Below are 106504 nucleotides of genomic sequence, written 5' to 3'. Positions count from 1 at the left end.
GAAAGGAGCAAAATAAAAACAAGTTTAACTTCTGCTTCCTCTTGCTCAGTTGGGAGGAAAAGAATTATCTCTAAAGTAGGGGAGGATAAGCAAGCTGGCCTTCCAATGCAGAGTGGTCTTTGTTTTGTTTTGTGTGTGTGTGTGTGTGTGTGTGTTGGAGGAGGAGGCAATATAGGCCACTGATAAATGTATGTAGGTATTTCCCTGTCTTGTTTGTCTTCAAGGTGATCTCTTGGGTCACATCCAATCAAAGATCAAATAGTCATTTGGTTTGGTTCAGACATGTGTGGTGGCAAAACCTGACACTGAGACCTCTATAGCTAATTTCTTCTCAGTTATTTGAATATGGTGGAGCCTCTTATTTACAGTGGGCAGACATTAGTGAGATTAGCACACACCCATACATCCATAAATAATTCAACCAATCCCAATTCACTCAATTTGAAGTCAAACATATTCTCTTCAAATAAAGAATATTATGGCCCAAATTCCAGTCACTAACTTTTCATGATCTTCCCTTGATTACTATAGTATTATATATGTAATATGTAATAACATATTATTATATATAGGGATTCAAGCAACGTAGTAGGTAGTCAAGTCAGGTGTTCAAAAGAGGAAAAAAACACTCCCATAATTTTTGCTTGGTTTCAGTAAACATGGGAATACAGGAAGATGACACTGATCAAAGAGTCTTTTCTTTAACAAGATTTTCAATAGTGAACGTGTGTGGAGCTGTAGTTGCAGGAGGCTTTGAGCCACCCAATGTGGGTTCCGGAACTGCAATTCTGGTCTTCTGCAAGAGCGGTGCCCACTTTTACGGGCTGAGCCCTCTCTAGTCCCCAGGTCTTTTAAAGTAAGAAGCAGACTGTGGGTGACCAGGAAGCACTAGCAGCTGCTAGCTCTCCAGGAAGCCAGCGTCTTAGGTTTGACATCAACTGTGAAAGCACTGGGAGAGTCGCAAGGCGATGGAGATGGACACAATTCACAATAACTGGACTCTCACATGTGTAATCAAATCTCAGCCCACAAGAGATGTTTCTTTGATTTTATCATTTACTGATCACATTTTCCTATCAAATACGACACCTTTTCTTCAAAAATTTCCCCTCCAAAGTATAAATTGCATGAAAAAAAACTTATAAATACACCTTTTCACTGGGCAGTTTGAAATACACAATTCCAATGTTACAAGGCCATTTGCAGACTGATAAAATCCAATTAAAGTTTGGATAATCTGATACACTATATCAAATCAGGGCACAGGGGAAACAAAAACACTTCATTCTGTTACACAAGAGATTCAGCTCTTCAGCCTAGAGACAATCAGTCACATTGTCCCTCTTCAGCTCTAGTGTGGTTCTACATGTGAACACGTTCCCTCCTGTGACGCCATGTTCCATTAGCATTCCAAGCCAGAATTCAAACTTCAAAACCAGCCAGCTAAGCCAAATAGGCAAACAGATGTCGACCTTCTCAAGGCCTTAATGCCAATAGCTATGAAACTGATTTAGTGGCCTGACTCTAAACACCAGAAGGTGATAACAAATTATTAGGTTCAGCTCACATGGTCCTATTTTACTGTGGCACACTTGGTAGAACTCAGAGTAGAATCCAGCATTGATTCTACTTCCACGTAAAGTCTAAGCAAGTCAGATGGATTAATTATTAGCATGGGACAATAGATTTCTACTCTGCTAAGTGTAGAGGTGTCCTGATGCACTTTCTTTTGCCTCTAAAATAAAACTCCTGAGTTAGGTCATCCATAAAGAATATAGGCTTCTCTGTCTCAGTGTTCTAGAAAACTCAAGAACATGGAATGAACATCTTCTCTCCTGTCTGATGGCACAGTGGCAGAAGGGGAGTTCAGGTCATGAGTCAGAAGCAAGAGGTGTTCAGGAGCTGGGTTTACTGCTGAAGTATCAATTCAATTCAGGAAAAATAACTGGGGTTGTCTGAGGACTGGATCAGTCCCTTCTGAAGGAAGCAGCACCTCTAATGATCTAACAAAAATCTTTTACTCACCCTATCCCTAAAGATTTGACTACCTTACCACTACAACCTGAAGGTCAAGATTCGAGTATGTGAACCTTTGAAGGACAAACATAAATTATAAGGAAATGTTGCTAATGGTGGTGAAAATTAATGTATAAAAATAATTTAAAACTCAATTTCCTAAAATATGTAGTCAGAAATATGTAAATTTTCCAGCTTCATATGAGGGAATAGACAATAGAATTGTTTACATTGAAAGAGTTATACTGCTTTTAAAATTGTGATATGATCAATACACATAGGTATTAATGATGTATAAACCCCTTTGAAAATTATAATTCAGTAGTTTTTAGTATAACCTGTTCACAAAGCTTTAAAAATAATACTTTCTTTAATAAACTTTACTATATTTTTTCTAATTGCTCTGACAAAATGCATGTTTAAAGCCACTCAGGAAAGAAAGGGTTTGCTTTGCCCCATAGTTTGAATTTAATCATAAGCTGGCTGGCTCAGTTGAATCCTAGTTGGGAAGGAGAGAGATTATAAACTGATTCTCAGTTCGCTGTCTTCTTTTTATGCAGCCTAGGACTGCAGCCCACGGGATAGTGTCACCCACAGTCAGGGTGGCTTTTCCCACAGCAGTTAACCCAATCTACATATTTCTTTAAAACTCATGGGTTTATCTACTAAGTTATTCTAGATTCTGTTAATAATGACTATAAATTATCACATCAATATTGATCATCACTATCATAAACACCATCTGGTTCTAGCATGCTCTCCTCACACTAAGAAGAAATCCTTAGGTCTTTAGCAGTCACTCATCATTGACCCTTTTCAGCATTTCCCGCCAGTCACTCGTCACATTGTGTCTTTGGGATGGACTATTCTGAAAACTTTGTGTTCATGTAATCATAAAATATGTGGGCCTTTTTGTTTGTCTTTTATTATTTTCCTTCCTTCCTTCCTCCCTCCCTTTCTTCCTTCCTTCCCTTCTTTATTTCTGTGTGTGAGTTTGTGTGTGTGTGTGTGTGTGTGTGTGTGTGTGTGTGTGTGTATGTGTGTGTGTGTGTTTAGGTCAAAGGACACTTTCAGGAATTAGTTTGTTCCTTCTGCCATGTGGGTCTGGATCAAACTCAGGTCAGCGGCTGTGTTATTTTCTTTCGCTGTGATAAAAACACCAGGGCTTAAAGCAACTTAGAGGAGAAAGGGATTTGTTTTAGTTTACGGTTCCAGAGGGGATACAGTCCATCATGGCGGAGAAGGCAGAGCAACAGCAGGCGTGGCAGAAGGTCCAGGAAGCTTGCAGAAAGGTGAGGGAAGTTGTCTATGTTTGCCACCTGACTTGGTTATTTTCTTGTGACTGTGATTAAAATATTCTGACAAAAGTGACTTGGAAAAGAAATGGATTGTTCTGGCTCTCAGTTTGAGGGCGTAGTCCATCATGGCAGTGAAGTCAAGGCAGCAGGATCCTGAGATATCGGGTCACATGATATCTGCAGCCAGGAAGAAGAGAGAGATGCTGGCACAAAGCTAACTTTCTCTTTCTTATGCAGTCCAGAACCCCAACCCAAGAAAGGGTGTCTTCTGCTTTTAGGGTGGAGCTTCTCACTCTAACCTAATCATGACAGTCCCTCACTGGCATGGACAAAGACTAAGTTAATTAGAAAAATTCCTCACATCTGTACCTGAGGCTTGGCTACTAGGGGATTCTAGAATCTGTCAAGTTGACAAGACAATCACAGTATCTTAAGTTCTTCATTCAATTTTGCCTTTCTTATATGTACCCAGCACTGAGGATCAACCTTAGGGCTTTTCTAGGCAAATGCTCTACCAGTATATTGGGTCCCCAGATTCTTAACATGTTTTTTATTTTGAACTTCCGCGCTGCCCTTGAACTCACTGTGTATCTCAAGTGAACATAGGCTGGCTCAGGGCACCAATATCTGATGCATCACACACACATTGGTCCACTCTTGGCAGCTGCATTACCACACTCCAGCACCACCTCTGCCTGGGGACTTTGTTCTCGTGACTTTCAGGACACACCACGTTCTGACTTCTCTTTTTTTCCCCAGGTGCTGCTGCTTCTGCCCCAATGAGTTCCTCGTCTTTCCTTGTTAAATGTACCAGAGTTTGTAAAGCCTTCATCCGTCATGCTTAGTTCATTGGTGATCTTATTCAAAGTATTCCATAAAACATGTAATTGGTATCTTCCTCCCAGACTCTTTTTCAACATCAGGCTTCTCTATGTAATACTATACTTGTATTTATATTTAGCACCCTTTGGATGTCTCGCATACAGTTCAAACTCCCTAAGCACAAGCCTGAAAACCCCCAGTAAATTCCTTCTCCTCATAGCTTTCCTGTCTCAAGCAATGACAACTCCAGTTCCTACAGTACTCTCAAGCTTAATATGTTAGCATCACTTATTCTTCTTTATTTCCCACTCCACACATAATGGACTGTAGAAACCCACTTAGCTTTCCAAATATATCCAGAAGTCCTGTATGTCTCATCACCTCCATTGCTATCTTCCCCTTGTGAGCCAACATCAGTTCTCATGATAATATCATTTGGATGTCGGTATTAGTTACGGTTCTATTGTGTGTGCCATCAGGTAGGTGGACTATATTGAACCTTACAAATCTATAGGACTCAGATACTATTGCGTTCTTAGCTTCGGGGTTAATGGAGACCAGACAAGTACAAGCTTAACGACACTTTGTAGATGTCACAGGGTGTTAGGTCAGATAGGCAGGATGATAAGCAAGGCTGGTGAAACATAATCCAAGATAGCTTTGGCTCCTCATGTGTAACTTCCCATATCACCACATTCACACAGTTCTGCTCGGTCATGGACTTCATAGTCTATGGCTTCTGAATATAGATGTGGCTTCTCCAATGAACTGGAGTTCAGTCTTATAAATTATTTATCTAAGATGCTTTGTGATAGTATCAGAAGGCTGAGTAATACACAGATTACAGCAAGATGCCAAATTATCTATTTTCCCTTAGTCTTTCCCGCTCCTGAGGTTCTTAAACACAACAGCCAGAACGATCTTCCTACACCATCATCAATTTCATGTCAGAAGCCTGAAGTGATTACCACTTCACGTAGGGTCCCTGGCCCCACTCTTAGTCCCACACGGCCTGGATTCTGCCTTTGTCTGACCTCATTTGCCGCCTTTGATGACACTCTTTTCCTTTCTCCCTGGCATCCCTGGCTTTCCTTGAACTGGAACGCCTGGTTCTGGTCCTGCCTCAGTGCCCATGCATTCACTGGTTGTTTTCTTCGCTTGGGCAGCCTTTCCTGAGCTGCTTTACCTCCAGACCTTTGCTCAGTTGACATTTCCAGGGAGTCTTTGTTCTCTGCAGCCCCCTTCAGGACACACCTAACCCTCAGCTCTTATCTAAATTTTATTTTGTTTTGGTGTTTAGTACCTTTGAACATATTCTACAGTGTACTGTTTTACTATGTTGATTTTTGCCAGTTTTCTTTCCCAACCAGAGTAATGAGTTTTAAAGGGAGGGACAAAAGTGATTTGGAAAAGAAATGAATTGTTCTGTTGTGTCCTCTGATGTATCCAAAGCGCCTGAAAGAATCTGAAACAGTGCTCAGCATTTAACAAGTGCTTATTAAACATTTGCTGTTTATTTTTATTTAAATAATATAATTGCATTATTTACCACTTTCTTTTTCTCCCATATACTCCTCCTTGTTCTCTTTCAAATTCAGGATCTCTTTTTTCATTGTTGTTACACACACACACACACACACACACACACACACTACATAAATACAGTCTGTTCAGTCTATATCACGAATAGTGTATAAAACATTTTTCCACGCATGTGTTTTCAGGCCCTACTGTTTTGCATTAGATAACCAATTTGTGTTCTCTTCCCCGGAGGATATTATTTCTCACACTCTCAGCATTCCTTGGTTGCCTGTAGTTCTTTGTGTGGGTTGAGGCCTCATGGGCCTTTCCCTGTCCTTTTTGGCTATTTTTAAGTGAATATAATGGTGTTGTGCTAGATCATGGTCACCCAGTCTTCCAAAGGCTGAGGTTGGGGATGATGGTTTTGGACTATGAAGCAGACATGGTTCTGGGCATTCTTTAAGTATGTACTGGCTCCTTCAAGCACCCCAACCACAGCATTTGGAATCTGGAGGGCTCATCTGCCTCTCAGCTTAGTTCTTTTCTTTTTCCAGGGCTAAAATTTTCACTTTAGGATTTCCTATTTCCTTTTTGTCTATGATTGAACTGGTCCTAACTTATTTCCAGAAATTCCCCCATAATCTTATTTTCTTTTCTTGTGAGTCCTGACACTTATCTCCATAATTGGACAAGGCTCCCATGAGCAGAGCGATATCTGGGCCAACCTCTGATACTTTGACCATGTAATGATAGGAAGGATGCTTTTAGAGGGGAGGCAAAGCAAACATTTTATCTTTATTCTTGGAGTTGGAATTTCACTTAGTACTTATCAGTTTCACAAAATTCAGACTGTAGCTGTAGAGATTCTCTACAAACCCACTCTGAAAACCTGCCTTATGCTGAGTGTGTCACAGTTCATATGGATAGGGATCCTCTCGATTGGGAGCCAGGGAATACTGAGTGTTACAGCCTGGGTGGAAGCCAGTCTTGCAGTCGGGAGCCAGGGACTAGCACAGGACACAGTAAATGTAGCAACTTATAGCCCTGCTCCAGGGAAAGGTTTTCCCCAAGTGACAGCACTGCCCCGGCAGGAGAGGGGTTCCCCAGTGCTGTGAAGTTGTTACAGGTTGGCTCCGGTGTTCCGGACTGTAGCAACTCTGCTCTGCTACGGGAAGCTTTCCCCAGCAAAAGTGTTAGAGCCCTGTTGCGCTCTGCTCCTCCGTTTCCGGCTTCCCTGGCGCTGCTAGGGTAAGAATCCCCAAGTGAAAGTGTTACAGTCCTGCTCTGCTCTGCCTCTGCTCTAGCAAAGGAAGGTCTTCACCTAAATTTCAAGAGGTTTATTGGGAGGAAAGAATCCAGGAGAGTGGCTGCCTCTGCCAGGGTAGAAGAAGAGCAGCTGCAAACGGAACAGGCACAGGGCTTACATATAGGGCTTCTTAGACACATAGTTTTCCCAGGAAAAGAGGGATTGTTAGTTTTTCCTGCTCTGGGATTGGTTAGTTTAGATGGTCAAAGTCAGAGATGGCTGATTTCAGAGCCAAGCTGTGCTTTTCTCACTGGCCTTTTTAAGCTTTTGGCTTTAGTTTTGGGGCCAGGGCATATTTATTTCACTGACTCTGGTTCTAGGGTCAAAGTGTCTTTCTTTGGCACTGGTTTCAGGGTCAGGTGTATTTCTTTGGTTCTGGGTTCCGGGCTAAAGCATTTCTCTTACTAGCTTGGGTCTCAGAATTAGGGTGTGTTTCTTTCACTGCCCCCCTCTTTTTTGCTACACCGAGGCATAAATGCCACCAAATATTAGATACTGTCATTGGAACAATTCTGTGTCACGGGAACTATATTCAGCTTTTCCTAAAATGCAGTAATTATTTTGTTTTATTTTTAGTTATGTGTGTGCATGCACACATTGAGTTCGGGTGCCAGGGGAGGCCAGAAAATGGTGCTGGAGCCCCTGGAGCTGGAATTACAGGTTTTTGTGTGCCACCAGTGTGAACACTAGGAAATGAATTCAAATCCTTTGCTGTAAAGAGCTGAGCCATCTCTTCAGTCAAATGTAAATTCTAATGTATTACTCTTTTTAAAAGCAAAGTTAAATATACTGGAATCCAGGGCTTAAAATCGGATCCGTGGAACCACAAGCAGAATCGTTTGGTCTTCACCTTAGTGCTAGTGAAACCTGAACTACACTCAGCCATCAAAAGTCTTCAGGAAATTCTACAGTGCCCTGACTTTTAACACGAGTTTTTACTTCAAAATCATTTCTCTTGTTCAAACTTCGAATTGCTTTAAGAGACCTTTTTTTTCTTTGCACTTCTGACCAGGCACACTTAATTCTCGTTTCATTATGTAATGCTGTAGGGAGTGACTTTTCCCAGAGTGTGAGTATTTGAAGAAGCAGTAACACAGGTTCAATAGTTCAGCACCTGTTGGCATTTCATATGCAGGAACAAACCCTGCATTTAAGTGCAGGGTGGGAGGCGGGACGACCTGGGTAGATGGTAACTTCCTGCCTAAACTGGGAAGCAGGGAACTCTGTGGCACCCGGACAAGGTTGGAGGAGAACTGAGACCACCCAGCCTCCTCCTCCCTCGCCCGCCCCGCCCCTCCCTGCCCGGCCCCGCCCCGCCCCGCCCCGCCCAGCCCCGCCCCGACTCCGCCCCGCCCCTCCCCGGCCTTGTTTCGCCTTTGGCCGGGGAGGGGCACTTTGCGCAAGGCCCAGGCTGAAAGGCGGGGCCACACGCCTCAGCCAATGGGCGCCAGCGGGGCGGACTGGCCGTAGCACGGTTGCCGGGGTGACCCGTGTGCGGCCCCGCCCCACCGGGCCAGGGCTTTGGCGGGCCGCTGAGTGCGGCTGGAGTGGGAACCCTGGTGTCGGTTCGCAGCGTTCGCGAGATGCCCAAGTGGAGCCTGCGGCGGAGGCCGGGCCGCACACTCGGACTCGTGCTGCTGCTGTTCTTGAGCTACCTGGTGCTCCGCAGGTGAGAGAAAGCCCCGCCCTGCACCTACGGGACTCCTCTGGTCCCAGCCCAAAGTCTCAGGTTCGAGTCTGCCACAAGCCTGGGAAACCGCGACCCTAATCCTTTCTTTCCTTAGAGAGCTCCAGCAGCCCGGAGTCCCTTTGAGCCCTCAGTCACTCACACCTTGCCTCTGGGTAACACCAGGCAGGCACTGCCCTGTCAGTCCCTAGGGGTCAGTGCGTTGTGTTTTCCAGTGCTCCACACTTGGTGCCGGTCTCTGCTGTTCACAGACACGTCTAATCCTGTGGAAAGATCGGCAGAACTGGCTGGCCTTCACATCCGTCCTCAGACGCCCCCATCACTGCTTCTTGTAGCCCCCCCTTTTTTTTTCTCTCACTCACATGTCCTTCGAAGCTGGAAGTCTATTCTGCAGTCAGTGCTTGTGGCCCATGGCTAAAGCGGACTTAGAGTCTTAAGGACTCTGACCGTGGGTCTCTCCTAGACTCTCAGCCCCGATTTATTTGCACTAGTTTGTAAGTACTTGTCTCCACTTTCTCCCTTCCCTTTTGTATGCTCCCCACCCGCTTTATAAACTGCTCCTTGCAGCAGTCGGTGGTGTTCATTGGGAGAATGGTTTCCCCACTGCCCAGGAACAAGTTTTCTGGTGATCCACTCCAGAAGTTTTCCAAAACATATCTATTTATAGGAGCCTACAGTCCTTCTGCTCTTCCAGGTCCGTGCCTGGCACTTTACATATTCAAAATCTCCAGCGTTGCTGGGAAGCACAACAGCAACGCCGAATGTTTAGCAGTTGACTTGAGTCGGAGGCCCAGCCCTGGGAACTGGAGGTGGTGGGCACCCTCAGTTTTGGTTTTGGTTCCCTTTTCATTCCCCTTCCTCACTTCCGTGAACTTCCTCTGGAAGATAGGGGACCCCTCCCCCCTTTTAGATGAAGATCTATGCTTTTTTGCTGCCACGAGAACACACTTGGAAACTTCACTTTGACGTCTTCTCAATGTTTCTGAGAGGATTACATTATATTGCTTGGGAGAAGAAAATGGATCTTTTTTTTTTTTTTTTTTTTTTTTTTTTCATCCTAGGGCCCAGGAAACTTCTAAGTCATTTCATTCTCTTAGTTGTTCCGAACCCTTTCCCTTTCTTATCCGTTCGAACTGCCTTTTCTTTGAAGTCATGGCTTCTGTCAGCTTTCCCCAGGTGCAAGGTTGATGCAACTCCAGAGGAATCATTCAGGGCTGAGGCAACAAGGAGCTCCTTCCTAGAGCAGGGAGTCATGGAGGTGGGGCCCCAGAGAAGCCTTTGCTTGTTTTTGATCCCAGGTACACTTGTCCCTGCAAGTGACTGAGGCAGGTCACTATGAGGGCAACTCTGGAAGGGATGGAGCTGGTCAGGTAGCATTTTCTAATAGTCCTAGGGAAAACGTGTGGGAAGGAGGAAGGGTGTTTGTCACCTGCTGAGGTGTCAGGGAAGTGAGTGGGCTGTGAAGAAGCCGGACCTTCTCATAGGTGAGTAACTGATTCCCACCCAGACAAGGTAGCCATGGCAGGAATCACGCTGGAGCTGTGGAATTGGTTAGGAATAGCAGCCAAGAATGCATAGCGGTGACTCAAGCCTGGGAAATGGGTTGAAATGCTAAGTTGCTTTATGACTCCTTCCTTTTCAGCAGGTGAGGAAGCCTAGAGAGGCTCAGACCTCAGATCAGGGCCATCTTTTGGGATCCCCTGGGAGTACAAGTGTCCTTGGCATCATTTGGACTGTATCATTCCCACGTGCCTTCTGCCCAGTTCCTTCTGGCAAATTTGTGTGGGACACCAGTGCCTATGAGTTACTTAAATAGCTCTGGGGCCAAAGGAAAACAAACTGGCTCTCTCTTCCTGGCTTACCCCAGCTTTGACCAGGTCATTAACTGAGCGGGTGGGTGGGTGCCTCTCCCTCCCAGCTGTTGTTGAGGAATGTTGGTGTGGCTGGTGGAATATAGGTCACATGGAGACTGGCTACTCTGCTCACAGTGCTCTGGAGCCCAAGTGTCGGCACCAGCCCTTTTCTGGGACCCTGACAGCAGGTATTTGGAGGTTTCTGGGAGTAAGGTGTTGGGCTTTAATATTCCTTTTTCCCCACTTTTCCTTGGGTTGGTTCATAGTTATAGTTGCTTGATTATATCACATATAAGACATAGGAGGACTAAAATGATTTGGGGGAAAGATTTCATTCAATCTTTTCGGGGGGGGCTCTAAAAATGTTTTTATTAAAATCTGTATTTATGCATAGAAGTGTAATTGTTATACAATGAAGTGTACATAGTTTATCAGTCAGCTTTGATATAGCTAACATGGGACAATACCACCCCAATTAAAAGTAGTGGAAATAACTATTTTTCTCCTCTCTGAATTCTTTTGTACCTTGCTGTCACCTCTTCTCCCTCTTCTTCCTGTATAGTATCCAGTATTCACTGGGGTTTTCTGTGACTCTATATGTTATGTAAGGTGTGTATGATCCTTCCGTGTGGCTTCTCTTCACTTGAGAATGGCAGCCTGTGTTATCAGTGTGAACTGTGTTGGTGAACTGGTGGCCCTCTTTTCTTTTCTGTCCTTCCACCTAAAGCCACACAGGAACGCCTATTTGATATGATCAGGGCATGGTCTTTTTATGGCCTTTTCCCACAATATAAATGCTTCGCTGAGCAATAATTCAGTCAGCTCTGCATATCTCAGACTTGAGATTTTTATCTGTCCAAACTGGAGGGAGAGAAGGAGGGAGGGAGGGGGGGAGGGAGGGAGGGGGGGGAGAGCCAGAGAGAGAGAGAGAGCCACATTAAGTTTTTCTGTCTCATGTTTCTAGGTGTGTTCATTTCTTCTCTCAGCCCTTTGTCAGCCGCTGTTCCTGTACCACCAGTCTCTGGCTTCTAGGCCCTGTTGTCTCCCTCTGAAACTCTCTCTTGCTAAAAGCTGATAACTTAGCTATATGATGGCTGTATTTAAAAAAAAAAAACACATTAGATCAACGTGCTTTCCAAAGGTAACCTGTGGACAAACTGTGTCTCTCTCCTGTGAAGCTACTGATTTTATGAGCTTTGCGTACTTTAGGACTCCACTCTGAGGCCTGAGTCATGGGCCTTGGAGTGTCCCAACTCTTAGAGGGCTGTCCCTTTCATCTTTTAGTAGTAGTAAAGTTTTTAGAATCTGGGAAGTGTCTCTGGGCAGGTAGTCACTGTACAGGTGGTAAAGCAAAGCTTCCTGGGAAGAAGCTCACAGTGCAGTTAGTCTGTGCAGGCAGAACCGGGTTGGCACTGAGATTTTTATGGAACCGCATTAGCCAGTCTCTAAAGGAGACTGAAGTTCTCTTAGAACTTTGACATTTTTGATGGGAACAAAGAACTACATTGCATCGGCGCCAGGTGTTCCAGAAGAGTGGGGAGGGTTCTTCCTACCTGACTCAAATAAGTAGCAAGGAAAATACATGCCACTAATCTTTGCTAAAATGACTGTTCTACCCTCCTAATTTGTCACCCCAGCAAGGGCCAAGTCTTTTTGGTATATGGATGTTTTCTACTCCATCCAGTCCCATAGTTTGCTTTAATCTAATGCTCTGGGTATTAAAGCCCACATTGAAAAGAGAGTTCCCCTTGTGCGGGACTGTTCTTGGGATAAAAGGGCAGGGATGGTTTTCAAAGCTCATGGTAAGGAAGTAGACACTTTCAAATTGCTCTTTACCCAGGGGATACTCAGTTGGTATTCATGGGTCCTTTGGTGACACTTAGCACGATACTGGGTGTTTCCCATTTCAAGGAAAAACTTGGTTTTAAGTGTTTAATTTGTGAGTAGGTGATAAATGAACATCCAGAGGATAAAGGGAGAATTAGTGAAAAGAAACTCCTGCATCCTCGCTTCCTTTCCCACCACAGTTACTGATGATAGATTCTTGTAGATGTGTTGTATGCGTCCATGAGACAATAGCTGTACTGTTTTCCCACTTGTCCATTAGGTACATAATTTATTTAAGCATTCCTCAGTTGATGGGCATTGATTGTTTTTAGTCTTTTAGCTACTGAAGTAAACAGCTGCAATGAATATACAATGGACAGATTTCTATAAGCAGAATTGCTGACCATAACAGATATTAATTTTAAATCTCAGGACATTCTTCCAAAACAACATATTTCATTTCTCCTGGGTCATGTAAAGTATATTTTGAGCTAAATTTTCCCAGGCCAAGGGAGAAAATTGTTTTTAATTTGGGTATAGGACAATATAGATTCCTGAGGTTTTATAAAATTTTTTGTGTTCATTATATACCTTAGTGACATAATTCCCAGAAATAGATTTTAATGCACTTAATGTAGCTGCACTGTTTCCTATATCAGAAGGTTATTCTGTTTATACCACCTCGAACACTCCTATAGGCTTATTATTAATGATCAAGAATCTTTAATCTTTTTGGGTTATCAGAGTTTTCTCTTTTAGGCTGAGATGAACTAATCTGTTGACTTATGAGGCTATTGATGGTAATTTTTTTTTTTTTGGTCACAATAAAAGTACAGTATCACAGAAGACCCTTATAGTTTTGGCTTTTGTTAGGTGATGAATTACTGAAAGGATCTCTGTTATTTCATTGCTGGGTCTCAAGGTATTGGTCTAATTCATGCTTCTTCGTGTATATATCCTACAGTATTCAGAAGATGCTGCCCTCTGAAGCACAATACTGTCTTGGGGCCAAGTACACAGATGTATTAGGCTGGGAAGCAGTCTAGTTTCTTTCAAAGGGAAAGGTAGACATATTGGTCTTGCAATAGTACCTTGTATCTCTGTGGAAAGCACATACTGGTTTTGGGGTTTGGAAGTTCAGATCCTTGTGCTTGGGAGTGGAGTTGGGTGGCGTTAGGGGAAGGGTGGGAGGTGGGTTGTGTTTGATGACTCTTCAGCAAAATGAGAGTCCATAACATTTGGCTTCAACTAAGGGACATATATTCAATAAGCTGAGCTATATGGGAGCTCTTGGGAGAAAATTTCTGTGTATATACAATGAGGTCTTTGGGCATTTTAATGTACCAGCCATGTAAAATTGTGGCCTCTGACTTGGCCACTGGAGTGAATGAGGTTGTGGGTATTCTCTTGGTTTCTCTGCTAATATGATGGAACTGAATTCAGTTGCATCTCTGGTTCAGGGGCCCTAGAAAGCTCACACTGCATCTGGAAATTGAACCTGCAGGCTCTTATCTCAGACAACATGTTATATTACCAAAGTAATCAACCATTGGGATCTGCAAGTTCTAGACAGCTGCTGCAGGTGCCCAGCTTACTACAGTGAATGTGTTGCCTGGCCTTTGCCTCTCATCTCAAGCTCAGCAGCTCCTGGTGATGTCTGTGTTGCATCGACTTCTGGGGATCCCGGGCCATCTAGGTCTGTCTGGCCAGACTGTGGTGAACAGATGCTTGCAGGAGGTGGCTGTGTCTCTAATGAAGCTTCCTAACCCCACTGAAAGCCTATTGCTGATCAGTGTTTGCAGGATTTACAGATGATCCTCTGGCATGGTGAGAGGCACTCCAAAATCAGGCTGATTCGTATATATTGTTCAAAGAGGTGGTAGCAGGAGCTGGTCTCCCCCAACTCCTCCACACCAGCATCCTACAAGATCTCCTTTGAGAGTTGAAAATCCATTCATGGGCCCTTTCAGAGTGAAAGAGGTGGTAACCTCTGACCTGCTCCTCTGTGCTTTTCTGAACACGGCAACACAACAGCGCGTCTTATGGCCGGGGACATGCTTCCTGCTGGAACCTGTTCCGTACCCTCTGTCCTCATGACCCACTTTAGTTATTAGTGGCAAAGTATCAGGAAGCCTCATCCTTCATCCTGCTCCTTCACAAGTGATGAGACATCCTCACAGGGCTTTCTTCATGTTTCACCGTTGTCTGTTTCTGTGTCTGTAGCCTACAAAGCTACAGTGAATACTGTGTGTTTCGCTTGCCATTTGTGGGATGAGTTGCATGAAGTCCCATTAGGAATACACACACACACACACATACGTGCACACACACACGCGTGCACGCACACACACATGCGTGCACACACACACGCACGCACACACACCCAAACATGCTACATACAAACACACTACATACACGTGCGCGCACATACACACACACACACCATACCACACACACGTCTTTGTCCAGGCCCCTTATCTAGACTGTGAGCATGGCTACCCTTTCTTCTAGATGGAAGAACAGAACCTAACTAAGCAGAGCTGGGCAGAGCCCTTCTGACCAAATTATTTCCTTAAAATGAAATGAGGCAACAGAGGTTCTAGAAGAAAGTGGCGCTATAAGCGTCTAGCCCCAAAGATGGTAGGTGCCTTCGTTTTCCTCAGCGAGAATGCGACCATGTGTGAACTGCTCACTAAGGAAGACAGCAAAGCACACCGGGTTCCCCAAGGTCTGGCTAGCTCCTTGGTAACAAGCCTAACTTAGGAGTGAAGCACCTCTGATCTTTAAACTAGCCAGTCAGAACCACACAGTTGGCATTTCCTGTATTCTAATATTGCCCAGTTAATTACTCAGGAAATTATGGGGTAATTTTTAATATGATGATCATTAGTATTAATGATCGTGATTAGTGTGAACAGCTCTTTGCCAGGAGCTTTGTCCTGCAGTTTGGTGCACAGAGATCTCACTTGCGTCACTGCATTTTTCTCACAGCGAATTCTCTGGAGAAGCCCAACATTGACCAACATTGTTATCTCGCCGAATTCATACTTTTTTTTTTTTTTTGAGGTATTGGTGTTTTGTTTAGTAGGCTAACAGAAAATTTCCAGAAAAAAATTGAACTTTCCAGAATTTGAAATTTGATAACAGTTAGCTGTGTGCTTGCTTGCAGTGTTCATTTCCTATCTCTTGACAAGCATTTATTTTTTTAATCTAGAAAATGATAGGGCATAAAAAGGCAAGGAAATAGGAAAAGAAAGAGGAAAGAGGAGTCAAGGAGGACTCAAGGATCTGGTCCTGAACAACTGGAAGTTTGAAACTGTCAGCGGAGAAGAAGAGAAAAACATATATCACAGGGTGGTGGGGCACGACAAACCATCTGCTTGCTACACATTGCAGTAAAGATGTTAAGTCATTAATTGGCTCAGGGGAGTTTGGAGTTCAAGAAAATTTGGAATGGAACTGTATATTTTCTGTGTTGTGCCTTTATTTTCCATCTCAAAGCATTTTCTGATTTCTTTCCTTGATTCATTTGTTGGTCAGGAGTGTTGTTCAAGGAGAAAGTACAGAGGAGGTGCGATGCTTGTATTTAACCTTGGGAATCTGGTTAAAGTGCAGGTTTTGGTTCAGTAGGCCTCAGATTTCCGCATTTCCAACAAGCTTCAGATGGACATACTCTTCTGTCTGCAGACCACACTTGGAGAAACCAGCCTGCATTGGTCACAACTAGGGCAGGGAAGAGTATGTGTTATTTGCAAGGAATGAGAGTCACAGATCCTGCTTCCAGCCAGGCCTGCCCGTATCTGTGCTTAGCAGAATGAGGACTCTCTTGCTCTTATAAACAGACATTGATAGGTTCCCACTAAGGAAAGTAAGAAATCGGAATGAATGATGTGAACTTTGGCCAATATTTAGAGATTTTTTTTTCAACTTCTGTCCAGAGAACAAAGATTGCTACCTGATAGAGAGATCACCAACATGTATTATAAATATCTTTAAAAAATAATGAGATTGTGTGTGTATGTATATTTTCATAAACAGAATGTCATTGTGTTCCTCTTTTAAGACAAAGAAAATAATCTATCCTTCCAGTTATTACTCATAGTAGCCTGGCAAGTCTAGCAGGTGTGTGTGTGTGTGTGTGTGTGTGTGTGTGTGTGTTGGGGATAGGTGAGCAGACAAGTGAAGCAGAGTGCATTCTTCAGAGGACATGTCCTCAAACAAAGGGAGATGCACAGGTGCAAAACAGCTTGAACTGCCCAGAGCCTAAAGCCTAGGAAAGATCCTGCTGAGATCTTGCTGCCAGGAGGTGTGGGAACCTCAGGGTGGCATTTGAATAACCTACGGCTCCTCAACTACGATAGAGATTTCAGGGTTTCCTGGCAAGGGTCAGGTATTAACTGTTCTCAGTAGTGTGAGCCACACAGTCTCCACAGTAACTGTTTACCTGTGCCCCAAAGCAGCCATCCTTATATGCAAGGTGGATGTGACAGTGTGTCAGGGTTTGACTCTTGACTGGAGTAAATTACAGGCTGGCAGAGGAATTGGATTGGTGGGTAGGATCTCACTGAAGTTTTGGTAGTGTAATAAGATAGCCCGACACAAAGTTTAGCATTAAAAGTATTTACTAAAATAGGGTAATGACAACCGTGAGATTATTTCATATCAATGTCATTAAATGCACCAAGACTGTTCTTTGTGCCATGTAAGTTCACTAACATGAGTTTTGCTTTCAAACAATAGGAAGACACGTTCATTGCATTGCACAGGGCATTTTATTTTTACCTAACCCTCTCAGTGGCCTTTCTGACAGGCATCATCTCCATTCCACAGAAGAAACTCACCCAAAGAGCTAGAGCTATGAGTTTAGGGCGAGCATATTTCCAGAGGACTCGCATCTAGATGCTAGTTTGTTTTCATCCTTGCAAGAAGGTGAACAAATCCTCAGATGTCATTTGCCAGTCATTTGCGGGACCATGAAGCTTCCTTCCAGAGAGACAGAGAGGGAGATTAGGTCACAGGTTGTCCAAGATGACTAAACAGAAATGGAATCCTGTATGGGTTTGTACAGCTGCCGTGAGGACCAGCCTTCAGCAGTGCAGGGATTGAGGGGATCCACTGGGCCTATGAAGTAATTGCTCAACTTGACTTTTCTCTCTGAGGGAGTAAAGCTTAATTTTCTGGGGCTGGTGAGGGGGGCAAAATCCAATTCTCTGGGGCTGGCGAGACAGGGAAAATACACAAATACATCTTTAGGGTCTCTCTGTCATCTTCTCATTTCCTTATTTCTTTTCTTACCTCTTCCTAAATATATCCCTTCTGCCCTTCATTTTTTACTTACGGCTTATATACCCTAGCAAAATCTTTCAAGCAGTATAAAAATGATAGTGTGGTTACATTATACTTTTCAATTGAATGATTGCAATGAATACAAGAGAAAAAGAGCATGTTTCTCATTTCCCTTACGTGATTAAACATCTTATGTATCATACGTGAGAAACAAATTATTCCCAGGAACCCACATACATTCATATCCAAGCAACTTGTTATAGTTTAACAGAGTGTAAGCAAGCAAGGTATTTTTCTCAGCCAGTTCTTTTGCTGGCAAGCTGCATTTTGAGGTTAAAAGGAAAGAATAAATCACGTTATTATTTATCTTAGAAGGTAATCTTATAAAAAAGTCTCAAAAGAATCATGAATCTAAACTTTTATATATGAAAAACAACCAGTCAGCTCTACTGTAAATCCTCAAGGTGAATACCCATCCATCAACAGTTTTTTATATCAGGAAGCTGAGGGCAGAAATGGGTACAAGGAATTCATCACCATCTTTGATCACCAACCTATCCTAGCAAAAATGGTACATCAACTAATAATAACCAGGCTTTGTTCTTGTTTCTTGACCTCTGAGTTTTTTATTTAACTATGTGCCTAAACTTTAAATTGTTTCCCAAGATTTTCTACCTCAAAATCATTAACAAAAAAATCTTAATCTAACCTTAAGTCATTTTTTTAAATCTTTGTTTTAGCTACGATGCATACTGAAACCCATGAACATATCTCTCAACATTAAAATTAAAAGAACTTGAGCTAACTTAGTTTCTGGGGCACAGTTGTCTAGCTGTGTGACACTTCCTTGTTATTATTTTCTATCCTCTGCAGCCCCTGCTTTATCAGGGATGGGGACAACGCTGTATCCTGTTTTTACCTATATTAATTTTCTTATTAAACTAACCGCTATCACAATCACTATAATTATTAAAAATCCTCAATCATCAAAATTCTGTTTAAGCTGATACTATTATTGAATAAAGTCATTGCTTCAGTTAAACAATACAACATAAGAGGAAATCATCTTCATGATAGCCCACAGGTAAAAATGGCCAGTAGAGCAGGGTATTCCCATGAGACAATCACACTACAATAAAGGCAGTGTGTATCCTCTACCCCCATTCACACCATGCTAGATACCAGAGAAAAGTGGCAGCGGCAAATGTAAAGGCATAGCAGTAGCAGGAAACATTCTGGAGCTGAAGCCCTCAGATCCTTGCCTGTCTGGACTCGTCCATCAGTGCTTTGCCTCCTGGTGGGCCAGTCTCGTAGAGCTCAACTGCCACCCGCTACTCCTCAGACATGGCTACTGGCAGGTTTGGAAGCTGGGGGTGTCAGAAGCCAGAAGTCACAGATCAAAAGTAATTTTTATTGTCCATGAATTGTCCAAGCGAATCCCCAAGTAGGCCGTGATGCCTATGTAGCGTCTGCACTCTTAGTAAACGGCCTATTCTGGGGCCTCAGGGCCATAGTTCCTGGCACTCAGGTGACTTTTTTATGCAGAGGAGTCTGCCTGGCAATGTGTCCTCTCGTTGTAGGATCTATAATGGAAAAAAGCTCAGCTAAAAATGGTTTTTGCACCAAATATTCTTTCTGTCTCCAACTTTCCTAAAACAGTTCTTGTTAACTTTTTCTAGTGACCTTTAAGAGCCTAGATAAAGAGAGAGACTTCTAGTTGTGTAAGTCACGGGGAACAAGTTGAGGGCTCCCATTGGTCAGCCAACCACTGAGACATCCACAGGAGCTTTTTCATGGACTGCAGCTGCTTCCTAGCCTTCCTGGAGAGGTCCCTGCCATTGATGGTAGATTATCAGAAGGTAATAACTTCATATCTGCTCAGTGAACGGATGCCATTTAATCCAGATGCCTCTTTCTAGGTATCTGAACCCCAAAGTTGGCGGCTGTGACCATGAGGGGGCTCTGAGGTACTGTTTTGGTAGCGGTTGCTTTAATGTTTAGTCTGATGGCTTAGAACAACCGGCAATAGTAGAAGCCTGTGAGCTGCTGCTGTTCTTGTCTGTGACACTAGAGAACAATTCCCCACGTAGCTTGACCCTTCCTCATCCTCTTTCCCTTTAGCCTACGTGTCTTCATGTTGAACATTGTGTCTGTCTTGTTCCTGGTTGCAGCATCAGCTTGTACTTCCCCTGCAGTGGGGCCCAGCCCAAGAAGTAGTGCTGAAGAAAGTCACCTGCCGAGGTTTGGCTAAGTGGGAAGGTGGGAGCTTTGCCTGGCCACCCTGGGAGCAGGTGAAAGAGAGAAAGCAGAGGACTTGTGAAGGACAGAAGGACGCAATGTGTGTCTCTGTACCCATGCTCACTGCTGTGGAAACCTCAAGGCTACATGAGGGCATTTGATTTTTCAGGTTGAACTGGAGCACTCTGCTTCCTCTATGGCTCCAGCATCGGCGCCTGGGACTTCGATCAAAAGGCCCAGACTTCATGCTGGAGGACTCCACCTTTCAGATTTTTGGGGGATCCATACACTATTTCCGTGTGCCCAGGGAATACTGGAGGGACCGCCTGCTCAAAATGAAAGCCTGTGGCTTGAATACCCTTACCACGTAAGTGCTGCCTCCCCATCTCTCCAAGCTTGGCTACCAAGTTGGGGCCCCTGGTGCTTGCAGGAGGAAATCTATGAGAGGAAGTTAGCCCAAGCTGTTTGCTTAGGATTGCAAGCTCTATAGAACTCCCTACAGATAAAGTAGAGGATGTGTAACCATATAGTACTGGAGAGAGAGAGAGAGAGAGAGAGAGAGAGAGAGAGAGAGAGAGAGAGAGAGAGACAAACAGACAGACAGACAGACAGACATAGAGACAGACATAGATATGGGAGGTGATTTGTTTATTTATCTTGTGGTTTGAATAAATAAATTTGCCTGTTCACAGTTCTGAGGGCTATCTGAGGGTTAACCACTCATGGCCAAGCTGTCTACAAGTCATGGAGCCTCCGTGCAAGAGAGAACTGTTACCTCTCTCGTGCCCTCAGATGACTTTTCCGCTGTAGTTTTGCATTCCTAGTGTCTTCTCCTTTTTGTTGTTATAAAGACTACTACAAGTGATTTTCTTTTTTTGAGAAAGGTTCTCTACTGTGTAGCCCAGGCTGGCTTCAAACTTTCTGTCCTCCTTGAGTAGAGTCTTGAATGCTGGGATTGCAGGTGTGCCACTTTGTCTAGACTGACAAGCAACTTTTTTCCACAAGCAACTGCTGCTTCCCAAGTTTTAGGGTCCCAAAATGCTGACACCAGTTCAGCATCTGTTTTCTGGAAAGACCTTTGGATTGTTGCGACTGTCTTCCCTGCACCTAGCCTGATGAATGTTCAGTGGTAGACACAAGATGAAATGTAGGTTAGGAAAACCAGCTAAAAAGTAGGTTTAGGGGCTGGAGGAGGTGGCTGAGCAGTTAAGAGTGATGGGAGTTCTCAGCGTTCATGTCAGGCACCTCACAACCTGCTTGTTCCTGCAGCTCCAGAGGCAGCGTAGGTCTCTGTGGAGCCTGCACTTACCTACACATACACCACTCTCCAGACACATGTTATTAACAATTATAAAAATAAATAAAATGCTCCTGAGGTGCTATCTCTATGAAATAAAGAGGACTGTCAGGTGGAAGTGCTGCATTATCAGGAGAAAAGCTGTGATTACTAATCAAGGACATGGACTCCCTCGCATGGCTCTTTGGCTGGCTCTGAAGACGGGTATTAAAACGACAATCACAGCACTGTTGAGAGTAATGTGTACAGCCTCATAGAGACCTATAGGTCATAGGAATACTACAGTGTGTGCTGACCTGGGGCACAGAGCCTGGCTTTTTATTCCATGGAGCTCATATGTCACTAGATCTAGGTGACTTTCTGTCCGCCTAAGGAGATGTCATCTTCTTCCTAGGACTTGAGTTTTCTGCTGTCCCCATATCTGGTCTCCAAGATTTGAAGTTATCGAATATTGTCTCCTTAGCCATCATCATGGGTGTTAGAGATAAAAATGTTCATATGAATGATTAAACTTACCTGCAATTATCTTGTCTCTTACAGCTATGTGCCCTGGAACCTCCATGAGCCAGAAAGAGGCAAATTCAACTTCTCTGGGAACCTGGACCTGGAGTATGTGGTCTTGGTGCTTCTGTGCCTGGTCCGGGATTGGAAGTTACTTGGGGTTGATGATGAGCACTCAGGATGTTGTGTCTTAGCTCTGCTTTGACTGAGACTGAATCTGGAGCCTTGTTCTTAGCATGCTTAGAAAAGTTCTGAACTTAGGGCCTAGATGCTCCCATGTTATGACTCGTTCGTCACCCAGGTACTCAGCCTATAGGCTGCAATCCTCTTTTTCACTACAGTCCAGAGAGCCAAGATCCCAGATCCCACCAGATTCTGTGTTGGGGTTCATATGCTTGGGATGGGATTGGGGCTGCTTCTGGGTTAACAAGGCTGTTGTTGGAGACAAAGCCCTGTATCCTGTCTGACAAATCCCAGTGGTCCTGATGCGAGGAGCCAGTGCATACCCAGCTTCCAGGACTTTTGAGCCCCTATCTGGTGCAGGAATCCCCTGCTATGTTGAGCTGGGGCCAAGTCTTCACCATCCCATGTTCCCTGGTTGAGAGAGAAAAGGCAGGGGAGGAACAGGAGAGGTTTAATCCCCATGTGCCTGTGACTCCTCCTGTATCCTTTCTTCTGGATGCTCAGGGCTGACTTTCTTTCCCTCCCTAGGGCCTTTATCCAGCTGGCTGCGAAGATTGGACTGTGGGTGATTTTGCGACCTGGGCCCTACATCTGTAGTGAGATTGACCTCGGGGGCTTGCCCAGGTGAGAAAGGGCAGTGCGGGTCTCCAGAGTAGCCAGAGAGAGGGGTCTGGATGCCCATTCATGAGGCTTACAGGGATTGGCTTAGTTTTGTTTTTAAGGTAGTTTTCTTCCCGTATAGCATTTCCTTCCTGGAGTGGGTGGCAGTGCCACGGGCTCTTTGGAAGAACGCTGCAGTGACTGCCCTTGTCGAGTACCCTTGGGTCTATGTGTCAGGTGGCAGCAGTGGAACGCTTATCTCTTTGGAAGTGTTTCATTCTTCTGGCCCTACTTGAGAGGCACCCAGTCAGGCTCCTTATCTGATATGGCCCTTACTGCATCATGAGGCAAACCAAACCTGCTCTGTTTCTTGATGATATTACTGTTGATTTATTAAAACCCCCAAGTGTTGCTGTAGTTTGGAGGAGTTGGTGTTGTGGTTTCTGTCCTCAATTCTCCTGAGTCCATTCTTCTAAGTGTAGTTTCCACAAAGGTCAGTGTGCTAAACATATGCTCTGGGAGTGGGGTCTGGATGGGTATCTATCACATGGACCCACATCCTTTCCTCTTCCTCAGCAAGGCTGCCTTCCTTTCCCATCAAAACAAGTTCTGTCTTAATTAGCGTTGCCATATCTGGCCACACAGCATCAATCACAGGTGGCTAGCCGCAGTCTCCACCCACCTGTGCTGTTAATTACAGGTGGCTAGCAAGCCGCCGCCCACCTGTGCTGTCCCCAGAGGAAAGAAGTAGCGTGGGGAGCTCTCTCTTCACAACACAAGTACTATGGTCAGGCTTTATCTGCTCTGTTTCCAGCAAGGCCTGCTTTTCCCTCAGGGGCACAGCTTGTCCCCTCTCCAGCATCTAGCGTCAGTCTGACCTGGCACAGTGTCCAAGACAGAGCTGTGAGCAGAGGCAGAGCTGCTTGCCCCTCTTGGCGGATTAGACACCTGTGCCACTGTCAGCATTTTCCTTGGGCTCAGCTGGAGCCGGGCACGGGAGGCCAGCGGGGTTTAACAGTCTTAAATTAGAAGCAGTAGGGACGCCCACTCTCAGATCCCCCCTCCCTTGTCATGATTGGGGGTTCCTGCCTGTTCATGAGGGTTTTCCAGGAGAGTAGGGTATCTGTGTGGTGAGAAACTAGGCCTGTTTGATAGACTGGGACGTGCAGCTCAGGCTAGGGGAGACATTTCTGCCAGCCTTTCATCACCAGCTGGCATCCCTGATACACTGCTGTCCCATTTCTGAGTTAGGGGAAGGGAGACCTCAGAGTCTTCTGGTAGAAAATGTGTTTCTCAGGACTTCCTTTGAATGGTGCTGAGTTTCTGTGGAAATCTGTGGTCGCAGATCAGGGATGGTGTCTTTTTTTTTTCTTTTCTTTATTTATTAAAGATTTTTGCCTTCTCCCCGCCACCACCTTCCATTTCCTCCCCCTCCCCCACCAAGTCCCTCTCCCTCATCATCTCTAAGAGTAATCCGGGTTCCCTGCCCTGTGGGAAGTCCAAGGACCACCCAGCTCCATCCAGGTCTAGTAAGGTGAGCATCCAAACTGCCTAGGCTCCCACAAAGCCAGTAGGTGCAGTAGGATCAAAAACCCATTGCCATTGTTCTTCTTGGCCTCCTGCTGCTGCTCGGGAGTTCTTCAGTCAGTCAGCTTAGTTCCTCTGGGACATCCTGGAAGGATGAATACTTTTGGCACTGCCTTTGTCCCTGCCTTCGGACTGGACCTGCCAACTCCCTCTTTAGCTAAGGCTGGTTTTACTTGCGATCCTCCAGCGTCAACTGAGTGCTAGGGTTCCACGAGTGCTCGACCATGCCTGTTTTGATTCTTTAGTGTAGATACTCGAAAACTAGTCCTTGCTTTTCTCATTCCAGTGGACAGTGAGCACTTCTGTAGCCATGAAATTGAACTCTAAGTTTCAAAGGCATTTGGTGTGTAGGCTGGCACAGTGGTGTGCTTGCCTCTGAACTGTGTGCGTAGCTTCCTGACTTCCTAGCCAATTGGAGGTGGTGGGGTGGTGACTAACCCTTCCCTGACCTGTTCTTCAGACTCATTCTTGAACTGTATGAAGCTGCTTCCTTCACACTGCTTACGAGCCTGCCTAAGGGAAACCGCAGACCCTGGCACTGATACTCCTTTTCTTTCCTTCTCCTAGCTGGCTCCTCCAGGACCCGAACATGAAGCTGAGAACAACATACCGTGGCTTCACTAAAGCAGTGGACCTTTATTTTGACCACCTGATGTCCAGGGTGGTGCCACTCCAGGTAAAAGAAGGAAGACTTTTCGATTCTTTCCTGCCTGCCTTCTGAATCGCAGGCAGCCCTTGGTAAACTCCCAGATGAGAATCCTGCAGTTCTTCTCCATACACCCATACATTCTGCACCACTGTGTGAGACCTGGAGGACTGTGATGCTTACGTTTTCAAAGAGTGTGCATCCTAGTGTGGTCTCATTCAGTGCTGAAATGACAGCCGGGCATGGCTACTCATATTAGTCTGTGCGGCCAGAGCTCCAGTGGGGCTTGAGTAGATAGGATGCCCTAGGAACTGAAGCATGCATGTGTCAGAGTCCCTGCAACACAGTGACTCTGTGCTGCATGGCACAGTGCGCATGGGAGGCCCAGGATAGGACAGAAGAGAGCTGTGTCAGTACAAAGCTCTAATTCATGTTTTTAAAGTACTGCCCCGTGCTACCAAAAGGTGCTGTACAATCCATACTGACCGTTCAAAACAAATATACTAAAATGAAACTTAGGGAGGAAGCATCTTAATATTTTATGCACCAATTATAAGCAATAGCAAACAGGAATGGAATTAATTAACCCAGTTGCTTTGTAAAACCACAGAGAATGATGTCCGGAAATTAGTACAGCAATAAAAAAACTGGTGTACTGAGAAAAAAAAATATTACTCTTGGGTTAATGGTTTGGAACATTCCTAATAGCATAAGTCAGAATGAACAGCCGGATGAAACAGGTTGTCAGGGAGAGTTTGAAAGTCAGATAAGCAAGGAAAAACTTTTATAAATATGCCCTGATATCACTTGAGCCACGTTTATATTTACAAACTACTGCCTATTTATAGAAAATCTTCATTGTAAATCGGATGTAACTGAGTGCCTTTTTATTTACTAAACCAGGCTTTGCTAAATATGAAAGAAGCAGGAAGCTTGGAAGTTCTTGGCCGAGGTTTTCCCAGGGAACACAGTTACTGAGATGGTCCAGCACATTTTATGGTGGGAGGAGCAGGAAGGTTGTTCTAGGAATGCATTCGAGTCATGGGAATAATGTAACCAGTCTTGTGCATGGGCACAGCACAATTGTTTCACATGATCTTTTGTTGTGTAAAATGTATGTAAAAAAAAAAAGCTGACCCTTTCAGGTATGCAGTAAATCATAATTAAATACATAAGAATCCTCCTTATCAGAGGGAACATATTCCAAGACCCTTAATGGGTGCTTGAGACCACAGATATGAATAAACCCTACATATATGGCATGTTCCTTTTTATAGATATGTACAGTGAAGTTAAATGGATCAGACACAGTAAGACATGAAGGCTAATAACATCATAAAATAGAACAATTATAGCAATATTCTGTAATAAAGTCACCAGAATCTCTAATCTTATACTATAGGGCTATTTTTTCAAGTACAGCCAGGGCTACTTGAACCTAAGTAGTGAAGTCCTGCAGTTCCTCTGAGACTGAGGTGGCCCTAAGTGACTGACAGAAAGGTTGTTTGCTGCAGGGACAGCCTGGACAAAGAGATGACTTACAGTCAGGTTGAACATGATAGGATGGCGCCAGCTCCCGTCAGATTGCTCCTCCCACTAAATTTATGGACAGCTTAAAATTTACGAATTGTTTATAGGGAACTTTCCATTTCATACTTTCATACTGTCATTTGTCATGGGTAATTGAAACCTGGAGTACAAGCCCACTGCTGTATGATGGCTAAAAAACAGCAGCTAGGGAGAAACTATTCTGTGACAGAAACAACAGCTAGGGGAGCTATGACAGCTTAAAACATTGGGAAAGCTGGAACAGTTCCCAAAGCCAGAAGTCCAATCAATCAATCAATCAATCAATCAATCAGTCAATCAATCAGTCAGTCTATCAATCAATCTCTCCCCTCCACCCTCAGTCCCTGTTGTCTCCTCTGTCTCCTCCCTCCCACCTTGGATGGCTCACCTGTGAAGGTGTGCATTCTGTCTCTAAAGTACCCTGCAGGCTGTGGTATTTTTCATAAGGACTCTAATCCACTCATGAGGGCTCCATCCTCATGATATAATCACTTTTCAGAGGGTCTGTCTCTTAATGCCATTTGAGGTTATGATTTCAGCATATAGATTTTGATTGACACAATTCAAACTTTTAACCTTCTAGCTCAGGAAAATGTGGAAACACAGGAATTGGGAAGTGGTGCAGACCATTTACAGAACTGCTACAAAAACCTTCAGGAACAGCTGAAATCACCTAGGAGGGAAATGTGGGCTTCAGGAGAGAGCAGGTAGAGTGCAAGAGCAGGAAATCCATCAGCTTCTAAAAATGAGAAAGATGAGGAATATAGGGAAGGTATCTGAACATAAAAAGTCACTTACTGCAAGCACTTGGCCACCATTACCCTAAACAGAGAGACACTCCAAGCATTTCCACTAAATCAGGAAGAAGACAAGGATGTCCACTCTTTCCATAACTCAACAAAGTACTTGAAATCTTAGCTAGAGCAATAAGACAACTGCAGGAGACCAAGGGAATACAGACGGAAAGGAAGAAGTCAAGGTATTCATGTTTGCAAACAATATGGTTATATATGTAAAAGACCCTGAGAACTTCACCAGGAAACTTCTACAGCTGATAGGCATTTTCAGTAATAGTATCTGGGTATAAAATTAATACAAAAGTCAGTAGCTTTCCTATATACAAATGAAAAACATATTGGGAAAGAAATCAGGGAAACAATATCTTTCCTAATAACCTTAGTAAATATAAAAATAAAAATTTAAGACATTGAAGAAATAAATTGGAGAAGATATTTGAAGATAGAAAAATCTGTGCTCATGAATCAGTAGGATGAATGGATGAATATAGTAAAGTACCAATGCAGTCTACAGATTCAGTGCAATCTCCACAAATTCCAACACAATTCTTTACCGAAAAAAAAAAAAACCCAAAAAACCCTGAAACTTCTTATGGAAGCAACAAAAAATCTAGGGTAGCTCAAACAATCTTGAATAATAAATGTTGGAAGTATCACTATCCCAGATTTAAAGTTGTGTTACAGAGCTCTCCTAATAAAAACAGCATGAGGGCCGGGCGGTGGTGGTGCACACCTTTAATCCCAGCACTTGGGAGGCAGAGGCAGGCGGATCTCTGTGAGTTCGAGACCAGCCTGGTCTACAAGAGCTAGTTCCAGGACAGGCTCCAAAACCACAGAGAAACCCTGTCTCAAAAAACCAAAAAAAAAAAAAAAAAAAACAGCATGAGGTTGGCATTAAAACAGACATGCCGATCAATGGAACAGAATTGAAGATCCAGAGATAATTCTACACACCTATGGATACCTGCTTTTTGCCAAAGAATCAAAAGAAAATACACACTGGAGAAAAGATGGCATCTTCAGCAGTGGTGCTGGTCAATCTGGATGGCTGCCGGTGGAAGAGTGCAAAAGATCCACATCACCCTACACATAACTCAACTCCAAATGGATCAGAGACCTCAATGTAAAACCCGATTCCTTGAATCTGATAGAAGAAATGTAGAGATTCACATGAACTCATTGGCATAGGAAAGGACTTTCTTTTTTTTGTTTTTTGTTTTATTTTTTCTTTTTATTCTTTTTTAATTAAAATTTCCACCTGTTCCCCGTTTCCCATTTCCTTCCCCCTCCTCCCACATATTGCCCCCTCCCTCCACTCCCCTCCCCCTATCCCCACTCCTCTTCTCCTCCCCCCCACTCCATTCCCCCCCTCTCGATACTGAAGAGCAGTCCAAATTCCCTGCCCTGCGGGAAGACCAAGTTCCTCCCACTTCTATCTAGGTCCAGGAAGGTGAGCATCCAAACAGGCTAAGCTCCCACAAAGCCAGTTCATGTATTAGGATCAAAACCTAGTGCCATTGTCCTTGGCTTCTCATCAGCCTTCATTGTCCGCCATGTTCAGAGAGTCCAATTTCAACCCATGCTTATTCAGTCCCAGTCCAGCTGGCCTTGGTGGGCTCCCAATAGATCAGTTCCACTGAAATTTGGGATCAACCTACCCCAAGATCCAGTAATACCACTCTTGGGAATATACCCAAAGAGATGTCCTATCATATGACAAAAGTATCTGTTCAACTATGTTCATAGCAGCATTGTTTGTAATAGCCAGAACCTGGAAACAACCTAGATGCCAGGTTGTTTGAGGAATGGATAAAGAAAGTGTGGAATATATACATATTAGAGTACTACTCAGCGGTAAAAAACAATGACTTCTCGAATTTTGCATGCAAATGGATGGAAATAGAAAACACTATTCTGAGTGAGGTATCCCAGACCCAAAAAGAGGAACATGGGATGTACTCACTCATAATTGGTTTCTAGCCATAAATAAAGGACATTGAGCATATAATTTGTGATCCTAGAGAAGCTAAATAAGAAAGTGAACCCAAAGAAAATCGTACAGTCATCCGCCTGGATAGGGGAAGTAGACAAGATTGCTGGGCAAAAACTGGGAACTTGGGGGTGAGGTGGGATGGGGGTAAGGGGAAATGGGGTGAGAAACGTGAGAAGGGGAGGATGGGAGGAGCTTGGGGGATTGGGATGGTTGGGATATAGGAAGGGTGGATACGGGAGCAGCGAAGTATATATCCTAACTAAGGGAGCTATCTTAGGGTTGGCGAGAAACTTGACTCTAGAGGGGCTCGCAGGTGTCCAGGGAGATATCCCCAGCTGGTACCTTGGGCAAGTGAGGAGAGGGAACCTGAAATGACCCTATCCTATACTGATGAATATCTTACATATCACCTTAGAACCTTCATCTGGCGATGGATCAAGATAGAGACAGAGACTCAATTTGGAGCAACGGTCTGAGCTCTTAAGGTCCAAATGAGGAGCAGAAGGAGGGAGAACATGAGCAAGGAAGTCAGGACCACGAGGGGTGCACCCACCCACTGTGACAGTGGAAAGGACTTTCTTAATGGAACCTATAGCATTTGGGTCAATTAATAAACGGGTCCTCATGAAGCTAAAAAGCTTCTGTACAGCAAAGGACATCATCATCTGGCAGCCTACAGAATGGGAAGATGTCTTTATCAATTATACATCTGGCAGTGGTGGTTGATGACTCAGAAACTGTGTCAGCATGCACAAAACCTGTACAAGTTCAAGCCAGACACAATCCCAGCATGGGGAAGGGGAAGTGAACAGAGTTTATCTCTAACCAAGAAGCTATTTGGCATTGCCAGAAGAGGGAAAGTCAGTTTTCTCCAATGAAGTGACACTGGGTATATCAACCACACCCCAGGGCAGGCAACAACTTAGGAATAGGTGGACAATACAATACAAAATACATTGTATGTTTTTGTCTTTTTTGTTTGCTTGTTTTACTTTGGCATTTTTGTCTTTGTTTTGATTTTCTTTTATCATCAAGTGAGAGAAAGAAAATGGAGTTGGATGGGTCTGGAAGTAGGGAAGATCTAGGAGGAGTCGGGGGAGGGGAAAGAATATCATCCAAATACATTATGTGAAGAAAACGTAAAAATCCAATTAATATTAAAATTAATTTCCATAGACAATGTCATCATGCCTTATCACATGACTTTGATAATTGGCTTTTTAAATTTAAAAATTTCCTCTAATTTGAGGGATTTTCAACTATTCAACTGTTCTTTCTTCTGCTGCTGTTCCTCCCTCCATTCTTCCTCCTCCTCCTCCTCCTTCTTCTCCTCCTTCTCCTTCATCTTCTTTTGTTTTTGTTTTGACAAGGTCTTGCTGTGTAGCCCAAGCTGACATCAAATTCACTATACATACAAGCTGGTCTTGGACTTCCAATCCTTTTCAGCCTCCCAAGTGCTGGGATAACAGGTTCATGCCCTCATGCCTGGTCAGCCATTATTTCTTCAAATACACTGTTGATATAGTTCCTTTTTCAATTTAAATTTTTATTCTTTGAAAATTTGTTGCATGAGTACTATATTTACTCCATTTCTACCCTGTCTCTCTCTCCCTCCAACTTTTTCCATGTCCCTCCCCCTCCCACTTTAATTTTTGACCTCGTCTTTATACATATATACATATCTATGTATATACATACATATGTATGCTTCTGCTGAGTTCATTTAGTGTTGCTTGTATATTTGCTTATTTAGTGCTGACCACTTGTTGGATAATCCATGGGGGGCTTGTTTCTAGAGAAGACTGACTCTTCCTCTCTAATTTGGCATTAATTGCCTATAGCTCTTCATCTAGGGGTAGGGCATCTCTTTTTCCTCCTCCTCTTCTTCTCTCTCCTCCTCCTCCATTTCAAAGAATATGTGTATTGGTCTGATTAATGGTGTCCCCTAAGTTCATTTGGCCCTCTTCATATTTTTTCATTCATTTTTCTTTTCTTTCCCTAAGGTAGATAACTTCAAATAATCATTTCAACTTCATTTATTGTTTACTTTGTCTAGTAAATCTTCTCTCTGTGTGTGTACACACTTTTTAGGTTTTTCTGAAGTTTTCCATTTATTTATTCTTTTACAATTTCATATATGAAACATTTATGACACATATGTATATGTTCTTTGATCAAAACCTCCTTTTTCCCCCTTTTTCTGGTTTTTGGTTCTTAGCATCCAACCTAGGGTGTAGCACATGCTAGCAAAGTGTTCTTCCACAGGATTATGTTCCTTATGCCCATGTTTCCTTGTGTGTGTGTATGTATGTGTGTGTGCCTCAAGGCCTTTTGGTTGAACATTAGACATTGAAAAAACAATTCTCTTTCCTTGTCTCTGCAGATGGTCAAGGAAAACCTTCACTAACTAATGGCATTTTGAACTTAGAAAATCAGCCCAGAATGTAGATACATAGTCTCTTATATTACCTGGATATATACATAGTCTCTTATATTACCTGGATATATGTTCTATCCATGCCCAAACCCTGATTTCCTTTGCATGTTATTGTGATGGATTTAAATTTAGATATTATGGTTCCCATAACCCATTTAACTTTTAATTGTTTATCTCTTTGCTCTAGTATAAGTACGGGGGACCCATCATTGCTGTGCAAGTGGAGAATGAATATGGTTCCTATAACAAAGACCGTGCATACATGCCTTACATCAAGAAGGTAAGGGCCATTTAATTCATTTCTTCATGCTCCTTCCCTGAAATATATTACAGACTGTGACATGTTGCCCTAACACTTTGCTGAAATTAATATACCATGCCTCCAGCACCACCTTATTAATTAGTGAATTTTTTCCAGCATTCATTTCTACAGAGTTATCACTTATTTACCCTTTGTTGATTGAGTTTAGTGTGATATGTTTAGGGCTCATATAGTATTGTTTGTTGTTTTGCTCTTATGGCTTTTTTGAAAGACCTGCCACCCAGCTCCCAAATAAATCACACATAGAGCCTTATTCTTAGTCATGAACGCCTGGCTTTAGCTTGGGTTATTTCTTGCCAGCTTTTCCTGACTTAAATTATTCCTACTACCTTTGCCAATAGACTTTTATCTTTCTATATTTCTGTATAACTTTCTTTACTTCTTTCTCTGTGGCTTGCTGTGTAGTTGGATGGCTGTCCTCTGCTGTCCCCCTCTCCTTGTTCTTGCTCCTAGTTCTCTCATTCTAGGTTCTTGGCTCTCCTTCTATTTATACTCTTTGCCTGCTATCCCCACCTATCCTTGTTCCTGTCTCGCTATTGGTCGTTCATCTGTTTATTAGAACCATCAGGTGTTTTAGACAGGCATAGGAACACAGCTTCACAGAGCAGTGTAAACTACAGTCACATACCTGAAAATACTATTTCCCAAAATTATAGTGTCCCAGGGGCTAAGAATAAAGGAATTTCCTTAATTAAGGGGAGGTGACGAAAGCTTTGTGGAGTGTCTCCCTCATCCTAGCATAAAGCCAGATAGGTGGTTGTATATGGATTTTATTGAGGAAATGTAAAGTCCCTGACTACCTATATGCCATGCTCACCCTGAGGACCTCTGGGACAGTGCTCAGGCGTCTGATTCTAGAATGACAGGGCGGGTGAGAACTGCCAGTTCACATGGCATGCCAGAGAAGGATGGCAGGGTGACAGCAAAGAGAGGTCTGACATCCAGATCCGGTTTCTCTCCCTTGGTTGCCGAGGCTTTGAACGAATGCCTCAGTTTTCCTAAGTTACCTTTTATCTTTTACAAAGTGAGGTTAAAAAGAGCGCCTGCCTCTTTCGTGTTATGTGATGTCAAGTGACCTGGTACACAGGAAGTTGTCAATAAGCAACTTGGATAGCATCGTTAGCATTTCTTTCAGTGCACTCTGGAGGGCTGGCCATGATGTGAGCTCTCTGGGTCTGGCCGACTAAATGCCGATGGTGTGGGCACTCTACCCCCAGCTTCATTTACTGTCTAGAAATCACTTCTCCAGACTGGAGACTGATGCCCACATGCTGCAGAGTCTAGTCTCTGACTTCATGCCTCTTCCTTCTTACTTGAGGAGAGCTCTTAGTGGATACAGGCTGTCTAGGAAGGGTGGGATTGCTCAAGCTGGAAAGGAGCAAGGGAAGCACTGTGCATATTCTGGACAGAGCACACATCTAGCTTCCTTGTCCTGGGTTACCTGGAAAAAAGCCTGTTCTGGGCACAGACTCCAGAGTCTCTCTTACTCTGGTACTTTGTCAGTCTCCCCAGAGCATTGTCCATCTCCAGCAGTTGTTTACCAGTGATGCAAGCCCCAAGTTGTTTACCAGCCCCAAGGAGCATCAGGAGGCGAGAGTAGCTCCTTAGGGGACCTTGTCTGTACAGTCATACTTCCCTGATGCCCAGAGCTCCACCTGCTTAAGGCTCTTGGGAGGATTCTCCTCTGAACTGCATGTAACTCCTCCTGGGGGTGTTGGCGAGATGTGCATCCCACTGGCATTGAATGACCTTGGCCATGATCCCCTCAACCTTCTGAGTTCTACTCGTATCATTTACAAAATGGGCACAAGAGTGCCTTTTCCTAAGGCTTCTGAGTGTGGGAGCTCTGTGCTTGGCAGTAGACTGATACTTGGGAAATAGTAACTGGCCTTTAAAGGGTAAGGTTGGGAAATTAATACCTGTAAAATTAAGGGTGTAGAAAATGAAGTGTTCTGTGTCAGTGAGAAACTAGTTGGTACTTGAAGAAGGTTGGTCCTGGGCTTTTAATAGACATTTCGCCAGTATTTCTCATGGCTTAAATGTTCCAGCCCCTGTCATCCTGAGAGTTGGAGCCCCTTCTACTCTGTCTTTATAGCACATGGGTCTGGCATTAGGGTTAGATGCTACCCCTCTGTCTCTATAAGAATGCAGCAGGGGAAATAATCATCTTTGAGGACTGTTTGAGTGTGTGGGTGGACACATTCTGAGTTCAGCCCCGCCTCTCACATGACCGCTGTAACTGATCATACTTCCTTCAGCCCTTCTGACACTGTCTGTACTGTTCAGATGTTGGCTATGAAGAGCGCAGGAGACAAAGTGCTTAACGCGATGCCTAATGTTCTGACGTCAGCAGCTACTTTGTCCCCCAAGGACAGTTTCATTTATGCCATCCAAGGATTGCTTCAAGTTCTGCTGAGCGTGGGCAGTATTTGATGGCCATGCCAGGAGGTATGGCTGGGTCATCATTGCCCCTGCCACTGACCAAGCTCACATAGGCTCAGAGTGGAGAAGAGACAGGCTTCTTGTTTATGGTGTGGATGAAGGGGGAAGAATAGTGCTCCACTGGCGACCTCCGCAGGTACTTTCCATGTGATAGCATGGCATCTAGCCCCAGAGAGCCAGCCTCTGAGTAAGCTTATGTGTGTCCCCAAACTGAGCAGACCTTCAGGAGCAATGGAGGCCTGCCAGAGCTCAGCAGCCCTGCCCTTGCCACACTCAGAAACCAAACACTTATTGGAACTTCGCTGAATATTGTAGGCATAGACGACATGCAGAGATGCACTTTGCTAGATTTCTCTCTTTCTGTGGACTAACTCAACTTCAGCAGTGACCTTGTAGGAGCTCTGAGAGATGAGGACTGAGTTTAACTTGCCTTTTATCCCCGAAACAGGCCTTGGAAGACCGTGGCATTATAGAGATGCTCCTGACCTCAGACAACAAAGACGGCCTGCAAAAGGGAGTGGTTGATGGAGGTACCTGAAGGAGGCTGCCTGCCTGACTCTTCTGCACAGTCCTCTGGGCGTAGCCTGAGATAAAAGCTGGAGTTGCCCTGGTGCCTGTGGTGCACAGGGCTTAGTTCTCTGGGCTGCAGGGCCATCAGGCTCCACAGCAACTCCCATTGTCCCTTCCTCTTCTTTTTAGCAAGTGCCTTACCATAGATCTTCCAGATACCCAAGTACTTGGCCGGCTATATCCGGCATTGTTCTTGCTAAGCACATGGGGAGCTCAGCGTGCTACAGGTGGCTGCCCCCATTGGCAGGTTTCCTTTTATCAGAAAACTGCAGCTCCATTTCCCCGCAATCACATCAAATCTTGCAGTTATTCTCAGCCCTTTCCTGCCCGACACAGCAGCTGCTGGTGCCTTCTTTTATCTGTACTTTTCTCCTCAGATGTGTTTTGCCACCTCGGCTGTTGCCGCCCTTCCCACCTGCAATGCTGCAGTCCTTCACCGATCCCCCATCAAGCTTGTCTTAATGCAGCAGTTTGTGCCCACCTTAGAGAATGCAACCCATGGGTCAGGCCTTTTAAAGTGCACACCCAGGGAAGCGAAGGCAGGAGGGTCAGGAGTTGGAGGCCATCTTGGGCTACAGAGTGAGTTCCAGGCCAGCCAAGACTACATATATCTCTAGACTCCATATTCTCTAACAGATAAACTTATGACCCAGTTCATCCTGCCTTACCTCTTGAGCTCCAAGTGCTCCATAGAGGAGAAAGAGAAGCATGTACTCCAAGAATGGCCGCATGGGCTGCCCACACAGCAACCCCTGAACATCCCCCCTATCTTCCCTCTCACGGCCTTTCTCCACTGCCTGTACCCACAGCCCCGACATGACCCTGATTGCATCCCAGCAGCACACCTCACAGTCTCTACACGCACATGACCAGCCAAGCTGCTCTCCAGTGTGTATGTTCTTTCCCCGTCTGTTCTACCCTCCTGGCTCTGGTCTGTTTCTCACATACACAGAGCACCCTCAGTCCGGTGACTCTGCACACCTTCTGGGAATCTGCATGACTTGCTTCCCTGGCAGTCTTTGCAATGAGGTTTTCTCTGAGCACCCTGTTAGACCGTGCACCCCATTCACAAGGCTCAGCCCACTCTGCCATTTTGCCTTTTAACCTTTGGAATAGCTGGCTTAACTTAGTTCTCTATCTCCCAGCAGCAGTGAGCTCTGTGACCTGGGCTGTCTCATAGGACCTGTGCTTGAACATGTGCTCATGCATGATTCATGCTGACAGAGGCTGCGTGTAACTCCTTCTGTGGGCCCCTGTGCTGTGCAGTAGCGCCTCCTCCTGTCTGTTCTGTTTGTTTTGTATTTTCCTCTCTAGACTGACCTGTTTGTAGATGGTGACTTTTAACTTGACTTCCCTTCCACAGTACCTGGCATGTTTGTTTCTGGGAATGACTGCTGGGTAGATGGGGAGGAAAAGGCTCTTATCTACAGCAAGTACCTTGAATGAAACAGTCATGCTCTTTGGTTCTAACAAAGTCAGTAGTGGTTCCTGTTAGTTCCACAAGGTGGCACCATCCACTCATGTTTGCTAGCAAGGTCCATGTGATGGGGTTATGGGGTGCGAGACAGCCTTATAAAAGGCCTTTGAAGGCACCGTCTCCATTCCCACCCATCCTCCCCTGCAAGCTCCCACCCTTGGGCAGCAGAGATCATTGCTGACTGAAATGATTAGTTTTAATTTAAAAAGTTAAAGCATACATTCTTATGGCCTGTAAGTAAAATAATAATAATTTTAAAAACTTATCAAGAAATACACCTTCCTCCTCATCTCATTCCCCAGAAACAATCATTTGAAAAAAAAAAAATTGTACCTTTTACTTTCGACTTTCACCTTGCCTTCCTGCTTCTATACAACCCACACATGAAACTCTATATCTATTAACTTAGCATTCTGAAGCTGTCCTGTTTCTGTGGATGGCTGGGCTTTCCTTGGTCTCACACACCTTCCCTTTCTCATTGGTGCAGTTACAGGGCTGATATGCATCTTCGCTGCAGGTCTGCTGGTGGACTTCCCTGCTTTGCAGTGTGGGAGGCTGCAGGTCTGCTGGTGGGCTTCCCTGCTCTGTAGCGTGGGAAGCTGCAGGTCTCTGATGGTGGGCTTCCCTGCTCTGTAGCGTGGGAAGCTGCAGGTCTCTGATGGTGGGCTTCCCTGCTCTGTAGCGTGGGAAGCTGCAGGTCTCTGATGGTGGGCTTCCCTGCTTTGCAGCGTGGGAAGTTGCAGGTCTCTGATGGTGGGCTTCCCTGCTTTGCAGCGTGGGAAGCTGCAGGTCTCTGATGGTGGGCTTCCCTGCTTTGCAGTGTGGGAGGCTGCAGGTCTCTGATGGTGGGCTTCCCTACTTTGCAGCGTGGGAAGCTGCAGGTCTCTGATGGTGGGCTTCCCTGCTCTGTAGTGTGGGAAGCTGCAGGTCTGATGGTGGGCTTCCCTGCTTTGCAGCGTGGGAAGCTGCAGGTCTCTGATGGTGGGCTTCCCTGCTCTGTAGCGTGGGAAGCTGCAGGTCTCTGATGGTGGGCTTCCCTGCTTTGCAGCGTGGGAAGCTGCAGGTCTCTGATGGTGGGCTTCCCTGCTCTGTAGCGTGGGAAGCTGCAGGTCTCTGATGGTGGGCTTCCCTGTTTTGCAGCATGGGAAGCTGCAGGTCTCTGATGGTGGGCTTCCCTGCTTTGCAGCGTGGGAAACTGCAGGTCTCTGCTGGTGGGCTTCCCTGCTCTGTAGCGTGGGAAGCTGCAGGTCTCTGCTGGTGGGCTTCCCTGCTCTGTAGCGTGGGAAGCTGCAGGTCTCTGCTGGTGGGCTTCCCTGCTCTGTAGCGTGGGAAGCTGCAGGTCTCTGATGGTGGGCTTCCCTGCTCTGTAGCGTGGGAAGCTGCAGGTCTCTGATGGTGGGCTTCCCTGCTCTGTAGCGTGGGAAGCTGCAGGTCTCTGCTGGTGGGCTTCCCTGCTCTGTAGCGTGGGAAGCTGCAGGTCTCTGATGGTGGGCTTCCCTGCTCTGCAGTGTGGGAATCAGGTGGCTAGTCAGAGTGCTTAGGTCTCACCTTTAGTGGAGTCACCATGCCATTTGCTTTTTCTTCCTCTCCTTCCTTCCCTGCTCTCTCTCTCTCTCTCTCTCTCTCTCTCTCTCTCTCTCTCTCTCTCTCTCTCTCTCTCTCCCTCCCTCCCTTCCTCCCTCTCTCTCATTCTCTGTTGTGGGAGACTGCTTTTGTTCCAGGTAGCCCAGACCTGAAATAATCACACAGAAACTATATTATTTGCAATACTGTTTAGCCAATAGCTTAAGTGTATTTCTAACTAGCTCTTACAGCGTAGATTAACCCTTTTCTATTATTTTTTATTTTACCACGAGGCTCGTGGTTTACTAGCAAGGTTCCAGCTGGTGTCTGGCCTCTGTCTCCTGCTGAGGCTACATGGCTTTCTCTCTGACTCCGCCTACTCTCTCCTCCTCTATCTGCTTGGAATTCTTGCTTTTCCCTATTCTGTGCTGCAATAGGCCCCAAACAGATTCTTTATTAACTAATGGTATTCATAGCATACAAAGGGGAAGCCCACATTCCTCTCCTCCCCATCACACATACAGTTCAGGCTGTCCTGAAGCTCATGATCCTTTTGCTGTGGCCTCCTGGGTGGGATTACAAGCATTTACTGCATGCACATGGGGGCTCATCTTGACTTTTGTCCCCAACCCTGTCACTCCCCCATCTCTCCTAGTGAATGTCTTCACAGAGACCTTCCTAGCTCCTATTCTATGCCTCCTTTGTTTGTAAACATTTTATTTGTTCCTTTCATTAGTTTTTGTGCCCTGACTTTCTGTTAGGATTGTACCCAGTTTTTGAGGAGAGAGAGATGAAGCTCTCAAGATGGGTAAAGGAAGTGAGCATTTTTCCTGTGGGGGTAAGGGTGCCATGGGGACTGTCACATCAGGAACCTCAAATATCAGTGTCTAGAGCTACTATAGAAACCGTCTCTGGTTCTTGCACAGATATTTGAGGAACAAATGTGAGGGATGCTTAGGACCCCCTTGCTCAGGAATCCCCTTCAGTTCTCCCTTCTACTCCTCACTCCATGCTCCCAGGGGATTGCTTCCTGAGAGTATGTCAGCCCCACTGAAGGGATGGACACTGGAGCAAAGGAGGCTAAACAGCAGGGCTGAGAGGATGCCTGTGGATGGAGAGGGTCCTCTTCATGGTGCTCATAGTGGAGGAAGGACTTAAGGGATCTGGTGGATAGAAACAAACCCACCCTCCTAGGCCCCTCCACGGTTTTCACTTTCCCAGGCTTCCTTGGCACCTTGTGCTCACATCCCTTCTGCATTTGCTCCCTGCAACCACTTTCTATCCCTGTCTTGAATGTGATGGTGTGTCACATGACCTGGCTGTGTGTGTGTGTTCAGCTAGCCCTGTGCATTGGGTTGACTTTGAGATTTTAAACAGGCTTCCCGAAAGGAATGGTTAGCTTTAGACAGGGAGAGTTCTAGTTGGGCATCTTCCCCTGTGGGTTGCTAGAAGACAGTGACATCACAGGATAATGTCTTGGTGTGAAGGGTTCTGAGTTTGCAGCCCTGTTCTGCTGGTCACAAATCGTGGACCACGAGGGAGGTTTCTGTACCTTCACAGCCTTAGCTTTGTTTTCTTTGCTGGTTACCATGGCCTGATCTCCTGAATGGTAACTGGAACTGGCCAGTCTTTTAGTCATTCCTGATCCCATTCATCCACAGCTGACCATTCATCTGCAGCTGACCATTCAAGTGGATTTGTAAGCAAGGGTCCTTGGAGTCAAGTTCTACAGCTGGCTGTGACTGTGGCAGGGCCATGGCCACCAGCTAGCAGTAGCATTTTTTCTTAAGTGTGCATTTCACTTATGGGAAGCTGTATACAATACTGGTTACATTTTAAAAATAAACATATCGTGGAATAGAGTAGACTGAATTCTTATCAAGAAATGAGACATGAGTCTTCAATGAGATCATTGCCCTTGGCGTACAAAGGCCTCACCATTGCACTTGGCGTGCCGTGTAGAGCTCAGGCTCTGGTTCCTACGGCAGTAGTTCAGAGAGCCTTTACTCTGCCTGCAAACATTACAGCCAGTAAAATCAGATGCTGAGTGTTATGGCCCTGTTCTGGAGTGAATGGCGAAGTTTCCGAGAACAACAATATAGGCAAGTCTCTCAGCATCATGACAGCCAGCTTCTAATGGGAGGTGGGAACAGTATTTCCACTAGGCATATTTTTTTATGCTGGTGGATTGAAGATTTGGGTAATTCAAAAAGTCTTTGTGACTTTAAGACTATGTGTTTTCTTTCTCTGTTGCCTTCCCAGTGCTGGCCACCATCAATTTGCAGTCACAACAGGAGCTGAAGGAACTGAACAGTGTTCTCTTATCTATACAGGTAGGTCTGGCCCAAGGGATGCTGGGGATCTTCTAGCTTGAGTGCAGGGATTCCACATGCCTGCACCGTTCCTGGAGTTCTGCAATGGGGGACTCTTAGCTCTCCCAGCCTCTTGTCTCATGCCACATTGCCTGGGAGGGAAGCAGCTTAGAGGCTCTGCTCTAAAGTTTTGCGGTGTAAACTGATGCCATCCAAGTGTGCTGTGCTCTGTTGAGAAGGGCGCCTTTTGAAGCTTTTGACTTTTATGGATTCTGCAAGGCACAGTCTTGCTTTGAGGGACTGAGAGTGAAAAGAAGCCTCTCTGTCCCTACCTCAACCTTCAGATCCTCATTAGCACTCAGAATGTTTCTGTTATCCATAGGACAGGAGGCCTGCTTGATTCCAAGTTGAGACGAAAGAGAGGTTTCTGGGTGTGTTTCACCTTCTTCAGATTGATGGTCACACATAGCCCCATTCCAGTTGATGTCTCTGGTTTGTGTGTCTCTCCTAAACAGACAGATGTGATTGGGGCCAAGCTGTATTCCATGTGCAGAACAGAGAGCCCATCTCAGCCTGGCTTATGGAAGGGTGTCAATGCCCCCAGCTTGCCCCAACACACTGCATATCCACCAGTGTCTTGGAGTGAAACTGCTAAGAGTGTATGGACATGGCTAGATGCCCATGGGGATCCTGAGCCAATGGGTTGGGCGTACTCGAGGTTCACTGAGTAGGTTGTTTGTTCCAGCTGTTGGCCTTTCGGAGTAGGGATGGTATCCTCAGGTACACTCATGAAGTCATAGTGACAGGTAGTACCTTCTAAGCTAAATATGTATGTATGGTGTGACTACTCCTGCAGTATAGATGGTGGCCAGGAAGGGGCAGGAAGGATCTTAGGAGGGAGGGCCAGTCTGGTCGCTAGTGGACTTCCCAGAGGGGAGGGAGAATGCAGGTACATGTTTGGGTTCAAGTGGAACTCTTTCTTCTCATTTTGTTTCTCCCAGCATGTCTTTGGTCTTTCCTCTGTAGGGGTGCCTGGTCTGTCTTCCTTCATGACTGATTATAGGGCCTCTGTCTTTAAGAGTCTGTAATCTACATGGGAAGAGAGAATCACGAGATGTCTCAAAGTGGCTAAGCAGAGTTGCAGCTGAGTGCTGCCAAGGGAAGTACAGATTCTGGAAGCTGCTTAGGACCCATTTGACCACCTGTTGTGGGACTTTGGACACATTGTTTGGCTCCTCTGTGTTTCTCTTTTTCCTTTACGTGAGTAGATATAATGAGAACCTTGACTTGAATAAGGTAATGTTTGAAAAGTACCTCACTTTACTGGTAATGGAAGGAGTGTCTGTGTTGGCCCCTAGGAAACCTGCCATGCCAGTGCCATCGGGCTGGCTGTCCTATCAGCAGAATGGCAATGCTGAAGTACTTTCTTGTATAGTCCATGACATCTGCTGTTGCTTAAATAAAGGGCTTTGTCTAAAGGGTTTCATTTAATGGACACCAGAGACCCCAGTACTGGTTAACTCTGGGGTGTTCATTAGTCCTTGTGTGTATGCCCAGCGAGGAAGGTGATTTGTGCTAGAGATTTTTTGAGTACTTCCTATATACCACAGGTTTATACACATCATTTGATCCAATTCTCCCAGTGAGCCTAGGTGCCAGGTACTGTTACTGCTGCTGCTATTCGTGGTCAAGGAAGGAGACAGAAAATGGATAAGGCACCCAGAAGACAGTCAGCTTAGGGTTGGTCGCACCACATTCTGCAATGAGACAGCTTAGTCCATTCTGTGCATTCACTCCTTCCCTGCACCAGAGAAGGCCATAAGCAAACAAATCCACAGTTGGCACTAAAGGTTGCTAGAATTTAGGACTTCGGCTGCTTTTCCCTTTGGGGTGACTGAAATGTATGCATAGTATGGCATATCATGGGATGTAGACAGTTTGTAAAGAAAAACAAAGCTACTCCTTGCTAAAAACACAAACCTGTGGCTATGCTGGATTTTACTCAGGGACAAGTGGTGCCTTCTATACTATGGACTATTAAGTATACCCCATCTCTCAGGAACATGTTCTATTCCTTTTTATGCAGTTTCAAATGTCAGGCCAGCCCATGAGAGAGGATACTTAATCAGCTGTCACTGAATAAATGAGGAATGCTTCCTGGCCCAGAGCATAAAATCTTAGCAAATGAGTCTTTTACACCTGCCTAGGTGTTTTCAGCTTTTGCAAACGTGATGGAACCAATCATAGTCCCCAGATGGTCTCTGTATGCTTGGAGAAAGCAGATGTCACTTCAGTGTTCTGAAGTAACAATTAAGACTTGATCAATATCCTAGGGGAGGTATGGACCCAGAGTGTAGCTATAGAGCTTGCACCATGAGTAGCAGCTCTGTCAAGATCTGATGCTCTGGTTTAGTTCTATAAACTGTTGTTTAAATCAGAATTGAAAGAAGACCCATCCTGAAGCCTGCTAACTTCCAGATACAAGGAAGCAGTAATTTTGGCTTGTCTGCATCCACAGTGTGGCTTTCAAATGTACTCATCCAGAATAGGACATTCTTCTTCCCTGGTAGAAGGTAGGCAAATGTTGTCTTGAGCCATAATGAAATCCAACCAATGTTGGAAAGGGCATCTAAGGTAGTTGGCAAACTCTGATGAAGTCTAAGTTTGAGCATAGACTTGCGTCTTCTTGCTAGCACCCATCATGCCCTCCCAAAAGCACATTAAACATCAACTCTGGTAGCCACTTGTACATTATACCAGCAGGTGGTGAGGCCACGCGTGGTGAGTGAATGATCTTCATCTGTGCTGTGCACCTACAAGTCTCTCAGGCAAGGGGTAGATGGCCAGGGAGGACAAAGGTACTGGGGTTCCTTCCAAGAAGGGTGCCCCTGTCTCTCTTTGGACTAGCCAATCTTCCTAATTCTCATTTTATGGTACCAGGGGATTCAACCAAAGATGGTGATGGAGTACTGGACAGGGTGGTTTGACTCATGGGGTGGCTCCCACAATATCTTGGATTCCTCTGGTGAGTGCTTTATTTTGCCTATGTCTAGTATGTGTGTTGACCCTGAGCAAGAGTGTTTTCCATTCCTTGGCATTGTGTATGGAGTTGGAGGATGCTGGGATCATGGGATCATTTTTGTTCATACTCAGCTTTTGGTATTTCAGAGTCTTGACTTGAAATAACAGTAGGACTTTCATCATTGCTTTTCTGTATTTTTGTGATTAGAAAAGTAGTATACTTATTACAAATATCTAAGAACTGTATGAAAGTTTAAAGAAGAAATAAAAGTCTTGAGTACATACCAAGCATTTTGATGTATTTAACAAAATAGGCAGCCCACAGTGTTTCTCCAGACAGAGCTAGAGACAGATTGATCAGATCTTCACACCCATCCACACCCAGTCACCCACACACGCACACCATCCTATACTGCTGAATGTAGGAATACTTGGGGTAATTGGACATCACTCTCTTAAAGAATTTAAAGAGACCTGTTGTGTTGATGACTAAACCACCATTTAGTGACCCAGTTCCTTACTGATGGTTGCTTAGTTTTGGGACTCATTAATTGAATACTACTTAAGTGAGCATCCTTGAACATCTAGTTTTGTATAGTTTGTCTATATTTCCATATGAAAACTGCTACATCAGTGCAGTTTTAATATATGTATTTACCATAAATACATATAGTATTTATAGTATTCATAAAGTAGCCTACAGGTCATTATTAAATGAAAGTACTCATTTCCTGCAGATATATCAGTACTGAGTATTAAAATGGTTTTTTAAAAAATTTTCCAGTTCACTAGGTCAGTATTGAGTTTGCATTTACTGTATATATATAACACAAATATCTATTAATTGACCTTTTATTTTGTTGTTGGATACTCTCTTTGCATATCCTTGGCTCATTTCCTAGTTAAGAGAGGACTTAGGGACATAGTCAGGATTATTGTGTAATGGGGACCCATTGTTTTTGCATTTCCTTGGGGCAGAGTAGCCACTGGGTAACATTCCGGCTTGTAGTGTAGAAACAGCCTACTGGCTACTTATTGTCCATGGAAAACTGAATGACTCAGTGATGAAATGGACCTGGAGGGAATTGGGATGTGGGACTTTCCTTGTGCTCTGACCCATTCTAAACATCCCTCCCTCTTGTTCTTTTTGAAGAGGTCTTGCAAACAGTGTCTGCTATCATCAAAGCCGGCTCCTCTATCAACTTGTACATGTTCCACGGAGGCACAAATTTTGGCTTCATAAATGGAGCCATGCATTTTAATGACTACAAGGCTGATGTCACCAGCTATGGCAAGTATCCCACCTGGTTCTTCCTGTTCCTCCCCAGTGTTTATAGGATTGACGCTTTTGATGGGGAGTCCTTTAGAAAGAGTTTCTGTCTCCTTTCATGACTTTAGCTATATAATGTCCAGGGAAGGTATAGGCTTTGACTGACTATCACTTCAAAACTTCTAGAGCAGTAGGTACCTGTGAACACCTTGCTTCATTGAGGGAGCTCTTGGGGAACCAAGGGAAGGGAGGCAAATCTAGAGTGATAGGGGTAGGGACAGACTTCCCCCTTCTCAGGCCCTTGAGAAGGTTTGATGTTGGCCCCCCTACTTCATAATAAATGTGCTTTTCTTCAAAATTACTGGTTTGAGAACTCTGTTCCCCCAACCCAGTTTCTCCTCCTTTCTTCTCTTTTTCTTCATCCCTTTGCACTGTTCTGAGGACAGGAGAGACTGTGAAAGGTCAATGGCTGTTTTGCAGACTATGATGCTGTATTGACAGAGGCTGGAGATTATACTGCCAAATACACGAAGCTTCGAAACCTCTTTGGAACCTTCTCAGGTACAAACAGGCAGCAGATTCAAACATCCACTTGGATCCATGCTCTTGCCCAGAGCCTTGGAGTTTCTGCTTTCTTGCTCTCCTACCTCAACTCCAGCTGATCCATGGCTTTGTGGGAACCTAGTCTGTTTGGATGCTCACCTTCCTAGACCTGGATGGAGCGGGGAGGACCTTGAACTTCCCACAGGGCAAGGAACCCTGACTTTTCTTTGGACTGGAGAGGGAGGGGGAGGGGTAATGGGGGGGGAGGGGGGAAATGGAAGGAGGGGAGGAGGTGAAAATTTGTAATAATAATAATAAAAAAGAAAGTAAAAGAATACTCTAAACTACTAGGAATGTAGCTCAGTAGAACTCTTGCCCAGCATGTGTAAGGCCTTGTGTTGCACCCTGAGCACTGCCAAAAACAAACAAATAAGCAAGCAAGCAAACATTCTAGACAAAGAAAGTTTGAGACACTATTTTCATCATGGTGTGCCCCTTGTATTTGACTCATACTGAGCCTATTTATGACATATGAAGACATGAGGAAACCCTGCCCTTGCCGATGCCTTGTGTTCTAGGGTAGCTCCAGCCCTGAATAGGGCCAGTGGTTAATATTGCTGTCAAAATGAAAGGAGTGCATTGAGCTGCGGCTATGAGGCTGGAGGAGATGATGAGGATTGAGTCTTTAAGGGAGGGCCACGGGCCATGATTTCTGTTGCAGGTATCCCTCCACCTCCTCCACCTGAACTTACTCTTAAGATGATCTATGAGCCAATGAGGCCATCTTTCTACCTCTCACTGTGGGATGCTATCCTGCTCTTGGATGACGTAAGTCTGTAGGTTGGGCATCAGGGATAGTTATCAAGAAGATAGGACCAGGTCCTTTCCAAATGGGGTTCTGGGATGAGCAAAGCCACCCAGTGGCATTGAGGTCTCTTCACAACCAGGGACCTGAGCAAAGAGAATGCAGTGGTGCTGAAGTAGGAATTGGGAAGGAACAGAAGAGCTTGAACTTGTTGGCCCCTTCTTTAGCCTCCGGGTAGGCCTGGGTCACGAATAGAACGAAGAGTGGAGGAAGGGATGATTCTTCCTCCATGAGAAGGAAGAGGGCACCTGCAGTAGTTCATCCTTTTGTGATGCAGAAATGATGGTGACTTTAGGATTCTAGTAGATTACAGGACTCTAGTGTGATCTCCCTTTTCCTGCTGACCTATTTCTGTGACTCTAATATTAGAGCCATGAGTTTAAGCTAGTAAGAAGATGGAACAGAGAAACGAGGTTAGAGAAACCTTGCATCCTGTCCCTGGTGTTCTTGGTGCCTATGTGAAGACTTTGACTTAGGAGCAGCCTGGCTCCTGTGCCTTCTTGTGTCTCCTTATGTAGCCAGTCCAGTCTGAGACTCCCATCAACATGGAGAACCTGCCAGTAAACAACGGTAATGGGCAGTCCTTTGGATACATCCTGTACGAGACCACCATCTTTTCATCTGGCGTCCTCAGTGGCCTTGTGCGTGACAGGGGGCAGGTAGGAGCATCTCCTCTGAATTCCCAGCACTTTGTAGTGATTAAAGCATGGCAATACGTACCTTATTCTCTGCCTTCAGAACCAGCTGTTGCCAGTGGTTGTCTCTCTCCACTAGCTGCAGATTACACAGTCTTTCCCTCGTAACTGTGGTGCTCACTTCGTTCCATACCCATTCAGCACCTTCATAGGTCCCCACAATGGCACTTGTTTTATTGTTTCTCCCTCGTGTTGACCATGACTTTCATCTGCTCACTTTGGCAGGTCTTTTTGAACAGAGTATCCATAGGATTCTTGGACTATAAAACAACGAAGATTACTATCCCCTTGACCCAGGTTTGTTATTCCAGGGAGCTGGTTGATGGCTAGGAAACTCAGTAGGAGTCAAAGAGCAAGACCAGGAAGCCAGGAAGCTCCTTAATTAAGAACTGGAAAGAGAAGGGCACACCTAGCTTTCTGACCAGTTGGAGCTTTCACTCCCATTCTCAGAGAATAGAGAATAATAGGAACACAGAGATCCCCAAGTATAGCTGGGCTATCAGTCAGTGCTAACTGGTTACTGTGTTCCTGACAGGGTCACACCATGCTGAGGATCTTGGTGGAAAATCGTGGGCGAGTCAACTATGGGGATAATATTGACACTCAGCGAAAAGGTGGGTCCTACTATAGACCAGGAGCAAAGCTATTGTCACTCCTCAGGCTTGTCTATCTGTTCGCCATCGAGCACATCAACAGGCCATTGGGCCCCTTTCAGGGAGGTGGTTTGTGGAGGCCTAATGCAGGGAGGTGGCCTGAGGGTGCCACTGCAAGACAGGTGGCTCATGGAGGTTTATTGAAGGGAGATGGTGCCTGCTTTACCTGCACGCAAGTCCTGGTTAATGCATCAGGAGGATTTGGCCACTTTCTCTTTAGTGCTTCATAACTGGATAGTTCGTGCACCCCTGGAAGAGACTCTATAAGCCATGAGCTGGCCTCTCAGTCTTTGTACTGAAATCTGCTTTGGTGGGCGTGGCCCTCTCTGTTTGCAGGGCTGTAGGTAAGGAGCAAGGAATGGGAGTATACTGAAGTTCATGAAAGAATATAATACGCCTATCTATGTTCTTGGGTCTTCACACTGGATTTCTGTTCTCATTTCTCTCAGGAACTCTCATAGGTAGTGCTCTGGGCTCAGGGGAAGCTAGACACGCAATGAACACACCGCAGTTTGTTTTCATGCCCCTCCATGGGTATCCCTCCAGGACACTTGCCCGTGTCCCTGGCTTTCTGAATCATTAGACCTTTAGTCCCTTTCTTTTCCCTGTTTGTTTATATGTGAGTAGCTTCCAGTGCAGTTTAAGGAGGGAACTAAGTTAAAGTAAGATCTTCCTATGACGAGGAGTTGAGGAAATTCCATTTCTCTTCCTCCATCTGCGTTCGTGGTGGAGGAAGCTTCCACCTCTCTTTCCTGGTCAGGAAATGCACATGTCCAGAAAGTGATGTGGCCTCAGCCCTTGGAGCTTCCTCTCCAGAAGAGCCTCAGATTCGTTATTATAGTCCCATCTAGCACTAGCCACATACCAAAGTAGCAGCATCTAGGCCGCCATCCTAGACCCTCAGCGGTTTTCCAGTATTTCTCCACAGGCCTTAGCACCGTGCTTAGTCTTCCTTCTCTGGAGCCATCTTACCTGTTTGGTTGTTCTGGAGTTAGGAAGACCTGTCAGACTGTCCAGTCTTTATTCCCCATGGGGTTTTAATTGAGTGTGTCCCGATCATCGGTAGAATCCCGCCCTCTTGGCCAGTTCAGTGTTTGCAGATCACAGACCTTCCCTCCAGAAATACATGCACTCATACGCTTGTCCCTGCTGTGGAGCCTGCTCCCGGACCAGCTGTCTCCACCATTCAGGTGCTGAGCAGCCGCCCTTCCCGTATGCAGGTGCTTACTGCTGGACACCTCTGTGATCTTATCATATCTTCACCATTTAGATGTCTTTAATGCTAACTTTAATCTTAGGTTATATGGAGAGTTCTGGCTGATTGACCAGGTCTTCTACTCTGAGACCCTCATGATCCACATAATTAGGCTCTTTGTCATCATTTAGCCACATCAGAAGCCAGATGTCACACCCTGACACCTCAGCTTTGTCTCTGTCCTTGGGTGCCCTGCTCTTTATATCAGATCTAGGGCTTGACAAACAGTGGTCTTGTTTATTGCCACTTTTAGACATCTCAAGAGAGGCTTTAGTCCAAGTGCAAAGTTCCTTAGGCAGCATCTGCTTTAGGAAAATCCTTGTTTCGTCATTCCTGGATTGTCTGCACATGCCCTGACTGCAGCTATGCCGCCTGTCTCCCTACTGGGGGCTTGCTCATCTTTCTTTGCCCACTCTCTCCAGGTTTAATTGGAAATCTCTATCTGGATAATAATCCTCTGAAAAACTTCAAAATCTACAGCCTGGATATGACAAAGCCGTTCTTACAGAGGTGGGTCCCTGAGAGTTGGGTATATGAGGTCATAGCTAATATGTGGCAAGAGCCAGGAGTGCCTTGGTCTCCCTGTCTGGATTCTTCAGAGTTACAAACAGACCCAAAGGGCAAAGTGACATACCTAAGGTGAGGGGTAGGGACTAGCTAGAACCTATGTTTCCAGACTGGGAAATGCCCATCCTGCTACATTGCTGCCATCCTATGACCTGGTTGGCAGGCATGTGACCTCTGGCCTAGTTGGGGGAGGGATGTGCTTTAGGAATTAGATGAAAGTCTGGGAGCAGATGTGAGATGGTCCTTCCCTCCTTTCCTTGCTTACATCCTGTTCTTAGGCTCATCATGGACAAGTGGAGTTTCATTCCCAAAGAGCCCAGCTTTCCTGCTTTCTTCCTGGGTGCCTTGTCAGTGGGCATTTACCCCTCTGACACATTTCTGAAGCTAGAGGTTTGTAGGACCCCTTTCCTTCCCTGTCCTCCCATTTTCTTGGGGCTCCGAGCCCAGTTGGCTTCCGTGGAGTGCTCCGTGACACCTGTGCCTAGAGACCTCCTTGTCTGTCTGTGTTGCCCCATGTGATAGGAACCCTGCGACTTCTCTGTGGCAGAGGGGTGGGCTCAGAGCAGAAGCACCTGTGGTACTTCTCAGTGTGTGTTTGGGTTCCTGTGGACAGTCTGAGGTTGACTGCCCTGCCTGGAAGACTCATAGCAGTGGGGTGGGCTGACCTAAATGGATATCAAATGTTGGTTCACTTTGGTCTTTCAGGAGCACGGTGTATTTCTCACTGCATCTGTTTCTGGTGTGACTTTGCCTTTGAGGTGTTTGTAGTAAATCAAGTCTTTCCCTATTTTTTTCCAAGGGCTGGGTGAAGGGGGTTGTATTCGTCAATGATCAAAACCTTGGGCGTTACTGGAACATAGGACCTCAGGAGACGCTCTACCTCCCAGGGGTCTGGCTGGAGAAAGGACTCAACAAGGTGGGAGTACTTCTAGGCTCCGTCCCCTTCCCTTGTGAACTCTCTTCCCATCCCTGTTCTCTGGCTAGCAAGCTGTTTCTCTACCCCTGGAAAGCCTGGTCACGGAATAGGAAAGGGTGGGTATTCCGGCCAACTTGTTCGTCGGCTTTGCTTGGTGACGACTCTGCACTCACTGCTCCTGCTTCTTTCCATCCTCATGCCCACACCCTTCCACCCATCCTGCTGTCTCATTGTGTTCTCATCCAGCTGCAGGGCAGACCTCATAGTTCAACCCTTGTTTCCCACAGGTCATCATCTTCGAGGAGACAATGGCAGGCTCCGTGGTACAGTCTACTGATACCCCCTACCTGGGCAGGAACCAGTATGTTAACTGAACAACAGTCCCAGCCTTCCTGCTGTGGTTGGCAACGTCCTTCCGCCCTCTGCTACAGGAGGGTCTTCATACCTAGCAACCTCAGGGAACAAAGGGCTATAGTCAACTCAATCCAAAATCCTAAACTTGAGGGGACTACAGAGAAGATGGATAGCATTGTCTATGATACCCTCATACTGAAATGGCTTCTCTCCTGGTTTTGTGGTTGAGTCCCTTTCTGCTCCCCTAATCTTTCTGGGGAGGCCATAGAGCTATCTCTGAGGGTGGAGTATGTAGTTGGAGCACCTTCAAAGAAGGTGCTGAAGCTGGGTGGGTACTGCCCTCTTCTGGAAATGAAAGCCTCATCAGGCCAACCTGCAGGATACAGGAAGGCTTTTTAAACATCCTAGGAGGGCGTGGCCACATCCTGTAGTTCCGCTTTCTGCTCCTGAATTTCCACTGTTTGTAGAGCAAAGAGAAAGCATGTCTTACTTGAGTCAACTTGATTTATGTTTCAACTTTCCTCAGCTAGTTCTGGGGTTCTGGAAGAAACATACATTTTTTTTTTTTTTGCTTTTCATCCTGTCTCTTATGACATTGAACCAGTTGATAAGCTGAGCTTAAGAGAAATAGACATGTTCAGTACTTATCTTCCTAAGTTAAGAGAGCATTTGCTATTGTTCTGGGTGAGGAGGAGAGTCACCAAAGAGGAACAGCTTCACCAGGGGAGGAGCTGGGAATTTTGGCAGAAACCACATCATATCCATGCTCTTTGGGAGGGAATGGCAGAAGGCTCAGCTAAGTGGTACCAGGCAGCTGCTTCTGACCCCACAGAAGAATTTGGGGTTAGCTACAAGCCACAGGTCTAGCAGGGGCCTTGTTTCCACCTCAGCCGATTCACTGAGAACTCCTTCTCCTGACTGAAAAAGCAGCAAGGAGGAGGGAAAGCAGCCAGCAACTGCCCTGTTGTCTCAGTCCAGATTGGAGACTCTTGTTCTAGGGATTGAGTGCAACGGCTTGCTTTGGGTTTGCCACCCTAAACTTCAATAAAGCAATAGATTTGAAACAAAGCTTCTTTGTGGATGTCTCCAGCTCATCGAGAAGGATCCAGACACTGATGGTACCCAACTGGTGGATGGCACATGCCCTAGCTTCTTACCACTTTTCCTGATTTCAATTTTCTTTGAAATGTCATTATGTTAAGAACAGTTCAATCTCATATTGGTGGATAAGAATAAGAACATTCTAGAAAGCCAAAACCACAATATATAACTTAGCCATAGGTGATAGTCTCTCTTCATAAATTATATTTGGTATGTACTACTCTAAGCTGGCTATCTTCAATAATAGTGAAAATCAAAGAACACACATCTGTGAGCACAGTGTCCCTAGAGAAGCCCAGTGAAGATGGATCAGGCAAGTGTAGGGTGAGCAAGAGGCTCACAGCCTGGATCCCTGAGTGTTACTGAGAACAAGTTTGCGGTGGAGTTAGGGTGTGCAGGCTGGTGTGCAGCAAACTTACTTGTGGGTGGTCGTGGAGCACAGTTCATGTGTCACTGGGTCTGAGAAATTGAGTTTGTTTCTCTCTCTCTCTCTCTCTCTCTCTCTCTCTCTCTCTCTCTCTTTCTCTTTTAGATGTGGTCATGTTATGTAGCCCAGGCTGGCCTTGAACTTTCAGTTCTCCTGCTATAGCTTCCCAGGGACTGAGATGATAAGGTTCTCCCATCATGCCAACTCGAAGGGAGCTTTTTAAAAAAGTCCTTTATTTGTTTTTAAAGTTTTAAAATAAAATTTTACTATGATTATTTGTTTACTGTGTGTGGGGGCGTTAGGTGTATGACTGCCACGGGGTATGAGCGATCAGAGGACAGCCTCCTTGTGGGTTGTCAGGGTTGAGAGCAAGTGTCTTTACCCACCAAGCCATCTTGCTGGCTCTTCAAAGGGGGCTTTTTAAAGTGCAGATTACAGATGATACTTGAAGATCAAGTCAGACTAAGTCCCCAATTTTACCCATGCTTGCAGGTTCTTCCTGAGAGGTCTTGGACTATCAAGCATCCAGATAAGGTGTAGATGAGTCCAGGACTTCTTGAGTAAAGCCAGAGCCAGAGAGCAGTGTTAAATTGTCACTTTAAAGGCCTTGAATTACATAAGAGCTTGTTTCTACAAAGCTTCATTAAGTAGTGCTGTCCTTCTGTAAGGGAGCGAGGAATTCTGAGTTACAGTTTTATGCATACATGATCAGGTATGTATTGGGCTTTCTGTAGAAACATTTTTCTCTGCTTCCCCAGCCTGTGCTGGCCGACCTTAGCTCTCCAGAGTGAGTAGTTTACCCAGATCCTGTGTGCCATGAAACCCATCTCAGTCCCTGCAGAATACCTCCCCTTAACCGACTTGCCCTGAGACTTTGCTCACCCATTATTTCTTTTGTCTACTCACTGTGTGGGAGTCATGCCTGTGGGATCTTGACACCAACACTTTCCGGTGTTGGTTCCCATCCTCACTGCAAGTACGCGGAGAGCTGACCCTGACTATCTGTTGCACGTGCTCTACAAGGTCAGAAGCAGAACTCTGTTTTCCTCTCCTACACTCTGTCCTGTATCAACAAATGGAAACTGGCCTGTGACCTGTATCAACAAATGGAAACTGGCCTGTGACCTGGGTGCTCTTGGCTGCTGTCTCTCCATTCCACACCCAGCCCTTCCTAGGCATGTTTAGATGCAGCCACTCCTTCGACTCCAGAGCTCGTGCTCCCAACCCAGCCTCCAGCATCCTGTACCTGGCTTATCGCAGGGGCTGCCTCCCCAGTCCCCTGCCTTGGCCCATTTATCCTTGGCACAGGAAACAAAGTGGCTCTCGAAGGTCAGCTCCATCAGGGGCTCATAATTTCCCTTAGAGTAGAAACCAAAAGCTTTATCCTGGTCTCAGAGGCCAGCTGATTTCAGGCTTTCTTTCTGACTTGCCAACCATGTCTCCCATGCCACAGCTCCCACCCCTGCCCCCTGCCCAGTCAATTGCAGTCACATTACTCTTTTTTTCAGTTGGGGGCGTTTATCTCTTATCAGCCTCAGCTGCAGGTAGGCATGCTGCTGTTCGGCTCCAGGCCCTGTACCTGGGAGGTCTTTCTTGCCATGCTTTAAGGAACTACTACCCTCCATCCTCTCCAGCAGTTCTGCCCTTCTTCCAGCACCTCACACCTGAAATGCTGCGTGAGCGCCGTTGTCTGTGTCCTGGGTTTGGTGGGTGAGCTCCATCATGCTGGATCCTGACTAGAAGAATGCCTATTCATAGCAGGCACCTGGGAACTATTTGTTGGCTGGCTAAATTAATAAATGAGACTAAAATAAGGCAAGGCTGAAGAGGATTACAACTGTTAAAAACCATATTTGACTTTTAATTTCGAAAACAAATTAAATAGAGTTAAATTAAAACAGACCAGATGGTGCGGCAGCTTGGGCTCCACCCTCACACCAGCCTCTGCCTGTGGAGCTCCTAAACCCCTGGCTTGACTCCTCTGTGGTGGGGCTTTCCAGCAAGGGAGCAGGGAACAGCCTGGGTTTGGAGAACAATTTGTCAACATGGACCCAGTTCTATTTGTAACAAACTCATTCTCAAAGGCTGCAGTTCGCCAGGGTTGGAATTATAAATAAATACACATGCAGCTAAGAGAGGATATTAGGTGAAAACAACGGAACTAACATCTGCCAAAAATAATAGTAACAATAATAAAACCCCCAGTTTTTTGTTTTGTTTTCAATTTCCTAAAAAGGAGCAGTGGGTTTAGGCTAAGAAGGCAGCCTCAGCAGCTGGTTTGACCTTGGCATTCACTATCAGTTTCTATGAATGGGCAGCAGAGTGCCCAGACATAAATTCACTCATCAGATAGATGCCCTGTGCCTATTTCCTCCCTCTCCCACGCCACCCATGTGATGCCAAGGGGTCAATTTCCAAAGCAACATCCAAAGTAGAAGTGGTCGGAGGGAATATCCTGCAAGGTGGCTGTGGGATCTGATCCTAACGGAGGTTTTCCTGAAGACTGTGGGAAGTTAAATCCATTTCAAAACAGGCAGCCGATGCTATTCTCGGAAGGTTAGATGTGTGAACTGAGTCCCATCCACCCAAGAGTGGGTTCTGAACGACAGGGGGAGCTGTTAGCGGTTAAAAAATAAACACCTCTTCAGTGGGCTTGTGGTGCCCTTTCCTTTTCCCCACTTGGAGGAAAATTGTGCTTCCAACTTGGAGGAGCTGGAGTGAGATTACCACCAGAGGGCTGCATCCAGCCAGAGCCAGGGGCCTCTCAGATGCTGGACCCCAGGCAGAGGCTTCTCCTGGTGGGTGGGGACAACAGCCTGGGCATACTGTTTTCTCTGGGGTGGAGAGAGTAAGTGAGCAGGAAGCCAGGCTGGCTTTGCAAGCTTTCCCATTTTGTGTAAGATAGAGTGACTTCCAAAGCAGTGTGCACTCAAGTCTCCTTTTCTTCCAGTGTTCAAACAATCCTGCTCTTGTCTCCTGGTCCCCTGCTAATGCACCCCTCACAGGAATCAGTGCAGGAAAGGGCTGCGGTTGCTGGGCCTCACACCTTCTTAGGAAAAGCTCTGCCTATTTATTACTGTTAACTCCAGTCCCGAGGTCTATGATTCTCAGGTTCTGGGAAGAGGGCATTTTGTCCCCGGTCCAAGCCAGGCAAGGGGGCGTTGCAGCCCAGGGGTATTAGAGAGGCAGTGTGGACACTGGGGTCACATGGTTCTTAATCCAGGTCAATTAATGACCTGTGCTGGCTCTAGGCCCACCACCTTGCCAATTCTGGCACAGGAGGCTTGAGGGACGTGGGAAGGGGCTTTGTTCTCCCACAGCCTGAGGTACAGGGAGAGCTGTAGGTAGGCCCAGGCTCCCCCAATGCAGGGCCGGGTGCCAGGTGGGATCCAAGACAGCCTTATGCCCTGTAAACATGAACCAGAGAAGAGCCAGAGGTATTTGTGATTGGGGAGCAGCTCTGCGGAAGAGCGGGTGTGAAGAGGAGTGTTGGGGCACCTTCATGCCCCGGGCTGCTCTCTGGTCTTCACAATGTCCTGGCTGGGCACATGCTGTGTAGTCATGCTGGGCCCAAGAGCAGGGAGCAATGGAGAACCATGCTGGACTCAACAGTGGGGTTTTCTGACCTCCCTCAGCTCCAGCATCACTCCAAGGCAGGGTCACCTGCTTACACAGCCCCATCAGTGCAGGAGGCTTCCAAGGAGATGTGCAGAGCCCGGGCTTTGCTGGCTGCTGGAATCTCCAGCCCTCGGGTCTCAAGCCCCTGGCCATGGTGATGGAGAGAACAACAGGTCTGGGATTCTGTGCTTAAATTCTCTGTCTTTTATCCTGGCATCAAGCTGGGCTTCCTTGGAAGCCCTCAGAATAGACAAGAGGTGATGCTGTTCCTCTGGAGTCTGCCTCAGAGTGACTATCAGCCATGGGAGAGGATGGAAGGCCAAGATCAGGGTCTGAGAAGGAGATTCCTGTGTGGGGAAAGTAGGAACAGCACGGGTATCAGCCTGGGGCAAGGTGGAGCTGCAACAGCAAGTTGGACAGAATGCCCAATCCTGAGCCCCTAGTGGACCCCACAGAGCCTCTCTGGGTTCTCTTTGGAGACTTGTTTGAAGAGCAAGTGGTGGAGATTATTCCACTGACCCAGTGAGGGCAGGAGGTGGGATGAATCTCTGTACTGACACATTCTAAGATGTGCTGCCAAGGACTTGAAGTTTAGGGATGACTCCCTATAGTTACATGGAGCCTGCAGATGTGCTGAGATAAAAATCAAGGTTGTGTCTGCTCAGAGCCCCCAGATCTGTGGCAGGGTCTGGTCAAGGTTGTGTCTGCTGTGAGCCCCCAGATCTGGGGCAGGGTCTGGTCAAGGTTGAGTCTGCTCAGAGCCCCCAGATCTGTGGCAGGGTCTGGTCAAGGTTGTGTCTGCTGTGAGCCCCCCAGATCTGTGGCAGGGTCTGGTCATGGTAGGAGTCTGCTGTGAGCCCCCAGATCTGTGGCAGAGTCTGGTCAAGGTAGGAGTTTGCTGTGAGCCCCCAGATCTGGGGCAGGGTCTGGAGGAGTAAAAGTCCTGAAAATGATGCCTCCAAAAGTCCAGAGCACAAAAAGCCCCTCAAAAATACTTGGCCCAGTCAGTCACGTAACACAGATCTCTTAGGCAAGTCATTTAGTTTCTTTTCTGAACATCATTGTCACTTCTAAAGTGTAGGTAAATATGGTGGTGGTCTACCCCAATGGGATTTAAATAATCAAGATTAAGAACTCTTACATAGGGTTTGTTATGTTCTACAGACTAATTTCAGTGCCCTGACAGCCCATTCTACATATAAGAAAAACCAGGAACAGAGAAATGACACCAGGCTGAAACAGGAAAGTGGTATCCTGGCAGTGGTGTGGGCTCCAGGGTTCCTGCTCAGTGAGCTCCTTCAGCTACTACTGAAAGCCACAGGACCACTGATGTGGTGTAGTGTGATCTCACCACAGCTCTATACTGGAAGTAATCCATGAACCAGGTGAAAACATCCCCCACTGTGGACCATCATGGCCAGCATAACAATAACAATAAAAGAAGGTGATGCTTGCAGAAGGACCCGGCTGTATACATGAAGCCTGACAATAACTGTTGGGAGCACAAGAGGAAGAGGTCTTTGGCTATGCTTCTGCCCACAATGGTCTTATACTCCCACAGTTAAGGACCATGAGGAAAAGCCCTCAGAGATGGAGGATGTGTCCCAAGAGATGAGGATGTGTCCCAAGAGATGGAGGATGTGTCCCAAGAGATGGAAGATGTGTCCCAAGAGATGGAGGATGTGTTCCAAGAGATGGAGAATGTGTCCCAAGAGATGGAGGATGTGTCCCAAGAGATGGAGGATGTGTCCCAAGAGATGGAGGATGGTGCTTGTCTGTGCAGTGCCCTGGCCACGCCGGCCTTCTCTCTTACCCGCATTCTCATCCTCAGATCTCCACCGAGGGGTCAGTGAAGCCCTTCTTCCCCTCATTCACCAGCACTGGCTTCTCTGTCCGTGTGTGCCAGACCAGGATCTGCATGGCCAGAGACACAAAATAAGTGGTACCGATTCCAAGCTCATTCTGCCAGTGCCTGGCTCCCTCCCACACCCTGCAAGTATTTCTTCTGCCCTCTATCTTTCCACCATTGCCCCATCAAGACTTTTTAACTGTTCTTTATTTCTATCTACTCCCTCATTCTAGAACTACAGAAAAGAGACACATCTCAAGATTTCCCAATATGCATGTGTGTATGTATATGTGTATTTGTGCATACACACACGTGTAGGAATCTGTATGCATGTTTATGTACATATTTGAATATGTACATGTATGCATATGTGCATCTGCCTTAATGTATGCATGTGCATACTCAACCGGGGTCATGGAACACAGATGTCCCTATGGAGAGCCAGTGATCTTTGGAATTTCTCAATAGAAACCCCTCCCCATCTTTTTGCTTATCAGTGTTATCAGTTTATAATAAGCTACCATCCTGGATGGGGACTGTAGACAAAGCTATTTTGAGGCCCCTCTTTCTCCTGGATCTACAGGTCTGGGGGTGCTTGCATTACTAGCCATCAGTTCTGAAGAGGGTCTTACTTACCTTGGTGCAGTTTGCTGCCTTGGGCTCCAGGTCATTGAGGGTGACCAGTTCTCGAAGGAGGCTGCTTTCCTGGTAGCCTCCCTTCACACCACGGAGTTTAAAGTAGGCCTGACTTCGCTGCAAGATGAGCCGCAGATTGACGGCAAATCCAGCCATGTCTATCGCAAATGGCCGGTGGGGGTCGAACACTGTCTTCCAGCCAACCACCTTCCCTGCCCCATTCACCCTTGGGGCCTCATACCGAAGGCCACCAACGAAGGCCACAGGCCACACGGACACCCTCCTCGTGCTGCGCATCTACAAGGTGAGAACCTGAGTCAGGATACGGGTCTAGGATGTAAATGCTAGCCTTTCCCAAAGGAGGTAGATCACTTAATGGGTGTGTGTGGGTCCCTCCCAGTCTGTCTGCAGACCTCCTGCCCCTGACCTCTCGGGGAATCCCTAGAGGACTCTCACCTAGGCATTCAAGACATCTTTCAGCTAAGATGTTGGTCAACTTCTCAATGATGGCAAAATTTTCTTAATCTTGTCATTTTAAAATCTGAAATGAGCCTTTCTCCCCAAAACTTAACAGGCATGCTCAAAATATCCACCCAAGAGATTTCTGGTGACCTTGTTAAATGATCCCATAGAAAGGGCTCTTTCAGGGAACAAATCTCTCATGCCAGGATTAGGGTTCAGGAGCTACAAGCCTCAACAGGCTTCCTTTGAATGTGCTGGGTTCCTTTACCTTGTACTGAGGTTTACTCATGTCTTTCCCTGGTTTTCTGCAGTGTGAAACGAGGCCAGCCTAAGGTTTCCTGTATGTGTCTATGCATGCCTTAGCATCCCCTCATGGGGGTACCCTCTGCTCCAATCTTGGTCTGGGCCCCACATCCTTCAGTTTCCTTGAGCTCCACCTGCTACTCTCCCTCCTCTGGTCCCTAGCGCACCTCTTCAAAGAGCTCCAGACTGTAGGTGTTGTCATCATCCGCGAAGTACACTACGCCTGGCTGCGTGGAGTTCCGTGGGAAGGTCTCCCGCAGCCAGCGCAGGGCCAGGTTGCGTTGCATGGTGCCGCGTGGGATGCGAGGGTCTCGGGCATCACCTCGCAGTTTGTAGTTGCGGGGTGTCTCCACATGCAGGTGTGTGTAGTTGAGGCCAGTGTCGCGGAGCAGGCGCGCTGTCAGGGGCGTCCTGCGTGGAGCGTCCTCCACCACCAGCCAGTGCAAGTTGGGCACATGCAGTAGTGTGTTGGCCATTCGCGTCAGCTCTGCCTTCTGCACTGGTCTACTGTAGGTGGGCGTCACCACGTGGATGGTGGGCAGCGTGTCCGACCACGGTGGCGGCCTCGTGTACACGTACTCTGTGCGCACCACCTCCACGATGTCTCGGTCGGACATGCAATACTCCCTAGGGTCCGCACCGGGTGGTGCCTCACGCCGGGGGTCACTGCCCTCATCTGCAGAGGTGGGAGAAGGCGGTGCGGGGAGGGGGTAGGGGACGAGGGCGCTGGCCTGGCTCTGATACAGGGCCTTCAAAGTCACCCACCCTTCCAAGACAGTCCTGTCCTCTGCCCCTCTGAAGAACCGCTTCCGTCTTTAGACCTGCCTGAGGTTCCAACCTCATGAGAATTTTCCTAGTTTGGATTTCTGGGATGGCATACAAATGACCCTCTTCATCAAATGTAACATGCCTGTAGCTATTTGGATGCAGCTGGCCACCTTCCAGCCATCTATCTCCAGTTCCTCATTGCATCAGGCTTTAAATGACTGTGTCCTGACTCTCAGCCTCCAAAGTGTCTTCCTCACATGGTAAAACTGACCACCTAGCAGAGAGGAGCAGCCATGTTCTCTGGTGTGGACGCCACAAAGTCAGGAAGTGGTGGGAGTAGGTGGCTGCAGCACAATTTGGGTCTCAAAAGGAACTTAAGGTTCCCAGAAACATTCTAGTCGGGTGAGAACTCCTTCTCCTGTCCTATGCAAGTTGTTCTTTGGACGTTGGCACACAACATAGAATTTAGCTACTGCATTTGGTTCCAGAGGGTTTGACTCAGAGTTACCAATACAGGTTTGAATCCTGAATGTCATTTGAGTGTAGACAGTCTATTTGGTTAGACACTTATTTAGGTTTCCCAATTAGTCTGATGTCAACTTCCCAATTTAAAACTGTATTTTCTTCTTTCTTTCTTTTTTTGGTCTTTGTTTGTTTTTCTTTGAGATAGGGTTTCTCTGTGTAGCTCTGGCTGTCCTGGAACTCACTCTGTAGACCAGGTTGGCCTTGAACTTAGAGATCAGCTGCCTCTGTCTCCTGAGTGCTGGGATTAAAGGCACATGCCACTTCACCCAGTCTAATTAGTACTTTCTAAACAAATTAATTTGATTCTCTGGACCTATGACCAGTTCTCTTGTCCTAGCATTCAGTAAGTGTTTTGCATCTGCATCCCAAGGATGCCATAAGGGACAATGATACCTACAAAGCCTGTCCTCTGGCAACAGGCTCACAGACATGGAGTGGGGGAGTCATTACTTCCTTATTTTTTAAGTAGCCTGTTTCAAGTTGGGACAGCTCTGAGGACCAAGGTTTTCTTACATCCGGAACCTTTTCCTGGTTGGGGAATCTGGCAGGCCTCCCAGGAGGAGCAATCGGGGCTATTGGCATTCTCATTTTCATCAAATCCCTGATCTCCAAGTTGAACTTTCGAGTTTGAAGGATTCATGAGTCAAATACTGTGTACTGCCTACCGCTCACACATATCTCAGCCAGGATGCTAATGGACAGAGGGCAGACTTGGAAACTTGTAGGCGCTACATTCTGCTGTGACTAACTTCAAGGTCTAAAACAAGTTTATTAGTTTCCGGTGCCTTGATTTCAGTGGCCATAAACTGGAGCTAATAATACCAGCGAATGCTGATAACATCTGGAGTTGCTGTGTAGGTAACAGCACACATCAAGGGCTGAACCACTACTAGGCACAGGAGATGTAGGAGATGTAGGACACTAGCGAGCCTGCTTCCTTGTGACTCCATGTATTTATGTGAGGATGATATGAGCAAGTCACATGAAAGGGCTGGAATGCAGACACAGAGGGTCCTGGGTCATGGCTCCTTTCTTCTCTCCTATGGTCCTGTGATCACCATTAACACCAAGGTTTGCAAAGTGTGGAGCCCAATACAGATGAACCCAAGTGATTCACTTTTGTCTCCTAGGATTTGCTTACAAGCTAACGCTGCAAGAGCAAGAGACATGGAGTCTGTTACCCAGGCCATATATCAATACTGAGTGTGGTGTGTGTGTGTGTGTGTGTGTGTGTGTGTGTGTGTGTGTATGTGTAGGGGATGGGAATAGAAGGATTGGCAGGGATGTAGCTCTTCAAAGGGAACTTTGGGGTTTAATTGAAAAGAAACAATGTTGAGGAAAAAGTGATAACGTTCAGGATATTTTGAGCAGGATGTATCTATCTATCTATCTATCTATCTATCTATCTATCTATCTATCTATCTATCATCTATCTATCTCTCTAGTAGCCAATATTATTTTGGAAACTGGGGCTGAGGATGAAGACTTAGAACCATTTTGTACAGCCCTCTGCTATCCAGATCTTCCTAAACAGGTGTAAGCCTATGTCCTGGGGAAGTTCTCCATGTGTTAGGGCTAGGCTATAGCCTGCACGCTCCCCTTCCCCCTGACTTCAGGGCTTTTGCAACCCTGAATCCTAAAAGACTCTTGGTGTGATGTCTCTGACCCTCATTCTGCCAAGAGGACGACAGACATTATGTCATTTTATATATGGTAGTTTTAACCCCTCTGAAATGATGTATTCACAGGATAGCAGTGACAAGCCCCAAAGAGAGGCAATGGCGTCATGAGCAGGGGATGACGTCATGCAGAGAACCAGAGCACCCATCAAGGGCAATGGGGTGGCTCCAAGAAGACTGAGGAATTTCAGGGAGGATGAAGGAGTCACTGCGCCGCAGAGCAACCATCTGCTAGGAAAAGAACTTGGGCACCGTCTTCTTTGCTCCCAGGGAAGACGGTGCCCATTGCAATGGGAGAACTGCCTGTCTGAGGTTGTAGCAATGAGGTGGGGCAGAAGGTAGTTTTAGTAAGACTGAATGAGAGAGGTAGCTCGATGTGGGAGGCAAGGTTGTGAGTGAAAAAGATGACTCAGGACCCATAGCCCGAAGGACATTGTTTTAGTCACAGTTTTTCCCCTTGCTCTTGGGAAAACACTTTCTTCAGGCCTCTGCCCAGTTAATCTCCTAAGCAGGAATAAGGGAGCAAAGGGTGTACTGTCCTTGAAAGGTTTTGCAGCACAAACCTGGGATTTAGCTCTCTAGTTATAGCACTTGCCTACCCTGTAGCAACAATTCAAAATTAAAGTCAAAACAAAGACACTCCCTCAAACCACAATATAGACCAGGACTGTATTCCTTTCTCGGCACCCTTGCTGAGTGGCCCATCCTTGCCTAGTATGGGACTGGGTATGCATGTTTGTATACACATCAATCCTGTTTGTTTTAATTATTTAAAGTTTGATACTGCTTTGACAACTCAGAGCTTTGTGGATTTTAGAAGGGACTGCTCTTCCTAGCAGCACCCGAGAAATAGTAACTATGACCATATTCTTGCATCTTCATCTGACAACCTGTAGGCAAATCTTCCTCTTGCCTAAGTCACCTGAGGCTGCAATACAGGGCAAGTGAACCCATCCTAACATCCAAAATTCCACAGAAATCATCCAGTCTATCCCATTTTGAGCTTGACATGATGATGTTTGCTAGTAGTCTTAACACTTGAGAGGGTGAGGCAGGAAGGTTTCCAGGAGTGTGAAGCCAGTCTTGAACTGCATAGTACTAGGCCAGTCAGACCTGTGTAATAGTACCCTGTCTCGAAAAAGGAAAATCTGACCGAACAATCCACTTCTAAGCCTGATCAGCTGTTTGTATGGCCTTTCTCTATCTGAAATGAGCACATTACAGGTTCTGTCCTAGCTCTCTTTGCCCCTCAGCTTCCCCACCCAGAGCCCCAGCGCTCCCCCATGCTGCCTCATAGATCATGGTATACCCACTCCTCTTGAGAGATGAAAATAACAAGTTGCTTTTCAAGCCCATTGACTTGCTGTCTGTCTGGATTGTGTCATACTTGATTATAACAGATCCCAGGTACTTAAAATTATGTGTTTAGGGAGATGGGGGACGGGGGTGGGGTGGGGTGGGGAAAGAGGGTGAGGGGAGGCTTTCAATGGAGTCTTAGAAGGCCAACATTCCCCCAAGGTAAGGTCAGGGCCCAGGTGTCAAAAGAATGATAGCAGGGTAGCTTTTATTAGCAAAGCCAGGCCAGGGTGGGAGTGGGGTTGGGCTCACCCTTGTGCACAGCCAGCAGAGGCGCGAGGCTGCTCTGGTGCCAGACGGTGATTAGCAGCGTCCAGGGAAGCACAATGAGGACAATCGCAAGGATGTCCCGTCTCTTCGGCATCTCCAAGGCTGGCTGCACCCACAGCTCCTCATTACCTGGGCAGCGGCAAGGTCAGGGGGGAGTGGCCACGGAGGAGCATCGGCAGCACAAAGGAGAAAAGAATAGGCATTGGGCCGGCCGGCCAGGCACAGGGAGGCAGAAGCCGAATGCTGGCCAGTCACTCTCACCAGCGCTCACACCCACCCATTGCGGAAGCAAGTTTGCAGAGTCCGGCCTGACGGGAGTCCGCGAAGGGGCAGTCGTCCAGGGCAGGGTCAGGAACCTTCAGAGGTTGATACCTGTAAGAAGGACCAGTGGGAAATGACCAGGGATGTGGGCATGGATCACAGAGACTGGCCTTCTCTACGCCCACGGCATCCAGAGTTTTTCAACCGAGCGTCCACTTCCCCAGAACTTTTTCTGTATAGCTGTCTGGGTGAATGAGCCTCCATCCTTCCCTTGACATGCAGACATGTTCAGGAGCAGTAGAATACAGTGCCTAAAGACACAGACTTCAGAGACATGTCCCTTGGTTTAATTCTAACTGTGGCCTTTGGACAGTTCCACCAACTAGTTAGCTTGCACTGGTTTTTCACCCATTAATCAGTCACCTGATTTCCAAAGCTGTCCTCCGAATTAAATGAATTAATGCTAAATGAATTAATGCTCAGAGAACACTCAGGGGGTCCCTGACAGAAAGGTACCAGCATCTATGGCTGCTGTGATGTTCTTATTAGCATAGATGGTCCCTTAATAACTTTGGTCCAGTGTCATAGTTAGGCCTCCTTCAAGGGTACGCAGAGGTGGTTAGATTGGACACCACACAAATGCCCTAGGTGTGCTCCTCTATTTATGTGTGTAGGGGATTTTTATAGGGCACCTTCTCCTCACAGAATCAGCCTCAGGTCACAGCTGGCTGTCAGCAGGGAGAAGAGGCTGTTTTCTGAGGAGCTGTCAAGTAGTAGGGAGACACTCTCAAATATGGCACCAGTGAGAGCCCCAAGAAAGACCCTTGCTGTAGAGTCACCCAGTAGAATTCATCCGGATTCTGCAGAGGATCTGCTGGGAGACACTTCTTTGGGAACTTGCTCTCTGTTGTGACAGGAGAATAAGCCTAGCAGGTCTCAGCTCACATCCTTTCCTTCCTTCCTCCTCCCCTCCTGAGCAGATGCTGCTGGCCCGTGGCTGGTAGAGCCCTTAGCACCCGGCTGGCCCACATCATACTCACATCATGCTCATCATGCCGAAGTCCATTACTCCATGGTAGATAGTCACCCTGACAGCCATCCCAGAGGCCATATTGTCTGCCCCACCCGGCCCACATGTGTTCTTGGTCCCTGCTGCGCTTGAGAGTTATGACCAACCAGAACATTTTGTGACCCAGCTTTGGAAATTGTGTGCCTTTCTTTTCTTCTCATGTCTTCTCTCCTAGCCCTAGTGTCTTCTGGGAGACCAAGTTTTGCTTTCTACTTAAGAGTACTGCCCTGCATGAGCCAGCATCTTATACCCAGTCCTTCTCATGAAAAGCTCACAGCTTCCAGAATTAGTGTTAGCTGCCCACTGCCCCATTCCTTAGGCAATGAGACCAGAGGGTTAGATGCTACATCAGAAGCCAATGGCGGGGCACCCGGGAAGAAGCCAATGCTGAGCGAGGTGCAGCATTTCCTGCAGCTCCCGGTGGATGCAGTCTCTCCCCTCCGAAGCAGTGTTTGGAGGTAAGGCCTTATAAGAGCTGATTAGATAATTAAGAGGGATTAATGGCCTTCTCACTTCTTCGAGAACAAGTTGTTCTAAAGCAGAGGCAACGCTCATGCCTCCTCTCTTCCACGGCTGTTTACTCAACTTTCTGCCATCCTCTGTGAGCAGCACATGGTCCTTACAAGACCAGGCTCTTGCACTTCATCCTCCAGAACCACAGAGCAAAAAACTCCTTTCCTTTAAAAACAGCCCGGTCTTGGTTATCCTCTTACAGAACAGACAACAGACCAACACAGGGAGGCCAGATTTGGCCGGGGCTTCAGAAATGTCTGGTCCTCAAATGAAGGTACTGAGTTCAGGATAGGAAAAAGCAGAAGAAAGGAGGTGAGCACACGGTCTGTGTGGGTGCTTGCTTTCCTGCATCCACACCGCTTCTTCTGGGCAGCTACTTAGACCTGTGGCTCACCCAGCCTCTCTTGTATGTGCCTGTGCACGGCTCATGATAGCAAGCTTTCCTACAGCTTTCATGGTGTCCAATGACAGAGAGAAATGGCCGTGTTTACATTTCTTCTCTGGGCTGCACTCGGCTCCCCCAGAGGCAGGTGCTCGTGCGTCTCTATTCACAGCTGGCTTCACTGAAGCACGACAGGTAAGCATCTGTCCCTGGTCAGAGACGAAATGATGGAGCCAGAATTCCATCAAGGCCATGTGGCTCCAGGCTGTTGCCTGGATAAACACTGGCCTAAGAACCACCTTTCTTCATCATAGCCTCCTGAACTGTGAGTTCCTATATCTGCTGGATGCTGTAGCAGGAAGAAGGAACAGAAAAGGACAATGAGAAGGCTATGGGCATGATGCAGGGGGCATGGGAGTGTCTGAGTCCATAATATATTTTTGGTCAAAAAAATCTATGCAAGAAAAGGGAGAGGAGACAGAGAGACAAGCTCTAAAAATAAGCTTAGCAATAAACCCAGTTGTGCGTTAATTACTCTGGAAGCCATTACAGCTCGAAAACCCCATAACTTTAATGGAGGCTATTATAAGCATAGTGGCAAAATCGTGGAGCTAATTACCAGGCGGTTATTAAGTAGAGCAGAGAGTGCCCCCAGACTTGGAGAATACCATCTGGCCAGCAGGGGCTGTGTCTACTGGCAATGGTGCCTGGGTGTGGGCAGGAGGCCAGAGGGTGGGCCTGTCCCTACACTGGACTCTGACACCAAGGTGGCTTCTCACACGAAGGCTGTAGTCTCAGCCTAGGCTAGGAGGTATTGTGGTGATTGTATCAGCATGGACCTCAGAATGGTTTCCAGAGCCTTGCTGGGATAGGTGGAAGAATCAACAGAAAGCTGGGAGATGTCGGGAGACAAGGAGGAGAGAATGGTGTTTGAGAAACGGGGCTTTATGGTGAGTTAGGACATGCCTGTGTGGAGAAGGCTGGGAAGTGAGGGTCTGCTGTGTTCATGATTTCCAATGCCATTGCTCAAACACGTGCTCCTACTGACCCGAGTGACTGCTGGCGTCTCTGCCCAGCAAGTGTGGACATAAGGAACCTCCATGCCCCCTGTGTTCTCTAAGGACCCCATGAGCAGGGACAAAGGCTATGGAGTGTAATGGGTAAGGCTCAGTGAGGAATGGCCATTGGATGAGGAGTAAGAGCTAGGACAGTGGCAGGCTATGTCCTGGACACCAGGAGTGGCTCTTCACACTGCTCACCTCCCTGACCTCTACTTTTAGCTTCAAAGCGTGGGAGATGACTGGGATGTAAGTTTTCAGCTCTGCTATTTCAATGACCTGAAGCAATGACGTTTAAGTCCAGTGAGGATGAAGGCATGTCCTACATGAGGCAAGAGAGGTCCAGGTGTGCGTCCCGTCCAGAGTCAGTTTCAGAGGGCCGCCCTTACAGCTGCCTATGGAACCGGTTCACGCTGAAAGCCCACAAGCCCTTGGAGATAGAGCTATTCACAGGATTTTTCTTCTGCAGGGTTCAAAGTGCTATGGGCTACAGATTGAAAAAAATGTGGGATGTTGAGGGAATCAAAATGAAGAACTCTTATCATCTGTGGTTGGAGGAGCAGAAGCCACTGGCCTAAGAGGGCCCCGGGTGGTGCGTAAGGTGGGCTCAAGGCTGGCCAATTCCCCAGAGACAGAATGATTTTCTTCTGAGCCCACAGGTGTTTCAACAATGGCCCTGATACCTGAAGATTGGCTTATTGATCTCCACTTGAAAAATATTAATTGTGCTTCAAGCCTTTATGTCCAGTAATTCTGTAACATCGTTAGCTCTTCAATTAGAAGACCCATGAAGATGGGTGCCTTCCAGACTGTGGGTTGTGGTTTTATTTTCAGTGAGATAATTCTTGTCGTGTGTGTGTGTGTGTGTGTGTGTGTGTGTGTGAATTCCTAGGCTTAATCCCCAACTCATAAAACCAACCAACCAACCAACAAACAAAGGAACAAACAAACACCCATGAAACACTTTTCATCCATGTGCAGGAGAATGTGGAACATTACCGAGGAGTCAGGGAGCTGATACAAGTAACAATATCTTTCTGAGGTATCACAGTCAGCTTCTCAGGAGGGGCCTAAATTGAAGACCCTGGTGACTGGGGAAATTTTTGGCTCTTCTTGGGAGTGGGGGTAGAAACAGAAGGATGAGGGCGATTTGTAAAGAAGATAAAGATGGTGGGTTGCTGGGCCCAACCCCAGCATCTCTCTTCCTTACACAGGGCCTCTGCACAGAATCAGAGGCGCGGACTTTGTTCCAGAGATCTACAGGAGCCCCTAATGGGATCAAGGGATTAGTATTGATTCTGCAGGCACTGCTCAGGAAAAGCCCAATGCCAGAGCTAATCAGCTTGCAGCCTAGTCAATCCATACTTCATTAACCCAGCCTCAGCCCTTCAGTCACAGCACTGCTGCCTTGGGCCCATGGTCTCTCCTGGGTGCAGGACAGGGGCATTGGCTGCTCCCAGAGTAATAGCCCCTAGAACCTGTAGGGGGTCTATAGAGCCTTCTGCTCTTCTGTCATAAGGAAGAAGAGGGAGGGAAAGGGAAGGGGTCTTTGAAAAGTTCCACTCTGAATCCTACCTTGACATATGGGGTGTGCATTTTTGTAAAGCCCAGCTCCTTCATAGTCTAAAAAGCTCTGTATGGTAGGCAGGGGATATTGTTTCCACCTTGTATAGGAGGGAACAGGAGCTTAGAGATGCTAACAATAGATTCAGATCTCAGTGTTAAATGTTGGTGAGACCGTGGAACTTGAATCCTGCCCCCTTCAAAATCACTCTACTTCCTTTGTATGGATTTTTCCGTGTCTTGCTTTCAGGATTTTCTGATTCACTCTCAAACCCACTCTCTGGAGACTTCTACCTCGGGAAGGAGCTATCAGGCTCCCAAGGCTATGGGGTTTCTTCATCATACTTTATGTTGTTTGAAGAGAGGAAAGCCTAGACCAAGAAATTGTGATGTCCTCCTGCTTTGTGGTCTGGCCCTTGCTGCCTGGCACATGTGGGACTTTGATAGGTAGGGCAACATGAGGCTCTGATCCCCTGTCGTCTTGTCTCCTTCCAGCCTGGAAATCAAGCTGAGGACTCAAGGAGAAGGCGGTATTATGTTACCCCAGATTTGGTGTGAACAGTGGTATTCTTTTCTTTCAGTCCAGCAGTGTCAAAAACCATGGGGTTTGTTGAATTTCTTTGAAGTTATTTCTTTTTCTTTTCTGGAAATAACCTTGAATTAGATTTAGATTATGAGTATGTGAAAAATAAAAATTGGGTTTTAGCCTAGCATGGTCCTCTGCAATTCTGAGTCCTCTCTAGTCCATGGCAGAAACTTAAACAAAATAAATAATGGTCCTGGCTGGGTTTTCTGAGGCTGCCTGCATTATGCTGTAGACCAAAATACATGAGACATCCACTTTCCATGGAACTTCTATGCAGAAGGACCTTGATCAAACACCCATATTTTGTCTTGTGGGACCATCACATGTCCATGCCTATTGTTGAGTATAAATAGTCAGGGCATTAACAATAGGTACCTCACTGCTTGACTCTTGAGGATGGGCAGAGCCAAACAGGTCACAGCAGTTGGAGAGCCATTGGAGAACTGAGGACAGCTGGAAATGGAGGAGCACCAGTTAGGAGCCACCATGCCACAGGTGTATGACAGATGACTGTTTAGGCTGAGGGGACAGAGTTTGGTGTTTGGGTGGGGGAAGGTGTGTAATGACCAATAATAGGACAGTGGTTAGACAAGATAGGGTCATTCAGCATCTGCCCCCATGATGCGGGAGAAAGTCCCATGTGCAAAGAGCCCTACATTCTAATCCGAGGCCAGGCAGAGGTTCAGTTTCTCCATCCTGCTTTGTTCTTTATTGTTATCTCTTCTTCCTTGCCATGGGCTTCTTCTACAAGCCATGCCAACTTTAGGAGGGAATTTGCCATCCTCAGGCAGTTGAATTCATTAGTTATTGCTGTCTAGCAATTTACTATATGCTCAGGAATGTATTTAGCATGTATTTGCTATCTTCATTGACTGAGGTCAGGACTCTAGGCCTGGGTTGCCAAAGTCTCACCAAAGAATTGACTGGGCTGCATTTTCATCTGTAGGACCAACTGGGGAAGAATCTGTTTCCATGATTACTTGAGTTGTTGGCAAAACTCACTAAGGCCACAGGTGCTTACTGCTTACCTCCTATAGCCTATCTGTGTCATAGCACCTTGTCATATAAGGCTCTCTTCTGTTTGGCTTCCTACTGTATGAATTCAGCAAGGAGAGAATCCAGAGTTAATTGAAGTCCTACATGATGGAGTCTAACTGTGGTAGTGGTAACCACGTTTTATTGGCTAGAGGCTAGTGAGAAAAACGGGTGGATACTGATATATGAACCCTTGGAGTTAAAGATCGTGGGGCCATGTTAGAGGCTGCCCGTCTACCACAAACAGCCAGGCGGTCCTCTCCTTTTTTAGCTCCTTAGTTCTTGCCTAACCATCACAGATTTCACCAGTAACCTCAAGGACCAGTTAATCCATATGTTTTATCATCGTCCATGACCTCTCTGCCAGCTCCTTTCTCTTTCCTCTGCGTAGGAAGAGGGATCTATGGAGGAATGGTTTAGCAGTGCGAGAGCTTGGATCCTGGGCATCTTGCGAACCTCTCTCTTCCTACACTGTGGCAAGAGGACTTTGTTGAACCTTCATTTTCTCATGGGACCAAAATGGTGTTTCCCCAGGTAGGTTATTAGGTAGTTAGGAAAAAATACCATAAACAATCTGTCATGTAGCTGGTACCAATAAACAGACACTCCTGGAACCATGATCCGCTTAGCCTGGGAAGGGTCTGGCATGGGATTCCTAGCTTGCTTCCCTTTGATTACTTCCAGTGATACTCCAGTTGGTCTCCCAGGGCTTCCTTAAAAGAACAGGTAGAAAGGGAGAGACTGGGATAGTCAGAGACAGTTCCTTCTCAAGGGCTAACCTTGGCTTTACCTTATGACCTGAAGGCACAGACCAAAGTCAGGGTCAAGGCTAGCCCCAGGGAAAGGGTCTTACAAATGTTTTGGGAGGAAGCCCAGAAGCGCCCTTCCAACCCATGACTCCTCTTCCACTGGAAATCTGCCTCCCTGCCATGCCCTCCACTCCCTTCCCCCCTACTTCTATTTTCCAGGATTCTGCCATTGCTTGTTGGAGTGCTTGGGTATAAGAACCTGTGTCCAGTGACTGTTACAGACCCTGGGAGGTAGAAGCCTGGTATCAGATCAGGCACTGTGCTTCTCCCCACTGCCCTTATGGAGCCCATAGGGTAGAAAAGTCGATAAAAGGTAGAAAGTGTTCATTCAGAAAAGGCGTCTCAGATCCCCGCCCTTCACCTTCCTAGGTTTGATATTTATAATTTAAATCTAGAAAGGAGTTGGGACTGAACCTTTCATCCAGACAACCCATCAAGGCTGGTGGCAAACCACAGATCATCTACTGAGTGATTTCAGAGGGCGAGAGTTCACTTCATGACACACACATGTACTTGCACACGTGAGCAGAGGCCTAGCGCGCGACCTGGGTGAGAGAGCATGAGTTTACACCTCAGTTTTGGTTATGGCTTCTAAGTAAGGTCTCTTGGGTAATCTTGTGATTGGGTCTCTGTTGGAATAAAAGGCTATCTCATGTGCCCTTGGCTTCCGACGCTTGGGCCTGGGATTATTATAGAAGAGATGACGCGATCATGCCAGTGTGCTCTCTCTGCAGTGCTGGAGTAGGAGGCAGCTCTCTAAAGATTTCATGAGGGTGGTTTCCAAGTTCTCTTGTGCTGTTTATCCATTTAATCATTGAACCCTTCTCATTCCAAATCTTTTCTTTTTCTTTCTTTCTTTCTTTCTTTCTTTCTTTCTTTCTTTCTTTCTTTCTTTCTTTCTTTCTTCTTTTTTTAAATAGACAAAGAAGTTGAGGCATGGGGCAGGGGTTATATTTCCTCAACTGTCCCAGTAACAGATAGTATGACTCAACCATATGTCTTTTGACTAAAATCTGTGATTGGCTTCCTGTTGGGATAGTCTCCTGCTTAAGAGTGGCAAGTCCTCCCTCTCAGCCCTGTGACAAAGGGCTCTTCCCTGCTGAAGCTGCATATTCGAATGGCAAATGAGAAACTGAGATTCTCTTGCCCCAGCTCACCAAAGCTGGTGTGACCTGTATACTTAAAAGAAAAAAATCTCAAATAGGACGGGTTTGAAAGCGTGATGAGAGGATGTGATAACTCACAGAGGGCAACAGATCAGCCATTGGTAGACTGTGGGGCAACTGGGTATCACTAAGGACCCAGGACCCATGGCTTAACCCTCCTGCAGGTGCTGAGCGGGGAAGTGGGTGTTGAGCAGAGAGGGGTGCTTTTCTTTCTTCCCTTCCCTGAGCCGGTCACCAGCCTTCTCCCAGGCTTCATGATCAACCTTCAGGAGCTAGCAAATCCAAATGGTGGCACTCCCTCCTGTATTATGAGCTCTCTGGGAGAGTCTGACTTGCTCCAATCAGGAGCCTTCTCATATCCTCTCCCCACCCACCTCACCTTCTACCCGGAGACAGGCACAGGACTGGCAGTGTACCACTTCATTCAGCACCACAAAGGACCACATGAGGTTTTGCCCTGCCTTTAAATTCTCCACAGTATAGCAAAATTCTCTTTATTAAGTACTTACCCATTCTGGTTTTGGAGAATCTCTCCACCCAGCCTACTGTAATGCTTAGTGCCCCGTGAGAGGACTGTGGGCTGCTCAGAACATCTGTGGGATGGCTCTGTCTCCAGTGAGTGAATACCAGCTGGTCTAGCACTGCTACTCAGGACATCTGTGGGATGGCTCTGTCTCCAGTGAGTGAATACCCACTGGGTTAGCACTGCTACTCAGGACATCTGTGGGATGGCTCTGTCTCCAGTGAGTGAATACCCACTGGGCTAGCACTACCGATGGATGCCTGTTTAGCAGAGGAGGGACTCAGCCTATTTTTCTCCCAGGCAGGCAGCAGGGACTAGTAGAGCTACAGATGCTCAAAACCAGAAACAGCAGAAGCCACACGGGCAGCTGGCCAGGAGGCCTCATCTCCCCCTCTGCCAGCCTGCCATGCACCAACAGTTGGCAGGGAATGGTCCTAAACTGAGAAACACTGCAATGCCCCTAGAATCATTGGCTCTCAAGATAGAGGACAGCCCATGGCTATGTTGCCTGAATGAAGTAGGGGTGAGGGCGACTGTATCTAGGGTGAAACTTGGCACAGAGACCGACTGGATCCTTTCTAGAACTGGGTACCGGGACCAAGCAGACCCAAGAACACGGGTGGGGGGGGGGGCTCACATGGAACATGTGTCTGAACTTTGAGTATGTTGGAAGAGCATTCAGGGCCTTTCAAGTTACTTGAGGATTTGTGTCCCAGAGGGAGGGTGGGCCAGTTGGCACCCCTTTCACTCCCCCAGCTCTGTCCTTCTCACTCTGATACTGTCCCAGGCCATCCTTCGCCTCACATTCCCTTGGTACTGATGCCTGCACTGTGTTTAGAGAAGGGTGGGATGCCCCTGAGCTCTGTGCCTTCCTAGCCTTACCCCCGCCCCACCCAAGCCCAAGCACCCGGTATACAGTCATCAGATGCTGAGCTTTGTAAACTTCCATGCACTTGCTGGATTTGATGTTTGTCCTCTAGGTCAAACCTGTGCATCTCTACCTGGAACTCAGGGCCCAACACAAAGCAGAAGCATCACCAACATCTCCAAAGCTCAGTTTCCTTAACTCAGCGGGGCGATTGGTCATTAGTTGAGGGAAGCCACGGGGAGCATCTGGTTCACAATTAGCACCACAATTCTTAGATCAGGAAAACTATAACAGTGGCAGCCAACACTGTCTCCTTGCTTTAAAAACGGAAGTCCAGGAGTGCGAGGGGGCATGAGAGGATAACAGCATTATCAAAGTGCATTCTACATATGCATGGAAATATCAAACACATTATTATATAAAATTAATATATGCTAATAAAAGCTTAAAAATTCGGTTGGAACCCACAACCTGGAGAAGATGCAGAGAAGGGGATACTCCAGTTATTTCCAGGAGCCAGCACCAACTGCTTGCTTGGCAGTTTTTCTAACATATCTCTCCTTCCATAGAGCTAGGTGGTACAGGGATTTCAGCTTCTGCGAATGTAGGTTGCTGCCATACAGTTACATGATAAATGGGGGTGACCTGAGGCAGGTAGGCTTCCCATGTGTGGGAAGGTTGTGTTGCCTGGAACCTGGCACTGTGGCCCTGGTTCTCTCTGCTTTTGTTCATGGCAGGCTTCCTTTAAAAAGTCCCAAAGCTTTTTACCTTGTGCATTCTCCCTTACAGCCTTAGGAGGGCGCTGCTTTTTCACTCTGAGTAGCAGAGGCTTGGGACTAAAGGCCAGAGGAGATGAGAGTCAGACACTGGCTGCTCTGTGGTCTGTCCTCTCCTGAGGACTATTTCTTCCTTCTGCTCTTCCTGCACAGGATAGTCTGTCTAGCTTCCAAGATGCCCAACTAAAGAAGGACTATGGATTTCCTACGGCCAAAGCAGTTAAGATATTAAGATACATGAGTGGGGAATCTAGGGCTAGGGACTCCTGCATACAATAACTTTCTTGTCCTTTTACCCCAGGTTGTAGGTTTCTGGGAACTTCATTTTTGTAACCCCCCCCCCCAACTCTAAGCTCTCTCTCCTAGCATGCCTGCTTGGTCCCTAAGGTTCACGCTGTGTGGCATCCGCTATCCCCACCGACAGGATAAGAAACAGTTAACGTGAGGTGCTAGAGGTGGTTGGGCGAGCATGCTAATAAATGTGTATTAGCCAGAATGGTCAGCTTGTGTGTGCCACTCCTTGCAAACACAGCAGGTGTGGATGTGATGAATGGAGGGCCCCTTAAATCTCATTCCCACATGTGGAGATTATGCTGACACTATCTATGTGTGTCATGGGCTGTATATTACACGGCAGGCTGCAGGGTGGCTATGCATCACTGATCACCTCTCCGGGAAGGAGCCTGAATAGCGCAAAGGCACACGCTAAAGGCAGCTTTGCATGCTACACCCCCAGAGGGTTCGTCAGGGCCTCACGGGCTCTGGGTCCCGATAAATATCTGAAAAAGGCAGGTAGATGTCATTTTTAGGGCCTCAGGAAGACAGTAGGTGTGATGGTGGTGCAGGACATTGGCATCCTTTGTTGTCAGGATGTGTGGAAGACTCATCCCTTTGTCTGTCCCAATACTCGCTAAGGTGCTCAGCTCCCAGGACTAGGAAAGTCATACTCACGTAGGGGACTGAACACATGAGGATGCTTAGGAAACACAGGATGGCTGGAAGGAGCAAATAGAGACCCAAACAGACACCAGATAAAATGGGGCTCTCCTGCCCGCTTTATGCTCCTGTGGCATCTAGCACATAACTTCACTCTGAGTACCAATATAACTGCTGGGTGCTTCCTGCATCAGGAAGGGCAGTTAGGGCCAACTGTCATCGATCCAGCACTTTGTACTCCATGCTTGGCAGCAAAGAACCAGTCCATGGAATGAATGTTTAAATAAAATGTTGCATGTGCATACGGTGGAACATCACTCAGCCTTTCAAAGCGGGGAGAGTCTGACACATGTTGCCAAATCGGAGATGAACTTGGAGGACCTTATAAGAGAAACAACTAAGCATGAAAGGACAAAGAGCGTACGTATGATGTACCTCGCGTAAGGTGGAAGCCCAGGGCCAGGGTGGTGGCGCTCAGCAGATGGAGAGGTTCCAGTTTGCAAGATGGAGACTGGCTTTATAAAACATTTGTGACTATATTTGACTACTGAACTACAAATTTAAAATGGCTAAGATGGTAAGTTTTATGTCACATATTTTTTTCTTAACACAGTAAATTAAAAAGAGCTTGTTGTACACATGAGTCATTTAGACCTGGCCAACAAGGACATCCCCACAGGCCCAGGGCACTGAAGAAGGAGGTCCAGCTAGTTTCCCCTGAAGCTGGGTTAGGCTTGGTGTCCTGCGTGGTACCAGGTGAGTCCTCAGTACCTTCTTGTTGTCTCTTGGGAATGTCACCTTGAAGAAATTGGTTCAGGGCACACCTATGGGTGCACCCCTTAGAACAATGGGTATTCACATGCAGCAGCCGGTAGCCTGGCAGGGGAGGAGGCTAGAGCAGCGGCCGCTTGCTCTGAGACACAGAGGGAGATTTATGATGGGGAGAAGAAGTTAATATCGACAAGTGATGAGTTAGGAGAGTAATACGTCAGCTTAAGTTCAGAAACTCTGACGGAGAAAGAAAATCACATGCCTGGAGGCTGTTCATCATCCTAAGCAGGCTACAGAACCAGGGTCCCCGGCCTGTGGCTGAGCAGTGTGGGTGCCAGCAGGTCAGCCCCTCAGCCTCTGAGAACAGTGCCACGTCTACTGTGAGGTCTGTAGGCAAAGGAAGGTGGGAAGGGAGAGAGGGAATTGATGGAGCTGATAGAAAGGACATGAAGGATGCTGAGGATATATCTCCTAGGATAACCACAAAAATGTCTCTGAAGTACAGCATCTTCCTTGATGTTATATGGCTCACTTCATTCACTGTGCTTCCCAGGGGACCAAGCACCAACACCTCCTGGAAGCAGCTTTGCTATGACAGGGTGCCAGGGCAGTGCTGATGGGAGGTCTGGGGGGGTGAACATGATCGTTACATCTCCGAGGCTCAAGAATGTGATTCCAAATCAGAAGGCTGCAGACCTGGGCTATGAGTAGTTAGGGCTTAGGCCAGTGAGGATCCCAGCCCCTCACCTACCTCTGTTTCACCAATGACAGTCACAATGGTGTCAGGAAAGTTAGAACATGGTGTGGAAAAAAACGCGTATGCAAGGGTGAGGCCACTGTAGCAACTGTCCCATCATCTACAAGTGTAGAAAGCAGCCTGGGGCTCAGAGCCCAAGCTGGGGAAGCCTGGTGGCCCAGGCAGCCTGAACACTCATGCACCAGCTTCTCACAATCTCACTGTCCCACCTCTGCTTTCCACCTCAGGGACACCGGCTCCTGGGGTGTGCTGCAGAGGACCTGTACTGTGTGACTTCTTGCTGAAGGGGCATGTGCTATTGCGTTCCTGCCCTTCAGACTTTAGATGATGAAACAGGTCCCTCACAGGCTCTGCCACACCAGTAAGTTACTGACCCACCTCGGGAAATAACTTAGGGCTCTGCTGGCTCTTTCACTCACTCAGTTGCTGGGTAGATGACAGCTGATTCCTGCTTGGCAAGACCCTTTCTGGCTTCTGTCCTCCACTGAGTTCAGGGCTTTGCTATTTTCAGGATCAGGGATGGTAATAGGTCCAGAAAGAGCCCCCCCAAATCCCTTTATCTCACTCAGCAAGATATCACAGTGGCTGACCTTGTGGCTAAACCTAGATGCTGGTGTGTGTGTGTGTGTGTGTGTGTGTGTGTGTGCTACTCCTGTGAGCCAAAATTTCTGTTTTCCTCATCTTCGTGCAGAAAAATCATCAATCATTTCAAGTAAGGACACATTCCCAGTCATATTTTGTCCCTAGGGTCATATTCTATCTCAGGTCAGAAAATAGAGGCTCTAGAGGGGTTGGTGTTGCAGGCAAGGCCATGTGCTGATGGTGGAGAGCCTGGCACAGAGAGGCTGCTCAGCAAGTGCTTCTGTGAATTGCTAAATAAATGAAGAATACAAATTGCTTTCTATTTTCAAATTAAAAAAAAAAAAAACAAAAAAAGCACCCGCTACTGTGTGTTCTGAGCGATTGGCATGATGAACTGCAGTGAATCATCCCTCTTCAACACCTTAATATTACTCCCATTTTAGAGATGAGGAATCAGAGGCACAGAGGTGAGCAGCACCCATGGCCCTACAGGGAAGATGAGGCAGAGATTGGATCTGAGTCCATTCACTGTGGCTCCTGCGACCACGCTATGCCAAACCCTCTCTGCAAAGGCACGTTTGAGGGCTTTCTGGGATGCAGGCAGCTCTGAATGTATTGTTGAAGATGGCACCCATTGGCCACAGGTGACTCTTGAGCCCTTGAACTATGGCTAGGGTGGGGAGGCACTGCTTTGATGTGCCAAGGGACGCACTCCTCCCCACACTCAACAGTGCTTGTCACAAGCTTCGAACCACAGTCAAACAACTAGCAGCAACCACGAACTTGGAGGATTAGATCTGGCCTAGAAACAAGGAAGCCAGACTGGATAGAGATGATGGAGCATCACCCTTAGGGTCCAGGTCACACCGTGGGAATGGGGAGTTGATCTCTGGCACCGAGACACTACTGACCATCAAGACCTTTGTCTCTGTCCTTTCTGCCCTCCATCCCTGTCCACTTTCCTTCACATAAGCATATGGCTAGACTACACAGTTTATCCACATAAGGAGAAAAACCTTGCCTGTGGCTCTGCACACTGAGCTGAAGACCTCCAACCTCTTGGGCTTGGTAAGTCCTTCAACCCATCCAGCTCTTGATCCAGGCTTAGAATCTCCACTTTGGAGCTTATTGGTGATGGCACAGCTTTAATCCATGCCAGGAGCTTGGCGCAGAACCTGCCTCCCGTGCTGCTGTCAGCTGGTGTGTGTGCAGGGAGCACAGACTCATTTTAATATTGGCCAGAGCTAAACCTCATTAGAAAAGTAAATTTGCTGTAGCTGCAGGGGAAAAATGCAAGCAATCCACACAACCTTCCCAAAGCTAAATAGAAGCACAGGGTTTAGACCGTTTGATGCAGTATGTGTTCGTTACCAGGTACAGACCTGGGCCACAGTAGGTACAGAGAACCAATGCAAGTGGACTGAACTCGGGGTGACTTCTGGACGTAATCACCTTCCAGCATGGAGGGTAAGTGGTCATAGATTTAGAGTGTTTGTAAATCTCAAAAAACAATTGTAGATAACCATCTGCTGGTAATATGGAATGATTACAGTGAAAAGTCATTAGATATGAAGATAACATTCTTGCAGCTCTTTAGTGGAGAGATGCTCTGGGTAATTTGGTTCTGGACCAGGAAGAGTTGGGTCTAGTTCAAAGTCAGAGGTTAGATACTTACATGGGTTAAGGTGGGAGGGAGCCTGACTGTAGGAGGTCTGAATAGGGAAAGGGGTCTCCATAGGCGGTTTGGAGGGGCCAGCCTGAACTGGCCAGGCCTGACCACCGGCCTTCCCATTGTAGAGTTGTCCAGATACTGGGAGAGTAGGGCATTAAAGGAGAATGCAATACACACACCCACACACGCACACAAACACACACACAATATAACATTCATAGCCATGAGCTCAACAGTCTTAAAAGATGATGGTCTCCCAACTTGCAGACTGTCAGGAAAACATGCCTTAGAGGACTCCTTTCTCCTTAAAGTCTTCACTTAGGGGGAATTGAGGTACTGACATGCAGGACTTCGGGGAGCCCATCTAGCAGCCTGTCTCCTCTCAACCATGACCATGTTTCCTTACTGGTCTTTGGGGGATTTCTAAAGATCTTGTCTGCAGCCCTAGCAAGAAGGATGCTACATGGAGAAGGGGTCTCTCCCTCTTCCCTAGGGGTCCCGCAGGCTTGCCCATGCTCTGCCTCCTTCCCCATCACACTGCATTCCAGGACTAGGTGAGATGGGCAAAAGCACAGCAGGAAGATCTCCTTCATATTGCTGGAACACTTTGTTTTTTAGTCCATGACCTATTCCTGTCGTGAGTCATCCTGACTCCATCAGTCTTTCTCAGTAGACCACCTACCAGCTCCAGTGAGAGGTCTCTCCAGGAGAGAATGACTGACAATGTTGGGATACTGCAAACTTGCAGAGGAAGGCTTCGTACATTCCAACTTCTGCCGCACCTCGCCTAAGGTTTCACTCTGCTTCCTTCTCATTGGCTGTCTCAGGCTCTGATTTCTCCTTTTGCTGAGGCCTCACCTCTCCTAGAGATGTCAGGCTCAGGAGCACCGGGAATCCTCAATCTTCTTTTAGAACCACATGGGGCCACCAGAATCCCTGGCTCAGAGCCTGGTTCCTTGCTTAGCACACCCTCTCCCATATCTTATCCTTAGAAAATTTCATCACCCTGGGCTCCATCCATATCATGAAGGCACAGTAGACTTGGTCCCCTTCCCTAAAAACGGTGGGGAAAAAATCCAAGTCTATTAAGAAGCCTGAGCAGAAGAAATGGGCTTCTCCCTCTGGGCAGCTGGTCTCTGCTACAGGCTCCCATTCTGTAGCTGAGTCCCCGTTAGTGATCTACCTACTCCAGGCTTCAGGTGGAGCTAAGTAGCACCTCATCCAGAAACACACACACATATCCGACCCATCCACAGGCACAGATGATTCCTAAACACTTGGGGAACAGCTATACAAATAGGAGCAGCAAGACAATGGCCTTAATGCCAAGCGAGGGCACAAATGCATTCGTTCTTCTAGTCCCATCCCCCAGGAAGCGTTTTTTTCTCTTGTTGAAAGGGGCAGGGAGGAGACGGCATGCAACTCCAAGACCTTTGAAGATCCTGGAAGTGAAATGAATAGAGTGGGAGGTTTTGTGAGGGTTTCATGGAGGAAGGATCTTTATCTTGCATGAACACAGAGAGGACTCAATGTTTGGTTCAGGGCGGTCAACAGTGGTCACCAACTGAGCAGGTTCTAAAAGGTAATGCTTCTGCTCTGTAGTGATTCTTGACAGAAGAAGGGAGATGTAAGGACAGAAGACCTAGATCAATAGCCTTACATAGCTAAATACGCACCACACCTCCAGCTACTTACGAGCTGTGTGCCTGCCATTAACACATAAACCCCTACAACCTCCCCCCCCACCATGATTAAGGCACATTTATATCCAACTCACTTGCTTGAAACTGTGTGCCAGATAGTCTAAGATCAAGATCCTACTGGGCATTGCAGCTAAACTGGTCTCCACAGAGAAGTACTCCGCAGACATGGGGGAAACCACTGTCAACAAAAGGCCCTTCTCAGGGTCCTGTGCAGTGGAAATCTGGGAGCCATCTCAGCTCGTTTCTATAAGCTTTCACCCAGCGCATAACTAGGACTAGATCTGCCTGGGTGAGTAAGTGGTAGCCAGTCAAGACCAAGTTACTGTGTGTGTGTGGGGGTCTTGATCTGAGCTGCTGGCGCCGCTGCTTCCTGGGGTGCTGGATCGAATACTTTATTGTCTCACATCTCTGTTGCCTTTTCTGAACTTGTACAATCAAATGCACAGCGGAAGGTGACGACCTGGTCCTGCCTCCTTCCTCTTCGCTGTACTGAAGGACTCAGGGATTTGCTGTCACTTTTGACACAGTGCCTCAACACCCACAGAAAAGACGCGGCGCTTGGCTACCCTGAAAAGAATTAAATTGTAAATGCCCAGGAAAGGAGGTCGGTTGGGGTGCCTACTGGTGAGCAGGGGTGCGGCTAGAGCTGACCCCCACACCTCCTGTGGTCCTTTGGGCCACTAGGAACCACCTGCTGAGGTGGCAAGGGACAAAATAGCTAAGAGAAAGACCAGTTGTTAGAAGACTTTCAGAACCAGTTTTTGCCTTCATCCTGCGGGGCAGGCAGCGTCCTAGCTTTATTTCCTAGCCCCTCAGGTGCAGGCCCTGGCAGCCGGCCCTCTCTTTCCTGTTGTCCCCATTTTGTGCAACACACACACACACACACCGCGCGTGCACGAGGGCGTACATGGCGTGGGTACTGATGGGGACGGATAAAGGGGCTCTGTGCACCACGGCGGTAGGGGCGCGGGGCGCGGGACACTGACCTGCGGTGGCGAGTCCTTATCGTCCCCAGAGCGGTCCATCGTGGGTGGCAGTCCTATGCTCTGGCCCCAGCGCCCCAAGGCTGCTGCCGTACGATGCGCGCGTTTCTCTCTCTGGGCGTTTTTCCGCTCCGTGCCCTCGGGGTCCACTTCATAGCCGCGGGCCCGCTCTTCCACAGCCCCGGCCGGCCCGCTGCCACCGCCCGGCTGCTTCTGGGCTCAGCCAGGCGGTGGCCGAAGCCCTGGAGCGCTCGGGAGGGCGCGGGCGGCGAGGCGCGGAGAGGCGACAGGAGCCCCAAGAGGCGACGCGCGGGCTGCCCGGGCCGGGGTGACGGGGCGCGCGGCCGGAGCCCAGCAGAGCGGGCCAGCGCGTGGTGCCCTCGGCGCTGGCGGCGGCGGATGCGCGGTGCGGCCGCGGCTGTGACAGCGCCTCCCGCCCCGCCCCCACGCACCCCGCCCCCGCGAGCGCGAGCTGCCGGCGGGACCAGAGCCACTAGCGGTCCGTACCAACCTCGCGGGCTGAGGCGGGGGCCGACATTGGACCCCTCCCCTAGCTTGGTATCACCTCCTCGCACTCCCCGCAGTGGCCCTCCTGCAGGGGCAGCTTGGGCTTCGGGTGCTGGATCGGCCGCGGGAGGGGCCCAGGGTAGCGTGCCCGCCCGACCCGCACCCCCAGCCCTCTGCCTGCATCCTTCGATCCTGGCTGCTCAGGCCCCTGACTTGGCAGACTCTCTCAAAGGGCGATTGTTTCAAGGCTGGGATGCTGGGAGTGTGGGGTGCTGGAGAGGGGACAGTTCTAAGGGACTAAGACTGAGCTGGAAACCAAGGAGGGTGCGGCCCCCGCTTGGCTTTGGACAGTCCAAAGTGGATACAAGGCAGATTTAGAGGGTTGGAGATGGGAGTCCCCAGTAGCCTGCCAGTGGGGCGGCCCCACCTGTGGGCACTGTTTCTTTCTTTAAGGACCTGTCAAGTAGTGGAGTGTCACTGTTCTCCTCTCCCTCCCCAGTGCACTGGCATTCTAACAAGGAGGCAGGAGGTGCTGCCTGGTGCAGAGGGACCAAGAGATGGCCAAGGGGGGTGGGCAGGTCATCCAGGAATTTCTTAGCACTAGGGAGCTGGGAGGCAGGGAGCAGTGTGTGTGTGTGTGTGTGTGTGTGTGTGTGTGTGTGTTTGCACAGAGGCCACACATTCATCCAGCAGGAGGTTTCTAAATGCTTTTGTCCACTTGCCAGAGCCTAAGACAGCATCCATGTTCCTTCAGGGTGACATTCTGGACAGTCCTCTCTGACACCTGACACCTGTGGTCAGGGCCTCCAGCTGTGTCCTCTTCAAAACTCTAAAAGACCAGTTCCTGTCAATGTCAGCGCTTTCTACAGGCTCTGTCTCTTCCTTCCTTCATCCAAAGATTCACAGCTCAGCATTGCTGGACCAAAGTGTTCTTTACCCTGTGTCCCCAGGTCTTTACTGGCACCTCAGTCCGGTGCTCATCTAGGGTTTAGGTGACTGGTTTAGCAACTCTGGAACCACTTCTGTTGTTCCAGACTCTGAGGTGATGAAGGAGCCATTGACCACGTCATCCCATAGATGATAGAAAATATAATTTTTTTCTCTAGGGAGAGACTTCCTCTAGACTCTTCTCCCCTTCCTCCATGCCCAGGAGCTCCTGGAGTGCATGTTGCCCCTCTGCATCCCCCTGAGTTACCCATACCACTTACACTTATCGAGTGGCAGGGCAGACATGGCTTTGGAGACTGGCTCTTATCAACAGAGAAACTGCTGCCTCAGACAGGACCATCCGTGTGTGGGGTCATACCCACTCCACATCTCTCCCCCAGGACTGTGCCCAGTCCCCAGGTGGGGAGTTACAGACAAATGGTGGAGTAATGAACAGGTTGAAGGCACTAGGCAAGTGTCCTGGCCAAAGATCACTCTCTGGGCCCATCTCTTCAGTAATAAGACAGGCTTCCAGTAAGCTGTCAGGTTCTTGTCTGGTCCCACAAGGCTGTGGCCAGTGAATGTCCTCTGGTTGTTCTATGGGGTGGTTCCCCTCTAGCCTGAAGTTCAACCAGATGAAACAGAAATGGTTGCAAGCTTTATTTCACTATCCTCGTGAGAACACCAGTGATAATAAAACCCTATTCTGGAGCCCTGTCTTGCAAGTTAGCCTCAGGCTCTGTTTGTGTTTTCTTAATATTAATTTATAAAGTCAATTTGAAACAATAATGTGATATTGAAATTAGTATGAGAAGGTTCGGCAAGGAGACAACAGCTTGCCTTCATTTTGGCAGTATCCCACGGTTATGGACCCACAAATACACATGTCTATGTACACACAAAGTGGTGCACATAGAAGCAGATACAGGAGTAAGCACAGAAAAATGAGTGCAAACAAATGGTCTGCCATATACCTCATGTGCATGTGTGAATGCGTGTACATACCTGCCTCACCCATTTGCTACCCCCACCAGTCCTTCATCAGGGGTCTGAGCCATAGTTACCACTTTCCTATGCTCTTTGTAGAAAGGCAGCAGTGTTTCCATTTCACATCTGGATTTCCTGCATCCCCACAACTTGGTCCTTGCTTCAAACATCTGGAGCAGCTTCTAGATCTCCCTGAATGACTCATTTTTTTTTCTTATTCCACTCCTCCTCTGAAGGAAAGAGCCCCTCTTCTTAGAGGCCCCCCAAAGCCTAGCACCAGAATGTTGAGTATACAAAGCTCTGGTCCTATCTGTCTTCTGGGGCAAGCTGTTATATAATTATTGTGCATTTAAAGCAGGACAGAAATCCCCGGTTCCCATAATCTGAATCCCTGAAGGGTACCATAAAAACATCATCTGCAATGCAAAACCAAAAACCATCTGGAACTGGATCACCTGTGCCCAAATTTAATAGAATAGCAGTCAGTTTAGTGTTGCTGGTTCGTGGTTCCTCTAGCAGTCTCTCTGCTTGGCCTCTTTCACAGAGAGCTTTGCTCTTCCCCAGGTCTGTCAGTGGTGGTTTCTTTTCAGACCATTCATCCTTTAGCTAACTATGCAAGGAACTAAGACAAATGAGCCATGCCCTGGCCCCAGGTTATAGCAGGCTTTCTTTTGGGTCACCAACCAGCTCCCAAATAAAGACACGAAGACTTCTTATTAGTTATGAATGCTCAGCCTTATCTTATGCTTGTGGCACTAGCTCTTATAACTTAAATTAAAATTTTCTTCATCTACATTTTGCCTTGGGGCTTTTTGCCTTTCTTTTATTTTTCTTTATGTCCCATTCTATGTCTTGTTTACTGGCAGCTGTCTGGCCCTGAGCGTCTCCTTCGTCTCCTCTTTCTCCCTTATTCTCTTCTCTCTCAAGCCTAGATTCCGCCTCCTACTTATCCTCTGTGCCTGCCTGCCTGCCCTTCCTAGTTCTCTTCTGCCTAGCTATTGGCTGTTCAGCTTTTTATTAGACTTATCGGGTGCCTTAGGCAGGCAAGGTGATACAGCCTTTTAACTATGTAAACATCCCTTTTAACTACGTAAGCGTATTTACATAGTTAAACAAGCGCAGTATAAACAAATGTAACACATCTGTGCCTAGTTAAAGTAATATTCGACAACACCAGGTCTTTGTTTTGCCTGCCCTCTTAGTCTCTCTTAGCTGTCTGATGGTTGGGATTCTGTTTTTAGGGAGTCTCCTGCTATGCCTATTCTTGCACTGGGAGTCCTCAGTAGTAATTTTACTGCTATGAATGAAGAGGCCCAGTGAGGAATCCCTAGTGCATGAGCTCACCCATCATGGCCCAGGCAAGGACATACAAATGTGTACATGTCTCCCTCCATCACCAGGCGAACTCTTATCCAAGTGGAACGAGGAAAGCTGTCTTTTCTCTGAACAGTAGGTTATGGTCCCTGGAGATGGGTCATTGCTTGCAAATTTTGGCAGTAAATTTCATAGGATATATGTTTTCAGAGGTTTTTTTTTTTTTTTTTCTGATTGTGTGGGTGTACTATTTGAGGTGGTTAAGTTCATGGCTCCGAGAAAGGTGAACACATCTTTCCACTATCCCCCCCCCCTTTTTAAAAAGAGGCCATTGGTCCTGGTTTGGAATCTCAGATATCCTTGTTTATCTACAGATATCTCCAGACCAAATTGGAAATGGTCATTTGGTCACAAAGACTCTCGAGCTCCCTTCTTGTGCCCCATTCCTGCCGCCTCTGAATTCCATTCATTGCCATGGTGCAGCTGCACAGCTTAGAGTGCTTTTATAATTTACTGACTTCCCTTTGCACTGGGGGGCTGAGGGAGATGGGAGCAGAGTCAATGGAGTAGAGCCCTGTGCCTTGGAAGATGCTCTCTCAGAGACAAGTCGAGGAATCTGCTGTGTGTTCTGGGGAAAGTGAGAATACCTACAACCTTCCTACCTGCTCTTCCAGGGTCTCCCTGGAACTCCTAACCTACACGTGAGCTACAGTTATCCCACAGCCTCTGCTGATTTTCAGGTGTAAGCTACGATTATCTGGAGGGGCAGAGCTTTTATTTAGATGCACATGCTTTCATTCATCCCCCTAATTTCTATTGAGCTTCTGTCATACCTCAGTCCACAAAGTTAGAACAAGGATTGACAGCCACCAGAACAGCTAATGTTCATAAGGCCTTTTCATAGACCAGGCGAGGGTCTAAGTCTTCATGTGCATTAACTGATTTCATGACATAAGGTGTTATTTATGAGAAAACATTAATGACAAGGCTCTATTATGATTTTCATTGTAGAGGTCAGCAATCCAGAGCATAGTGTTTAGGTAATTTAATCAAGGTCACTGACTAAACAGTGACAAAGTTGGCTTTGAATCAGGTGGTTGAACTCCAGGATTCAGCTCTTCATCATCAGAGTACCTCAGGGGTTTGAGGGTTGTTGGGTGCCAAATACAAGGAGCCAGGGCACATATGGATTTAGAATGAGCTGTAGTGGAGAAATAACAGAGTGAGGGTTCATAGGAGATGTTGGGAGAAGGAAAGTCTCTTTAAGGGAGTCACATTTGAGCTGAGACCTGAAGAGTGTAAAACTAGGAATGGTGTTTGGGGCTCACCAAGGGACTAGTAATGCAAAAACAGTGCTAGAAAAAAACCAATCAAGGTAATTAAAGCTGTAAAGTAATGGGTAAGGAGTCAGAGAAAGAGAGAGACATACATATATACAGACAGACATACAGACAGACAGACACACACACCCAGATACAGAGAAATAGAGATAAAGAGAGAAAGACAGATAGACAGATAGACACACACACACACACACACACAAAGAGAGAGAGAGAGAGAGAGAGAGAGAGAGAGAGAGAGAGAGAGAGAGAGAGCTATGAAGTGAGAAAGACATTCTCTCTTTGGACTTTGACCATGACTGATATCCTGCACTGGTGTCTTCCAGAGAAAAACTGTTCAATAAATATGATGGATATAGTTGTTTAATTTCCTGCCTAAATGCTCCTCCATAGCTGGGTGATGCGCAAACATCTTAGACCTCTGGGTATTGGAAGAGCTTCTGCACAAATGACTCTGCACAACTTTTGTTTGGGACTTGGAAAATATAGGAAAGGAATAAAATGACATCTCTCATGGGTTCTCTAACTCCAGCATCTATCCATCCATCTACCAATCTACCCATTTATGCATCCATCCATCCGTCCATCCATCCATTCATCCATCCATCCACCCATCCAACTATCTATCTGTCATCTATCCATCCATCATCCATCCATCCGTCCGTCCATCCATCCATCCATTATCTAGCTATCTTTCCTTCCAGACTTCAAGAAATTCTTTAGCTATGAAATTTTCTAGGGGCTGGAATCATAAAAGTGAAAGATGCGTTTCTATTTCCAGGCCAATTGTTCTTTCAAGAATGAGTTTTCTGCATCTCAGTTTTCCCATCTGCTTTCCCTCTGTGCTCCACCACAAAGGAAGAGGCAGGCAGAGGGCAGGTTTTGGGGCAGATGGAGATCCAGGAAGGGGCTGTTGTGAAGGCAGAAATGGGAGAGGAACAGAGGCAAACAGTGGGAAGCTGTCCAAATTCTTTTTGCTCTCATGTAGAGGTTTGGTATATAGTGAGCTTTGAGAATCTGGGGTAGAAGGAAGAGATGCCTATAACAGATGCAAGTATATTTCAGAGATCCAGGAATTAATTTCGATTAGATATGTTTTTGAATAAAAGATCATTGTTCTGAAAGGCTTTAGAAACAACTCAGCACATTGAAAGGCAGTCTCTTCCGTCCATTTCCAGCTTGTTTGGGCCTGTAATTTCTCCTCAGTGCTTTTCCTGGAACCAAGAGGGTGCTGAAACTGGGGAGAGGATGATCAAGAATTAGTGCACAGATGTCTTCTTGGACTGTCTACCTATGGCTCAAAGTATGTGCTGTGCCGATAAGGGGTGGGGGTGGGGGGACTTGTTCCTGCTGCTTTCTGATGGCCACCAGTGGTGGAACTCAAAATCACTGAAGAACATTCCCTTGGTGGCTTTGTGAGACAAACCCAAGGCTGTCAGGATTTCCAGGGGATAGGAAGAGGGAATGTGGAAGAACGTTACATGTTGAGACAAAGTTTGTTCTTCTGCGGACATCTGGGAGACATGATGGGGCAAGGGCACGTGGAAATCTCTGAAGCCCACTTTCAACAAATAATGCAGCAGGTAAGCTTCACTGAGATTCTAAAGCTTGCAGCCCTTGTTGGGCTGTCCAGACAATTTACCCACAAGCCTCCAGTCTTCACCCATGCTGAGAACTGGAAAAGCTGTCTTTTATCCTCTGGCTTCTTCCTGCTTGAAGGCACACTGAAAACTCTGTGGGGAGCAGGCTATCTGTTCTCACGCCACCCAGTGAGGGATAAAGGGTTCATGGAGTTAGGGAGAGCGTTAATCAGGACCCTTGGGTCTGAGCACACAACTGACAGTTTTAATTCTCCAGTTCTGTTTTCTGAAAATGGATGGTCATTTTGAGCTTTCTGGTCTCTAATCCCCCATTCAGAAAAGCAAATACCCTAAATCCTCAATAATGTAGGTTTCATAGCCTTATACGCCTATCTGTGTTTCAGCACCAAGGCCAGCACCACGTGCAGGCAGCATATGTTCTCACATCTGGACTCAAGCAATGTCCAGGCTCTGGAGGCTCAACTTGTGCTTGGCAGGAGGACATCACACTGTGGAAGCCAGGCTGACGTTCTATGAAGCCTCTTCTAGACATGGTAGTTGTCTATCTTTGAAAAACAATAGGCTTATTTTTATAAGTAGAAACAGGGTGTTCAGGGGATTCCAGGATAAAGCTAAGCAAATCTATCAAGGATAACAAATCAATTTTACTATACATGCCAATTCTGTAAATTTGTCAGGCATGTATGAAATGCTGTGAAATGTTCTGAAGTTATACATGGGCTAAACAGAACAGAACACCATGATTGCTTGACTGCTTAGTGATGTTTGCTTTGATTGGGTAGTGGGATGTTAGGATAATTGTGTGTGTGCTTTTGTGTGTGTGTGTGTGTGTGTGTGCATTCACGTGAGAAAGAGAAAGAGAGGAGAGTGAGAGAGAATGGTGTCATTTCTAGTAACTAGATGATATTATCTAAATGTCTGATATCCATTTATTTTTGAGGATAGTATGTCCTTTTTTCTTGTTCACTCATTTAATCAACATTTTCTGAGTCTTGTTAGGCTCTTGTTACCAGGCATCACATTCTATTCACTTCCAGCCTTATCTTAGAGTCTACAACTAAAGTGAAACAAACAGATACAACTATGGTATAAAGATTGCTTGGAAGGCTTTGTGGCATGTTCTTGGGGCACAGAAATCACGATGAGTTCTTGGTCAGTGGGTTGCTCAGATAAAGTTATGATCATTTCCACAAATGGGCAGTCTGTGGGAATCCTGAACAGGGCTTTCTAAGAATGAAGATCTGATATTTACAGCAAGGCCCACCACTCTGGACACAAGCATTCTGATAAAACTGTGCATGGTGTTTGCCTATTATTTCAACCTATGTGACTACAAAGTCCACATCTATGTCTACCTTGGTTTTGGACAACAGAGCCCCATGGGTACCATAGGGAAGGCCTAGCAAGTCCTAACAAGAAATCACCATTTGATCTTCAAATGCTATTTTAGGGGTGGCAAAAGGGAGTGGGATGTCTGCATTCTGGACTGAGGATGAGGTACAAGAATGGGATGCCCATACATGTGAGTCAAAGTTCAAGAAAGTCATTTTGAGTTAACTCCAGGTGTTTCAAAGCAATTCTTTCCTATGAGGTTGCAGAATCAATAGCTGCAACAAATCTTTCTAATGCCCATTCTTCTTATTCTGTGGTACATTGCTATTACTTTTGTAGATCTCTATGTTATTTATTTGTGAAAAATAAGGCAAAGTAGATATTTTGTAATCGGGTATACCAAAGCCCAAACCATATGCCATGGCATGACCTTCAGTAGGCACCATCCCCAGCAGGCTTTGAAAGCCAGGGTACACCCAGAGTCAGGAGCCTTCAGTGACTAAATTGAAAACCTACCATTCATCACAGTGGTAAGCAGCAAATATTCCTGCCTTGTTTGAAGATCCCACAATTAAATAGGCAGAGAAATGTATTTCATAAAATATGCATATTGTTTCCTTCCAACAACAGCACTTTAATCTCTCTTAACTCATAGCCCAGATGAGCAATGGGAAGAAGAATCTCTCACTGCACATTAAAATCAGTTGTCAGCCAGCGCTGTCTTCTAGGGTGAACTCTTATCATTGCCATCATCATTACCAATCCATTGTCATCAGCCCCATTATTTCCTTTTACAGTCAGTGTATAAGTTCACAAGAGTTCTACAGAAGTGTAGACTGTCTTACTCTTTCACTGAGTAAAATGTTTGGTACATGCCCAATGAATTTCTGATGTAATGAATATCATTAAATGGATAAGTGAATGAGCTTTAACATAAATTATGTTGTTTGCTCTTAAGTGTGACCCCATGAGATGAGCTTCCCTCTGTTACCATATTCTTATGTGAATTTAAGGCAACAGATGCACAGGACATTGTCTTGAAATAGACCTTGCGTTGTGGCCTGACCATATGGAGATATATTATGCTTGGGTCAACTTTCCCTTCCTCCTGAGCATCTGATCACCAGGATCTCTGCCTCAGTCTCCCTCTTGGCTCTGTCTTACATTCATTCCCACACCCACTTAGCTCCTGTAACCTGGCAGATGAGCTCACTCCCATGGATAATGTCTCCTTGTCAGCACTAGAGCCTGAGGAACACATTTTTTTATTATTGGACAAAGCTGACATGCAAGAACAATTGGACTAAATTGATTGTATTTTCCAAATCATCGCCCAGCTTCTAATTCTATCTGTGAGATGGACTAATTTAAATGAGAATTAGGTTCTAAATTGAGAATCCAGGCCCTTGACCAGGAAGGGGGAGAGAGGGTCCTTGCGCCATCCAGCAAGGAATAAGTCTACAGACTTCCAAGAATTACATTCACGATAGACCTGGTCACACTATTTATTCTGCTTCCTTCTTCCATTTCCTTCAAACTCAGTGATGCTATCTTAAAACCAGATCAGAACAGCAGTGACATAGATTCTGGGTCCACTGGTGCCACCGGAAATGAAACCACAGCAATGGATAGCAGCTTCAGGGTTGGAAGGCAGCCACTTGTTGCTTCCAAGCCCCTATGGATTCCCCATCCTTCTTCTCAGAGAAAAGCCGGTCCTACTACAACAGTAGTAGTTGAAGTGGCCTGGCCTTCCACATACACTGCTTCGTTTCTAGTCTGCTCCCTACAGAAGAAAGCTTTTCTTAGTCAAACTGAAACCTGCCTCCCATGGGGACTTGTGGATTTGTCATTTTGTACAATATCCTTCAGACTTAAAATATCCAGGAACTTTCTGACTAGCAAATGATTAAAGTATATATTCTGATTAATGAGCCTCAAGGTACTTCCTTTTGAAGTGATGAGGATGTGTCTGGCCTACAAATGTCCTTCAGAGTAATAACAAGACCTTTCAGCCTTTAATCCCAGCACTTGGGAGGCAGAGGCAGGCGGATCTCTGTGAGTTCGAGACCAGCCTGGTCTACAAGAGCTAGTTCCAGGACAGGCTCCAAAACCACAGAGAAACTCTGTCTCGAAAAAAAAAAAAAGAAAAAAAAAAAAAGACCTTTCAGGCACAGGTTGACTTGTGCTAAGGTGGGATGATGCTCACTTTTAGATTTGATGGTGCTCACTTTTAGATGGGATAATTCTCACCTTTGGATGGGATATTATCACCTTTACAGGGGACAGTTCTCACCTTTACATGGGATGGTGCTCACCTTTACATATGATGGTGCTCACCTTTAAGTGGGATGGTGTTCACCTTTATGTGAGATGGTGCTCACCTTTAGACGGGATGATGCTCACCTTTGGATAGGATATGCTCACCTTCAGATGGGATGATGCTTACCTTTGGATGGGATATGCTCACCTTCAGATGGGATGATGCTCACCTTTGGATGGGATATGCTCACCTTTAGATGGGATAATACTCACCTTTACATGGGATGGTGCTCACACTTACATGGGATGATGATCACCTTTAGTCCCTTCACCAGGATCAAAGACATATATTCCGTAAGCGCAGAGTATAAAGGTTTTAGAAGTTCACAGAATATCAAGTCTTGATGAAATCTTCTCCTCCAAAGGAGGCGAAGCAGCTGTCAGGGAAAATATGCAGTGAAAGCATAATGGAAACAGGCTATTAGAACCTTCTAATAAAGAGAAAGCAATAATGAAGGTGGAGGAAGGAAGGAACTGGGTCCCTTCACACATTTCAGAGAAAATGGGCACCTATAGTCCTATTTCTACAGTACTTAGCCCTCATCTTCATACAATACTTAAGTCCCTGCACAGCATCTTCTGTTTGCATATATGCTTTCTAATTTCCATGCAATAAGCAGCTCAGGATCAGGAGCCTAAGCACCTATCCTGAGGCCTTGCATATAGTAGATACTTAATGCTTATTTGTTGCATGCCTAATACTGAATAAATATGTAGAAGTAGAATGTCAAAATGCAGAACTGTACATCTTGATTACTATAGATGAAAGTACAGATTTTGCTAAGAGAATCTGGTAACTGAGCTTGATGACTTTGGCTCCACACCGTGAAGGAAGTTATATAATGAAGGTTACTCTTAGTTTGTGGGTTAAGGAAGAAGGTATATGTCAGAGTGATAAATTTCTTAAAAAAAGCAAAAGTTCTGTGTTGGGCATTAGGTTTAATATTAAATATTAATTAAACATTAATATTAAATATTTCAAGAGAGATGCTAACAGTTGGATGTGACTGTTCTTGGGTCCAGAAAAGACTGTAGAGGCAGGTCTCTCTCTCTCTTTCTCTCTCTCTCTCTCTCTCTCTCTCTCTCTCTCTCTCTCTCACACACACACACACACACACACACACACACACTATTATACTGGGAGGGGTAATATGGTGATTTCCTCTTAAGCATCTATAGAGGAAGGATAGCTTACTATGTTCTTGGAACTCGGCAGCTTGGAAGGCTCAAAGGTAAGCTGTGGAGAATGAAAACCCAAGCAAGGCAACCACTGAGAGGGAAGCATAGCTAGAGCCCCCACCATAGCTGCTTCGTGCCATTGGGCAAAACTCGGAGCTCCAAGAGTCATAAGACAGAAGCCTGAGGAAGAGGCAGCCATGGCACAATGAACACTTTCTGGTACTGAAAATCCTGTTTTCCAATCAGAAAATTTAGTAGCTAAACTAAAGGAGATGACAATGATTGAGAAGTAAATTAGTGGCTTCTAAGAACAGTGGGAGGAAGAAGCTCAATCATAGAATCAGAAATAGTTGAAAATACAAAGGAGAAATAGGGTATTTGGAAGATGGATTCTGAAGACTGCTTGTGAAATTTGGAAAAGTGAATAGAGAAATATCACTAAAAAATAATGAATGCAGGGTTTTTTGTTTGTTTGTTTTTGGTTTGCCAGGTACTTAACTTGAGGGTTCAAAAGTCTGAAGTTTTAGGTGAGACTGACAAAAATGTCCTTCCCAGACAGGCATGCCTTTGGAGGAGCTTAAGGGTATGCCATCTTCATCAAAACCCCCACTCATCCTAAAGAAACAGGTTTCTTTACCGGAGCCTGCCATTTCTCTTGGTTACTGCCCCAAGAGGGGCTTTGTGGGAAGTCTCAGCTTTGTAGTGCAAGGATGCTGGGCATCCACATGAACATATGTGCTGAATCTCATGTGTGTACTAACGGAAAGGGCAGGCTTAGGGTTAGGGCTTGTCTACAAGTCTAAGCCAGGAGGATTGACACCCGAGGCTATCTTTGCACACTCCCTTTCTTGTGTGTACATGCCAGTGTGTCTGAATGACACAAGGCTATCACAGAGCTCCGAGAAATTAATGGTTAAAAACTGGGCTATGCCTCTACTCCCTTGGGTTGTCATGATTAAGGTACTGGTGAAGACACCACAGCATCAGTTTGTGGTGCCCCTGATAGTAATTTTAAGGTACCAAGCAGAACACCTCCAAACAAAATACATGGTAATCACCATTTATTGAAAATAACAAGCCTTTACCAGAAGTTCTTTGGACTGTGATGGGTATCAAGAAGTCTCATCATGGTGTCTCCAGCAGAGACCGTATGCTTGCCTCAGAATGCCTTCCTTTGACCTCTGTGCTGTGCTGAGAGCATGTGAGCAGGGAGGATGCATGGATGGGTAACAGTGTGCAGCAATATGGAATCTAGCCTTGCAATAGGAATTAGGAGAACTTGGAAGAACATAAGGTCATCGGGTCTACCACAATCTTCCCAATCTTCAAGGCTCTTCTGATGGGAATGGTAATCAATAAATGGACACATCACCTAAACTTTTTAGAAATTATTGTCAAATGTAATTGCTCACTACATGTTGACAATACTTTCAGAAGGTAGATCAAGGTATGACTTGCTCTGCCCATTTTATAGATAGGATAACTGAAGCTCTTGTTAAAGGAAATAGTTGTAAGGCCCAGATGGGCACATGGGTACAATTCTTTACCCTCTCTGAGTAAGAAGCCTAGCTGTGGTTTTATTGTAGGCAGTGTGCTTCTCTCTCTCTCTCTCTCTCTCTCTCTCTCTCTCTCTCTCTCTTCCTGTGGAGCTGGCCTTTGGACATTAAATGGAGTAGAAGTGTCAGAGAACTGAGTCTGACTCGGCCTAAAGGGACTGCATGGACTTCCACATTGCTTTCTTCCCCTGTTGCTGTGGCTATGAAAGGAGTTGGTGCACTCTCAGCCTGGGCCCCAGATGAATGAATACATGCGGAACAGACTCCTACTCGCCCCCACAAGCACTTCTATTGGAAGCTGAGCTGCCTCTGTTGACCAACAATTTCTGGGAGAAAGTGCCTATTGTTTCATACAATTGAGATTATGTGGGTTATTCTTGTTATGTGGAATTATTATGGCAATATGAACTGATGCTTTTAGAGAGTTTATGCTGTCAGTACTTCAGTTTTCATGTGCAAGAGAATTACCGTTGGCTCCTGCAAAAACACCAATTCATAGAACCCTAGGAGATTCTGGTGCACTTAAAAAAGTTAACTTCCACTTAGAGGAAGTTAGCACTTTACAGTTCTGCGACAGCCTGCTTGCTTACTGCACAGGGAATGGGCAAAAGTCTGTGACGTGCCACACTTTCACCTGTGGCCGGTGGGCATGGAGTCCATTTACAAACCCAGGGCTTTGGGCTCCCAGAGTACAAATATTTTCCTCCTATGTAGCCCAGCGACAGCACATGGAATACAAGTGCAGTAGGGCAGTCTGTTAGTATTGAGGCTTGGCTGCGTCTGCGAGCAATGAATGGCATAGATCTAATCTAGCAAATTGTTCCAGGAACTTAGTTAATGCTGTGCTCACAGCTGCAGCTCCTTGAAGGGAGCTGTTTCTCCCTGCGTGTTCACACGCAGACACACACACACATGCACACACACAGACATACCACACACAGGCGCATGCACGATCGCACTTTTCTTTCTGTAAGGATCAAATTGGCCTCCTTGTTCTGACTCAAAGCAGCTGTTTATTTGTTGTTCTCGTGTTTGCAACTGTTGTGATGAGGTTTGCTTCCTTCTTTAACTGAATTACACGCAGTTTAGCTCTTCAGTGCGAGCTGCAGATTGAGCTGGAGCGTTCTGGCATGTGAGATTCAGATTCCTCCTCATCCCATTGTCCAATGAGAACAGCACAGATGTTGAGTACCTAGGTCCAGTGACACCCCCCCCCCCAACAAGGAACATGACAGAAACACAGGGAGTTCCTTCAGCTGCCCCTGCTCTTTCCCTCCATCTCTCTGTGGGAATACAACTTGAATGGGCCAGCCAGGCAGTTGGGGTTGGGTGGCCTACAGGAGCTCATTATCCCCCCAACATGTCCTCAGGCCCACAGTTAGAGTAGCTTGGAACCCAAACAGTCATGTCTATCCAGTTTGCCTGATGACACTGAGCTTATTTATGGCAGTGGAATGGAATTTGTGAGAACTATCTCATAAGGAGAAAATATAGGGTATTGAAATTCTGGGAGCATAGACCAACTATCTTAGAATCTTTCTTAGCCCTCTTGGGCTTCAAGTTCAGACATAAACCTCAAAGGGCCAGAGAAGCTGTGCCACTCAAAAATTCTTTTCTTCTTTCTGTTGCTGAGCTCTGGCCTTTGGTTCTGCTCCCGTCTCCTGATAGGATAGGATCAAGGCTTCCTCCACGGTGTGCTGTGGTTGCGGAGCGATGTACACTGGATCCTTGGGAGAGTGTTTGCTGTGTGACCAGCAGCAACTGCTCTCCTTTACTGAGACTGAGAAGTTTTAACACTGAAATGAACTGGCAGAATGTAATTTGCATTCATGTCTTAACTTCATTAGTTCTTAGTAATCCTGCAATGTTAGTTTGGTGTCATCGTGAGGAAGACATTTATTTTCAGCTTTCGCAGAAGGCTGGTGGGTGGGTGGGTGGGGAGCCCAAAACACGTCAGGTGAGAGCAGTTGCTGGTGGTCACCTGGCAAACGATCTCACAAGGAAGCAGTATATAGCCCTCTGCTCCCACAGCACATGGTGGAGGTAACCTTGGTCCTATCTTATTGGGAGACAGGGAACAGGAACAAAGGCCAGGACTAAAGGATAGCCCACCTGGCCTGCAGGTGAGTGCGCACACACTTGGTGCTGTCTCTTGGGGAGGCGCAGAGCTGTGAAACAGGACTTGCAGTGTGTACTGGGGGTTCTGAGTCTGTCCCTGAGTGGGAGCAGATGGGGGGGGTGCGTCAGCTAGAGGGGAACAAGTGCTCAGCTAGGAAAAGAGGCATGGGTTTGTGTAGAACGAGGCAGGCATGACTGTCAGGGACAGAGTGTGTAGGGTCTGTGGATGCTTCTCTCTCTAAGTCCCACATTACCTATGGGATTCCTTCTCTTTCCTAGGCCACTGGGTGGGGCATGCTAATGCTCACAAGAGATGTTGAAGGGAGGATCTGCAGGGGCAGTGGTTATTTTCTTCTTTGCCTCCTGACACCCAGTATATCAGTAGGGCAGTGATGTATCCTGTTAGTAGCCAGGGGCCCCAATTTTCACCTTCTGAACCCCTTACTAAATAAACCACAGCTCTCTACAGTGGGATTAAGTGGCATTTTAAATAACGGTGCTATAATATTATATACTTTTCCTTCCCTATCAATCCTCTACTAAGGAATAAACATCAGTGAAGACTATCTCTTAAGGCAGTAAGTCTGTGTTTTCTCCTGGGGGGAGGGGAGAAAATCTTGAGTGCTGTTCGTCTCTGTGCCTGTGGTCTGTGTGCAGCTCACATGCTCTATGGCGTCACTGAAGGAAGTCCTTCAGTTGGTCACTCTAGGTCTAACAATCAGGGTGGAACCTGAAGGACAGCAAGGACATTGCTCCTCTTAGCAGACCTCTGTAGCACTCTGTGGGCCTCATTGCTGGGTGTGAGTCTGTAGGGTTGCTCAGGGATGCACCCAACTGTCTTGGCTCATCATTCATTACATGAATTCACAAATTATTTTACCAGCTTTGTGTAAGATCAGCGCTGTACACCTTAACCCGCAGCTCCCCGAAGTTAAGTGACTATTCCTACAACTCCATAGAAGCCTTTTCCAAGCGGTGTAGTCGTGGGAGCTCCTGGACTTTACAACATACTGTTGAGTTCACACATTTGCATTTATTCTGGCAGAATGGATTCGCTTAGTGGGCACCGTTTTCCAATTTGGGATTACAAAAAATAAAAAAATAAAATAAAAAGTCACTTTAGGTAGAAGAAATCAAAATTGCGACTGCCTTGACTGTAGTGAGGTGGGTGGTCCCACATGACAGAGTGATTTGGGGAGCCCCCAGTCTCCATTGTCTTCCAGTCTTTCCTCACTCTGTGGTCAGGCCCTCAGTATGTCTGTTTGAACCAGGAGGGATGCTGAAGGCAGAAGCAGGATATGAGTCCTTCTCAGAGCTTGCAGGGAATGGGCTGGGGTGCGGTGGGGTGGGGACAAAAGTCATCAGAATTCCTGTGACCTGGTGCTGGGGTCATGAGAAGATTTCTATGACCTACCTGGTGCTGGGTTCACAGGAGGATAAGGAGTTAAATGAGTCAGCTTGGGAAAGTATCTTGCATGCAGGAAATGGCAGATGCAGGACCCACCGAAAGCCCCCACGACATGCTGCCTGCACTGAATCTTTTCTAGAGAGTCAGGGAGTGTATCCGAAGGCTCTGATCCTATTTTCACTGAGAGCACCGTTAGAGTGAAAGAAAATCTCCCAGGAAGAGTTCCCTGGTTCCAGCCCACAGGCAGCTGCCCAGCTGTGCGAGGCAAAGCCAAGCCAGGAAATCACTCATCTTCTGGCTGCCTGGTGACGGAGAACACCCCGGGGGAAGGTTAACACAGGAACATCATCATTAGCATCAGCAGACAGAAGGCCCTTTTCTGGGGCCCAGGCGGCCTCCAGGAGATGCTCTAATGATGGGAATCAGGGGCTAATTACCTCTGACCTGCCCTCTGCACCACCACCCAGCAACAGCAGGCTCTGTAGGCATGCCAGGCAGGTTCTTTCTCCTCTATTCTGTAACATTTGGCATCTTACCTATCCTTATGATACATTTTGCCTGATGAAGAAGGCTCACATCCATTGGTTTATTTGTTGCTCATGTTCTTATGGTTATTTAAGTGGTGTGAAGAGGAAGGTTTGAGAGGGTCTAACTTGCCTCATTAATAGGCAGAGATCAGAGATTTCTTGTTTTTGAATTATATTTCCTTCTGGGTTATCTCTCCTTCTGAAATGGGAAAAGGAAAGAAAGGGCACATCATTGTTACTTCCATGTGGGAGGCACATTCCTTGCTTTAATTCATCAAGCTAGCAATGCCCATTTACAGGTGCAGCAACTGCAGCTTACGGATGTTAAATACTTAGTCAAGTGTTGTTGAGTTGCTGAGCAGAGTGCTGAGAGTTGATCCCAGAGCTGTTTCACTATGCCTTTCCTTTCCCAGGACTCTCCTGGGCCTGTGAGCTTCTCTTCCTAGTCATTCCCATGAGGGTTGACACAGTATGTAACTGGATCTGGATCTGTGCTGTTCAGTCTTGCAGAGGGAATCAGTGCCTTCATTTAGCCAGCATTACATGTGTTGGGGGCTCTTCAAAGCCTTGTCCTCTGGGTTTGGAGGCTGTCCGTGAATCAGAATTCATCTCTATGGTGGTGAAACATTGGGGAATGGAGTGCCCTGCAATTGCTGTAGACAGAACTATAGACTTCATAGAGCAAGAGGATTGCCCCCTGAGATAGCAACACTCTCTACAGAGTCTGGGACAGGGCCACTATTATGCCATCTTAATTTCAAAGTCTAGTAGTTAGTGGGAGGGTCCTCAGTGTCCCCTGTCCCTATGTCCTGCTTTCATCTGGGACATTGGCTTGTCCTTGAAATCACAGTCGTGATGCAAAGTAAAATGGCATTTTGTGTAATTGGAGCAGGGCCAGTAAATGAGAACTTCCAAAATTTGCTACTCAGTGAGCAGGCTGGCATGGGCAATGTGTGAGTGGCTGGTAGAACTTGGTGAGGAAAGGACTTTCAGACTGCTGTGGTCCACCCTACTTAACCCCCAGATGCAGAAACTGAAGCCCTGCAAGGGGAAGAGACAGCTCTGCCTGGCAGGCAGGCTGAGAGTCTCATAGTTCCTCCTTCTCCCTACTTTCTCCTTTTCCTCCTTCCCTTTTCTCCTCTCCCTCCTCCTCCCCTTTCTCCTCTTTCTTCTTTCTCCTCTTCTTCCCCTCCCCCTCCGTCTGTAACTATGTCCTGCTTTTGCTATTTCCTAAATCATTTCTCTCATCTTAATTTTGGCTCAATTTACCAAATGATTTCAGATCAAAATATTCATTGGGGCTGTAAATTAGCTGAATAATTGCTGTCTGAATCTCACAGGAGCACCCCCTTCAGAGATGCCACAGCTTGTGGGCCTGAACCAGCCCGGGCATTTCTCAGCCCGCAGTGGGCGATGTCTACATGTCATAGAGTACTTCTGGTTCCCGCTGTGTCGTCCCAATGACACCCAGGATTCTCAAGAAGAAAGACCAGTGAGAAAGCCAAGTTGATGAAAAAATTTGCTTCTCCTCATATTAGCATGTACACTTTACTTGTTTCTTCTCATATTAATATTATATACATTTATATGGGTTCTCCTTATATTAACATATGTGTTTAATGGATTCTCCTTATATTAACATATATATTTAAATAGGTTCTTCTTATACTAACATATACATTTAAATGGGCTCTCATATTAAGATATACATTTGTTTTCCTGAAAGTCTGACTTTTTTCAGGGTGAGGGGAAGACTTGGAAATAATTTTAAAGTTTATCCGAAAATCAAACATTTGGAAATAGCCTGGAGTTATGACAAAGGCTTTGAACATAGGAAGACTCATTTTATCACATGTTAATACATATCACAAGTCATTGTTATGTAAGATGGAAGAGCAGAGGAGCCTACTGTATGGGGTAACCCTGAGAGATGTACACTTTTATGGCTGGGAAGAGGGGGTCACTGTGCAGATACCATCAGATCTGGGAAAATGTAAAGCTTCAAACCTCATTTTTTTTGCTATATACTAAAAGGGACACACACACACACACACACACGCATCAATGAAGGAAATCAAGCCATTTTAAGATTAGAAGCACACTTAATCTTGTGCTTGTTTCTAAATGAAAAAAAAATATATTCCGGGGAAAAATAATGGAATGAATAACAATAGATTTGACTATTTTAAAAAAATCTTCATATATCAAAAGAGTCTATAATAGGAGACAAATGTTACAGCTATAAAAGACAAAGCATGGATGCTCTGAATAGCTCACCTGTACTGCAACAAAACCATGAAGACTCTAGTTGGAAAATCAAACCTCATAGAAAATTGAATCAATGACAAATAAGTTAAAATTGTTAATTTTCCCTGATATAAAATATATGCAAACTAGCGAAAACAATAATTCCATTCTCATCTACCTTATTGGCAAATTCTTCACAGTTTTTTTTTTTTTTTTTTTTTTTTTTGGTTTTTTGAGACAAGGTTTCTCTGTAGCTCTGAATCCTGTCCTGGTGGAACTAGCTCTATTTATTTATTTATTTATTTATTTATTTATTCATTTATTTATTAAAGATTTCTGCCTTCTCCCCGCCACCGCCTCCCATTTTCCTCCCCCTCCCCCATCAAGTCCCCCTCCCTCGTCATCCTTAAGAGTAATCCGGGTTCCCTGCCCTGTGGGAAGTCCAAGGACCACCCACCTCCATCCAGGTCTAGTAAGGTGAGCATCCAAACTGCCTAGGCTCCCACAAAGCCAGTACGTGCAGTAGGATCAAAAACCCATTGCCATTGTTCTTGAGTTCTCAGTAGTCCTCATTGTCCGTTATGTTCAGCGAGTCCGGTTTTATCCCATGCTTTTTCAGATCCAGGCCAGCTGGCCTTGGTGAGTTCCTGATAGAACATCCACTCATATTTGGTTTCTAGCCATAAATAAAGGACATTGAGCCTATTATACATGATCCTAGAGAAGCTAAATAAGAAGGTGAACCCAAAGAAAAACATATAGGCATCCTCCTGAATATTAACCTTCATCAGGCGATGAAAGAAGACAGAGACAGAGACCTACATTGGAGCACCGGACTGAAATCTCAAGGTCTAAATCAAGAGCAGAAGGAGAGAGAGCACGAGCAAGGAACTCAGGACCGCGAGGGGTGCACCCACACACTGAGACAATGGGGATGTTCTATCTGGAACTAGCTCTTGTAGACCAGGCTGGTCTCGAACTCACAGAGATCTGCCTGCTTCTGCCTCCTGAGTGCTGGGATTAAAGGTATGTGCCACCACTGCCCAGCTTGCAGGTATATTTCTAAATGTGCTTCTGTGTGTAGAGGACATGACAAACAGCCTTCTCCGATGATGATGGGTGGTTGAAGGATAAATTGGAACTGTGCACATATGCATCAGAAACCATTCTATATGCAATGTAAGTAATCTGAGATTGAGGGTCACATGAGAATGTTTATGGTGACTTGAAAGACTTAGTTTTTATTTATGTGCTTGTGTGTGTGCTGGTATTTTTTGTGCACATGTTCAGGTATCCATGGAGGACTAGAGAGGATAAAAACTTTTGGGACTGGAGTTAAAGATGTTTGTGAACTACCAGATGTAAGTGCTGAGCATTGAACCTGAATTTTTTTTTTTGGTGGGGGGGATTCTCTGTAGATTTGGAGCCTTATCCTGGAACTAGCTCTTGTAGACCAAGGTTGCCTCAAACTGACAGAGATCCACCTGCCTCTGCCTCCCAAGTGCTGGGATTAAAGACATGTGCCACTACCACCCGACTGAACCTGTATTGCTAAGTATTCAATAACTGAGCTTTTCTCCATTCCCTTATGGTTTATTGATAATGACAATACATTGGAAACATTTCCCAAGGCCATTAATTATTTTATTTTTAAGTTTTAATAACTGTTAAATCTGTTTGTTATAAATACTATACTAATTGTTGGGGACACATTGCTGAGTGGAAATCACGAAGATCTGTGTTCTTTATGTATTGCAAGAAACCAGTTTGCATTTCCCAATTTAGTGGGGAAAGATAAACAGTAAACAAAAGAGATAATAAAAGATTGTTTGAAATTTACTATTGGACATTGGATTAAATATGCTAAATTATGGTATATCATTAAAACAAAGTATTGTATGACCATGAAAGTAATGTTTAAGAAATAATAATGATATCTACCCTTCAAACAAATGTCATTGAATATTTAGTGTACACAAGGAGCAATGGCAGGCATAGGGAATATAGCCATCAAGTCAGGTGTAGGTCTTAAACTTGCAGGTCTCCCCAAACTAGAAACTATGATACTGTTGAGACTGTAAGAGAAACACATGTCTATAGGAAGGGCGTGGATGGTGAGTGGGCAGGGGTAACTTCCTGGAAGATGTCTTCCCTGTGAGGCTGTTTTCCATCGCCACACTAGACCACACCACAACCAAATCTGGGTTTATTACCTCATACGTGTGGAGAATGGAAATCCAAGAGACAGAAAATGCTTTGATTTGACCTCTGGTGAGGGGCTGTCTCTGTATCACATCATGGTGAGAGCATGTGTGACAAAGAGAGATCCTATAGAGACAGGAAGCCAGAGGGAGAAATGGGAGAGGGTTTGTGGTTTCATAACAACCCTCTGACGAGAACTAGGAGACCAGCATTCATTCCTTTAGTGAGGCTTGTAGTGGACCTCAGTAGCAGAGCGTTTGACTAATGTCCACAGAGCCCTGGTTATATTCTTAGCATAAGAAATGTAAAATAAAACCCAAGTCAACAACAACAACAAAATAAAAAGTGAACAGAAGAAGAGAGAGGAAGCAGAAGAGAACCCCAATAATCTAATCACCTTCCACTAGGCTGACCTCTTTAACTTTTCCTACTATCTCCCCACATAGTTATTCTGGACCACACTTCTAACAGATGAAACTTTTGGAGAAAACTGCACAGCAAACTTTAGCACTATCCAAGCTAGTACTCAAGAACAAGTAGGAATAAGCCAGGTAAAAAGTGAAGGGAGGGGAGATGGTGTGTGGTTCATAGGTAGAGCCAGCAGCAACAGAAAGATAAATAAATAAATAAATAAATAAATAAATAAATAAATAAGAAAGGAAAGAGAAGAAAGCAGTGGAGAAAGAGAGGGAGGGAGGGAGAGGAAGAGAGAGAGAGGGGAGAGAGAGAGAGAGAGAGAGAGAGAGAGAGAGAGAGAGAGAGAGAGAGAGAATAGCACTGTTCAAATACTGGGCAGTGTGCACAAAGGGCAGGAAACACCCTGTTGAAGCATCAATGTCATGGAAGCTGTTAAAGCAGATACAGCACACAGAAATAAATGACGGTGTTAGATGTAGTTGGTGGGGTTCACTTCCTACTTTACTCCCTCCTGTGAGGTCAAGCCTGGGCTTTGGTGGTCTGCCTTCTCCTTGTACTTTACGGAGCTTGCAACCCCAGTGTTGTCTGTGAGTCTGTCAGTGGTGTGTGGTAACTCAGAGAACACAGCATGCTCATCTGGGTTCCACACACTGAGTTAGCAAATTGCCTGGAGCAATGAGGGATAGAAAGGGAGCCCTTACCTCCCACAGAGAGCAAGTGGAAAATGGCAATTTTAAGATAAGCTGTTTTCAGGAGACCTGCAGGTTTCTGTTTTGTTTTTGATAGGAAAAGCACTCCGAATCAAGTGTCCCCACTTGGTATGCTGTTGGAGGGTATGGAGTGAGGGTGGCTTTCTACGTGGTTGAAACGATGGGCATGTCCTCAAATCCTGAGGCTTAGCCCACATTTCTCTGAGATGGTCAATCTAGCCCCTGTTAACCAATTCTCCATCTTCTGGTTCCGGCTCTTCCATGAATCAACCATCTCAAAGCTGCCCACTTCCAGGGATGAGAGATGTTCTTGGTGACAAACCCCCTGGCCGCTGCTGCTCAGGCGAAGCCCACCCAGTTTTGGAGAACCTGATAAAACAACCATGCTCTCTCTCTGTGCATCTTTCCCAATCACCCCAATTCAAACAGACACCTCTTCTCACTTGTCTGCCATTTGCTGTCAGAAATGCTCAGCTGGCATTTATCATTTTGCCCTTTATTGCCAGTAGCTTGTCCAAGTGTTTATAACTCTCTTGTTGTGTGATTATAACACTGTTCTCTTTATTGAGGAAAGTTTTCCATTCTCTTTCTACTTCCAGAAGGCTCAGCTCAAAAAGACTGCTCTGGATACCCAGACAATGTTCCCGGGAAGAGAGAAATTAATTTCTCCTAGCTTCTCTTTGATGTCTAGTTTGGTGGGAGAGGCCTGAAAGATGATGTAATTCAGTGAGGAGCTAATGAAAACAGGAGACTAGGTGGGGGGGGGGAGATTGGAGATCTGTTTGGATGTGTTATGGGTTATAGGTTAGCAGTGTTATAACTTCCCCCATACTGTTTAAAGTACCATGTACATAGCAAGCGTTTAACAAATATGAATCATAGCATACTTATTGTCACAATAATTCTTAATGTTATCATTCAACACTACCATCTCCAGCCAAATATCTGTCACAGATGGGCAGGTGTTTGATCCATTGGCTTGTCATCTTTGGATAAGAAAACTTCCTTCTGGAGCACTCTGAGTCCTTCAGGATTCCTTTGTGTTCAGTAATAACTAGATTTAAATGCTGCTCTTTCCCATTTTTGGGACTTGGTTTTTTAACTATTTCTATCTCCTTCCTCTGGGACTTGTTTTCATACGTGGGAGCTGTGGTGGTTTGAATGTAATTAGCCCCCATACGCTCATAGGGAGTGGTTGTAATAGGAGGTGGGGTTTTGTTGGAGTAAGTGTGGCCTTGTTGGAACCTGTGTGTCACTGTGGGGATGGGTTTTCAGGTATCATATATACTCAAGCGATGCCCAGTGTGTCAGCTCACTTCCTGTTGCTTTCAGGGCAGGATGTAGAAGTCTCAGCTCCTTCTCCAGCACCATATCTGCCTGAACGCTGTCATGTCTTACCATGATGAAAATAGAATAAACCTCTGAAGTTATAAGCCATCCCATTAAATGTTTCCCTTATAAGAATTTCTGTGGTCATGGTATCTCTTCACATCAATAGCAACCCTAACTAAGAAAAAGAATGTCTACGTAGACTCTGTGTCATGTGAACACGTAGGTGGTAGGTAGGACAGATGCCCACATCTCTTCCAAACTGGCCAGCTGTGCATTGCTTCAGTGAGTGGTACATGAGGGGGGTATCAATCAAAACATCCCAAGCCATTCCATGGGGCTAGGATCCACTGCCATTTGTGAGTGTCTTTGCTTCTGTGACTTACTATGGAGACAGAGTTCAGAGTTCTTGGGCCCAGGTCCAGCATCAGCAGTTTGCATAGACAGTTCAGCCAGAAGCTGGGTGACTCTGTCTGTCCTCTCTTTGTGCAAAGATCCCCATGTCTCACAGTCATGCCTCATGGAAATTCTACTGTGTTTTCGGAAAGAGGAAAAGGCCAAAACAAAACAACTCCCCCAAACCCCAGCTCAGTTAGAACCTCGTTGTTCGATTGGCCGAATTTGCCCTGACAATTTTTGTCCCTTGTTCTTTTCTCTCAGAGGAAAGCTGTTTGATCCCAACAACTGTAGGCGCCATGGCACAGAAATAATTAATTTTTAAAGTTGCTGAGGCATCATAACTATGAAGCATCCCCCCTCTCTGGGAGAACAGCTTCTGCTGGGCCCAAATCTTTCCAGCCTCTGCTTCCGGTCTTCTAGAGAAAGGCCTTCCTTGGTCCCAAGAAAGAGGTGAGGTGGTCACTGCCCAGAGTGATGCTGGTCCATTGCCTGTTACCACATGATGGGTTTGACTCAGAAAGTTCTACTGGTAAAGGATTTGATTATAAATTCAGGACAACTCAGAAAATGGGATCAGCTGAGGGTCTAGGTATGAGGGGACAGAGGAGACCATGCCTCTTTTGTTTAATATACATCCTGGATAGCAAAACCAATGTCAAAGACCATTTGGGGCCAAGGAAGATTTCAAGCATTCCAAAAATAGAGAAGAGATACTAATTCTTCTCAGGTGGGTCAGGATGATTCTGGAGGCAGGTGTACGGTGTGAGAGGCTCACTTCCCTTGACCTCC

The 106504-nt window shown here is 46.2% G+C and overlaps 2 protein-coding genes across 4 annotated transcripts; one reads left to right on the top strand and one right to left on the bottom strand.

The window, feature by feature from the left end:
• The first annotated feature begins 8534 nt into the window (after positions 1-8534).
• Positions 8535-51316, top strand: LOC130872530 (beta-galactosidase-1-like protein 2). Its single transcript, XM_057766601.1, has 19 exons — positions 8535-8632; positions 20024-20221; positions 21692-21760; positions 22364-22459; positions 24590-24698; positions 31652-31744; positions 34677-34758; positions 40101-40171; positions 43091-43175; positions 44325-44462; positions 44922-45002; positions 45706-45812; positions 46368-46508; positions 46770-46841; positions 47080-47158; positions 48875-48962; positions 49298-49409; positions 49819-49935; positions 50223-51316. The coding sequence occupies exons 1-19, from the start codon at positions 8547-8549 to the stop codon at positions 50307-50309; spliced, it is 1911 nt and encodes a 636-aa protein (XP_057622584.1). The 5' UTR covers positions 8535-8546; the 3' UTR covers positions 50310-51316.
• A 2332-nt stretch (positions 51317-53648) lies between these two features.
• On the bottom strand, positions 53649-81691 carry B3gat1 (beta-1,3-glucuronyltransferase 1). Of its 3 annotated transcripts, none has more exons than XM_057766604.1 (7): positions 81300-81691; positions 63545-63655; positions 63266-63412; positions 58853-59361; positions 57921-58217; positions 57249-57349; positions 53649-55782 (listed from the first exon to the last, which is right to left on the bottom strand). In XM_057766604.1, the coding sequence occupies exons 3-6, from the start codon at positions 63375-63377 to the stop codon at positions 57263-57265; spliced, it is 1005 nt and encodes a 334-aa protein (XP_057622587.1). In that variant the 5' UTR covers positions 63378-63412; positions 63545-63655; positions 81300-81691; the 3' UTR covers positions 53649-55782; positions 57249-57262. The 3 variants fall into 3 exon arrangements, with proteins under 3 accessions (XP_057622587.1, XP_057622586.1, XP_057622588.1); XM_057766603.1 differs by having other exon boundaries at positions 63561-63655; positions 81300-81690; XM_057766605.1 differs by lacking the exons at positions 63545-63655; positions 81300-81691 and adding an exon at positions 62971-63067 and having other exon boundaries at positions 63266-63396.
• Between the last annotated feature and the right edge of the window lie 24813 nt (positions 81692-106504).

This window comes from Chionomys nivalis, chromosome 4, assembly GCF_950005125.1.
Source record: "Chionomys nivalis chromosome 4, mChiNiv1.1, whole genome shotgun sequence".
Taxonomy (NCBI): domain Eukaryota; kingdom Metazoa; phylum Chordata; class Mammalia; order Rodentia; family Cricetidae; genus Chionomys; species Chionomys nivalis.
The sequence above is the reverse complement of the archived record's forward strand: the minus strand, read 5'-3'. Positions and strand labels throughout refer to the sequence as shown.

What these genes read in the sequence shown, in the direction of transcription:
- LOC130872530 (XM_057766601.1), top strand. Translation starts at nt 8,547, where the DNA reads ATGCCCAAGTGGAGCCTGCGGCGGAGGCCGGGCCGCACACTCGGACTC. An exon ending in CAATATCTTGGATTCCTCTG is followed by an intron (nt 43,176 to 44,324) that starts GTGAGTGCTTTA and finishes TTCTTTTTGAAG; the next exon opens with AGGTCTTGCAAACAGTGTCT. An exon ending in TATTGACACTCAGCGAAAAG is followed by an intron (nt 47,159 to 48,874) that starts GTGGGTCCTACT and finishes CACTCTCTCCAG; the next exon opens with GTTTAATTGGAAATCTCTAT.
- B3gat1 (XM_057766603.1), bottom strand. An exon ending in GTCTGGAGCTCTTTGAAGAG is followed by an intron (nt 58,218 to 58,852) that starts GTGCGCTAGGGA and finishes CTCACCTTGTAG; the next exon opens with ATGCGCAGCACGAGGAGGGT. An exon ending in AGGCAGCAAACTGCACCAAG is followed by an intron (nt 57,350 to 57,920) that starts GTAAGTAAGACC and finishes CTGGCCATGCAG; the next exon opens with ATCCTGGTCTGGCACACACG.